The 129,744-nt window shown below is 36.1% G+C and overlaps 2 protein-coding genes and 1 long non-coding RNA gene across 4 annotated transcripts; all 3 read left to right on the top strand.

Moving 5' to 3' along the window:
• The first annotated feature begins 17,831 nt into the window (after positions 1 to 17,831).
• LOC141376379 (uncharacterized) lies at positions 17,832 to 20,594 on the top strand. The gene is made up of 5 exons (XR_012386344.1): positions 17,832 to 17,922; positions 18,634 to 18,750; positions 18,843 to 18,884; positions 19,205 to 19,291; positions 19,676 to 20,594. It is a non-coding gene; the product is annotated as an uncharacterized lncRNA (long non-coding RNA).
• An 807-nt stretch (positions 20,595 to 21,401) lies between these two features.
• On the top strand, positions 21,402 to 62,776 carry mtnr1bb (melatonin receptor 1Bb). Of its 2 annotated transcripts, XR_012385790.1 has the most exons (4): positions 21,402 to 21,744; positions 21,836 to 22,077; positions 56,884 to 58,122; positions 61,432 to 62,776. XR_012385790.1 is itself a non-coding variant. In NM_131394.1 (3 exon segments), coding segments are annotated over 2 exon segments (1,044 nt in total). In that variant the 5' UTR covers positions 21,419 to 21,744; positions 21,836 to 21,881; the 3' UTR covers positions 57,732 to 57,735.
• A 2,006-nt stretch (positions 62,777 to 64,782) lies between these two features.
• On the top strand, positions 64,783 to 124,697 carry cd209 (CD209 molecule; the record flags this gene model as incomplete). The annotated part of the gene is given in 7 exon segments (NM_001199373.2): positions 64,783 to 64,874; positions 118,796 to 118,832; positions 119,030 to 119,243; positions 123,242 to 123,246; positions 123,249 to 123,458; positions 123,558 to 123,964; positions 124,442 to 124,697. Coding segments are annotated over 5 exon segments (798 nt in total), but the record flags the coding sequence as incomplete, so codon positions are not given.
• Positions 124,698 to 129,744: the final 5,047 nt, after the last annotated feature.

Genomic DNA, 129,744 nt, shown 5'->3' with positions numbered 1-129,744 from the left:
TTTTGTGTCTTGTCAGTAATGCACACAGTAACTCCATATTAATCACTCATTACACATCTGTCATCTTACAGTGTTTTGCTCTTTCTGCTTCTTTTTGTGGATATTCTTTCATTTAGAAGCAACGGTTAAATCACCACAGAACTGTCATGGGGGTATGTTAACATCTGTGATGAATGATTCATGTGTACGTTATGTTGTAGATTTCAGTTTGAGCATATTGAACATGTTGTATTTATAAAGTGACTCTCATAAAAATCACTTCAAGTGCTTTTTATTGTTTTGAGTTCACACTTGTTTGGTACTGTTTAGTAAAACAAACATTATTCTGTTAAAGCGACTCATTGGAATAACGTTTGTGTGAACACTATTTTCATCCGGGTCCAAAATACATGTTAAACATAGTCTGATGTGGTTCTAATGTAACAAGGACCAAGAACCAAAAATGTCACATAAAATGTATTTATTTATTTACCTTATAGACCTTTTTCATGGAATGCCAACATTACCCTTGACACGTTGTGTGTATGCGTAAAGAGGATGCTTAGAACTTCCAAATCATCAGCTTTATGCATATTAAGAGTCACATTTGGACAGCTTTAAAATGACAGTTTTAATTGCTATTAACGCATACCTGCCAACTCTCATTTTTCCTGGCAGTCTCTCGTGTTTCAGACCAATCTCCCACCACCCTCTCGTTTTGTTATTTCTCCTGGAAAACTCCTGGAATTTTGCCCTCCTTCCCACTGGGTCCTCAGCTTTTTGGTACAGTCTGTAAAATTCTTCCCGGGACATCGACTTTGATCTGGTCTCTGATCGCAGCGGCCGCCCGAAACCCGGCTCTCAACTGTGTTATTCACCCCCCCAACACCAAGCCTCCCATGCCAAACACCGCATCCCAGATGTTTAGAGACAAATGTTCGCAGGTATGTATTAAGGTCTTTGAACTAATCCTGTTGCTGATCAGTGCCACCTTCTGGATGATTATTTAAAAAATGTGATCTAATGGGAATGAAAAACAATCACTGTAATTTACCCTTATCGTCAGATGGCATCTTGTGCCATTTAAATGGAGCTTCGTCACTTCGCTAAAGTTAACATTTTCTCTTACATAACCAACTTATAACCAACCCAAACAAATGTAATTGACCAAAATGTTTGACACACACACACAAAACCTGTACTTTCCCACCGACACATTGATTGAAAAACCGACACAAAGTGAAAAAAAAGTGGCATTTTGAAATGACAGAAAAACACATACAGTGGTAAATACTACACAACACAAACTAACTAAATGAAACATAATGGCTCCTGATGAGAATCAACATGCAAATCAGCCAGCAGAGTAGGAGTAGCTTACTTTTATTTGTTAGAAATTGCATATTTACATACTCATTTTTATGCTAGTAATATGGTTTGCTCTTTATAATACAGTGATGTATTAAGAGTGTTGTGTGTGTGCACCTGGGAGAGCTCTGTATAACACCTGACAGGTTGGGAACACTGACGATATATATTTCAGCGTCTGATCTGAAGGCAGACATTAAATTAGGGGAATGTTTTTCTCTTGCGCTTGAACCACATCTCATAGAAGTAGAATATAACAGCTTACTCAAAATGGTACTGATACCCATTTTCGGATTGCGATTTACCAGTTGTAAATGCTGTAAACGGAAGTTCTAACCATCCGACCGGAAGGCGATGGTCGCCATAGCTGCATTCAGAAAAGGGTCTATAGGTTTGGATTAAAAACTCAAAGCGAACCAGAACTATATTGTTTGGTCCAGAAAAACCACTGTACAAGTGTGAACACACCCTCAGTCTACCAGGCTACAAATAGAAATATATGATTTGTAACTTAATGTTTCATTGTATGTTTTTACAATTGCCCATATAGAACTGAAATGAAATCCACAGTGCAAGACTGTTTTTGAAGCCATGACATAAATCTTGCTTAGATATTTTTAATATTTGATTTTTATGATCATGAATACTTGTGAATTTTATTAATTCATAATGTTTTTTTTTTTTACAATTGTTGTTATAGCATCTTCGTGGAATCATTTTATAAAGAATGCTAATTAATAGGAAAAAAATCTTGATTTTTATTTTAGTTTTATATTTAGTTAAGCAAAATCTTTTAACCGGAGGATATCTTAATAAAAGCAATAAATCTGATTATTTTAATGGTGTTCGAGATGACCGGATGGGTCGGAGGTTCTAGTGGTCTGTATTGTGCTCATACATGTTAACGTTGTCCATGTAGAGTGTAAATCTTATGTTGTATGTGTGACTAAAACACATTGTGTCATGTAAAATAAGAAGAATAATGCATAACAGGTATATTGTACATACTGATAATAGTAAAGATGTTACCTCTAATAATATTGTTATGTCTATTTGATAAAGTAATGTTTATGTAATTCCAACACAATCTCACGGCAATTCGTAACTTTTTCATTTATTGGCTAATTCGTATGAATTCGCACTGTCTAATTCGTACAATTTAGTATGATTTGCTTATCCCCCAATGACGGTTGGGGTTAGGGGTGGGGTCAGGTGCCACGCCTCCTTTTTAAAATCGTACCATTTCGTACGACTGAACTCGTACAAATTCGTACGAATTAGCCACTAATCTGGCAAAACGTAAAATACTTACGTTTTCTCGTGAGATCAGGCTGGTAATTCCTCAAAGAGAGAAGAATTTGTTTTCTGAAAAGCTCTTCACTCCCAATTTTTTTATGCAAATTTATGTGAATTACAACTGATGGTAATTTCTGTTCCTTTTAAAATCTCCCATGTTTGACACTTAATTGAACAGTTCGACGGGAATTACTGCCATATGCACATATAATGAAGGAAAACAAGCTTTGCACAAGCCAGTCTTCCCTTCCACAGGAGTACAGTTGCAATGTTATGCAGTGTTCCAGTTTTTGATAGTTACATCATTGTTTGTTCCATTACTTGTGGAAGAAGCACACAAAAGGACACTCCTGCTGAAGGCAAACAATTTAAGACACTATAGAATTTCCAAATGCATTATTTGTTCTTTTGCGGAGACAACTGCACAGAAGACGACGCAATCCGATTGCATGATCCAAAGCTTGTTTACAGGCTGTGTTCCAAGAATCCGGCTTATATGATCGAAACATAATGACGCTTTCATTTCTGGGCCCTTTTTTTTTCTTTGTTGTATGGTGACATCTCCAAGAATAGGCTGGATTCATCAGAGAGGGGGGTCTTGTAAACATCATGCATTTCTCTGCTTTTATGCTGTGGGTGTTTCGGTAAATGTGAGCGCTTTGTTTTTTTCATGTTTGAAAGTGCTTCAAATGCACAGTGAAAATAATTAGCATATATTTAGTAAATTACTTCAACTTTTGAGTATGTTTAATGCATAGCGGGTTAGAAAAATAGGTTACATGGCCAGCTGCACATGCATTTACACACTGTCACATTAAACAGTCTATTCATAACTGCATTATGTTTTGAAAATCAAGTGGCTAATTTGAACAAAATTGTGCAATCTCATTTGCACACATTAGTACAAACAGCTTGCGTCCCATTGATGTGTGTAGTTTTAATTATTCATTTATTTGTTTTATTTTTATCATACATTTCTCTGTGTAATCCTGTTTTCCCCACAGGATAAAAAGAAAAGAAAAGGGCTTTATTTGGACTTTTTCGCCCCAAGCAATTTTACATTTAATCCCACAGTTTTGACTATTTTCTTCTGAATGCTGTACAGTATGTCGCATTGACTTCAAATATTGCAGATCTTATAGTAGTTCTGCATTTAAATCATTCAACTATTCTGACTATTTTTCTGACTTTCAGTTCTGAGTTGATATCTTTTCACACAGAATAATTTTACATCTTTTTTTTTTATTATTTACTCAGTTCATCTCTCAATAAAATATAAATTAGTTTTTTTTTTTTAATTTTTTAAATTCTGACTTTTATTTTATTTCCAGTTCAGATCATTTTCTTTCACATTTGGAGATTGCTTCATGCAATTTGAAATTGACATTTTAATTCTGTTTTTTGTTCAATTATATATCTTGTAGTTCTGAGCTTATGCGTTACACAATTCTTTTCCAATAAACATGCTCATTCACTTGTTTATTTTCCTTCAGCTTAGTCCCCTTATTTGTCAGGGGTCACCACAGCGAATGTGCCACCAACTACATATGTTGTGGATGCCCTTCCAGCCACAACCCAGTAATAAGAAACACCCATACACTCTCACATTCGCATACACACTCATACACCAGTGGTCCCCAACCTTTTAATCACTACGAACCGGTCATCGCTTGTCAATTTTACTGCAGACCGGTGGGGTACAAAACACTGCAGTGATTGGGTGTTCTGTGTTCATCTGAGACAATATACCAAAATGTGTGTATTTCATACAAGCTGAAGCTGATCGGTTAGTTCTTGTCACGTGACTCGCTGTTCGCTCCCAGCATTCATTCAACTGTCTGCATGTGGTAGTCGTGACCAGGTCACGCTGCTTGTGCCACACACCTTCAATGGAAATAACTTGTGCAAACTCTAGAAAAGACGTGATATGCGGACAGCCCTTAAGGCTGCCGTCATTTGCGATCTCCAGCTGTTGAAATTCTTGCACAGATATGGTGGATTCACCTGATTTGTTGACAAATGAGTTGTGGGTATATTGCTTGGCAGTTCGCGAGTCCTTCACAGGGCTTTTTTCCCTTAGCAAAGAGACTTTTCAAAGACGTCTCTTTTGGCCCATTTCCACTGAGTGGTACAGTACGGTATGGTACAGGTCAGTACAGGTCACCTTTATCAGGCTTGCTTTACCAGTGGTATCCTTTTGATGGGTGTTGAGTATGACAAAGTTTCAATTGACGTCATTCTCGCTCAAGAAAATGTCTACAATAAAGCTGTACAGTTCGTTCACATATCATATGAGAAGCACTTCTCACAAAACAGATGCTTTATACACATAAATACTTATGTATAAATGTTCATTGCTATCCTTTCTACGTACATGATTTGATTATAACTGCAGAACAATAGTGTGCAAAATAGCCTACGGTAACATCTATAATTTTATAAAATAAATAAATAAATAAATAAATGCAACATAAATAAACACATACAGACTCTTACAGTCTCCGAAAAGTTACCAAATACAGAAAAACTACACACAGCATACATTTAGGCTTTATTTTGTTCAAAAACAACACACAACACATAGCCTAATCAGTGCAAACCTTTTATCTGTATCTTTAATCTTCACCAGCACATATAACCTCTGTTAGAAAGTAAATCCGTTTTTCCACTTCATAATAGTCCATAAGGTGATGACAAAAGTTAAACATGGCAGTTTGTTCATGTTTGCGAAAAAAATAATTTGCTCCTTTGTTTTTTTTTCTGGCTTCTCCTTTGTCTTTTGCTTCTCAGGCTCGCATTTGTTTGTTTTTGACAGAATCGGATGTCAGAAGCACTTCAATAATCACGCTCACAAAGAAGTTTGTTATTTGAAATATAGATGTGCGGTTAGCACAAGCAAGAAAGCGAAACCGCTCACGCTTCAAACAGCCTTGTAAACAACTATGGGGGACAGGGTAGTTTCTGCTCTTCTTCTTGGCTTTGTGGCTGTTCATCAAGATGATGACAAAGTTTGTTTGAGCTCAGGTCAACCATGGCTCATTATTATATGTATATATTATTAAGGAGTATATTATTAAAATCCTTTGTTTTCATTCTCCTGGCTTGTGCACGAGCTAGTGACATATCTCTGTAAACCAATGTCCAGCTGCACGTCTTGCTCTGCCATTTAGTACCTTTAGTTATGCTACTGTAGGTACCCTTTCTAAAAAGTACCCAAAAAATTGGTATGGTACGGTTCAGTTTTGGTACCTTTTGACAGTGGAAATGGCCATAAAAGCATACCGAACCATACCCTAGTGTACTGTACCACTCAGTGAAATTGGACCATTTCTTACTCATTTTGCTGCTTGTGGGCTAAATTTGGGCGCTCAAGTGACCGAGATGTAAGCAAGAGAATACAGTCATTTTTCAAAATAAATGATTTTTCAAAATAAAACTTCTTTCAAACTCAGATAAATAAAACAACAAACAATAATTTTTTGACTACTGTCATACACTAAGGCCAGTTTAGTTAACCAGTTCACTTATAGCATGTCTTTGAACTGTGGGGGAAGCCAGAGCACTCGGAGGAAATCCAACATGTGGAGAACATGCAAACTCCTTATACAGAAATATATACAGTATTTACAGAAATGCTAACTGGTGCAGCTGGTACTTAAACCAGCAACCTTCTTGCTGTGAAGCAACTGTGCTAACCACTGAGCCACCATACCCCCAATTAACATCTTATTAGTTTAAAGTAAAAATAAAATTATAATAACTTAAAAGAGATCAAAATATGTAAAATGAAAAAAAAAACTGAATTTATAGATAAAAAGTTATGATTAACTTTTTTTATGATCATCGTTTAGTTTTTATTATTCTGGGATGGAAACAAGGTTCCACTGGAATTCATGCAAAGTCTCCACATCATAAAAAAAGATGTTTTGTCAGATTGACTAGTATGCAAATGCACAATATCATCTCAAAGCCGCTCGCATAAATTGTGAAGCATGTCCCAGCTCTTCACATTATCGCTATTTTCAATTGTCTCTTGTGATTTTCAGATTTGAAAATGATGCCAATCACATTCCACCACTAAAGACTGATGAGCAATTAAACCGAGCAAACCACAAGTGGATCCTCAAGGTCAATCTCTCGGTCGACTTCAACCGAATCAAACGTGCAGGACGAATAACTTACAAGCAAATGAAACTACTCATAATCCCTCTGAATTAACACGGGTGTTTACATCCTAAAGCGTACCGACCCACCAGAGAACCCACACTCCAGCAGCACCAATTGCTTTGACTTCTAAAACAAGTGGACTGACAGAAAGACGGCTGGTTATATAAGGGAGATGCTGGATTATCATTCCCCTGTTTCTGCTCGGAGACATGAGAGAGTTAGGGGTGATTATACCCACACAGTCTACTGAATAATACCCAGATTAGACACACTAACCAGGCCTCATCTCCACGCAAAACATCTGCCTTTGCCTCCAGACAGACACGCACACACACACTGTGGATGTTAAACACACCACTTTGGAACAGATGCCGCTATACGTCACAAGCTTATAACACCATGCGCCAGATTCAGAGACGTACCGACAACAGAGGCATGTTTACAGAGCATTTTCACTTGTGCCAAATTCACTCTTTTTGTCTTCTGCTGACGCATGTTGAGAAAAGACATCTCAGACAGTTTAAATAGGGAAATTGTCAGTTTCATGAGACGATAATTGGGAAAAGTTTTTCCAACATTTCAGATGACAACAACAAAGCTTGGGGAAACTCAAGATGAAGTCCGATGTAAATGTGCTCAAGTTCGTGTTAAAACTGCTGTTGTTAGAAGCAGAGAGCGGGAAGTTTTCAGATGTGAATTAATTGTTTCTCAAACTTAATGTTTGGTTGCATAAAGATTATGAATGTTTTGTATATGGTTTAAAATGTCTCTGCTCAGATAAACCAGCCTGATCTCACGAGAAAACGTAAGTATTTTACGTTTTGCCAGTTTAGTGGCTAATTCGTACGAATTCGTACGAGTTCAGTCGTACGAAATGGTACGATTTTAAAAAGGAGGCGTGGCACCTGACCCCACCCCTAACCCCAACCGTCATTGGGGGATAAGCAAATCATACTAAATTGTACGAATTAGATCGTACGAATTCATACGAATTAGCCACTAAATGAAAAAGTTACGAATTGCCGTGAGATTGTGTTGGATAAACAGAATGACTTGAATGTAGATTTGCTAATGTTGTTTAACAAGGGTATTAATGCAACTATTTCAACATTAACTTTTTTTTTCAGCATTTTGGCCAGCTATGTACACAACAGATGTGTTTTTTGTTAGTTTAGAAAGAACTATACTAAAGAAACTATATGAGGATATATGTGCATATATGAAACCTATATGCAGTATATATGCACATATATGATAATATATATGCTGCATATATGTGTATATATGCCACATATAGGCAATACTGAGGTGCATATATGTGCAAATACAGGCCAAATAGGTCTCCTGTATTGTTTCCTCATATCCACATATACGCCCTTTATGTTCATACATGATATGTCATCTATATAGCTCATATCTCACTTTGGCAACTGTCATACATGATGCCTTGACTAGGTTATATTTTCTATTATCAAGTCAATAACTAAGAAGTAACTTTAAAAAGTGCAAAAAACGTATGTATGTGCCACTTAAATTTGGTATCACTTGTTATTGGCATGTTATGGATTTTAACTATGACAAATAAGTGAGAGGAGATGGAAAGCTATGATGTCTACATGTTTTTCTGAAACGTTTACAAGGTCAATTCTTTCTTATATGAAGATAGTGGAAAAGAAAGATATGAAAAACAATGTTTTTTTCTTCTTTCCTTTATTGTTGTTTATTCTCTTATTTTTGTTCTTGTACTGTATTTATTTATTGTACTATTTGATTAAGTAAATAAAAATTCAAATTAATTTTAAATAATGCTGTCTAGCATCTGTTTTTTAATATTTTTTCTAACATAGGTGAAAAGAAATGTACCCATATATGTGCGTATATGTACATATGATATAGGAAAATGGCCAATTTTATACATGTCACATATTTTAGAAACCTATATCAAAACCTTTTATAATATTACATATTTTATTAAATTATATATTATATAACTTATATGTTTATATAGGTTCTTTCCATGTGGGTTGTCACTGTGAACATAAAATTTGTAAATAATTTGTTTAAAAATTGTCCACTCAGAAATAATATATTGACTATTATATATTGACAGAGCACATATAAAACTGTCAAACTTCAAGTGAAGTTAGTAAAAAATCATAACAGATACTTAGTGTTTTAAAGTTTCTGTGCTCTGCTTCTTTTTAGTTGTTTCCAGTGACTGTGTTGCCAGCATGTGGTCTTTCAAATGTTTTGAACCAGTGAATCCATTCATGACGCAATTAGTTCAAATGATTCAATGCTTTGAAAAGTTCATCTGTGCATGGTTGAGTATAGTGCAGGGATGGGCAAACTTGATCCTCGAGGGCTGGTGTCCCTGCAGAGTTTTGTTCCAACACTAGTCAAACACACCTGAAAATGCTAATCAGTGTCTTTAAGATCACAAGAAATCTATAAGCAGGTGTGTTTGATTAGAGTTGGAGGTAAACTGTGCCGGACACTGGCACTTCAGGATCGAGTTTGCCAACCCTTGGTATAGTGCATAATTTTTAAGCTGTGTTATCCATATATAGGGGAATGTCCTCTGTTAATCTATTATTGGTCAATAGTGATTCCCATAATCTTTCACAAAGATGGAAAAAGTTTGATGTTAATGCCCAGGCATTAAACACACTACAGCATTTGGCTGCGCTCAGTTATGCACATTCATTCACCGGCCACTTTATTAGGTACACCTGTACAGCTGCTCATTAAGGCTAATTTTTAATCAGCCAATCACATGGCAGCAACTTAATGAATTTAGCCATGTAGACATGGTCAAGAAGATCTGCAGCAGTTCAAACTGAGCATCAGAATAGGTAAGAACGTGGCATGGTTGGTGCAAGACAGGCTGGACTGAGTATTTTAGAAACTGCAAACTGTAGCGGTGTGGGAGATATTTTCTTGACACACTTTAGGCCCTTTAGTACCAATTGAGCACAGTGTCAATGCCACAGCCTACCTGAGCTTTGTTGCTGCCCATGTCTATTTCTTTATGACCACAGTGTACGCATCTTCTGATGGCTACTTCTCGCAGGATAACGTGCCATGTCATAAAGCATGAATCCTCTCAGACTTTTTTCTTGAACATGACAATGAGTTCACTGTACTCAAATGGCTTCTACAGTCACCAGATCTAAATCCAATAGAGCCCCTTTGGGATGTGGTGGAATGGGAGATTGGCATCATGGATCTGCAGCTGACAAATCTTTAACAACTGTGTGATGCAATCATGTCAATATGGACCAAAATCTCTGAGGAATATTTTCAATACCTTGTTTATTCAATGCCACAAAGGATTATGGCAGCTCTAAAGACAAAAGAGGGTCTAACCTGGCTATAGTAAGGTGTACCTAATAAAGTGACCGGTGAGTGTAAATAGGCTCATAATCTACAATTTACAGTAGTTTTAAAAACGTTATTCTCAAGTGAATGTTTTCTGCCATTTCAGTCGTTATGCTTTAATTTAGTCTTTTGTTGTTGATTAATGTTAATGACAACAGTGCTTTCATTTTCACTGCTGTCATTTCAGATTATTGCATTCTTCCACCAAAGTGTTCTTTCACTTTAGAGTCAGACTTAGCTGACAGTTAAATATGAGTATTTTGATGGTATGTTAGCAGCACAAGAACATGTTAAAAAATGTGAGTTTTAACTTCAAGCATGCAGGTTAGCAACAGTAAATATGAAGGACATGCTGTAATTTTTTAAGCAATAAACAAAGTAAAACAAAAAACAATCCATCAAACTACTTTAAGTATACTTTACTTTGCTATTTGGTCAACTTTGCGTTTACTTGTTCATTCATAAAAATTGGTTGTAAATAAAGCCTCAGAACAAACAGTTTTGTCTCAGAGCAGAGATTCAGTGACTCACTCGGTGTGTTTAAACAAATTGGTTGATTTTAATTATTCATTGACTCGCTCATTTAAAAAACTAAAATCATTTAGCCTATTATGTCAGACATACTGTATCAAATTTACAAAATGTCTCAATGTTAAATAGCCATAAACCAATCTGCCATGCTGCATTAAAATGAATAAATTGCATTGTAAGCCATTTTGCTCTAAGCCTAGAAAACCTGAATTTGGTTTGCTGGTAACACATTACATAACATATTTGTTTTAAAGTATCATTAACTCATGAATAATTTCACAGACAAAGAAAAAGCACACCTTATTGAAACAAAGAGTTGAGCGGATTAAGGCATGCTTGAGGCTAGTTGAGATTTTCTTGTTCTGTCCTTTGCTTTCCTCTGTCTGTTGAAACTGAACCTGTCTGATAGGCTTTTAGCTTGGAGCCATGTTCCAGCTTGCAAATAACCTCAGCTATCCAAACAAATTCACTTTGAAATCCCACTGAGTCCTTAAATCACCAAAAGAAGGTAAAGGGCGATTATCTAATCCAGGCATAATCATATTTGCATTAGACCAAAGTTTGTTTTGCTTGTTTTATTTCTTAGGACAGGCAAAGCTCGCAGTAATGCACACATTGCCAAGACGACTCCAATAAAGCCAGCAGTCGTGTTAGAAATATCAGGGTTAACAAGTCCACTTGTTTTTTCACTTTAAAATAAGCTTTGCAGAGAACTAGCTCTAAAAAAAATCAGGAGATTGTGGAGCGGAACAGAAAAGCAGCCCATTACCTTTCACAAAGCAGTTGTCCTGACTTGCTCTTCACGGCAAGGTTTGAGTTCCCAATTCATACAGGGAAAAATAACTGCAATGCAATGATTCAGCGTCTGTGACACCAATTTCCCATTTCCCCCCTGAATCTGCCTATTTTTTTCAGCCTAACTATAAATAAGTGGTTATTAGTGTCACTCATGGATTTCCTACTAGCTCATGTTTACCTCAAGGCATGCTGGCTTTAAGCTGTATGAACATGAGGGTCAAGATCTGAATTCAGTTTGGCTGCATTTCAAAATATAGTGAATACTGCTTACTTGCAGCATCTGTACTGAAGTAAAACATCCATGGGACTCATGAATTAAAATGTAGCTAAGCTTACAAAACAGTACCCTAAATGATTAATGACAAATACTCGCCCTATATGTTTAATTTGCAAAGGTGCGTGGGGCCAACAAATTTTGCAAGGCCCCAAAATGCCCCACAAAAATCAACCTGCAACCACGCCCGTTCTGGTCTTTAATCACTGTTGCAAACACCCCTCCCCCTTCAATATCAGCCAATAATATATGGTGCTTATATTTGCTTAGGGCCCCGGGCAGCCAAGAATCACCACTGCAAATGCCAGCTGCTAGCTCTCTGCAACTCTAAGGAGGTGCTGCATGTGGTCAGTGCCTGAATGGGAGACCACATGGAAAAGCTAGGTTGCTGCCAAAAGTGGTTTTAGTGAGACCAGCAGGGGGCGCTCAACCTGCGTTCTGTGTGGGTCCTAATGCCCCAGTATAATGATGGGGACTTTATACTACTCAGTGAGCACTGTCTTTCTGATGAGATGTTAAACTGAGGTTGTGACTTTCTGTAGTTGTTAAAAATCCCAGGATTTCCCTTGAAAAAGAGCATCCTTGCCAAATTTGCCCACTGGCCTGTGTCCAGAATGGCCTGCTGACCATCCCCATATCATAATTAGCTTAATCACTCTGCCCTACACACTGCATGGCTGGATTTTGTGTCTTTTAATCGCTGTGGTATTCACACTACATGACGCTACGTAAATGATCCACAAAAGGGGGGTCACACACTACATGATCTGACAACAACTCGTTCCCCAACAGATCAGTCAAGCTACGAAATCACAGCCAATGAAAAAGTTGAGGAAGGAGCCGTCAGAAAATGCTGAACACTTGTGTGCTGATGACATCACTGACAGCATTTCAAACTTCACTGAAAGCTTTCAAGGGAGTGTTTAAAAACATTGTCAATCAGCTAATGTCTTTCAAAACAGCATATTCTGTGATGCGAAATAGCTCCCGTTTATGAAAGTGAAAATAAAAGCAGGTGCTCTAGTAGCGTAAGTAATTATAGGCTGTATTACCAAAAAGATTATATTTTTAGATTAAACCCAGAGTGAAGCGAGTGAATCGTTGCCCATTTTGGCTAATCGCAGACATATCTGTTGAGCTCCTGAACACAACGGCCATTCAGCTTATGCTGATATGCTCTCTCATTGGCTGCTGCTAATCACCACGTGACCGCACATTGGGTCGAGTAGGCCGTCTGCTTTGGAATATTCAGCATGCTAGATATTTGATTTTCGTCTGTGATGTGTTGTTCAGTAGTTCACACATAAAGACTGCTGAGCACCACCAGATTTTTCCCCTGATCACAGCCCAATCTGATGGCGAGCTTGTTAACTTCCAAATCGGGCTCAAATAGGGTTAAAAATCCTGTAGTGTTAACTAGGCTTAAGGAAATGTAAGGAACTATTATTATTATTTATTATTATTATTTTTTTTATATTATTATTATTATTATTTTTTTTATTATTATTAGACCCCCAGTTTGGTGTAGATTTTTAAAATCTTATACAATTCCTTCAAAAATGTGAAGGTAACTTTTAGCACAGTTCTGTTATGTAAACACATACAAATTACAACACATAGTGAAGTGTAAAAAACCCTTATGTCTAGAGTTGCTTTTTAACCTTCTGGTGCTGCTCATTTTTAATACAAAAAGTTAGCTTGTGAAAGTTTAAAAATCACTGTTTCTTTGTAATGTGCTAAACTCTTCAAAGTTTTTTTCACCTGCCATGTGAACATGCGTATATACACAAAAATCATGTATATAATTAGAAAAAAATTTAAATGTCAACATTGAAAATCAAATGTTGTATAGATTTATGGCTTGAGTTTTTTAGCCTTAAAATGTGTTTCAGAATATTTTTTGTAACATTTTTTAAAAGTTTTTTTTTTGTTATTTTCACAACAATATAAAATAAAATGTCTATTTTTTTTAACTATTCATTTAACTTCTTTATTTTTCCCCACTTCAGCAATAATCTGCCAAGTTTCTTCCTCAAAAAGAGATTAACAAAACGTACAATATTTTTCTTTTCTGGTCTATGCTCACAAAGTAGTTAAAGGGTCATAAATGGATTATAACTGATACATAAATATAATTTATTATCATGAACCCCCTAAAACCCCTCTTGCTGAACTTAAATAGGGTACATTCATTTAATTGAAATTTGTTTTATGATGTGGTCAGTCATACATTTTCAGCTAACATGTATTTTCAGCTAGCATGTAGAGAGAAGCAGCCTAGTAGGTAAAAACACAAGAAACAGAGTAATAAAGTTTAATAAAAAGATCTGGAGATGCACTTTTTAAAGTTTAACTTCTTTTAAGAAGCAACACATTTACAGAAAAATCTTAGAATAAAAGATTAGAATAAAGGGTAAAAGTTGAATCTCCTTTGAATTTCGCTACACGATTTTAGAAAATCTCAGCACGGTGGTCAGACCCATCCAGCTAGAGCCTGTTTACTTGAGCATCCCAAGAAATGCATCAGAGTGAACTAACAATTCAAACCTTTTGCATGGGGTGATGCATTAAATTGCTGTCGTAAGTGGTTCACCATGCATTTGGAAAAGATATTTTTTATTAGTTTAAATGGGATCACAGCACCATGTTCTCTGTTCTTGTGTTTAAGACCTCTACAGATAGCAGTCTTCTCATTAAACCGAACTCCTGCAGTGACGGAGAATCATATGCCAGTGTGATTCAACTTGAGAACACTGGGCCCAACCATCTCTATTATCCAGTGCCGTTTCTTCAACCTCTAGGGGTTGTGCATATAAACAATTGATGATTATGCTGAAAAAAACATATGTAGTGCAGCCAGCCCTTGATGTTTATTGGATAAAATGCTTAATTAATGCATTAACAGGTGAAAAGTCTCCAACAGATGCTTGTGGGGAGATTAAAAGGCACGGCGCAGCAGAAACATAGTTGCTTCAAATGTTGCGCCTGCTTTCTCTCATATGTAGAAACTACCTTATGTTCTTCATTTCAACAACTTAACGAGACTGAAATATAGAGCACAGTGCAGTCACATCTCTTCTGCTCCTTCAGTTTTTTCTTGTCGAGCAGTCGTCAGAGTCTTTATGCTACTTTGTAGTGGGAATGAAGAAAAATGGCCTGAGGATATTTTCAACAGACCTGAGGGTTCACGGGTGAAAAGACTTAGATCAGTGAGGAGTAATTACACGTTTCCGTCCGGTATCACTGGAAAACAGAGAGAAATAATATTCTTGCGCCCTGTCAGACTGTCATGCCTGTCGGTCATAGTCTAGACACTCTTAATCAAATATGATTCAAGCTAAAGATGCCTTAAATGGTGACTGCTTGGCTCGCTTTGATGCAGGACCCCTGGAAATAGACAAGCTGGACTGCAGATTATAGAGCGTTTGTCATGTGACTGATCAATGTCAAAAGGAGCAGACAAGGAAAAAACTCATTTCACACTTTTAGTAGGCCTAAAAACATTTTGTCAACATGCTAGGCATTGCTTTTCAATGGCTGTCAATGTTGAAATGTATTGTTTAACCCCAGCAAGCATTTTTTTGTTTTTAAAAGATGTCTAATAGATGCCTAATAGATGTCTAAACATAGTCGTCTTGGCGAAAACAAGGCTAAATTTGGGCTGTCAGAGAAAACCCAAAAGACGTCTAATAATAGGCCAAAAGTAGACTAGTCATCAAATAAACAGAGATGAATGACCAAATGTATAATGTCTGTCTAATCTGTCTATTTGACAACTAGTCTAGTTTTGGGCTATCCTTAGATATCTATTAGATGTTTAAGCTATCTACATTTAGATGTCTATTAGGCATCTATTAAACCCAAAATTGTTTATAATCATATTGTTTATTATTATCATAATCATATTAATACCATAGTTATGGGTGATTTTATTTTTCAGGGGTTGCTTGTGTGAGTAAAGTCTCTCAAGGAAATTCAGTTTAGCCAATGAAAATAACATCTCAATAGTTGAGTTATTTGCATAACAGTATTTGTAAAGAGTATGTTGTTTTTGTGGTGTTATCTTGGATGTTTTTGTCTGTCAGTGATTAATATGGCACAGAAATCACCAGCAGGTGACAGTAAGTCCCTGTCTTAAAGAGATAGTTCACCCAAAAATAAATATTTACTCACCGATTACACACTGTCAAGTTGCAAACTCAAGTTTGAAACAAGTGAAGGGTGAGTAAATAATGGAAGAATTTAATTTTATAGGTGAACTATCCCTTTAATGAGTAATTCATTGGTTTGTTCAGAATGGCTGATATAATTAGAAACAATTAAAGAAAAAAAACACTTTGATTGATGATTGAATCATGAAATCGCTTGATTTATTCGGGACCAATGCTCTGACTTGTACTAAGGTCCTGCTCTGGCTTTGTTTGAAACCAACTACTCTGTTGGTAAAACAGATTAACTCACAATATTGTGTCTAAAATTATAACTTAACCAAAATGTATTCGAATGGGCAAATAAGTAATGCCAGCATAAATAAGCCTGGATTAGATCTATAGTGAATATTTTTAAATGTGATTTTTTATTTTATTTTTTTTTATTTATTTATTTTTTTTGTAATAGCTCACAGCATAGTATGCAAGTAAGCAAATTTTAGTTTTGTGATTTCAGCTGCAAAACCATGATATGATGTGCCCCCGGCTACATTTGCATGACACTTTTATTTAACAGAAAGCTAAACTGTGCTTTTTAAAAATTTAACTATTGTTGCTTCAGTGTAAACTACAAAACATGATTTTGTGAAAACTGACAACCTGACACTGTCTCTCAGTGTTTAGCACTGTCACCTCACAGCAAGAAGGTTGTGAGTCCCAGCTAGGTCAGTTGGCTGTTTTTTGTGGAGTTTGCACATTCTCCGCATGTCTCCTCCGCGTGCAATGGTGCTCTGGCGATTTGTCCTACCATGTCAGATCGTCCTACTTCCCACTCAATAAGAAGCACATTTTGATGACACAATATGCTTCCCATTAGACTTTGCTACGGGTGTAAATTTTAATGTGGAGTGGTGTAAAATGAAATTGTAATATCACCCTAACCCACCTATCTCTAACCCCAACCTCAGAAGCATTCAAATACAACATAATCTAATGGGTAGGATAAAATGTCAGGACACTGGCTTCCCCCACAGTCCAAATACATGTGCTATAGGTGAATTGAATAAACTAAATTTGTGTATGTGTTTGAATGGAAGAGTGTATGGATGTTTCCCAGTACTTGATTGCAGCTGGATTGGCATCCGCTGTGTTAAAAACATACGATGAATAAGTTGGCAGTTCATTCCGCTGTGGTGAACCCTGATGAATAAAGAGACTAAGTTGAAGGAAAATGAATGAATCATTTTAAGTTTCAACATCACGCAAGATGCACTACACTGTTAGACATTTCTGTAAATTACACAGTTTTTTACTGTATTTCACCCAGTGTAATACTGCAAATTCCTTTTACGGTAAATAACTGTATTTACCGTTGCATTATGGGACCTTAGTGTGACGTCGAACAACATATACAGCGATGTACTGTATTTGTAAAAATTCGTGTATTATACTGTATTTTCCACAACTGCTTCAACGCCACCTTGCGGCGATTCGACTATGCACCACATTTTGCCTGAGGACCCTGGAGCAATTCTGGAGGACAATTTATTAGTGTGCCTGAAGAACATACTGGATTTAACAAACTTTACTCTGGTAAGCTGAGGCAGTGTTTCATTTTACAGAATGTTTTGTGGACGAGAATAGAACAAAGTAAAGCATAAAGTTGGCTATTATTATTTTCTCTGGCTTGGCGTTATTTCGCCCATTTGAGAAATATATCATCTATTAAGATGTTACCTTTATTTAATTTATTACATTAACACTACTATTACTTTAAATAAGACTGTTTATGACTATTAGCCATTGTTCTCGTCATCTTTTTATTTATTTACATAGGAACCGGTGTTGCAGCGGGTTTTGGTTTAGGAGGGAACCAGAGGTATGCAGACAGTTTTGGAGGACACTTAGCACGAGACAACGGTCCGGCAGAGAGTGTTTTCCCCCACAAGAATATGAATGAAAGACCAACAAATAGTCCAGGTAAAAGCGCGTCTGTATGTGCTGACAACACTCGACATTGATTTGAGCACCTCTATTAGCATTTGTTTGCTCGGCAACATTGGCTGAAGCGATCTTAAAATGGTAATGTTAACTGTTAGCTAAACTGAGCTAAGTTTATACTGAATTGGACTCAAACTCATTTTAACGTGCACCGTTTAACTTATATTGATTTATACTATATATATTAGATGTTGTGAACTTATTTTTCTCTGGTTTAGAGTAACTTATAACGTTAGCTTGAGAAAATAACATCGCGATGTAACCTATAAGAACGTTAACGTAAATCTATACAATATGCATAGAGGTAAAGTTGGTTTTATATTCGCACATTCGTTCATTTAGAAGACTCTATACTGTTTACCATGTTACTTTGAATATTCGATCAGAATTAGCATGCCAGTATGACTTGAAATCAACATTAACACTGTTTATTTGACCGTGAGCATGTTGTACTTTGATAGTCATTAGCTGCTAAAATGATTTCGCTATTTAGAGTTTGCAAATAATACTTTTATGAAATTAAATTATGAAGGGGGAAGTCTGAATCTGCTAATATAAAACCAATTTTACCTCTATGCATTATGCTAATAACCACCTTTTTGCTATTTATTGTTTGCTAATTATTTTTTTATCACAACTCTTGACATTTGGTTTAACATAATTGTTACCATTATATTTTTTTCTGTTTAGATATGGCACTGGCACAGCAGCAGGTATTGTCTGAAGAAACAAACAGCATTTCGGAGGAACATCTTGATCAGCACAGCCTTATGCTTAAAAAATAAGCAAGACCAGTAAGCAACCAAGGTAAACAAATAAAAAAAAAGTTGTGTGGAGGTTGTGGATTGTAGCATGGTATTCTTATCTGTATTTTTGGCTTTTTTATGGTCTCAATATAGAATACTGGGAGCTTACCTGTGCAAACTGGACCTCATACAACAGTAAGTACTGTACATCTATTTGTTTCTCAATATAGTAACGTTACTTTTAATACAAAATGTGTCACATGTTTAGTTGCTAGCTAAATAAAAAAATCTTTTTCCCTTTTTTATTAAACCATTTAGTAGGGTTTTTTTCATCTTTGTTTATAATATTTTTGAGCAGATTGAGGTCTGTCATGGGTCAGACATTTCAAAATACAATAATTAGTATTGGGATACATACATTTGTCAATGTATTAAATGTCTTTTTCCCCATTTCATGTTGCCTAAATATTTTGTAATAAATAAAATAATACAATTTTTTGTATAAATAATTCCAGAGGATGAAACAAAATGCACAGCAACAACCAGAGTGAGCCAGAAGAAGACAGGAGAAGTAGTGAAGAGAATGACAACCATGAACAACAGTGAGTTATCCTTCTTTCACCAGCTAACTGAGAACTTGGATTAGGTGAGACACTCTCAATAATTGTATCAGTATTCAGTCAGTTTTAGTTTATTAGGAATACATAAAACAAATAGTCTAATCTGTCCTGCAGTGAATCAACCCATCACAAATGCTACAATGTTTTTGTAAAACCTTGTTAGGGAAAAAAATAAACAGGACATTCTGGTTAGTTATCTTTTAAACATGGTAGTGAGCAGGTTATGAGCAGGAGCCAGTTGCTCAGTACCAGCTGAAAACTAGCCCAACCTAGCTGCCATGCTTCAAAATAATTAACCAGTATATGATTCATTTTATTTAAACAAGCTTCTTCTATGCTTATGTTAGTCTGTTTGTCCTTATCCAGAGTTCTTCATAATCCTGAACTGGGCCAAATCCTGACCAGATGCTGCGGTGGTCATGGAGGAGTGAATCCTAAAAGACACACGTGATCAGTGAGTTTCCGCATTGATCCAATGGGCCAGCCTGACCACCCGCTGGTGAACTTTCAAGCCTCTGGTGCCTAGACTGCGGCCTTGCACAAGTTTGGCTAGAGGAGAACTGGTCGTGCCCAACTGAGCCTGGTATCTCTCAAGGGATTTTATTCTACACTTTCGTCAGTTGGTGAAGTTTGTTCCATGCCACTGTCGCCACTGGATTGCTTGGCTACGATTGGTGGATCGGTGGATTTGCTCTTCAGTGTTTGGACTTTCAGCAGAGACATTTACTGCTTCAATTCTGAAAACTGGACTGAAGCAGCTTCAATTTATAAGAACTTCTATGTTAAGCTGCTTTGACATCATTGATCTACATTGTAAAAGTGCAATAGAAATAAAGATGAATTGCATTTGAACATGTGAATTCAGACCTTGTTGAGCATTTGACACCAGAATTAGTAATATTTTAAAGTTGGGTTGTTTCTGAGTCGGCTAATAGTTACAAATATTTATTTTTCCAACAATATGCAATTCAGAAGTTTAAATTTTTATTGTACATGTATGTTCTAGTGCTTTGTGTGATTTATTTATTTTTAATGTGTTGATTTTATTGCTTAATGTAATTTTCACACATTTTCCTTAAATGCTTTAAGCATTATTAATGTTTTAAAGAATGGAATATTTTGTAATTGTGTCTGGTTTAATGTCAGTAGTACTTAGTACAATTGGGTTTTTTTTCTCAACAATATGCGGGTCAGACACTTACATTAGTTTTGTACATGTATGTTAATGTGCTTTGTCATTTTCAATGTTTTTTTTCTTAAAATAAAATATTTTGAATGATTGAAATGTAATGTTTTTACACATTTTTAAGCTTGTTTTAAGCATCTCCAATGTTTTAAATAAAGAGTGTTTATTTTGTTAATATTTTGTAATTGTGTCTTTTTTATGTCTATAGTATTAAAATTATATTAATAAAATTATATTATAAAATATTTAGGACAAAATTAAAAGGTTTACAGTAGCTAACTGTTAACTTAGGTTTTTACAGTAGTTAACCATTTTTAGACACTACGGTAACATGCTGTAAACCGATTTACAGTTGTATACTGTAAATCTAAAATACAGTAACTTACTGGCAACAGTGTTGCCAGTAAGTTACTGTAAAAACCCTTTGAAATGTCTAACAGTGTATTTACCCTCACCCCATTCAAATTAATTCATGAATGTTAGTATAGATAACAGGTTAACTAAAAACACCAATAATTATCTTGCATCCTTTAAATACATACGTGTTTTCTGTTCAAACAACTTAAAAAGTTTAACAGGAGCCTGCCTGTGCATGAGACGGTGTAGTTTGGTAAGAATTTTTGTTTGGACGATTAGCGCCCCAAATAGTACCCTGTTCTAAAACTACTTCATTGTGAACCGGTTTATCACCAAATGTTTGTGACAAATAAAAAAAAACTTCATTTAAAATCATCACGCAAAGTGAATTTCTGGTTACCTGACAAAAGAATTTCCACACCTCCTCTTGCTGCCTCAGGTCATGCCGTGCGTATCTTTGCTGGAGGCGCGCGCTCACGGAGAGCAGAGGTTGTTATGACAACTCCCGCGCAAAAAAAGAGATGCGCGGCTCTCTGCATGATTTGTCTCAGTTCAGAGCGCGAGCCAATCATCTGGCCAGATTCCCCTCTGATCACGCGCTGGATTTACAATTCCGAGCAGCTGCTTAAAAAATAACTTGGAGCGAAAGTAACCGTCGCCATGGGGCAACACGGCGCCAACACTGCCTTGTTGTTTAGTAATTTTAAGGTGAGAGAAAAGCAAGGTGAACATTCGAGCTAGACAAACAACTGGAAATGAGTTTGAGGAGCTGAAAAGATGTTAAGTCGGACTCGTATTTATGAAGCGAGGAATGAGAGGATCAGCCACACATTCGTGGCTCAACTGTTACCAACTTCTTCTGCGTGGATGGAGGAATGACTGTCTTTTACAAGTACGGGAAAAGAAAAAAAAAGATTCTCAACTACTTTTGACTTTAACATGTACATTCCGTTGATAATTTGATTTTTCTTTTTACCTCTCAGGTTGCGAGAATAACTTTTTAAATCTCGAAATACGAGTTGGTCCGGGATGCCAGAAAACATCGCCTTTTTGACGAACAGCACAGATTTGGGGCACGTCGGTCGCGCGTTGGGTTCGAGCGCGCGCCCCGCCTGGGCGATAGCGGTGCTGGCCAGCGTGCTGATCTTCACCACTGTGGTGGATGTTTTGGGTAACCTGTTAGTCATAATCTCGGTGTTCAGGAATCGTAAACTGAGAAATGCGGGTGAGCTTTCATTTGTCTTTTGGTCCACGCGCACTGTACTCTGTTCATTGATAAAGCTTCACGTGCCGTTCGGCACTAGTGCTGAATGTGGGAAGCAGATAATAATTACTGCACTGAACGAATGAATTAACAGTAATCAGTCGAGTTGTGTCATCTTTGTTTGACAGAAATCTTCTTTGACGTGTTGCCTTAAACGTAAATTATACATGTTGAAAACGCGTGCTTCTGTTCTTTACCACAGCTGTGTAGTTTGAGGGCTTTGAGGTGATTTGAATGTAGACCCTTTACTCTTATAACTACTTATCTAACTCTCGACGTATGCGCTAAAATCACAAAACAAAACAAAAAAACGCCTTTATGGTTAATTACATTATAGAAATAATAAGAAAAATTACATGCAAGTGGCAAAACAACTTATTTAACCATTCCAGCCAAACAGCAAAATTCTGTAATCTATGTCATCTTTTTCGAAACCGCCTTTGAGATCGTTTTAATGAAAGTGTAGCATTTTAGTACTGAATATGCTCATGCATTTCAAACTTAAGGGCTTCTCCAGTGGCAGCTGTATAAATATTTTTTTTTCTCACACATACGTTAATTTTTGTGAAGAAACACCTTGTTTCAGCATTTTTTTTAAAGTCTGAGCTTTTGGTAGTTTTAAGTTCACTTCACCTTGACCAAGTCATGAAAAATTTACAGCGCCTTATCGCTCTCAGCAGTAAGGCTTCAAAGACTTTCGACTGTAGTTGAGCATAATTTTTCAGTGTACATCAGTGAAAATCTGGCACCCTCCTGTGCCTAGTTAGACCTTTTCTTTAATTGTAAATGGAGGCATTTGATGCTTTGAAATTGATGTTGAAACTAATTACCCACTTGAACGACCCCCTAACAGCATGAACAAATTGTTTTTTTCCACACATAATCTTGTCTGGAAAAGAAGTGTTGTTGGGAACACCTAGGGAGTGTGGACACCCCCCCCCCCCTTTTTTTTTTTTCTGTTACACTGCTTTGTATTAGGCTTAATTCATTGTTCTATATTCATATGATGGTGGTATTTTATTCATAGGGAATATATGTAGAGCTTATAAAACTTGTAAAGCACTTAAAACAGCACCAGATGTTTCTCTGTCACACACAAAAAGATCTGCTGCAAGCAGAAAAGCTTCAAGTACCAGTATTAAACTGTAATTGCAAACACTGCAAAAAAAAAAAAAAAAACCTCAATGCTGTTGCTCTCCTATCTAAAATATACAGTAAAGGTATGCCTAAGCATTGTCCTTTATAGAGTTGCATATTGCGACAACACATGCTTTTTAAAATTCACTAGATGTCTTTGGTCTGTGTTGTGTCTAAGTGTAAGTCAAATGCCAGCAAAGTTGTTGAAAGTGGACTGAGAGCTGTTCTTTCAGCACCCTTAATGCACTTCTTTTTTTTTTTTTGTGTTCACCAAAGTTCAGATGGCAGCATTTAACACTTATTCAAATTAAGCACTCTAAATTACACTAAAGTACTCCAGTTGAACTATGATGTCAATCTGCTGTTGGACTTTTGATGCATGACTTTCAGCCTGTGACAATGAATGTGCATATAATGCATGCATGTGTTTGTGGGGTCGTTTCACACACCACTGATGCAATTCAGCGGGACTGCATTCAAAACCCCTTGACAGTGTGTGCATCTGCCGGGACATACGCATGGAGAGCACTCACACAAGAGTGTACTTCAAAGCTCATACTTTTCGTATTGAGCAAGAGCCAGACCTGTCTGCTTCAAAGGCGCTCTCGCAGTCTTATTACACCCTCTTTCTGATAGACACTCCTGACTCTCTCTCTCTCTCTCTCTCTCTCTCTTTCTCAATGCCTTCCCCCTCCAAAGCTCATGGAGGTGGCATCATCGGCTCATTAGATTGAGTATGAATGCTGTCAAATTTTGTGCGTGGTTTCCCCCCGATGGCCATGACGACTACCGCTGTCTTCTCGCCTCTCGCCTGAGAGGATCCTGTGTAAAGGAGGACAATTTTTCAGCCCTTTGTCATTACTAGAACCAATCAGGCATCTCACACAAGCAATAACTCTGTCACTAAGACCCAAATAGGCATTAAAGCACCAGGAAACGGTGCATGGAGAAACGATAGTGCACTCTGTGTCAACTAACAACAAGGGCAAGACAGATGAGAAACAACAGAAACTGAAAGCCGCCAAACAAGTGTTCCCACTTCCCAGAATCCAGATTCTTGTTAATCACACCGAACGAACATGCACAGGCGTAAAAAATTTATGACTGGTAAAAAAATCTCAGTCTTTTACATTCTGATGAGAGTACGGGAATGAAAGAGACTGTGTAAAAGGATTCTTTCTCTCCACGAGTCTGTTTATGTTATGGAGAACAGATGCTTTATTAGTCAGACTTCCATGTCGAGTTCACATTTAGGATTACTTGTACAGCTGTCAGGCACATGGCGGCCAGGGCTTCTGGAGTATCGCTGTCCGCTGGCCTCTCTCCCTTACTCCGTCCCTTGTGTGGTTATGTAATCGTGTTTCTGGAAAGGGGGGTAAGTGCCAAGTGAAGTCCCCCTGCTGTCAGATTCCTGGCAGGCCCCTGCTCAGCCACATGAGTGTGGATGCTACAGCGGTCAGCGGGACCGTCAGCACGTGTTTGTGAGCTCTGAGGTGTGTTTGTGTGGGAAATGGCATCGTAAGCCACAGGAGACTGTGAACATGAGTGGAGACAGATGGAGTGTTTCCGTGCAGTGACTGAGAAAGTGTAGTCAGATTTTAATTGAAGTCAGAAAAAATAAAGGACTTTGCGGATTGAACCTGCAAACCGGGGTGGAGTTACAGTAGCTGTAGGGCCAAATCAAATCTGTGGACAATTTTGCTATTTCTGCCCAGAATAAAGAAATCTGTGTATTTATCTGGAATGATTTTGAGAGTACACTGTTAGACCTTACCAGGCATTTTTACAGTAGAATACTGGCAACACTGTTGCCAGTTACTCACTGTAAAAGTTTGTTTGCAGTAAGTAACTGGCAACAGTGTTGCCATTTAATTACTGTAACTGAACCATTACAGTGAGTGGCTGGCAACAGTGTTGCCAGTTATTTACTGTAACCGAACCATTACAGAGAGTAGCTGGCAACAGTGTTGCCAGTTAATTACTGTAATTGAGCAGTAGTGGTAACTAACTGGAAACTGTGTACAGTTAATTACTGTACTGTAGTGTTACAACTCACAGCATTATACTGCATACACATTAATAGTATGTCATAGTCTTACTAAAATTAATTAGTATTCTTACCTGTTATTAAAAATAGAAGGCATAAAAATTTAGACAAATGTATTTTATTGTTTTGGCAGCAAACAAATATACAACATAAAATGTATAACAAAATTAAGAAATCAGCAGACATAAATATTGTCTTGCATATTACAGGTCTGCACAGTAAGGCTGCGGTCACACTAACGTTTAAGCATGGAAAATTCTGTCATACGGCACTGCGAAAAGAAGTGGGATTAAACAAAATAATTAGAGATTGAAAAAGCAAGCGACTGGTCCATAGTTTAAATTTTTGTTCAGACAGGTCATGTTTTGATCTTTGATTGGTCTTAAGCAATCACATAATGTGATTTCGCTGGTCAGAGATATCCAAGTTTGAACGTTCCAATGCTGCGAACAGTAAAATTTTTCGCATGAGCTATCATTCCAGGTCTGCAGCATTCACATGCGTATGAATGGAAATCTAAAGGGAGAAAAGTGCAGTGTGATTGGGACTTTAAGCTGTAACTCTAATTGAACACACCTGATCAAACTAATTAAGGCTTGTTAGAAATCTACAGGTAATGTTGAAGCAGGGTGTGAACTAAACTCTGCTGCGCTGCAGTCCTCCAGGAACTTGGAGTTTGACCCCCATGGTACATAGCATATTTTTAAAGCAACTGCCAACATTTAACACACACGCACGTGCACACACAAACACACACACACACACACACACACGCACGCACACACACACACACACACAAAGTGCTGCAGTAAAATGTGATTCTCTCTCCTCAATGCTGACCATGCAAAAAAAAAAAAAAACTAAACAGCTAAAAACACAAAATATTTATTTTATTTTTTAAAGTTTCAAATAATTAAAAAATAAGCATATGAAAAGAACACACACATAGTCTCTCTCTCTCTCTCTCTCTCTCTCTCTCTCTCTCTCTCTATATATATATATATATATATATATATATATATATATATATATATATATATATATATATATATATATATATAAACATGTTTGTCAAACACAGGCAGATACTGTGTCAATTCTCAATAAAAAGTTTAAAATAATTATAAAAAACAAAAACAAAGTCGGCAACACCGAAAATCCAAAGGATCCAATCTTTTATTGTTATAATTATTATCTACTTTAAAATCTCATGACCACAAACTTTTCTATTGTTTCTAATATAAATTCATAGGTGGAAACACAGCTCTGAAAAATACTTAGCAACAAACTCACAACCTGGGACCTGACAGTGGAGCTTTTGTGTGTGGATGGTTATTTGTATCATATTTTTTGTGATTCCCTGTGATGATTTCTGTGCACATGTTCCCTTACTGAGGTGATGGAATTTATTGGTTTTTATGTGCATAAACTTTTAGCATCTGTACATTATTGCAATATGCAATATCCAATAAATAAATATACTTAAAAGTGAGGAGAGGCTAACTAGCTAACAATGTAGCTTTCAAGTACTATTCAAGATAACAACAATATAACTTAAAACACAGCCTTATTTTAGAAACCCTCAAAAACTTTTGAACACATTTTACTTACTCATTGTAGATTCTTATTTAAAGCCTAAAACATCAGACTCTACATCTGAATTGATAGACAGAGAATAGAGCACACTCAGCAGTAAACTAATCAAACACCTGACTCCCTTAAAGAGCCAGCATTTTCTGAAAACTTTTTCTAATACTTTTGTGTTTAGAATAAGACAGACAGCCGATGGGAGTGTGGTGAGGCCTAAATCATTGTCTTCTGCCTTTAAAATGCACATCTATAAAAACAGCAACATAAAGCATCAGAGTAAATGGGACAGTAATGGTTTAACAGTAATTTGCCATTTATTGTCACAGTACATAAAGTAAATTACTGTAATTTATCCTTTGCATTACACAATTTTATACAAACTCTACTCCTTTTACAGTAAAATACTGTTTCCTTTCATTACAGCAAAACACTGACTATTTTGCAGTTATTTACTGCATAATCTACAGGGTAAGTGTGCAGTTAAGCTTTAACCCTAATTAAGCACACCTGATCAAACTAAATCTAAAGGTAGTGTGTTGAAGCAGGGCTGGAGCTAAATTCTGCTGGGCTGCAGCCCTCTAGTAGTTTGACACCCCTGGAGCATAGCATATTTTCAAAGCAACTGCCTACATTTATCACAATTATGCACATATTGTTTAATAAAAACAATTAAAATATGCAAACTTCATCCATAGGAAAAAAAATGATAATAAATAATCTGATCCTCATGTCGTTCCAAATCTGTAGTAATAATAAAAAAACACAAAAATTACATGATTTATACATTTATTTAGGAAAGTCTTTATACTATACTGTTAATGCCACTTTTACTTACTTTAATTGAAGTTTTCCAAACAAATTCATTGAGTCTCATGTATGTAGGTGCTGTTTAAGATTTTTTTTTTAAAATAACACATTTTACTAGTCATTTAGCAAAATAATAATATTCAGTTGAAAGTGCAATTTAAAAGCTGAACTATAGGTTAAATTAGGCAAATTAGACTAATTATAGAAACGTAAACAAAGTTATAAGAATTATTATGACAATTTCTTTGCTCTGTGTGAATATTTTTGCCTTTAAATGCATTTCATCCATATCTTATGCTGAGCTTTTAATGATCTCTGTGGCATTGGTTGACTCCTGATACTCAATGTTAAAACTTAAAAGAAACCAAAGAAAACACATGGCTACAGTGAAATTCAGCTTATCATCAATGCAATGTCCCACTCTCCCCTCAATACTGACTATTCGCATATCAAAACTGAACAGTAAATATATATAAATATATAAAATTATATAATAAATATAAATAGCAACATAAAGCATCAGAGTAGATGAGGCAGTAATGCTTGATCAGTAATTTACCATTTATTATGACAGTAAATATCTGTAATGGGTACATAGAGTAAATTACTGTGATTTATTCTTTGCACTACAGAATTTCATACAAATCCTGCTTCTTTTACAGTAAAATACTGTTTCCTTTCATTACAGCTAAACACCGGCTATTTTACAGTTATTTACTGCATAATCTACGGTAAGGGTTAACAGTGTATAGTTATCTAAAAACTCATGACAAAAAACAAAACTGTCAAAACATAAACTGTTACTTAAGGTTTACAAAGCAAATCCAATTCTGTTGTCACATACAAACAAAGAGATAAAGAGATGTGCCCTTTTTTTGATTGTTGTGTGAAAAAGTTCATCATGAACATTACCTAAATGTGACAATAGACCACTAAAAAGTCTGAAGTGTCAAGTTTTTTTAATTAAATTGAGATTTATACTAGGGATGCTCCGATCAATCCGCTGGAGTTCGGCAGATAATCACATTTTTTGACTCATGAACCGATCGCAGGTGTTTTGAATTGGATACAATACCCCAGAAATCTTGCAGATGAAAGTGAATTAGCAACAAAACAAATTGTGAGAGGCACAGTGATGTTCTAAGCTTTACATTTGTTAGGTTAGATGAATAGCACAGTAAAGATATCTCGAGGGCACATCCCTGTCTCTCTCATTGAGTGATCAAGCTGCTGTGAGGGAACTGTGGTCACAGACGTGCTTGTTGGAATGGAGAGCTGAATATTGGAATGGCCTTGCATGTATTTAGGCCTTTTTACATGTAAAAACTGAAAGATCTGCATTTTTGACTGTTTTTATCTATTATTTTCTGTTATGCTACTTCTGTCCACAAAACGGTTATAAGAGACATGTTCAATGGGTTTTATGGAACATCATTTATTCTCCCAGGTAAGGAGGAATCTTCACTTAAGATTCATACTTAGAAGGAAAATGTGCTTTATGCATTATAAAGCTTTAAGCATCAGAATTGGCAAGTAATCAGTACTCTGTATCTGCTGCAAAAATCCTGATCGGAGAATCTTTAATTTATACATTTCATGAAAGCTGATAAATAAGCTTTTCTATTGATTTAAGATTTGTTAAGACAAGTCAATATTTGACAGATACAACTGAATATTTGAAGGGTTGAAAAATTTTAATACAAATAAAATTGCCTTTTGTCAGTAATAAACCTAGAGCATTGCAGAACCCTTTATTGCTTTTATTATTATTACCATTAATAATAGTTATAATAATAATAATAATAATAGTAATGATGATAATGATAATAATAGCAATTACAATAATAAATGAATAAATAAATAAATAAATAAATAAATAAATAAATAAATAAATAAATAATATTAGAGAGATTTCTGAAGGATCATGTGACTCTGGAGCAATGTAGTTAATTTTTTAAATCACCTGAATAAATTATTGAATTAAATTAACTACATTTGAACAGTTACTTCATAGTTCAATAACTTTTTCAAAATTTTACAATTTGTACTGTATTTTTGATTAAATAAATGTAGCCTTGGTGAGCCAGATGACCTTATTTTAAAAACATAAAAAACTACTAACCCTAAACCTTTGACTGGTAGTGTACACCTTATGAAAGGTGAATAAATTAGCTTTCCATTGATTGATGATTTGTTAAGAAAGGCCAATATTTGACCGAGATACAACTATTTGAAAATCGGAGTTACCAAAAAAAAATCTTAATGCAAATAATAAAATAAAAAATGTTTTAATAAATTTACAGCACAGTAGGATCTTTTCTAAAAATCTTGATGGATCATGATCTTTACTTAATATTCTAATCATTTTTGGCATAAATCTTTTTAACCCATTCAAGGTTTTTTTGGGGTAGTACGGTGGCACAGTGGGTAGCGTTGTCACCTCACAGCAAGAAGGTCACTGGTTCGAGCCCCGGCTGGGTCAGTTTGCATTTCTCTATGGAGTTTGCATGTTCTCCCTGTGTCCAAAGACATGCGTTAGGTGAATTGGGTGAGCTAAATTGTCCACAGTGTATGTGTGTCCTGGTTCTCCAGGTTAGGGGTTGAGCATTGGGCTTATGACCCACCTCGTAAAAAAAATTGATGTTACAAAATACCAACATGGTCCTGGGAGTAAATAAGTAATGTATTTTTGGCAAAAATATACCCATGCAACATGGGACTGGTTTTGTGGAAGTTATGTGGGTTTGATATAACATAACTGTGAAGGATTTTCATTCTTGGCCAGAACTATTATTACTCTGAGGATCTTCAGAGATATATATTCTGTTTGATTCTCTCCTTGTTTGCATTTGAAGGGAAATTTGAGCACTCTTGCTTTTCCACAGCCACAAGGCTATGCATGATTAAACCTAATTGAGGTCAGTGTCCATCCGCAGAGTTGTCAAAACCTTTCAGCATCAGCAGCGATGTTTCACGTATACGGTGTACATCTGCTTTTTATCCAATTGTGTGATGTTGAGTTTCTGTTGTTCAGTTTCTGAGCCTTGTTGACCATGTGCTATAACTGACCCACTGTTTAGACCACCTGAAAGGGTGTTCATGTCCTCCACAAGTGTGGAAACAACTCTCTTTGTTCATGCAAACACAAACACACACGCACAAACGAACACCAATAGCAAAGCACTAGGTTGTTTGTTTATCTGACATTTAGAATCTGGAGAGGAAGCAGGAAAGAAAGGAAGAACAGAGCCCTTTAAAGAAAGACCGCCAACAGCAACATAAGCACAATCTACATCCGTGTCTCCCATGAGGAGGATAATGTGACTCCCAATGCATGTGTGTGACCCAGTTCAGCACCATGGACAGATCCAAATCCCTTCTATATCAGTCTTGAATGCATTGTAATCATTCAGGAGACGGAACTTATGTAACTGTCATCGAGGACCCTTGGGCTATTCCGTTTGGAAGTGGGTTTGGGCTGAAGAGCTGTGGATTTCATACACATTGCATGCTGAAGATGATCTAAATAGTCTTTTAAGAGGGAGAGAGCACTTCCCCTGCTGTTATTTAGTGCCTGCAGATCCTCCTTACTGGGCAGTAAAACTCTTTCCAGAAGTATCAAAGTGTAACACTGCTCAGGTCAACTCTGAGGGAAGGAACGCATGGATTTTTAGCTGGCTTAAAGACATCCAGAAGGATTTTGAACGCAAGGCCTTTAGGGCTGTAATGCAACAGATGATGTGCTGTTCTGTCTTATTGTGTATGTATTCCTGAGAGCGTTAACCCTGGGGTCTCTTGGTAAGAAGTTAACCTCGATGTTGTTGTACTATTTTTAAAATAGTAGGGTCATTTCTGTTACACTTTTTGAGCTTTGTAACTGTGAAAACTCTGTGTACTAGGCTTTTAGAAACAATCTGTTTTCAAGGTCAGGCATTTAAGCAAAAGTTGTTCAAACAGTAGCAGAAAGAAAATCCTGTTTCAGAGAAAATAAAGGTCCATGTTGGATGACTTACATGAGGATGCAGAATTTAATTATGTTTTGGTTCAGTTTGTTTTGTTTTTTGACCTTGCATTCCTTAACATTTGTAAATAGACACATTTTAGAATAGGACGAATTGTTTTGAAGTGACATAAACCAACTAATAACACACAATACTGCATACATATTACATAATCTAGTGCTATCTTTTTTCATTTGTTATTATGTCACTTGATTTTCAGTATCATTCATTCATTTTCTTTTTGCTTAATCCCTTTATTTATCAGGGGTCGCCACAATGGAATAAACCGCCATATCCAACATATGTTTTACATAGTGGATGCACTTCCAGCTACAGCCCAGTACTGGGAAACACCCATACACTCTCATTCACACACATACACTATGGCCTATTTACTTGATTTAATTCACCTATAGTGCATGGACTTTGGACTGTGTTGGAAACCGGAGCACCTAGAGAAAACCCACGCCACCATGGGGAGAACATGCACACAGAACTGGCCTACTGGCCAAGTAGAGACTCGAACCAGTGACTTTCTTGCTGTCAGGGGACAGTATTCAGTATTACTATATTAAAATAAATGTAGGGGAGTTATTTAAAATATGAATATAAATGAGGTATAATGTAAAATAATGACAATAATGAATTTGTATAAATACAAATTATACATGTTTCCATGCCATTGGGTAATTACTGCAATTAACAATTCTTCAGCCTAATAACTTATTTGCCTGAGAATAGTTTAAATATGTGCATGTGTGTAGGCATAAGTGTATGTATGTATACATCTCCCCTCTTCCCCTTCTGTTCTAACCCTTCTTCAGTATTGAGATGTAAAACCTACTTCTTTGTATTTTTTTTAAATTATCCTAATAGCTGATTTATTTTCATTTATAATTCTATACATGTAACACATTATTCATTATAGCTCATCAAACACAACAGTTCAAACTGCAGGACATGATTTTGCCAAGTACGATGTGATCCTTCATTAATGTCGATGTTGATCCTGGAACATCATTTTTTTGGAAAATGTAATGCATACCTACAGTATTTCCTATCCCTAAACCCTGTAAATGAATCCCAAAATCAGAGGAGAAAAATAGTTGGATAGCAATCATGTAGAAGTGCATAAACCTAACCATAAGCTTACACTTAAAAAATAAATAATTTATTGCACTGACAGGTAAAATATAGGAAAACACTACAGAGAACAACACATTGGCTGCGTCTCAAATGGTACACTAAAGTAAGTAAAGTTTACACTATACACTATGCACTTATGCATTATATACTTACCCACTCAACATCATGTATGTAGTGTCGTCCCAAACGGAACACTAATGTTGTTTTACTAAGCGAAATTCAAACCATTTCCCAAATGATGTTTGACAGTTGCCAAACTAGTAAAATAAATGACCTAACTACCGAATAATACATGCCATGAGTATAATCACATTCAACATCAGGAGGTGATATAATCACTCTCGTAGTAAATAAAGTAAATAAAGTAATCCAACATCAGTACGCACTACTTACACTATTTATACTACGTAATGGTGTAGATTAGTGCATAAGTATGTGACTGTTTTTTTTTTTTTTTTTTATAGGCCCAAGTTTAAACTAGAACTATACAACATTATGTACTGTACCCACACCCACATACACAAACTCCTTGGAAGGAATGAGAATCAAATGAGAAATCTCTACAGATTATTTTAAATGTACATAATAAACAATGAGACTATATATTATAGCATATGGTCCATAAATGTAAAAAGAGGAAAGAAAATGAAATAAATACAATTCAGGGAAAATACTCACACAACTAGATGGCATAGTACAACATGAAGACAAGTTTACCCTGACAATTTCAGTAAGAATCTAATGAGGTCAAAGAGTCCAAAAAAGTTAGAAAGGAGGTCCAGGTTTTATATAATTTGCCAGTAGAGCCCTGAATGCAATATTTCACCTTTTCTAAAGAAATCACCTTAGAATTATAACGTTCGATCTGACATTTTGGTCAAAATTGAGTTATTCAGATAATCATATTAAATGATGTTGTTTACATTTTAAGACTTTTTATTTAAAAAACAAAAAAGGTTCTATCTACAAAGTTGAACTCTAGCTTGGCTCTAAGGTTCTTTTATGTGAGCCAATCAGCATTTCGTTAAAGAATTAGCTCATTGTCTGTGAGAACTTTCTACACACATATGATTTACTATATGGAATGCAAAATCTTTGAAGCTCAAAATCTCAAAATCATTTACAACCCATATAGAACATTATGATTCCAAGGCTACGAAATGTCATGAGATCTGTTAACCTGCTATTAAGAGGAGGAAAAGTTGGACACTTCCACGCAAAATGCATACTTTGTGACTAGTGAAGCAAATGCAATAACATCGGATTGTTGTTTAGAGAGAAGAGAAGGTAACATAGACAAACCAAAGCCTAAACTTAATATAAACCGTAAACCTACTGTATCTCTTAATTCTGATTGACTGATTAGATGTTAATCCAGGAACATGTCCTACTTGGTCAAATCAGGTTGACAGTTCAAACTTGATTATTGTAATAAACAGGACTGGTAACCATTCATCCAGCCAGCAGAGCCCTCGCCCAAATTCTGACTGCCAGTTCTTCATTTGTTACTTCCTGTTGGCCATATTAACCTGGCCACACTGAACACTACGTGCAAAGTATTGCCAGTATCTACTGCTTTACTGAGCATTTTCAATTTTTTTTTAACTACTTTTTTTATGACCTTTGTACCTGTTTTGTTGACCACTGCTTTTTTGGTTACTCATTTTAGTCACACTTTATTTTGATGGTCTGTTTGCTGAATTTAAGTTGCATCTACAAGCCAACTAATTCTTATTAGATTATAAGTAGACTGTTAGGCTAAGGTTAGGGATAAGGTGAGTGTAAGTTGACATGTATTTGCAAAGTTTCTTATAGTCAGTATAATGTCTGTTTAGCTGCAGTATCAACAGATTTTAAGCTGACAGTCTACTAATATTCAAATTGACCATCAAAATAAAATACCCTGATTTTCCTTTGACTACCTTGTTGGATTTACTGGATTTGTTACTCTGAATCTTGCATGCAAAACCGACTACGGTTTAGCCTGGTGATTTGGATTTGTTTGCTGAGAACTATTATACTTATTGCATTTGGATCTAACCTGTCTCCAAGTCATCACCACATTTATTTTTAAAGAGTGTACTATTTTATTTAGTGAATCAGTGACAGTTAAGACTTTTTTTAAGTTTCAGACAATTCCAGATATAAATTAATTTCTTATTATTTTATTTTAATAGTTTTATATTATTATTATATTATTATTATTTTACATAGTTATTATTCTTTATTTGTCATAAAAATAAATTAATATTTTCAATTCAGTTTAGTTTGTGACATTTCAAGAACAAAAAAAAGAATTGAAAAAGTAAAATTGTACTGACCTTTTGAATTGCATTGTACTGTGCGGGACATTTAGGGACATGATCATTTTCTTCATAGCGGGAATGACTCAGAATAATCCGAATCCTTTTTTTTTTTCTATTCCATCTTTTGAAAAGGGCTGTTATCACTCTTGCTGAATTTGACTTGTTTTGCCTGGAGGTTTAGAAGATCCTATAATTATCAATTCATTCATCCCAGCTGAGCTAGTGGCACTAGGAGAGCCGTCACGAGTGAATTCACCAGTCTAATTGAACTCTGCTGGTGTTTTCTATTTCTTCTTTCACTTTTTTATTCTTCCTTTCCAGTCTTTCCCTCACAGATGTACTGGCAAAATGTCATTGCCCAGGGAGGAATTCAAAATTTAACGGGTGGAAAAAGAAAATCTGCACCAAAACTATTTGTATTCTGGTCTTCTTTGGCTCCACCACAGGATCAAATAGGAGACTTGCCTTGGCTTTCAGGTTTGCTTGATGGTCGGTTCACAGCAGTAGTTGTTTGTCTCAGGACAACAGTTTCTTTAAAACTTCTCCAGAGAGGTTTTAGATTTCAGTGCATAAAACAAAAACATGTCCACCCTTTCTGTTCACGTCCCATTTAACACATGCGTCCTTGATTCTCACTGGACCATGATGTTGTCGTCTCAAGATGTTTCATTCAACAGACACTTTAAACCGAAGGTCTTGCAGTTTTATATTTGCACTGACAGTAACAGTTTGCTTGAGCACTTTTTTCAGTTGTTTTTGTTTTGTTTTTTTAACCCCCCAGCCAAAATTATTGTCATTTGGTGTGTGTGTGTGTGTGTGTGTGTGTGTGTGTGTGTGTGTGTGTGTGTGTGCGCATGTGTGGAAATGCCATAAAACCTCTAAGTGTGTCAAAGAAAAACTATGTTGTCTCTGTTTCTGCACAGCTGAGTTTTAAGTTTCTGGTTTCATTGTTTATATGCAGGTATCAGTGATTGACATTTACTTTTTTGTTGTACTTTATTCATTTTGAAACACAGTTGAATGTATTGAAGCTTTTACAATTTGACTTCATTATGTATTTACAGACAAAAAAACTTTATATTTAAAATATTTATATTAACAGATGTTTTTACTTTTAAAAAATTATACCAAGAGTGCTTCAAATTATGATGAGTACTGTAGTTTTATTTATTGTTGTTCAGTTTTGAATACAGCTCGATTAGGTTTTGTTTGAGGTAAAGGGCACAATTGAAATGATTAATGTATAATGACAATGCATTACAGTGGCCCAGTGGGTAGCATGATCACCTCAGAGCAAGAAGGTTGCTGTTTCGAGCCAGAGTCAGTTGGCATTTCTCTTGCTATTGGTCAAGCTGGAAAAAATGGCATATTTGAGCAGACCACTCTCCAACCTGGTTAAGATCAGGTTAAGTTGTTTTACAATGCTTGATATAAACCTTCTCTGTTAGCTTGGGTGAACCCAGAGTTTGTGGTTAAAGCCGTGGTCACACTAGAGTTTGAGCAAGCGAAATTATACCATACAGCTGTTACCGACTGGGGTGGAGTGACAGGAGACAACAGGAGGTAAGATCCAATATGCAGGTTTATTCAATGTCAGGCAAGCAATGGTCAAATCAGGTGCAAACGGGTATATAAAGGCAGTCCAGAATCGTAAACGTTTAACAGGCAAAAAGGTCTAAAGGCAGGCGGCTAAACAGGATAACAAAGGTACAAGGCTAGGATCGAGACACGGAGAAACAAGACAGGGGAAACGCGTTGTAATGTAACACTAGGGAAAACAAGACTCGGCAAACTGGAAGCGTGAATAAGTGGCTTATGAATGGAGTGGAATTAGTCTGTGAACAAGGTCCAGCTGGTGATGCAATCAGGATAGATGAGTGAGCAGGCGTGCGTGTTTGGGAGCAGTGCAGGTATGAAAATGTAGTCCTGGGAAATGCGGAAATGTAGTTTAGAGAGTTCGTGTGAGAACCAGCGATCTTCTGGCAAGCGATCGCTGGTTGTGTGACAACAGCGATGTGAAAAAGATCAGGATAAAACAAGATGATTAGACATTAATTGATTGATCTTTTTATACATTTTTGTACAGAGAGGTTATCTTTTGATCTTCAATTGGTCTCATGCAGGCATCACGGTGGCGCAATGGGTGGCACGATTGACGCAAAAGTTTATTTAAATAGTTTTAAAATGAATTATATTTTATAAATGAAATATTTATGTTGAAAAAAATATATAAAATCTAAGTAAAGTTGTACTTTGGACTAAACTATAATGAACACGTTAAGAATAGCCGTAGGCTATTATTTTTTGAATATTTTATTTTCAAGATCTGAGGTACTGAGGTACTGAACTATCTAGTGCTAGTGCTTTCGCCATGACTATCAAACTGTCAAACAAGATGCTAATAAGACTCACTTTGGAAATACATAAGAACAGAATTGTACTTTATCTTTTTTCATGTAGTCACATGCCATGAAAACTGCTGGTTTAAAGTAAAAAGACTACTTTGAGAAAAACTACTGCTATACATTTTTCCTAGGGTGTTTGTTTTTTTGTTTTAAAACAATTTTAATAAAACAGATTAATGTTAGAAACCATAAATTCCATTAAGCTAATAAAAAAAAAAAACTTTTGAATGAAAGACAGTGGTAGTCAGTGGTAAGCACTGTCACCACACAGCAAAAGGGTCGCTGGTTGGAGTCCTGGCTGGACCAGTTGGCATTTCTGTGTGGAGTTTGCATGTTCTCTGTCTTCATGTGGGTTTCCTTGAGGGGATCCGGTTTCACCACAGTCCAAAGACATGTGCTATAAGTGAATTGGATAAACAAAATTGGCTATGGTGTATGAGTGTGTGTGAATGTGTGAGTGTATTGGTGTTTCCCAGTACTGGGTTGCAGCTGGAAAGGCATCCGCTGTGTAAAACATATGCTGGAATAGTTGCTGGTTCATTCCGCTGTGGCCCCTGATAAATTAGGGACTAAGCTGAAGGAAAATTATTAAATGAAAGACACAGTAGCTTAACTTGTTTCATTGTAGTAGTCAGTGAAAATTAAACAGGATGGAAACTATTTATTTTCACCACAAAATGTCTTATAGTTCACCTTTAAATTACACTGAACAAAACTAAACTAAATCTTTGCCAACTTTACTTTGCTCTCCAGGCAAATGATCCCATGCCGACTATACCTTGGCACAAGATAAAACAGTGAGACAGGCAGGCAGGCAGGCAGGATGAGGCACATCACCATGATCTTCAAACCCCTCCTTCCTGATTTCACAAAACAGAGGCCCAGCGAAAAAGTGCTGAATGCCAAGATTTTTAAGATCCATTTATTCATGCATATACTAAGGCATGATCTGATCACTTGACTTTAATGAAATCCTTCATTTTACCCCCTGCGACCAGTGATAATAATGCAAATCTCTAGATCAAATCATTTGATCATTGGGAATTGAGGGCTAAAGCACACAATTTGAATTTCATAAATCCCAATTTAGATCTGATCAAAGATCGCATGCCTAAAACATTTTAAACTCTTTAAAACTTTACTTTACTATCAGCATGAAATAAAAATCCACACTGATCAAAAAAAAAAAAAAGGAGAAAAATTAAACAGACTTGAAAAAAAGATTTTACCACCGCTGAGGACTGCTTTGTGACGTTTATTCTGCGGTGTGTAGTTATGTAATCTGCAGCATTTTATTTACATTACTCCATGACTCATCTGATTCACTTTGAAGGAGTCAAAGGTCGCCGTGTTGACATTTTGACAGAGGCCAACAATGAGGATATTGTTTTGCGTGCAACTCTTCAGAGGGCTGAGTGACGTAATAGTGTTTGGCTGGAAGGAAGGCTGAGGTTCAGAGTGGGTTGACTGATCATGGGGTTACTGGAGCTTTGATACAGGTGGGATATTGTCTCTTTCAGTTTGTGTAGGCAGAATGATGTGAAACATTTGCAGCAGCAGTCAGGATGAGTACGATTTTGAATATAATAAAAGCTTGATACATATTTTGATGCCATATGTTTTTTATATTAATATACTTAATTTATTGTAAATTCAGGTGAACGTCACAAAGAAAAGCCAGGAGTGGAGGTCAGTTATGAATAAATCCATGAGCTTAGTTTGGGTTCAGACACTAACTGAAAATAATCTAACTTGTTTCATGTTGAAAAGGTCTGGAAAATTATATGAGAATGTACGGGTTTTGACACTTGTATGAAGTATGGATGATGAAAAAGAACTGCTTATGACCCTAAGCAGTGAAACATGGTGATATCGCTGCCAATAGAACTGATTGTCTTGTACTTATTGATGATGTGACTGCTGACAAAGGCAGCGGGATGAATTCTGAAATGTTTCGGGCAATATTGTCTGCTCATATACAGCCAAATGCTTTATAACTTGAATGGCGCTTCACAATGCAGATGGATAATGACCCAAAGCGACTAAAGAGGTTTTGAAGGTAAAAAAGTGAAATTTTGGAAATGGCCAAGTTAATCACCTGACCTGAATCCGATTGAGCATACATTTCATTTCCTCAAGACAAAACTTAAGGAAAAATGCCCCAAGAACAAACAGGAACTGAAGACAGTTGCAGTAGAGGCCTGTCAGAGCCCCACCAGGGAAGAAACTCAGCGTCTGGTGATGCCTATGCGTTTCAGACTTTAGGCTGTAATTGACTGCAAAGGATGTGCAACCAAGTATTAAAAAGTGAAAGTTTGGTTTATGATTATTATTCTTTCCAATTACTTTTGGTCCCTTAACAAGTGGGAGGCACATAAGCAAACTGTTATAATACCTGCACTGTTCACCGGATTTGGATGTAAATACCCTCAAATTAAAGCTGACAGTTTCTTGTTCATTTCATTTCAAATCCATTGTGTTGGTGTGTAGAGCCAAAACTGTTAGAATTGTGTCAATGTCCCAATTTATATAGACCTGACTATAGCTAGATAGCTAGATAGATAGATAGATAGATAGATAGATAGATAGATAGATAGATAGATAGATAGATAGATAGATAGATAGATAGATAGATAATTGTACTGTTAATTTTACGCCAGGATTGATTGATTGATTGATTGATTGATTGATTGATTGATTGATTGATTGATTGATTGATTGATTGATTGATTGATGGATTGATTGATTGAAAGATTGATTGGTTGATTGATTGATTGATTGATTGATTGATTGATTGATTGATTGATTGATTGATTGATTGATTGATTGATTGACTCATCTGTTTTTTTTTTTGTTTGTTTGTTTAAGTGTACAGTGTATTTAAGGTGATGTATTTATTTTATTTAAGTGTACAGTAATCCTTGGCATTACATACGCTATCTAAAGATAATACCTTCTATATGCATTAATAGCGTCAGAGAGACACAACAGGACATTCACATGATCTGAAAGTAAGGGCAGCTGTTTAAAGCTGCGGTGGCAGTGGCCATGGCTCAAGGACACAATAGTGGTGCTTGTCATTTGGTGCCGCTGAGAGTGAATGCTTCCGGGTACCAATTAAGATTAGCCCTCGGTGCTCCATTTGAGCCTCAGTCCAGTTTTTCATCATTTCTAGTTCTCATATCCCCAAGGACTAGACCCCTGCCATCATTTGCAACCTGTAAAAAAAAATACAACAAAAAAAAACATGACAACGTCCTCATCTGCATATCCCAAAAGTTGCAGCAGCCCTATAATGTGATTTGCATATTTTACCTAGTATGAAATGACCTTGTGAATATATCACTCCAAAGGAACAGGACCGCATTTCCTCAGTGATTTGCCTTGACCCGAGTTCTTCACCCTGCTGCAAGTTGTAATATAGGTATAAAAAATTGAACTCTTGAATGGAGTCTAAAACCTGGGAAGGTTAATGTCGATAAGTGCTTTAACCTTTTCAGGATCAAGGTTTATACTTTTAAACATGTAACCTACACATTTAATGCTAAGCTCTTCTCTGATGAAAACCTTTGAAATGATAAAAGCCTGTGATCAAAGGCAGGTCATTTTTTTTTTCTTTTGAGTGGTAAAGCGGATCATTTTTCACTCGGGTTCTCCTTTTGCACACTTCATAGAAAATACATTTTATTCCAGAGCTCACCCATTAACATCTAAATGTCTGATTTTATAGATTTTTTGAGTCCAAATGCTCCCTTTGTGTGTTTTGTTTCCAGCCGAAATGAGTGGTTCAAGGCTCTGCTGTCCTGGCGATGGTCCTTTAGGGATTTTTGCAGATTATGCAGAGTGTTATGTGATTCTGTACACTTTTATTCCCCTTAAAGGCATAGTTCACCCCAAAAGGAAAATGTTCTCACTATTTACTCATTACTTCATACGTTTTTTAATTCGGTCGAACACTAAAAAGCTGAAAAACCTATAGTGCTCAGTGGTTAGCTCTGTCACTTCACAACAAGAAGGTTCGAGGCCCTGCTGGGTCAGTTGGCATTTCTGTGTGAAATTTTCATGCTCTCCCCATGTTTGCATGGGTTTCCTCCGGGTGCTCCTGTTTCCCCCACAGTCCAAAGACATGTGTTACAGGTGAATTTAATAAACTAAATTGGTCATATGTGTGAATGAGTGTGTATGGGTGTTTCCCATTACTGGGTTGCAGCTGGAAGGGCATCCACTTTGTAAAACATATGCTGGATAAGTTGCCGGTTCATTCCACTGTGGCGGCCCCTGATGAATAAAGGGACTAATTCGAAGGAAAAGGATTAAATGAAAACCTGTAGCCATCAACTTGCATAGTAGGAAATACAAATACTATGCAATTCATTGGTTACAACTTTCTTCAAAATATCTTCTTCTTTTCAGCAGAAAAAAGAAAGTCAAACAGGTTTAAAACAAGTAAAGTAGTAAAGTAATTTTCAGTTTTGGGTCCACTATCCCTTTAATCATTACCTTTGCCTACCACAGACCTAAAGCATGAGCTCCTGACAAGGCTACTGGTCCAGAGCCAGCCCTATGTACATCCTGGAACCAGCTGTCATGGCTGTCCTCCAGTCCAGCTTTTGCCTGTGCCATTCTGGAAGGTTTTCACACTGCACTGTCCATCCTGAAATCATAAGCCTTCTCTGCCTTTGTGCACCTCTCAAGCTCCGCCGTCTGCATTCCAATCCCCAGCTCGCTACAGTGTTATAGTGTCCCCCAGCTTCACCTCAGGCCTTTATGCCCATGACTCCACCTTGGCTTGTCAGCCTGTTGTCTCTGCCCTGACTCTGCTGTTCCTCGGCTCCATCATGGCCCTTCATTGGGATTTTCAATCCCTTCGGCTGCCTCTCCTCACAGTTGGATGATCATTTATGGTGTGAGGATGTGCTTATTATGTCCTGTTGTTAGGTTTTAAAGTTACATGCCCTTTAGCTGGTGTATAAATAACCGCAGTATCATGTTGCGCGTGTGAATGTGATATTAGATATGTTACATAAATTAGTGTTTCCAATCAAACACATAGACATTAAAACACACTATGTAGACTTTGGCATTAGACAGTCCCTTACCCAACATTTTTCTTGTACTCATCAAATTTGCATTCACACATTTGGTAGAGGCTTTGGAGCATGATTTACAGTCTGTTCAAAGTATTTGACATCTATAATGCAATGCTCTACCAGTCATGCTGCACAAATTCTAGATTGTTTATAAAATACCATAAGCAGTATAGGTGGCACAGTGGCTCAGTGGTTATCACTCTCACCTCAAAGCAAGAAGGTTGCCGGATCGAGTCCCAGCTGGGTCAGTTGGCATTTCTGTTTGTAGTTTGCATGTTCTTCCCATGTTCATGTAGGTTTCCTGCGGTTGCCTTGGTTTCCCCCGCAATCCAAAGACATGTGCTATTGGTGAATTGGGTAAGCTAAACTATTGGTAGTGTATGAATGTGTATGTGAATCAGTGTGTGTGGGTGTTTCCCAGTACTGGGTTGCAGCTGGAAGGGCATACACTGCGTAAAACATATGCTGGAATTGTTGGCGGTTCATTCCACGGTGTCAAACTCTGAAAAGAGACTAAGCTCAAAGAAAATTAATGAATGTATATTAGGAGTATAAGGAACTTTTAGGGGCAGTTACACCTGTTCACCTATTGTGCTTTTTTTCTGATTAGATAGTTATCTAATTGTGAAAAGACCAGGTGTAAGGGCCCTCTGAAACACATTTGAGATGAATATAAATCAGATCGCTCAAATCTCAGCAGGAGGTGGTCTGGGACGCATTCCAGATTTCAAACTTGAAAGGTTTAAATGTTTGACCAGTTATTTCTTGTTAAGCAATGCATTTAAAATGTTAATATGAAATGGTCTCATTAACAACAGAGACCTTGCCTTGTGCATTTAAGATGATGTTTTACTGGATTATGAGTAAAGTGCAAAGCCTCCTGCTCTTTTAAAAATATACTGGTTGCCTTATCTTTTTAAGCTGAATCAAATTAAGCTTGAGTCCATTGCACTTATAATATGTTAAACTGACTTAAAACAGCTTGCACAAATTTTAAAATTAAGTTGGAACATGATTAACTTAGTTTAATGACAGATGACTGAAGTACAATGACTGAAAAACATGCTGTCAGGATTAATTAATCATATAGTTTTTTTAACACTGTGTGGAGCCTCATAACAAATAATTTGTATGTTGATTAACATACATCTTGTTTCTGTAAAAAATGTAATATATATATATATATATATATATATATATATATATATATATATATATATATATATATATATATATGCAATGCAATAAATGCAGTATATTTGATGCTTAAGTTCAAGTAACCAAGTTAAATTTGCATATAGAACGGAGTGTACCACAGACACATTTATAAGGCTCAAAATCACACATCAAATAGCTATCCAATCAGGTACAATAAATAAAGTGACCCGGTGTAAACAGAACCATAGTGTTTACTAAACTCTCTTATTGGTGCCCTATAATGAAAATCAGGGTATACCAAGACATAGTAATAATAAAAGATCAGTATATGAAAATGGGCATACTGTGAGCCTCAGACACAACTGTTTCCCTGTTCTCATGTATATTCCACCAGTGTAAATCCCTGGTGGACAACGGGCCAATCAGAGTTCAAAACAAACTGTGATGAGACTCTTGGGCCATGCCCTCTGCATTTGCATGTATGCCTACTTTAGGTCATTCATCCAGACTGGACAAGCAGCTGACGTCAACGTATGCTGCTTTAAAATCATTAAAAAGCTCTGAAATCATTAATATGCATGCCTCAGGCTGTGTTTGATAAGCCAAATGTTTTTTAGTGAAACAACACTGCTAATTTTCCTCAGTTATTTTAAACCTATATTTCACTTAATATGTATGTGAGACTCTTTTTTTGAAAACGTGAGTGCCAAATTGTTTACTGTGTATTACCGGCAACGACAGCACAAGGCATGTTTCAAACTTACCTCAGAAAGCAAAATGCAAGATTTATAGTATACACATTTAATCATCTCCACTGTGCAAAGGCATAAGAGGTATAAAGTTTACAACACGATACTTCTCCATCACTCTCTTTTGTTAAGTTTAATTATAATTTAGCCTTTTGTCCACAACAGATCTGTTGAGCAAAATAGGTTAACATCACTCTGATTGGGTTTATATTTGTACGTGTTCAGCTTACATCATGCTCTGTGTGTGTGTAAGAGCTGCACATCAGAGCGGAGCTCATTAAAATTCACCACACGAACCATATATGGTCAATCATGGACCTTCTGATTCTATGGCTATTTTATGGAGTAACAATTTAGCTTATCAAACCATTTCTAGATTTTTTAAACTTACCAAAGCCATAAACTCACTATGTAGATATCAGAGAACAATTTAACCACCAATGCAGTATATGGCACCTTTGAGTGTTTCCTCACACTTAATTTAGTTCTTAATGTCAATCTGGTTTTGGATTATTTCTTAATTATTTATTTAGTTAGTCTCTCTGTTTTGTGTTGCATCTGTTTTGTTCTGTTACACCTGCTGGCTTTGATTTCATTTATGTGGATGAAGATATACTGTACCTCCCACTATGATATCATGTGTTCATTGGCTAAAGCAGACTGTTTATTTGTCTTTATGCAGTGTATATTGTGTGATTACTACCAACTCTCAAATCGTTCGAAGTGAGATTTTCTGAATTCATTATTTATTTTACTTGGTCCTTAATCATATGGGTCTCCATGTGGTATCAGCTTTTATCAATTATGAGTAACAGCACAGATGCTGTGCTAATGAGCACATAAATTAGGCTGCGTGTGAAGTTCCTCAAGGTCATCCTGCTCCATTAGCAATTACACTTCTTGAACTTAAGAGGAATTGAGCTCGAAATGAACCATAAGCCACATGCAGCAAGAACAGCGCTTTCCATCAGAAGTTCAATTTCCTCTAATTACACACGGATCACCTTTCACTCTCTGAAAGACCAAGAAGTTTTATTTTGGGCAGAATCATTCAAAGCTAGGCTTTACTTTTTGGGTTTTAATAAGAGAAACATGAAATAAGTCAAAGCAGAAAGCAATCCCGTTCATCTTTTTCCACTTCCAATTAGCTGATATTCTTGTGTAATGAAAGAAATAAAATTGGAATATATATATATAGAGTATGGTGCTATTCAAAAGTTATGGGTCGGTTTTGTTTTTTAACACATTTATTTTTTTTATTCAGCAAGGATGAATTACTTTGATCAGAAGTGAAAGTATAATGATCAAAAGTTTCTCTTTCAAATAGATTCTCTTCTTTTGAACTTCCCATTCTTTAAAGAATCATGCAAAAATGCAAACATTTCCACACACACACACACACACACACACACACACACACACACACACACACACACACACACACACACACACACACATACAAAGCAGTTTAAGATTGTAGTAATTACTTAAAATCCAGCTTTGTTATCAAAGGAATGCATTCAAGAAATTAATAAAACATGAATTTACGTTGCAACAAAAAACTATTTATAACAGCATAGGTGAGACTGAAAAAAAAGGTAAACAGTAAAGACTTTTTCACTGTAGTGTAGATGGCATATTGTTTGTTTATTTATTACTGCTGTTCATAAGATTACAGGTGTATGTGAATGTGTAATGGGCCATATGCTGAGCTAATGTTTTTCAGCCAATGATGAGCTTTCGGTGAAAGCTTTATGTGACTATTGTCAATTTCATTTGTTCCTTATACAGTATCGATGTTGTAATGTAATTTAAATATAATCAGTTAAATAGACTTAAGCTTTAAGTGGGTTTCCTCCCGGTGCTCCGGTTCCCCCACAAGTCCAAAGACATGCGGTATAGATGAATTGGGTAAGCTAAATTATATGTAGTGTATGTGTGAGAATGAGAATGTATGGGTGTTTCCCATACGGGTTGCAGCTGGAAGGGCATCTGCTGTGTAAAAAATATCATGGATAGTTTAGTGGTTCATTCCGCTGTGGCAACTCCAGATTAATAAAATGACTAAGCCGAAGAGAAAATGAATGAATGAATAAAGGAATGGCATGGAAAAATATTATTTAATCCATCTTGTTTGGTCTGATACCCATTTTATATTGTATCTCAGTCAGGCAGTGAAGATGGCTTTTCTTTTTTAAATAAATCAGTTCAATCAATCTTAACCCTCCTCATATATATCTTTGCTGGACATTATTTGCATGGAACTTTCAACAGCATGCATACATGGAGCTCAGTCAAAAACGGTAAAATCTTGGATTATGGCTTTTGATATTGTCAAATCTTTTGTTTCGACCATCTAATGTACAGCTCTTCTGTTTGTATTTTATGTATCTCATGATGTAATAGTTATTTATTTGTATTTAACTTTTACTATTTTTTTGGGTTTAAATTATTCTTGTTTTTTTTTTACAGCAATCTTATATCTGTTATTATAAAGTCTACTTGGGTGGGGGTGGGGGTGGGGATCCGGGTTGTTTTAGAATAAAGTCATATGCTGTATCCTTTTTATATTAAACAAAAACTGAAATAATAAAAAACAATTGTTGGAAGGCCTGAATGCTAGAGCTGGCTGACTGAAATTAAAATTATGTGTGCATATACAGCTGGAGTTGCTTTATTTCAGCTAGCATAAAAAAAGTTTTTAATTTTTTAAAAACTATTTTAAGGTCAAAATGATTAGCCCATAATTAAGCTATATATTTTTTTGATAGTCTACAGAACAAACCATCGCTATACAATGTCTTGCCTAATTACCCTAACCTGCCTAGTTAACTGAATGAACCTAGTTAAGCCTTTAAATGCCACTTTAAGCTGTATAGAAGTGTCTTGAAAATAGTCGAATATTATTCATAGTCATCATGACAAAGATAAAATAAATCAGTTATTAGAAATGAGTTATTAAAACTATTATGTTTAAAAATGTGTTGTTGAAAAAAAATATTCTCTTAAACAGATTAATTATCTAATAATTCAGGGGGGGCTAATAATTCTGACTTCAACTGTACCTAATTCTGTCATTCACATTGACATGACTTGAGTTTGGTTTCAGGACCATGGACAGCTCAACAAAACACTTCAAGCTAAAAGACAAGCTGAAATCAAGCTGAAAGGACTACTTGAATTGTCGCTTAAAATTTACCTTCAATTTCTGTAGTTACATTTATTGACTTTTTTTTCATTTCCCGAAGGTTAAATTACTATTGCATTTATGGTTAAAACCTTACTCTTTTTTTTTTTCTTTTTTTTTTGATGCCGTGAATTTATCACGCTTTTGATTAAATTTCTTTAGAAGAAAAGATCAAAAATCTATTTATATGAAGAATGCACTACTGCATCCCACTGGCTGTCTTTCACTTTTGTTCTGTTGATTTGTGTGGTCATTCATTCCCGAGAGGCCCTAAATCTAGCTTGATGAACAGCCTGGAAACAGTAAAGGATTTCCTCGATGCCGATTTGTTAGAAACTGCAAGGTCAAGATGTTGATTGCACTCGGCATGGCTTCAGAAATTCTTTTTGCAAAGGTTGTCTTGATCTGTAAGGAAAAGCGAAAAAGGCCACCTGTCTTATGGGCATGTCGAAGCAGCAGCCTCTGTGTCTCTTACAGCTGTAGCTCCGCGTTTCTGTTCTTAAAGCCTTTGACAGGTGAGCAGAGCATGCATGTATCATTTTATACTGCACTCTGAGGCATTCATAACCCCGTCTGACCCTGTTCAAGTGCTTTTATAATGAGCCTTAGACAGGGAAAATGGACTCTCTCCTTCTGTTCTCTCCTCAGAACTTTTCCCCTGCTTCCTCTGTCAGCCGTTCCATCACACTAACTATTTTAAATAGGAAATAACAAAGACATGTGCCTTTATCTTGCTGTACCCGTTTGCCTTTTCTCACTCTTCCTCTCATATCACCATAAATGACACCCATATGCTGCTAGTCATGAAAAACCGGGAATTATCATCTGCATTTTTAGTAAAGTATTACTATTAAAATGCTGTTTTACAATTCTGTTTAGGATCTAAATGATTTAACTTGTTATCACAAGCTAAAAAAAAAATTAGTCTCTTCAGTTTCACCAAAAACTCTCAAAACATGCATTACAGAAATGTCTATTTAAAGTGCATGTTTTGTCTGCATTTTTATCTGGAATTTGTTTTGTTTTTTTATACCTTTTTGAAAGTTTCCTGCAAGCTGACCTATGGCTATATGTCTACATTATTTCATTTTAGGTGCACTTGTTCTCTTAATTAAATGGGGTCATATTTGGTTTAAATTACATTCAAGGGGCTATGTTTTTTACCTTTTTAAATGTATGTGTCTTGTCTAAAATATATATGTATATGTTTAAAATTTATTGAAAATGTTTAAAACATTAAATTGCATTAAAATATTAAGCGCAATTAAGAAGAATAAGCTACCAATTAAATAAAACAAAATATAGCAAAATCTATATATGTTCTTCAGAGGTGTATATTTAACAAGAATATATCTATTTATACCCATTTAGGTATATTTAACAAGCATAATTGGATAAAAATGCATAATAATAGCAAAATGTTACACTGCAAAATAGTATAAGCACTCGATTTACTCTTCCTCCAGCCATAGTGACTGCACTTTCACACTGGACAAGGAAAGCACTGCACTATGAGACTCATTTATTTCAATCACTTGCGCAATCATTCAATTGTTTATTAATTTTCCCTTGGCTTAGTCCCTTTATTTATCAGGGGTCACCACAGCGGAATGAACCACCAACTTAGAAAATGTTAATGCCTAAAACATGCAGTCTTGTTTATCTGTTGAAGCCTGAAAATTTGGATATTTTGCTTTGACATGCCCATGAAACATTGTAGAAGCAATTCATCTTTTTTTTTTTTTTTTTTTTAAATAATTCCTAACAAGCACTTATTTTTCATTGTGCCAAGGTTGGGAAAAAGATGTGTAAAAATCATGGAAATGTACTGGTCAGAGCCATGAGAACCCTGTTGTGCAATCTTCAGTGTGATGCATGAGCACAACTGAATGGCAGTTTTGATTTTTTTATGATCTTCCTCTACATAGACATTATTCATGTCACGTGCTTTAGACTTGATTGCTGTGTGTATCATTCTGTCACACACACACACCCACACACACAGATAGCATTAATCAAACACAGGCCCATTACTCATTAGGTTCTCGCTGTCATCTTTCTAGCTGTCATATTTTGATTTTGAAGACAGCGAGAGAACTAGACCTAGAATAAAATTATATTTTAACCTTCAACTTATTGTTATGCTAAATTAATACTTAATTATTGTTCTTGCTCAGAGGGCATCATTTTGTGGGTTTATCTCAAAGCACATCAGTATTCAGTATAATTATTTCTACGTAATGCTCAATGTGCAGAGATGAGTTAGATAAAAAGAAGAAGAAAAAAAGGAATATCAACAAGAGATAATTATATGACCAACGGCATTATTCAAATAAAAATGCCCTGTTAGAGGTTTACAGTATATATGGTGTTAGAATAAAAAAAGACAAAAATAACATACTTTCACATTGCTTAAAGAGCCCTTATATGCATCATAAGAGGTCATATTTTAGTTTTGGGGTCTCCAACAACAGGCTGATATGCATGCAAGATAAAAAAAAAAACACTTTAATTTTTTATAATACGCATTTATTTTAATCTAATTATCCCACCAACTCCCATATGATTCGTTCAGCTATTCATTTGTTCCCAAACCCCTCATTTGCATGAGGCTAATCTGTGCTGATGGTCTGATGAACCAGTCTGTTGTGATTGGTCGACTGTGTTCAGGGTGAGACGGAGAGAAACACCCACCGCGGTTATGAAGTAGCCAGAGTATGTGTGAGAGCCCAATACAGGAGTAGCATTAAAGCAATGCAGTTAAACACCAGCATATTACTCTACTCTTAGCGCTAACCCCAAGTGATAGCCATTCTCAAAGTTAACACAATAACCAGCTATAGAGATTTTTTTCAAGTACAGTATGCATACTTGTTACAAGTTACTTATTCACATACAGCATGTGAATGCAAAAATGGCATTTACAAAAGCCGAGGCTCACATTGTACATTATTTCATGATACATTCATCCACGGAGCAGCAGTACGACCTTGAATACGTTTCATCTCAGGTTGAATTATAGTAGCTGGGGATAAAAGTCTAAAGAAAAGAGAAAAAGCAGGCAGAAGAAAGGTTGGGCTCAGGTAGGTCAGGGTAATTGTGTTTATCATTTCATAGACTTCAGCTTTAGCCTGCGAATAAAGCTAAGAAAAAAAAGTACTGTAGCTGAACAGAGAAAAGTCAGCGTTGTTTCATGAAAGGCTGAAGTTTTTGGGTTTTTGGATCACTTTTAAAGGCCACTGTGATGAACAGAAAAGAATATTGGGTTATGATCTTTCTAATGTCATGCTGGGAAGTGCTTTTTGGCATTTGCTGAAAAGGACTGCGAGCCTTTTTTTGTGAAAGCAAGCATTTTTATTTCGGCTTGTGGACACATTGCTATTGGTGTTGTATGTTGAAAATGTCTAAATGAAATGTTTTGCCTGGCTTTGAGTGGGGAAATCTGATTAATGGGGCTGCTTGCGTTTATGGTTGTCACGTTTCCGCCGGAGTCTTAGTGCTGGGAGGAGCAAAACACCAGCTGAATGTTAAAATGGTCTGGAGGTCTGAAAAGCTGTGGGCAATGAGGGGAATTGGGTGGCTGATTGAAGTTGTTCTCCACTCTCTTTGATACAATCATTTATTATTCTTTTAAAGGTAATTTTCATCAAACTTTGCAGGAATATGTGCTGATCAGATTAACTTTTTTAAAAAGAGAAAGAAACTGTTTAACAGGAAAATCATTATATTGTGTATATACAGTACATACAGTTGAAGTCAGAATTATTAGACCCCCTTTGATTTTTTTTTCTTTTTTAAATATTTCCCAAAAGATGTTTAACAGAGAAAGAAAAAAATTCTTCACAGTATGTTTGATAATATTTTTTTCTTCTGGAGAAAGTCGTATTTATTTTATTTTGATTAGAATAAAAGCAGTTTTTAATTTTCTATATTCTTTTTAAGGTCAAAATTATTAGGCCCTTTAGGCAATTTTTTTTTTTTTTTGATAGTCTAAAGAACAAAGCACCGTTACACATTAACTTGCATAATAACCCTAACCTGTCTAGTTAACCTAATTACCCTAGTTAAGCTTTTAAATGCCACTTTAAGCAGTATGTAAGTGTCTTGAAAAATATCTAGTAAAATATTATTTACTGTCAACATGGCAAAGGTAAAATAAATCAGTTAGTAGAAACTAGTTATTAAATCTATTAAGTTAGAAATATATATATATATATATATATATATATATATATATATATATATATATATATAATGTTTTTATTACATTTATTTTTTGGTATATATAGCTTTTTATAAAAGTTTTTACATATTTAAAATGTACTTACAAGTGACAAGAAACAAAATGTGTGCCGGTTGCCATGACAAAAGATAAGCTTTTTCAAAATATTGGGCTATTAGATAAAAATATTGGATTTAGAAAAAAACATTTTTAACTAAATAGTTTTTTTGTACTCATAATATATATTTTATTATTATTATTAGTAGTAGTAGTAGTATTGTTATTATTTATTATTATTATTATTAAAACAGTTGTGCTTCTAAATACTTTTATAGATGGACAGATACTCTATTCATTCCAGAGGGAAGTTCATAAATTTCCTCCAGTTTCCACAAAAAAAAAGTGATAGATAAAAATAATAACAGAATATATACACACATACTCAGTAGAGCAATATCAAGTAGCAAAGCGATAGTGCTGTATCGAAACTGCTTGAAGGGCGTGCATTGGCTCGAGGCCGCAGACCGAGAACTACTTTCTTCTGCCATTCATGACTGCAGCTGACTGTCTAAACTGGAGAAACTTTTTCTACTTCACCAACGTCACTTTAGATGTAGTATTTGAATGATTCTCTAGTGTAATGTCTAAAGTTCTGACAAAACAGGTGATTTTGCTCACATTTTAAGATTAAAAGGCTGAACGGCATAAAATGCCACCAGTCTACAGAGATGTTCCAGTATTTCTGATGCAATTGGGATTTCACAAAAAATTAACACAGAAAAAACCCAAAGCAAAGCAAACACTACTATATTAGTTAGTAGTTTATGGTATAAATACAGCACTACAATATACAAAAGAGAGAGATCAACTTAGAATGTCACTAACCTGTTCTGTAATTGTTTGTTCAGCTGTAGTTTGAAATTTACACTGAGAAAATGCTGAGTTTTTCTACCCTAAGGACATTTTATGCTGTTTCTGTCTTGTGACAGTTTCTTTGCTCTGTTCAGTATGACAGGCTGATCACTGCTGACGTGCTAAATCTCTGAAATTATGCGAACAATAAAATAGGCACTATTTGCAATTTAAACAACTACATTCTTGCATAAAAAGCCTCAAAAGTACATTATGTTGTCCAACAGCTGCAATATTTGTTGAAATGTATGGTGCAGGTGTGTTTGATATGGGTAGCAACTGAAATCTGCAGGAAGGTGGCTCTCCAGGAACAGGGTTGGCCATCCCTGCTGTACACTATAAATTTTTTTTTTATTATTAGATTTGTTATAACGGAGATAATTATTATTATTTTTCTTTTAGCATTTTCTATTAATAAAACTGAGCATTTTTTATGAACTATAATAACTCAAATATATGTCCTTTTATTTCTGTATATATTATTTATTTCAATATAGAAAATAAATTATCCATAAATACTGTAATTTGCAATAAATACTATAGTAAAAACACATTGTTAGTTATGTTAAAATGATTTCTTTTGTCATATAAAAAAAGATATCATTAAGCAAATGAGCATATTAATACTAAAAACACACTTGATTATTTAAAACAAAAGACATTTTTCTCCTTTAGCATTTGACAGGAGCATGTGTTTGTGTGAATAAACACAATCTTCTATTTTCATTATTCTCCATGGAAAATCATTTTCTGAAAATTACACCCAAGCATACATTTGTCAGTGTTAGATATTTACCAAGCAGTAATATGAAACGAAAGGCTATCTGAACTCTATGCTAATTAGACGACCCAGTCAACTGTTTCCGCATTGTCTGTAAACATCTGACTGTTTACCATGAGAATGTGAGCAAATGGATGGGTCGACACAACACAAGTTTTAATGCATGCATGAGATTAATCTGCGAGGGCAGAGGCTAGAAGAGAGAGCATTGTTTTCCAGAGCGATGTGTTTTCTGCTGTCATAGTCTAATCAAAGGCTTCACACTCCCTGGGGATCCTGCTTTTGAAGTCGATGTGATTCGCTCTTTGTCTTTCCTTTTGCGCTCTGTAGCTTTGTCATTCTTCATTTTTGTTTCCTCTCTCATTTGAACTCGGGTTTTCAAGCTGTCGTTCATTTGACTTTAGCCCATATTTAGTTTAAAAGTCACAGCAGAGGCTTTGAGGGGCAAAGAAAGGAAGGAATGCATGAAAAAGGGGATGTGGATAAAGTGAAATTGTGTTTCTTATGGGACAAAATCAACTTCAGCGCAAAAATCAGGACTCCATGACAAAAGAAGCAAAATGTCATGCACTATAAAAATGATATGACAAAAAGTCATAACAACAAGGTTTTTTATGTTACTTTAACTTATTTTAATAAATAAACTAGGCTTTCTTATTTTTATATTAAGTTTAACTTAAAATATTTAGTCATTTTGATTGAGGTAAATAGAAACGTTCAATAATTTTTTATGCTAAAGAAAATTGTTGTAAAATGTAAAATATTGGGGTATTTTATGTTAAATATGTGAAGGTGGTTTAAAATGCGTAATCTTTGTTTATGTACATATTTAATGTTTATTATAATTAATATCAATATTGAAAATATTTTTGCGTAAACTGAACTGTGATAATTTTTTTATGATTATATATATATATATATATATATATATATATATATATATATATATATATATATATATATATATATATGCAGTTGAAGTCAGAATTATTAGCCCCCTTCAAATTTTTTCCTTCTTTTTTAAATATTTTCCAAATGATGTTTAACAGAGCAAGGAAATTTTCCCAGTATGTCTGATAATATTTTTTCTTCTGGAGAAAGTCTTATTTGTCTTATTTGTTTTATTTTAGGGACAAAATTATTATCTTCTTTAAGCTATTTTTTTTATCGATAATCTACAGAACAAACCACTGTTATACAATAACTTGCCTAATTACCCTAATCTACCTAGTTAACCTAATTAACCTAGTTAAGCCTTTAAATGTCACTTTAAGCTGTATAGAAGTGTCTTGAAAAATATCTAGTAAAATTTTATTTACTGTCATCATGGCAAAGATAATATAAATCAGTTATTAGAAATGAGTTATTAATACTATTATGTTTAGAAATTTATTGAAAAAAACTTGGAAAAAATAAACAAGCTGTCTAATAATTAGGAGGGCTAATAATTTTGACTTCAACTGTATATATATATATATATATATATATATATATATATATATATATATATATATATATATATATATATATATATATATATATATAAATATATATATATATATATATATATATATATATATATATATATATGTCTGAATATCGACACTGGTGGCCCAAGGCTGCAGGCCCCCGTATACAACTATATCGCACTGCTACATATTACGTTGATACAACAGTTCGACGGCATTATCATTTATATAATAAAAATCAAACACGGAGAGTCTCAAAAACTTTTTTGTACAAGAAAATACTTTCTTCCGCCATTCATTCACATCTGCAGCTGACTGTCAGAACAGCAGAAATTATTGTTTATTCACCAACGTCATTATAGAGCTAGTATTTCAATGATTCTCTTGCGTAATGTCTAAAGTGATGACAAAACAGGTCATTTTTGCTTGCATTTTAAGATTATGAGGCTGAACAGCATGAAGTGCCATCAATCTACAGAGATTTCCCAGTATTTCTATGTAGCAGTCACAGTATATATGTAGGATATCACAATAATTAACCCTGAAAAAGCTCAAGCAAAGCAAACACTAACAGTTTTTGTGGTGTAAATACAGCACTACAAAATACAAAAGAGAGAGATCGACTTAGAATGTCACTTACCTGATTTATAATGTGTTGTTCAGCTGTAGTTTAAAACTTACGCTGAGAAAAGGCTTTTCTCCCTTAAGGACTTATTATGGGTCCCTGTTGCCATCTTGTGGTGGAACATCGATCGTCATTTTCTTTGGTCTGCTAAGACAGGTTGATGGCGGCTGGTGCACTGAATCTTATCCTCCGAAATTACAAATATTTTAAAATAGGCATTATCCTTGTAAATAAAAAACATAGTTGCAATTTAAACAACTACATTCTTGACTAAAAAAAGCCTCAAACGTACATTATGTTGTCCAACACCAGCAATATTTGTCAAATTGTAGAGTGTCCTCTGCTTGTCGGTGTATGTGGGCCGAGTAAAACACAACCGTGAAGGGTTAAGAGGCTGGACGAGTGCTGTTATTTGCAGAATATTGCCCAGCTATCAGCCAATCAGATTTAAGAACCAGACAGAACTGTTGTATAAATAAATATTTATATATACATATATTATTAAAGTCTAAATTATTAGCCCCCCCCCCTGTTTATTTTTTTCCCAATTTATCTTTAACAGAGAGATTTTTTTCAACACATTCCTAAACATAATAGTTTTAATAACTCATTTCTTATAACTGATATATTTTATTTTATTTATGTAGTAAATACCATTTTACTAGATATATTTCAAGACACTTCTATACAGCTTAATGTGACAGTTCAAGGCTTGACTAGGTTAATTAGGTTAACTAGGCAGATTAGAGTAATTGGGCAAGTTATTGTATAATGATGGTTTGTTCTGTAGACTTTCTAAAAAAATTACAGTAGGGGGTTAATAATTTTGACCTTATTTTTATGTATTTTTTAATTAAAAAACGGTTTTTATTCTAGCCGAAATAAAACAAATAAGAAAAAATAAGAAAGATATATATATATATATATATAGTTTCTCTTATTATTTATTTTTGACATAACACAAAACAGAATGAAATATATAAGAAATAAAATATAAAAAGTCTTACCATTGTGTAAATTTATATACTTTTATTTGCATGAAAATATCTCTTTTTAATTTGTCCATGACATCAACCTGTACTGGCAACTGTCAAATTATTAACAAGTCATCTTTCTCTTGCTCTTTTTCTCCCAGGCAACGTGTTTGTGGTCAGTCTGGCCTTCGCTGACCTGGTGGTGGCTTTCTATCCATACCCGCTGGTGCTGTACGCCATCTTCCACGATGGCTGGTCTCTGGGGGAAACGCAGTGTAAAATCAGCGGCTTCCTAATGGGCCTGAGTGTGATCGGCTCTGTATTCAACATCACAGGCATCGCCATTAACCGCTACTGCTACATCTGCCACAGCTTTGCCTACGGACGTCTGTACAGCTTCCGAAACACACTGCTGCTCGTGGCTCTGATCTGGGCGCTTACCGTACTTGCAATTCTGCCCAATTTCTTTGTGGGTTCGCTGAGTTACGACCCTCGAGTTTACTCCTGCACGTTCACACAGACTGCCAGCAGCTCCTACACTGTGGTGGTGGTAGTGGTTCACTTTCTAGTGCCCATCGCTGTGGTGACCTTCTGCTACCTGCGGATTTGGGTTCTGGTGATCCAGGTGAGGAGGAAGGTGAAAAGCGAGGAACGTTCGAGGGTCAGGCCCAGCGACCTGCGCAACTTTGTCACCATGTTCGTGGTGTTTGTTTTGTTTGCCATCTGCTGGGCCCCGCTCAATCTCATCGGTTTGGTGGTGGCCATCAATCCAGAGGTCATGGCTCCACGTGTTCCAGAATGGTTGTTTGTCGTAAGCTACTTTATGGCTTATTTTAACAGCTGCCTCAATGCTATCATTTATGGCCTCCTGAACAGGAACTTCCGGAAGGAGTATGTTCGGATCATGACGGCGGTGTGGATTCCTCGGAGGTTTGTGACTGAGACCTCCAGGGCTGCCACTGACGGGATGAGGAGCAAACCCTCACCGGCCATCAATAATAATGAGTGACTTTTGTTTTTCAGCTGATTACTATGTAAAAGAATCATAATGGGTGCATGAAGCTAGTTTATACACTGGGGAATTTTGACTTTTTTAATGCTACAAAACCATTGCACACAACTCAGGGTGCTTGTTCGTGTTTGATGTTGTGATTCATTTACAAAAAAAACACATCTCAACATTCAAATTCTGCTATTGTTTTCTCACCCTCATGTGTTCGCAAATTCATATGAAAATTTTTATCTTTGGAACAGACACTATTTAAGGGATAGTTCACCCAAAAATGAAAACTCTGCCATCATTTACTTACCCGTGAGTTTTTTCTTTTTGTTATAAAAAAAAACATATTTTGAAGAATGTTGGGAACCTGTAATCCCTGACTTCCATGGTTTTGCCTTTTGCTACTGTTTAAGTCAATAGCCCCTTTCACACATACAGATCTTTCTGGAAAATTGCCAGAAATTTTCCAGAAAGGGATCATGTGTGAAGAGACCCTTTTTGAAAATATCGGCAAATTTATTCTGGCAATTTTCCAGAAAGAGACCTTGTAACATTACCGGTAATTTGCCGAAATGCTGCTCTGTGTGAACGCAGAAGGAAAATTGCCAGAAAGAGTGCGTTCACGAGGCGTGAGACGTCTACTTCAACCAACCAGAACATTCATGCTTATGAAAATAAAAGCCTTTGAATATTTTACCAGACCCATGTTTCTATGTTCCTTCTTAATGCCAATTGTGCAAAAATATATATATATTAATAAAATGCTAATGATAAACCGCTGTTTGTTTACCTTCAAGCTCTGCTTCAGTTGCTTGACGCGTGTGCAAATGAAGAGCTGGTGAGCGCCAGCATGCACACATATTATGTACATCTCGACATACAAAAATGTTTACATCGAAGTTGTTCACAATACTTATACATCCGCAAGAATATGTAATGTAGTCAAGTGTGTAAACATTTAGCTGCGGTTCTCGCTTCTGCCTTGGGATGTATCTGGGACAAAGCAGCTGCATGAATGCTAAAGTGTTAAATAAAAGCGAAACCCTCAACTAAAACGCCCACCCTATCTATGTTTACAAATACAAACACAGCTGTTTAGAGCTCATTTCTGGATAATGATGTGAGAATTTACTGGTATTTTGGAATGAATGTTTGAATGGTCTTTTCCGGAAAAATTTTGGAACGTCCTTGTCTGTGTAAACAGCCCTTTTTTTCAATATACCGTCAAACTTGTTCTAGAAATTTTCTGGATATTTACCAGTATCTCTGTTTGAAAGGGCTAATGGTTACAGGTTTAAACATTCTTCAAAATATGTTTTTCATTGTGTTCAACAGAACAAATAACAACATTTTAAATCTTTGGTCCAACTATTCCTTTAAATTTTAGTTACATCAAATATTACAATACCTCTCATTCAAAAAAAAAAAAAAAAAACTTTTGTTGTGTTTTTTCAACCCTGTTCCTGAAGGCACACCGATAGTACACATTTTTAATCTTTTCCTCAACAAACACACCTAAATGAAATCATCAGATCAGTAAAAGAGAAAACCTTAAATGAATGGGTCGGATAAGAAAGATATCCAACATATGTGTGCCTCTAGGAACAGGATTGGGAAACACTGTTTTAAAGAACTATTGACTGGAACATTTTTCGGAAAACCAAAAATAGTTCTTGTATAACATTACTACAAAAACCTGTTTTGTAACTTTCATTTTCAAGAGTGTACATGAAGGTATTTGTTTTAATAAAATATGAAAGTTTTTTTTTCCCCTGCATTGAAAGTCTGTTCACACAAAACTCTAATGCTTCATATAGAGATTAAAAAATAAATCCATTTGAATCAAACACTCTAATCCAGTTTGATCCCTAATAGAAGTCTTCTGAAGAGACAGAGTCACGTAACATGATAAACAGATTTTATTTAGTCTTTTCTTCATACAAACATTGATCATTTAACAAAGCATTCAACAATGGCCATAGAAGCTCAGGTACTCCTGATTGATGCGTGCGGTTCTTTCTTACATATCACATGACACTTTTTTTTTTATCTCTAATTGAATGTTTTGAAGCATCAGAGCTTTTTGCGAGCCTTTCAATGAAGGATCAGGTTTAATGAAACAAATAGCATTAAAAATACCACAAATACAAACACAAATAAAAGTTTCAGAAGTGACAACCACATTTCAATATAAGAGTGAATGTTTGTGAACGGAACAAAAATCACTCCTGATATTGGTATCAGTGAGTATGTTTACATGGACACCAATAATCAGATTTTAATACGATTAAGACAATACTCTGATTTAGATTCGACCATGTAAACAGCGATTTTTGATTAATTTAATCTGATTTAGGTCATAACCGAGCTAAACAGAAATGGAATTAGGACATGTGCTGTATGCTGATTTTAGTCGCATTATCAAAGTTCAGTACTTCAGTTCAGTTCGGTACTTCAGTACAGTACCGTCATGTAGTATTTTTCCTGCATTTTGCAACAGGATAGTCTACACACACACACAGCAGTTTGACACTATTTTTTTGCACCTACCGAGTCAGTGAAGGACTACAGATACCTGCATCACAAAATGCGAAGGTTTTTTCCCATTCTGCATGCGGTATAAAATTCCATTAAAACAAAACTCTTCTAATGTCTAGGTTGTAATGGGGGCATGCAGGAAATGTTCCTGAAAGAAAGTGAAAGTGTCAAACTGCACTTAATGTCGACTAATTAAAATTGAAACACCTGAAATGACGTAAAACTCTAGAAGAAATGTGAATAGCATGGTGACACAATGACATTAATCAATTTAAGTGCTTTAACAAGAAACACGGGATCATGAAAGCAACATTCAAAAAACGATGCTTGTAGACACATATTAAGATTAAGGCAAATAATTAGATTACTGATGTCCATGTAAACTTCTTTAGCCCCTTTCACACAAGGATACTGGTAAATGTCTGCAAAATTTCTAGATTGACTTTACCAGTAGATTCATAAAAGCGCTGTTCACACAGGCAACGACGTTACGGAATTTTTCCCCGAAAAGAGCATTCCATCCAAGAGCATTCCATCCATTCCAAAATTCTGACATCATTAACCAGAAATAACCTCTAAACAGCTGCGCTTGTATTTGTAAAAAAAATTGCTACATTACAAACTCTGAGAATGGATCAGTATTGTGAACAACTTTGATGAACATATGGAGGAACAATTTCGCATGTCGAGATGTACATAATATGTGCGAGTACTGGCACTTACTGGCTGCTTTACGTGCACACGAATCAGGGCATGAAGGTAAACAAACAACGACTTATCATAAGCATTTTATCAATATTTTTTCCACATGCATTAGGAAGGAACATAGAAACGAACCCTGACTAACATCTAGAAGCTAAATGTGTCTGGAAAAATATTCAAAGGTTTTTATTCTCATAAACCGTGCAGATGTGAATGTGTCTGAGTGTTCTGATTGGCTAAAGTAGATGTTTCACGTCAGTGCATTCTAGACGTGAACACGCTCTTTTTGTCAATCTTCTGCGTTCACACAGCGCAGCATCTCTGCAAATTACCGGTAATGCCACAACTTCTCTTTCTGGAAAATATCTGGAACGAATTTACTGTTTTTTTCAAAAAGGGCCTGTTCACACATACAGACCTTTACTGAAAATTGCTGGTAATTTTCTAGAAAGGTCTGTATGTGTGAAAGGGGCTATTGACAATGGTAACCCCAGGTATATGTGACTTATTTATAACAAAAAAAGGTGTATGTGGGCTGATTCTTATTTGCTATTTTTTCCTAGCAATATCTGACAACACTAGTAAGTTAAAACATACATTATTCCTTGTGATTTTTTTTGCATTGCACAGATAAAATAAAGACACAACTCTAATAAGCTTTTAAATTAACAACTAGTTACGTTTGATCCCATACAAGGTCTGGGGTTTTTGTGAATGCAGTTTTTTTAAACTTAATTTTCCAGGAGTTAATCTGTTTTTGCATGTGGTTGTCTCTCCTGTAAATCACTGAACTGTTTGTGTACAGAAAAGGATTAAGAACGGAAATGGAAACTGACAACCCAATTTAGCTGCAGTATGTACATTGCGTCTGTTCCGAAGATTAACAAAAATCCTATGGATGCGGAATGACTTGAAGAAGAGTAAACAATGACAGAGTTTTCATTTTGGGCTGAACTAACCCTTCAAGAAAGATACAACTTGCAATTTTTACTGACAATTTAACTAAGTACATTTTAAATCCTTATGCATATATGGACGGTTTATGATCCATGACTAATTATTGAAGACATTTTGTACAATTATGTGGGTCTCTTGTGTATATGTTGACCTGTATATGCTTCACATTTTTTGTGAATATTATTTTAAATATTCTGCCTTACACTTGAAATTTCATGTGAAAAAAATGTGTCTATAATATTTATACAAGGTGCCAAATGTTTAAACATTAAGAGTGAATATCGTAAATACCAAATCAGTTAGTCATACTGAATCAAATGAAATTCGGAGGGCATCCTAATTTAAATGTAACATCAAACAGCGTTTTAATGAGCGAAGAGCTTCCAGCACAGCAAGATAAAGCACAAACTTTCAATAAAAAATGCTCCTCATGCAGATTCCGCAAAGAAAAAATCCACTTTTCAAAGTGAAAGGTGACAGTGTGCGGTCAGTCAGTCATCAGTTTCAATCTGTGTCCACCTCTTATCTTTCAAACATTAAATGTCATTCCTGACTTTGGGGTTATTAGTGTGCCAGGAAATATGCATGACTCTCAAACCGTAAATTTTCTTCAACAAATGATGTGTGAGCAGAACGCCGCTGGAATTTCGATTAAGAGGAGTGAGTGTTACTGGCAAAAAGGGAAAAGCATTAATGGGAGCTGTTTCGAATGTATTATTGTTATCTGTGCTTGTTTTCACTTGATTTGACAATGTGCAATTTAATCCTCCTGACATGATGAGCCGTTCCATGCAGTGGGATTGTATACTGTGTGTGAACATGCTTCGCTATTGACCTCAATAAAAGAAAGGACCAAACTGATGAAAGCTGTGTCTATGGGTGATTGCGCAACCTTCTCTATGGTACAGTATGAATGGGCTGTGGAGGGATTACATGGAGAGATTGGGATGAGCTCGCTCCTTATGGCCACATCTGCACAGGGAATTATGGGGGATGTGTGGCTGGCATCCCAGCAGATGGTGGACTGAGGTGGTTGATAACATAAACACTTGGCCAAGTTGAGTGCAATCTTGTCTTCAATTTAATGAAGGCGTTATCCTGAAGGGCTGAAAATTGTAGAATTAGAACAAAAATTTTGAAGATAAATATATAAATATTTGGTATGAAAGAAGTGTGTCGTGGACAAGTTCAGGGTATTTGCAGCAAGCTACATTTGATTTCAAGTAGTTTACTTAAGTAGCAATATTTATTTATTTAAATATACAACTATGCAATTATAGAATCTAATCAGAGACATATTTTTTCAGGCGCAGAAACAAATTAGGTTTGTTAAATAACCAATCATAATTAAAGTGACATAATATAAATTATTGCACATATAATTACTGTAAAACTGCAATAAAGAGCAATATGGTTATTTTAAAATATAACAAAAAACTAAACAATAAAATTTGTCCACTGTTTTAGTTATCTATTAATATGGCTGACTAACTAGGAGTTTTTGTGTGGGTCACTTCTTAGGCCAGTACTGGGTTTGAGAAAAAAAAAAAAACATTGTTACAAATAGCACTAAAATACTAACGCACACACGCACACACACACACACACACACACACACACACACACACACACACACACACACACACACACACACACACAGTATTAGGATTTTTAAAAAGATAATTTATTAAAACATTGGGTTGACCCCATGTGAAAGGAGATGATTAAAAGATGATACTTCCAGCTCTGATATCTGCCGATCAATTTTTTTTTTTTTTAACAACAAGAACAATAGCATCCAAAAAATGGGGAATACAATGCTTAATTTTTTTCACATCAAAGAAACAAATCAATAGAGAATAAAAAACAAAGAAATGTAATAAAATTACAGGGGAAATAAAAATTACAAACAATTTGCATTAGAAAATGATTCCAAAATTGCATACATCCTTATAGCTTTTTTTAAAATTGTATTTTAGGGTCTCGATATAATGCTTAAGATCAATTCTAAACAAATAAATGTTAGGCTTTTCATTGGACCATTTTTGTTATGTATGGTACTTCCCATATATAGTCATTAAATTAATAAGCACTTTTTGCTCCAAAGTTTTATTATTATTATAATATATATATATATATATATATATATATATATATATATATATATATATATATATATATATATACATACAGTATATATCAAAAATATACAAGAAAACTGAATTTGTAAATTTATAAGTTAAATATAACATATTCAGCATCAGACCAAAAGACCAAAACATTTGGATTTATGCGTATTCAAAAAACAGGTGTTTTATCGATTCCTTTTCTAATTCACAAAAAGTGCACACAAATTCCAATACTTGTTTCACTGGATAAATTAAATGAATTAGTTTATATGTCACTTCTTTACCTTTATTGGTGAGACAGTATTTACTGTCATTTATCAGCTCAAATAAGGAGTTCCAAAAAGGTTTGCATTTAGGCAACAATGTGGTTCTGCATAACTTTTAAATGTTATTATATTTATTGTCTATAAATTTCACACTATTGATAATTGATTAGAATATAAAAGATTGGATTCAAAAGACATATTAAAAGATAGTTGAAAAGGTCGAATTGCATCAAAAACTATTGCAAATTCTTTAGCAGTTTAGGGAATCCTGTAATAATTGAAAAATTCACAATAACTAAAAAGTTGTCCATTACTTTTGAATATCTGTCTCACTAATACAAGTGCCGATCAAAACAGCTGTACGAATGCTTTATTTACATCAGCTGTTACGCATGCGCAGTTTCTGACAGTGAATCGCGGCTGTGTGAAAAAATAAAAGCAAACAGCAACGTGTTGTGACGTTTTGGATTTTGCTATGTGGCGGCAGAAGAACTTCGTTCAGTACTACCTAAGTTGGCACCTGAAAGTGTAACACTTCAGAATACAGTGTATTCTTTGAGGTAAGTCACGGTTAAAAGGCAATTTATTAAAACACTGGCTCTGTTATGGACAGCAAGCGTGTAGCTTGGTTTGCTGTATCGTTTTTGTCGCGCCCCTTTTCATCACGCCACTGATTATAAATAAAACTTAAAAACAGTGTCACGGTTTTAGTTCATGAGATTGTGTACATGTTTGAGCACCCAGAGATTGGTAATAAGCAAAGGTGTTTGCATGCCTCTTTATGGCGATTAAAATCTGCACGTCACATAACGTTATTTTAATACGATTATGGTTTCTGTCTGAACTTAATCCCATCAATTGTAATATTGCTTCAACATGGCAGAGATTTAGATGTTAGAGAACTATGCTAGTTTGCTATAATCTTGCACAAAACTGAGCTGAGTAATAAGATAAATATATTTATTTTGTATATTTTTGAAAGTTTCTGTACAATAGAGATTTCTTGATTTTTTTCAACACATTTCTAAACTTAATAGTTTTAAAAACTCATTTCTCATGATGACAGTAAATAATATTTGACTAAATATTTTTCAATACACTTCTATATAGCTTAAAGTGACATTTAAAGGAATAACTAGGTTAATTAGGTTATTTAGGCAGGTTAGAGTAATTAGGCAAGTTATTGTATAATGGTTTGTTCTGTAGACAATCGAGAAAAAAATATAGCTTAAAGGGGCTAATAATATTTTCCTTAATATTGTGTTAATTAAATCTGCTTTTATTCTAGCCAAAATAAAACAAATAAGACTGTTTTCCAGTAGAAAAAATATAATCAGACATACTGTGAAAATTTCCTTGCTCTGTTAAACATCATTTGGAAAATATTTTAAAAAGAAGAAAGAAATTCAAATGGGGCTAATAATTCTGATTTCAACTGTATATCTGTTGAATGAGCTGGCCAGTTTGTTATTTGCCTATAGGCTTCAGTTTTTAATTTAATTAAAAGTTTTAACAGATAAAAAAGTAATGATAGATGATAATAAATATGTACTTTAAAAATAAGGATATTTTCATATTTTCTTATTCTAAATTTTCATTATTTATAAAACTAAAATAAAACTTAAGCAGGTGGCACACCAGAAGCGCCGCTCGGCGCCGCGACACGGCGCGTACATGACAGTTTAAAGTATCACACACCAGCGGGCACATTCAAATGATATTTAACATGAAACTAATCAGATGGCGATTTGTGTCGCGGCTGAAAAATGAACTGCGTCCTGAGTCGTCGCCGGACCCCGCCGACTGCCACCGACTTGCGGCGCCGATGTGTGTATCCTAATAGAAACCTATGTTTAGAATTCTAAAATACATGGCGCTGCATGGCCGAGCGGCGCTTCTGGTGTGCAACCTGCTTTACAGTTTAAATTCACATTTGTAAATAAACACTTAATAGTAGTAGTAATATAGTATGATAAGAAATGTAACAAAATGGTAGGAAGTATTTCTTAGTACATCAGAAAGTGCGGTTATGATAACTATCCGACAAGTTAATCCAGCAAAAATGTGTTCCTAAATGTCACTAAAATGCAATATTTATACCTCATAATTACATAGAAAATCAAGCGAATAACTGCAAAAATGTTCAGTTTTCAGAAAAAAATAACCATCCCTTTTAATAAACTGGATAGGGGCCAGATAGTGTTATGTTAAAAGAATGTTTATTAACTGATGAATTATTAATAAGTACGATTAATAAGTATTAATAAAAGAGGGCAGTACTACCTCAGCGATTACTTTTAAAGTTCATTTCTTTTTCACACTTCATTTTTTAGATCTCATTTATGTAAATACTTGTACATATTATACTATTCAATGTATAAGCATTTCCATGCAAATGTCAATCTTGCCTTAAAAAAAATAATTTTCACCAAAATAGGGAAACCGTTTTTAAGTTTTTTGTGCAAGCAAGAATTTTACAGTACTTTAAAAATACTCAAAAATGTCTCTAAAAAAATTTAAACTATTATAATTGATTTACCAAAGTCACACAAGTTGCAATTTCACATTGGTCACATCTATAATGGAGAGACGTCACATCCATAACGACACTTTTTCCTCATAGATGCAAAAATATTAAATAAAATAAAGTAATAATTGTTGTTCTATAGTGAGCTATCTTTCATACTTTTGATTATCATGATTTCTTTTGGATTGTGCAGTTTATTTCACAGAATTTCTACAAAGTATGTTGTATACTGCAAACTCGCATACTTTTTTGGTCACATCCATAATGCATGTTTATTTTCCTCATTTAAAGTACAAAACATGTTTACAGAATGATATTTTTCTGGTTCCATAACCGTGGTCAGCTGTTCTGAAAAATATAATCAGATGTTTCTATAAAGAAGAAAGAAAGAAATGATACTAGCTTAAATAATATTTAAATAGTATAGAATATTATAGTTCAAATTATAAATGTTTTTAGATTAATTGTTAAAATGGCTCGCCACAGAGTTATGTATAGTGGGATGGTTTTAATAATAATAATAATTAATAATAATGCTAGTGCAGTTTTATAGACATTTACCTGACAAGTATCAACAGATACTAAATTTTAAATGAAAGATTGGATCAGGGCATGGAAAACCTTCAATCAGGACAATCCTTGATAATTATCACTGTCCGTAAAATCAGATTGTGGATCTTGGATTAGGCTGAATATCTGCAAAAAAAGAAAAACCAGTACAACCACAGATATTTGTACAGATGAAAGCGATTTCGTGTGTTAAATTCAATATTTATAGGAAGCTATTCTGCCAGCACCATCATAATGAAAGTAAATATTGTAACAAATAATTTTTTAACTTCACATTAAACCATAAAGCGCAGCGTGAAGTGAGAGAAGTAAACGGCTCCCTCAGCAGATGAAACCACCCTGTGGGAAAATGATCACAAAAAAGCCCGTCTAATTTACCTTTGCTTTTGCTTTCATCTCTCAAAAACACGCTCACACACACTCACAGCGAAACCTTATTTTAAAAACATTTATGCAACACACTTTAACGCCCCTGGTAAACATTCACACATACACCGATATACTTGCTTAAAGAAACTATTTACATATAAATCTACATGAATATAGAGACTGAGTGCATATATGAACGCAAAACACAAGAACAAATCATGCGTTTTTGCATCAGTCACTTCTCAAACACTATTGTACAGTAAATCTGAGAAAAGCACTACACTGTAGGCTTTTCCGAATGATCCCGGAGACATGAAGGATGTTAAATACACAAAGGGGTGTGTGGTGTTTACATGCATTATTCAGCACTAATTACTTTCATATCCTGTGCATTCAAATTTATTTTTAAAAATTACCATTTTAAACAGCCACCTTTCTTATAACAATACAATAAGTGTACTTCACTGCGTACACAAAAACCTGTTCGTATGCACTTGAAAGCACGACCATAGTTACTCACATAAGTGTTTTTCCCTTCTCATCAACATATGAATGCACCTTTTTTTCATTTCAACAAAGCCAGAATAAAATGTAGGCACTTTTTTATATTAGAAATTCATGTACATTTGCATGGTTTGATTATATCTCAATGTCAACTGCGTGATCACAACAGTTCTAAATTAAAAATCAGCTTAGGACCTTTACCAGTCCATCACACAACCCTCAGATGGATAATCCCCCGCCATCATACACAAATATTACAAATGATATTTTCCCCCCTGCTTAAAATCGTCTAGACAGCCTGCTGTTTGATGAAAGTTCTTCAGGGCTGAAAATGCAATATGGTGTGTAGTCATGCGCTGGTATAAGATTCTAACGGTATGATAACCTTGGATAAAAATATCACGATTTCACAGTATTACAGTATTTTGATTACTGATCTAAAATATATTCTTTTTAAATGTCTGGGTAAAAAAAAATAATAATTTAAACAAAACCTAAAAAAAACATTTAAAATATTTTGAAAATCCTTGACTTTTCCAAACTGCGGTATCCCTTGAAAATGGTTATCGTACCATGCCTAATGGTGTGTAGTATGAAGACATTTGCAACTCATTTGCGCATGATGATAATGCTATTTTATATTAAATGTATTAGGAAATAATAATACACATGTATGGAGGAAGATTTTGAAGTAGGCCAGCACAATATATCATTTTAGGATCAATATTGCTTTGTGAGCATCTGCTATAGTCACATTGCAAAGATGTGCAGTGTTGAGCCTGAATCAAAGCACTTTATTGTAGTTTTTGAGCACTGTATTTATATGAAATTTATATGATTTATGCAAAACAACAAACATTTCTTACTTAAAATTTTTGTCTTGTTTCTAGTCCAAATATCTACATTTCAAGTAGAAAACAAGATTATTTCACTTGCCCCACTGGCAGAAAAACTGTTAATTTTCACTTATTTCTTCTGATGGTGAAAACAAAACAATATTTTTACTTTTACTTTTATTTATTTTTATATTTCCCTCTTTATTTATAGCTTTAAAAATATATATTTGGACTAAAAACAAGAAAAAAAAAAACGAAAACATTTTCCCCCCATTGTGATTATTCAATCTATGTACCTGGATACTGTTAGTCTCTCTAAATATAGTCAAATAGTGCTATTTAAACTATCTTGTGAAACTGTATTCATATCATGATATTTATCGCAGAAAAACAAAATATCACAATATCAGAGTTTAAAATATCATGCAGTCCTAATTTTGAAGCACAATATATAAAATAAAAAGGTATTAATATCATGGCGGCATAAACTAGGATATAAATATATATCCTAATATAGATATAGGTAGATTTAAGAGAGATATAAACTAGGCCTGGCTGATTAATCATTTCTATAACGAAATCCTTACAGAGCCTTACAGAGCTATAAATAAATACGTCATCATTACGCCATCATTACATCATCGCCAAGGAAAGTAAATAAAAGGATTATTCTAATGCACTGATTGCGTTGTTATTCCTGTACGAAATGTAGTCATTCTTATTTCTGTAGTACGATAAGCAGTCTTATTTTTGTGTCATATATTATTGCTTGGTTTTTTTGAGACGTTGTAGTTTGTAATAGCTTTATCTGAAGTGCACATTAGTGTGAAATGTTCTCTTTGGTTACAGTTAGACTTTAAAAATATATATGCCTAGAATGGGTTTCATAACTTTGTCTGTGTGGCAAAAAAAATCATACATTTTCAGAGTAGCAAAAGATTTCTCCATCAAAAAACTTTTCTTTTGAAATATCAGTTTTCTTTTAAACCTATATTACGCTCAAAAATATTTTTTTCTGCTTGTTCAAACTATTTATTTAAAATGAAATAAAATTATTGAGATTTTGCAACCCAGTCTCATTTTGAAAATGTACCACTATATATATATTTCTGGAGAGCGCCAAATACATCCCAGGAGGTATGTTTTTTTTTTGCAGTTTTCCCAAATCCACTAGAGGCCGATGAGTACGCTTTTGAGATCTCAAGTTTCTCCTGCTCTTCTTACGTAATTCCACCAGAGGCCGCTGCTGACTGAATGGCTGACTGACTGACTGACTGACCACCCTATAATTAACCCAAACAATAGTGTTTTCAAAAGCACAGATTGACCGGCCCACCCACTTACCCAAACCCAACCGACAGTGTTTTAAAAAGCTTTCCAAAAAAAGAAAAGTCCTCGCCTGATTTTCCATGTTTTCAGATTTTACCACAGTCTATATCTTACCCGCTTTCTGTAAAAAATTCTTTGCAGGACTCAAACCCCATCATCGTGGTCAACTTTGCATCTCTAGTCCTTCCAATGTGATAAGTGGTCAGGAAACTGCATCATACCGCCCTGTAGCTTTCGTTTTAAAGACAGAACGTCCCCAGGGAAAATGTATATAGGGTTACACTTTCAGAATGAGTCTGTGTTGGTTTTTTGGGGGACGACTTAATTGTTTTATGTTCAGTCTGCTTATTTTTGTAAGGTTAACTTAATTGATTTGTGTTAAGACAACAAGAATGAATTTTGTGGAACCCTGAATTATTTTCCACAGCGTAAGCTGCAGCATAACATGCATGAATTTTAAAAAATGCAAGTCATTAACAAATACCCATTGCGTCATGTTTAGTATATGCCACTAAACCCCAGGTCACCGCAGAAAGACTGTCTATGTAATGAGTGTGTCACTTTGGATTAAAGCATCTCGTAAACAACTGCTTACAAACAAGATTTTATGATGCCTCAGGGTGACCCTCCGCAGCACAGGGTTAAACAAACCCAAACAGACACACGGGAGAAAGTCTCGTAAATGACAGGCATCAGCAAACTCTCACACCATGCATCATGACATCCGTTAGCTCTCTCTCGCAAACTTTGAATGTCACATTTCATGACCTTGTCTTTCCAAAATCACAAAGGACGTTATCGGGCTTGTGAAAACGTGATATTGAATCGTAAACCCGCAGACAGGAAACGTTCTTTGGCCACAGACAGGCACTGATGGAAAGCGGCTTCTCATGAAATGTCACATGCATGCATGAATAAGCAAAACACTCAAGCGAACACACACACATGCGCACACACTCAAACCGCCCTGGGTCCAAGCACCACCACCATCAAATGTTGATCTGAATCTTGCACGACATGATAAAAGCTTCGTCCTCAGCTTCCAAACCAATTCATTTCTGGCCACAGAATGTTTTTTTGCATTCATTTTTCTTCACCCTAATGACTACAGAGGCATAATTTATGACTTAAAGGCGTGGACGAGGCATGCAGAGCTTCTGTTTGTTCTTAATGAGAACATTTCAGCAGATCATGGGCATGTGCTTTGATTTGGCTCTTTGAAACAATTCTGTGTCCTGCTGGTTTTGGTAGCTTGAAGTTGACTGTGATCCATTAGTTATTGTGTCCTTGAAAAAGGGCTCTTAAACTTGATGAGTAAAGTGTAAGTTGCTTAGAATAAAGGCATGGAATAGATATTCATGTATTTATAGTATTTTAACATAGACTGAATCAAGAGCTGTCCACATTTTTCAGCAGGGCTGCTTCTGGAAATCCTTTCCACATTCAGTTTCCCATAGGGATTTAAAAACTTTGTAGAAGCCATGAACTAAACCAACTACTGTCATGAGCCTTTGTTTACCTGTGTTCTATGTGCTTTCTGTTTTGTCTTGTTAAGTTTTCCCACCATCTGTTACTTTCAGTAGTTCCACCTGTGTCACACCCCTGTTTGTAATCTGTTTAATCATGTCTTCTGTATTAGTACCCCTGAGTTCAGTTTATTTGTTGTCCAGTATTGTGTTGCTTGCTGTGTCCCAATTTACATACTTAAACTACACCCGAAAAGTTTTTCCTTTTTTTTTGTAAAGAAAAAGCATATACGTTTGAGTCTGAAACAGAAGAGTATGCAAACTTTGGGACATACCACTTTCTTGTTAACAGATCGTTATGTTGCTTTGTTATGTCACCTGTCAATCATCTCGACACCTCATCCACATTTCTCTCGTATTTGTTCACATACCTTATTGGAGAAGCAGTCGCAGCAGGTTAATCTGCCATTTGCCATTCATGCAGAGAAATCTCAGCTCTTTGGGTAATTATGCATCCAGAAATTAATGTCCAAATATATCTTCATGTAAGTTCACATTGTCATTGCAAATAAAATATAACATGGCAGACACGGTTTAAATATCTTCCAATTGGCTAGATATTGATTAACAGTCATTCAAATAACTTTACCAAAACCTCTCTACTTGATGGTTGGTTTTGCTTGTCCGCCATGTTTGTAGTGGCGGACACTTTTTTCAAAAATGTATATTTCGAATCAAATTCACATCCAACGTGCAATGTTTTGTGGGCAATATTAGCGGTTACAGTATCGACGCTTCTACACTTAGAATTTTTACTGGAAATAGTAAACCATCCGGTAACCTTTGAATTACTGTTTTCAACAAACTATGGTTTGGGACATACTAATTCTATTTTCGAATACTATTTACGATGGATAGTATGTAAATTGAGATGCAGTAACTATGTCCATGTCCTGGCTGCATTTTGATGTTCTAATGCCTGTTGTGAGTTTTTTTGGAAATAAATATGTGCTTTGTTTGTGTAGTTCTGTGTTGAAAGTTGCTTTAACACATTTAAATAATAAACAATAATCTGTAATTGTGTTGATATTAGAGATTCACCAAATTCTTGACTGCTGTAAATTATCGGCCGAAAATAGGTCATGCTGTGTCACCCAGTATTGTTCAGAACACTTGTTTTACTTTCCCACCAGCAGTATCTGCCTTTAATCATGGTTGGGATACTCTTTTTAAAGTAGAAGCATTAAAAACTTATGTTGAATGGTATATTGTTATCGTTCAATATAAAAAGAAAATGATTGAGATTGCATTTTCATCAAATCGCCTAGCTCTAGGTACAAGACTCTGTAAAGGAACAGTTCTCCGAAAAATTTAAATGAACCCATCATTTACTCATCCTGAGTCCATCCTTGGTGTATACAACTTTTTTTTTCTGTCAGAAGAACACCGTTGGAGTACTTTTATATTTTATCCTGACAATTCCATAGTGTATAATGGGGTTAAAGAGTGGCTTTTATTTCAAAAGCACGTAAATCCCTGGTCAAATTAGTAATAAAACCCATACTCATCCAGGGGGTTAATGTCTTGTGAAGGAGACTAATTTTTGCTGTAAAAAACTTAATTTATTAAATTAAATTTGAATTTAAACTCCAATCACTGACTTCCTGTGGCGGCTGATTTCACGTTATGTCCTATAATGTATGCAACGTATGATGCATGACATTGTAAAAGTTATATACTGTATAATGTTGCAGTAATGCCAAGCCTTTTAGGTTTCTTGTTAGTTACTATCTGTGGTAAACAGTCTTTGGTAAGTGGTTCCTGTGAGGCGCGTTCTGCTACAAATTTGTCTTATGTCATGCATCATGTCATACATCATACAGTACATCAGTCTCACATAACGTGCGTTCGACCAACGCCTCAAGTTAGGGATTTGAGTTTGTAATTTAAAAATGTTAATTATTTCTCTTACAAAACATTGATCGACTTTTATAAGACATGTGTTAACCCCTTGGTGAAATATGGGTTAGGCATGGATGATTACTAGTTTTAAGTTTTATAGCACTTTGGAAAAAAGTTTGGACTTTGGACTTTTGGTCATTGTTTTAAAATGTCTGAAATTTGCCGTTATAACTTTCCTACAGTATATTTACGTTTTGTTTTCTTAGGGCAACATATCTCCAGCAGAAAAGTGTCCTCCACCTTAAAAGCTACTGGTCGGCCTACGATTCAGCAAATATCTAATAAACAAATTGCTTATAAACCAACATCCAAGTATGCTATAAAGTGCAGTGGCTCAGTTTATATCCGCAGAAAAGAAAGATATCCAAAGATGCCTTTTCAAGGTGTAAAGAAATTTGTGTTTTTGAAACTAATGAAGAAAGCAGAAGTCAATGATTTATTTTAATTATTTAGCCTGGTGTGTTTACTGCTCCAAAAATATTTAAAATGTTTTTTGAAACAAAATGTATTGTGTTAAATGGAAAAAAATGCTGTTTTTTATCCAGACATTTAATTAAAAGGAACATATTTTAAAGCAGTAATCACAATAGCGTGATATTTTTACCTAAGGTTACAGTATCATACAATCAAAATCCTACACAGGCCTATGCCTGGTATGGGTTAGTTTGAAGATGGATTTATGCAGTTTTAGAAGCTTCAAAATAAAAGCCACTTTCCAGCACTCTTAAACATGATGGAAGAGCCAGGATAAAATTGTAAAGTACTCTTCGTCTGAAAAAAAAAGTCATATACAAAGATTATGGCCTGAGGGTGAGTAAATTATGGGGTAGTTAAAAATTTTGGGTGAATTATTCCTTTAACAGCTTTTATAAGGAACATAACTATACTCCTGTGAAGCATTATAATTGTTATAATTTAATTAAAAATCACACAGAAGTATGTAACTGTTCATACTGTATTATCATTGGCAGTAACAGTGATAGTTTATGTTACCACTGCTTTGGTTTGTGACGTGAAGGAGGGTGAAGCCTACAGACTTTTTCATAAGGTTGGCTTGATGTGTGTGTTAGTCACTAGTGAGTCACTACTGTAGGAGTTTGTAGGCTTCCCACTTGACGCCAAAGTGTGTGATGTGTAAAGCCTATACTTTTTTTTGGTCTTGCTAATTCTGTACCCCAGTGTCCTAGGACTATTGTGTCTTCTAGTTTGGCTTTCCAACATTATTTTAGACATTTAATATTTCCATTTTAAACATTTGAAATTAATTTATTAGCACGGTCACATCACAGCAAGAAGGTCCCAGTCCCTGCTGGGCCAGTTGGCATTTCTGTGTGAAGTTGGCATGTTCGTGTGGGTTTCTTCCAGTTGCTTGGGTTTCCCCCACAGTCCAAAGACATGCTCTATAGGTGAATTTGATGAGCTAAATTGGTCGTAGTGTATGAGTGCGTGTGAATGTATGGGTGTTTCCCAATACTGGGTTGTGGCTGGAAGGGCATCCGCTGCATAAAACATATGTTGGAACATGTGGCGGTTGTTATGTATTTGTGTTTTTTGTGCTGTGTTTCTCTGTTTTTTTTTTTCCTCTCTCTCTCTCGCTCTGTTCTACCGTATCTGCTCTCATGTATTCTCAGGTTCCGTTCATTGGTCCATTCAGCTGTCAGTCATTCCTCCCCGGTTACGTCACTCTTACGTCACATCCAATAAGAAAAGACCACCCGTGTTAAAAGCGCGCGCCAGACCACTCGCTTTTTCTTGCTTGCATTTTTCTCTTTCGCTGTTTTGTCGCTTGTTTGTATTTACCGCGTGCGTTTAGAAATTACCCTGTCTAACTGTGTTTTGTTGTTGCTCGTTTCTGTGTGCACGTTATCCGTCCGTTATTCGTACATTGTTTTTAGTTTATCATTGTTAACGAGGCTTGGACGAAGCGGACAGGTAAGAAGGTCACGTGACATACATTTCGCAACACATAGGACTACTCTGCTGTCTAGTACACTAGGTTAGGGGCGAGCGCCACTCCTAGTACTTTTTGGATAGATAGAGTAGATAGTTAGGACTCGGAAGATCTTCGTGTGTTAATTATACTGTTTTTCACATATTTAGTTAGCTAGATGCTTCTGGGAAGTTAGATTTAGTTTGGGTTTTGTTCTTTTCATTTCTTTAGCGCCGCCCCGTCCCTTCTGCCAGCTCTCTTGTTTTTCCCGTCTTTATTTGTTTCAGTGTTGTACATATTGTAAATAGTATATTTTTGCCTTACTTACTTTTTCTTTATTTTTGATTAATTCGTTGTTGTTGTTCACTTTGGGATTGTAAATAAAAGCACACATATTTTGGCATTACTTTGGTTGTCTTTCCACTCATTCACTGTTTATATAAATATATTTTAATTAAATAAATGTCAAACCCCACAACCCTAGAATAACATCAGGGGTTTGTAACATTTTTGGGGGCTCGTCCGGGATCATTTAACCCATTTTTAAACAATTAAAATTATTTGTATTTATAGTTTGTTTGAGTGTGAAAGCAACCTGCTAATTTACAAAGGCCCACAGTAGGCCCAATCCGCGGAATGCGCTGCTCAGGTAAACGCATTCTGCTGTGGCGACCTTTATAAAGTCAGACTAAGTCGAAGGAAAATGAATGAATGAATATTAACACATTAAAGGAACATCCCACCTATAATTTGAATTTTGTTGTCATTTACTTATACTCAAGTGTTTGTAAACTTGTATGAATTTCTTTTTTTTTCTAAACACAAAACAAGATATTCTGAAGAATGTTAGAAAAGTAGCCATTTGCTGCGTTTCCTTCCACCTATTTTTATGCTCATTTTGCATATGCGCATAAAAAAGGTTAATGGAAATGCCAAGATGCATGTAAAAATTTTGAAAATGTGCCTAAAAACATATGTGCATTACTGAGTAGGATAAACTTTTTATTCGATAAAAAAGATACTCAAAAACTGCGATTGAAACACTTTACCAAACAAATTTCAGGATGCGCATTATAAAAGGTTATGTGATTTTGTTATAAGAGATCATGTGATGATAAAAATGTGCGTGAATAAACAAACCAGCAAGCTGAGCACATTGTAAAACATCTGAAATGTTGTTTTGGTCATTCTAAAACTCCTTACCAGTTAAGTTTTAGTGTTATTTTATTATTAATTACCTCCAGAACTGTCCAGAGCATCTGTACTCTGCGTCTCAGGCCTTCAAATGCCACCTCTCGTTCACTGCGTGTAAGTATTGCCTTCTGAGGCGCAAGTCCTTTATTAAATAAAGAAAAAATTTACACTTCTCAGACCACAGTAAATTCCGTTTTTACTGTTAATATTTACCGCCAGTAAATCAAGAAGTGACGATTTTGTTCTCTTTGACTCGTTGGATGAAAACGCTACTTTATTTGCACGTCTTTTATGCGTTAATCCAGTATAGCGCACAAAGTTAATTTGCATTTTTGGATGGAAACATAGCTACTGACATCCATAGTAGTTACAAAAATCCTATAGAAGTCAAAGCATATCTTTCTTTGTGTGCAGCAGAAGAATTTACATTCTTTTTGTGGTGATCTATCTCTTTCAAAATTAAAAAGGAAATTCCCTTAGGAAGAAGTTTAAGGATGCAAACAATCCTTACATTTTCTAAAAACTTTGTTTACAAAGAAACAAACATATGACAAAATCAAAGCGCTGCTAAAATACACCCACATACAAACTAAAACAAGAAAGAACTAAATTAAAACAAAATATCAAAGAATGTAAGAGAAGAAAGGAAGAATTTACCTATAAAACGTACATACAAAATTTAAACACAAACACAAATAATAAAAAAACATATTAAATTGAAAGAACAAAAATTAAAAATATAGATTTAGCTAATTTAATCTAAACCTTCAATTTAGGGGTTCGTTCCTCGTATGTTACTCTAATAGCTGGATTTGGATATTTTGACATGATCCAGGATTATTTTGTTCTACAAAAGTCATTTCAGGTTGCAGTTCCACACTTTTTCTTGTGGTTTTATGTTGTTCTACAGAAAGTGTACATTTATGGAGGCTAACAAAGGGCAGGGCTGTCAAATTTGATGACAATTTATTTATATTTATTTTAAATATAATATTTAATAATAACTATGATATTTTTAATTATGTTCTTTTAATGTAATTTAGTTTTTATTGCTTTCATGTTGCTTTTCATTTTCATTCCTTACTTAAAACAATATCGCCTACAATAATTTACCACCAACAGTTATGTACACCTTTTTGACTGTATTTCTATCTGTGCCTACATGTGTGTAATGTGTTTTTTTTTTTCTTTACGTATTAATTGTCTTTCACGTATTTATTGTCGACATAGCTAATAGTATTTTGTTCTGTTTTTGGAGTGTGTCATTGTATTTTGCACTGCCTGGAGCAAGCACCTAAAAAACCCAAAAAGTTAACGTAACTCAAACCGTTTGAGGAAACCGATTGCAACAAACTATTTCAGTTCAAAAGCTAATCCTAATGAGTTCTGTGAACTTAATCCATTTGAGTAAATGAAGCAATTTGAGAACAGTAAAACCCAATAAATGAAGAGAACTCAAACCAACTGAGTACTGTAAAACCCAATAAGTTTACTCGAACCTTTTGGGGAAACTGATTACTATGTCCTTATGCCCCATTCACACGGGGTGTCAGCGTCAACGCTTCCCATTCACTTTGAATGGGTGATGTCAGGTGTTGCCGAACTGCATTGTCGATCCGTCGGACCTGCTTCAGAGGCATTGCTCGCTGCAGAAGTTGGACTAGCTCAACTTTTCAAGCGCCAACGGAAGCGTCAGCCAATCACATTGCTGTATGCAAATACACCAGCTAGACAGTGGCCTATTGCTAACTGAATTTCATTGGCTGACACTTCTTTGACGATCGATTCAGCCCCAACTTTAGACACGCCTTCAGTCAAGCGTTGACCCTGAAGCCCTGTGAATGGGGTGTCAAAGGACATAATTAAAAATATCATAGTTTTAGTAATTTAATATGAAAAAATTGTCATCAAATTTTACAGTCCTGTCCGTTCTGGCCTTCCTGAGTACAAGCATGTTTGTGAGCATCTATACTGTACACTTTCTGTAGAACAACATAAAAACCACAAGAACAAGTGTGAAACTGCAACCTGAAATCACAAACCTCACTTTCTCCAGTGACCTTAAATCAACTCATGCACCGTCACCTCGCAAAAACCCAAACAAACACCCAGAGCTCCAACATGCCTGCAGGTCATAATAGTGACACGGCGGTGTAGCAACACCACCATCTGCACCACCATAAAATAATAACTCGGCTTCAGCTTCTTCTGGAGAAATGAATCTGCTCGTAATGATGGAGCGCTGTGCTGGTAGCATGGCAGGTTTCTGAAAGGCGTATGTCCTGAAGGACGGAGTAAATTACTGTGTATCTGTGCGTCTGCCAACGGTCAGCTCAGCTCGTTGCCAGTGACCTTCAGTACTACTGTTGTTCCTTCGAACAGACTTGAGTAATTGCGATCAGAGCTTGTAAGGACTGTGTGGTGTGGAGGGCGACTTCTGAAGACCAAAAACATCAATCTGTTTCAATCAAGATGTCAGTGTGAGATTGAGAAATATACAGTATAAGTACATATGTGTGAATGTAGACATACTGTGCGCAAAGGTACATACAAAGAACATATAACTCATTTTTTTTATATAACAGTCTTTTAAAAACATTTTTGGTGTCTAAATAAAAAACGTAACTGAATTAAATTAATACATTTTATTTACTTTTTAAAAAATATATATTATTTTGTTACATAGTATGTAAGATGTGTGGTAAATTATATTAAATACACTACCTAACATAAGTCTTGTCATTTATTCCAGTTGTAAGAGCAACAATTAAAAACTTGACTTCTAGTTGATCATTTGAAAAAAAGGACAGAAGGTAGATTTTTCCAATGAATCATCTGTTGAACTACATCCCAATTATCACAAATACAACAGAAGACCTATTGGAACCTGCATGAACACAAGATTCTCTCAGACATCAATCAAGTTTGGTGAAGGAAAAATCATGGTTTGGGGTTACATTCAGTATGGGGTGTGCGAGAGATCTGCAGAGTGGATGGCAACATCAACAGCCTGGGGTATTTAGACATTTGTGCTGCCTATTACATTACAAACCACAAGAGAGAGCAAATTCTTCAGCAGGATAGCGCTCCTCCTCATACTTCAGCCTTCACATCAGAGTACTTGAAGGCGAAGAAGGTCAAGGTCTTCCAGGATCGGCTAGCTCAGTCACCAGATATGAACATTATTGAGCATATCTGGGGTAAGATGGAAGAGGAAGCATTTAAGATGAGTCCAAAGAATCTTGATGAACTCTGGGAGTCCTGCAAGAACACTTACTTTGTCATTCCAGAAGATTTTATTGATACGTTATTCGAGTCATTGCAGAGATTTATGGATGCAGTCGTCTAAGCTCATGGGAGTCATACAATATTAATTCTTTTTCCACTGCACTATGACTTTACTGTATATTCTATTTAACATTTCTGTTAACTGACAATACTTTTGTCTAAGCAAAGTCAGGCCTTACTGTCTTATTTAAACAATTAGAAATCAAGACATGATCATATTTTATTTTGTTAAAATAAGTGTAATCTAGAGACTTTTGCCTTTCATATAAGTCACTTCTGATACTAAATGATCAACTAGAAGTCAAGTTGTTATTTGTTGTTCCTAAACTTGGATAGGCAACAAGACTTTTGTCAGGTAGTGTATATGATATAAGTTAAAGCATGGAAATTTCAGAAAATACCAACACTAAAATAAAAACTTTAAAGTGAAACTTCCAAACACACACATGCACACAAATAACAATCAAAAATGTAAACTTTAATAAATAAATTGTATACAAAATTAATTTACATTAAATTAAAGAGACTATGTACATTTAAACATAAAATTATTTACTGCATTGACTCTGGCAGCTTTAAAAAACTAAAGCTAAAAGTGATGTGTGAAATCCACAAAGGCAAGTATTAAATTATAATATTAAAATAAAATAATACATTTAATTTGCATTACACTGCCTAAATGTCTATTTAATAATCATGGGGAGTGTTGTAAAAATGGATGCATTGGTGCATGGCGAGCTGAGGTGGGTTAAATAAAAGAAATAGTGGGACCCGCGGGTTGGAAAAAAAACTGACCCGTGCATCACTACCATGTACTACTTCAGCAGATTATTAGTTCACATTGTTTTTGGGTTTTAGTCAGTCATTCATCACTTCAAAGTGCCACAAAAAAGAATAAAAATCAGAAATGATTTGCTTACCTGAAAAATGTTTAGAGTGTTATCCAATTTATTATTTATCATAACAGATTTTCACACATTTATATAATATAAGAAATAAAAGCTACATTTTGAAACCAAAAATGCTGTTGCAGTTAATATTAATGAATGAACATTTGGGATTATTAATTAATTTCGTAGATCAGACAAAAGAATGAAAATCTTGATCTGAAGACTCAAACTTTAAAGAGCCTTTATTACAAGTTTTTGAAAATTACCATCCATGCAGTGTGTAAGACAGCTCCAAATGAATAGAAAAATCCAGCTGAAGTTTAAATCTGAAAGTGCACCATATTTAAAACTATAGATTCTTTTGAGTCGACTCAGGGTCAGATGAATGCTTAATGCATGATTAATACAGTTTCTTGATCAGTCAACACGACAACTTGGCTTTATTATCCTTTCTCCCTGTCATTGTGTTTTTCACCAGCTTTTTTTTTTTCAAAGAGTACAATAAATATATCTCAATGATGCTTGTGCGCTGCTTTCACCCTGTATATGAGATACTGCCATATTTCAGTGTCATTTTTTTTTCTCTCTCCACTCTACACAAAGAGAAAGCGCAAAGCCATTATGTGGCACCAAGACCTTGGAATATGAACGGGTCTCTTTTAAAGCTCATCTATCTGAGACAGGCCATGATTAGAGGTCATATGGAGGAAAAGAAATGGTGAAGATGATGGTCCTCTTCTCCTTCATCTTACTCTGATGCCCCTGGAAGCCTCAGGCGGCTCAGAATGATCTCCTGTCAGGGTAATGACAGACTCTGCACAATTGAAGGACACTGCGTGCTTTTACCTGTGTTTTTTTCAAACACCTGTTCTATCATCTAAATCCTCTGTCATGTTCAAGTTTAACAGCATGGCAGACGTGAGCATTAGATTTGGATTGAAAAGAAAACCCTTTGAAATGAGCACTTAGGCCAAGGGTTTTGTGTTTCTCAACCGCTCTGGTTGATTCCAGCTAATTTAGCATGAATTAACTACATTGGCACAACATGCCAGTCTCTATAGAGTTAGTTTTCCTTCACACTCTGAAGTACAGATGCTGCAATTTTGTTCAGACACTTTTGTATTATTATTATAATTATTACCCCAAAATTGGATATCTATTTGTATGCAAATATTTCTTCTGGATAATTTGACATTTGCATTATATGAATAAATGATTATTTTGAGTCAAATCTTTCAAATGAATTCGTTCATATCTTGTTTACAAAACCCATCTGAAGGATTTAACAAGTAAAAAATTATTTGGTCCTGTTGCAAAAAACAAAAATAAATATTGAATGTTTTTTTTTTTTATCAATTCAAATGAAAATTAAAATGAGAAGATCACATAATAAATGAAACTCTCAACAACTACATAATGGCCCGTTTCCACTGAGTGGTAAAGTACGGTATGGGTCACCTTTAACAGGCTTGCATTTTTTTTCTGGCAAAATAGTAATTTTTGATGGGCATGATGTACGACAAAGTTTCAGTCGACGTCATTCTCACTCAAGGAAGTGTAAAAAGTAAAAGCAAAGCTGTGTACAGTAGGTCATTCACATATCAGATGCACTTCTCACAAAAAACAGATGCTTTATACAAATAAATACTTGTGTAAAAATGTTCATCACTATCCTTTCTTTGAACATGATTTGATTATAACTATAGATCCATGCAAAACAGCCTATTGTACGTCTGTGATTATATAAAATAAATCAATGCTTCATATATGAACACATACAGACCCTTACAGTCTCCTTTATGTTACCAATTACAGAAAAACTACACACAGCATACATTTACAGGTGAAGTCAGAATTATTAGCCCAACTTTGAGTAAAAAAAAAAAAAAAAAAAAAAAAAAAAAAATATATATATATATATATATATATATATATATATATATATATATATATATATATATATATATATATATATATATATATGTTTACCAGAGCAAGGAAATATTGACAGTTTGTCATAACATTTTTTTCTTCTGGGGAAAGTCTTATTTGTTTTATTTTGGCTTGAATAAAAGCAGTTTTTATTTTTATATTAACCATTTTAAGGTCAATATTATTAGCCCCTTTAAGCTATATAAAGGCCGGGTCCCGGAGGCAGCAGTCTTAGAAGAGATAACCTGCCTAGTTAACCTAATTAACCTAGTTAACCCTTTAAATGTCACTTTAGGCTGTATAGAAGCGTCTAGAAAAATATCTAGTAAATTATTATTTGCTGTCATTATGGCAGAGATAAAATAAATCAGTTATTAGAGATGAGTTATTAAAACTATTATGTTTAGAAATGTGTTGAAATAATCTTCTCTCCGCTAAACAGAAATTGGGGAAAACAATAAACAGGGAGGCTAATAATTCAGGGGGCTAATAATTCTGACTCAACTGTAGTTCTTATTTGGGTCCAAAAACAATACACAACATATAGCCCAGTCAGTGCAAACCTGTCATCTGTACCTTTAATCTTCACCAGCACATGAATCATTCCGAGTTTATAATAGTCCAAAAGGTGATGATAATGGTTAAATATGGCAGTTTGTTGTAGGTTGCTGAAAGAATCATTTCTCCTTTGTTTTATCAGGCTTCTCCTTTGTTTTTTCGTGCATCAGTTTTGTGTTTGTCCGTTTCTGAAAGGATAAGATGTCAGAAGCACTTCAATAATCATGCGCACATTATTATCATCAGCTCAAAAAGTTTGTTATTTCAAATATAGATGCGCCTGTGGTATCTTTAAGAAAGTGAAACCGCTTGTGCAGGTTTATCCCTTATGTTGCACATTAATTTTATTATGCATAAATAATATTATAACTGTATTTGTATACATCTACAAAATTGCATGGTGTCACAGGCCATCTGGTACTCTGAGTGCACCTGAAAATACAATATTGAATGACACTTGTCTCATAGCTGAGAAGCATACAGTTGTTTATGATCTAAATAATGTGGTGCAGGGGCAGAATGGTGGCTCAGTTGTTAGCATTGTCGCTTCACAGAAAGAAGTTTGCTGGATTGGGTCCCGGCTGGGTCAGCTCCGGTTTCCCCCCACAGTCCAAAGACATGCCCTATTGACCATTTTATTGTGAAGATGTCATCAGCCCGTGAACATTTCCTGCTTGTTATCAAACTGTTTCATAACTCTAACAAGAAGCAATTCAATCCTATTTTTATGTTAAAACAACTATCATAACAATATTTACCAATTTCTGGACCTTTTGGGATTCTCGAAAGCTATGGAAATTAAAAATGTAAAACAAGAAATACATTAGGACCACTGTTATTGTTTACATTCCTCAAAATGGTTTACAGGTGAATTGGGTAAACAAAATTGGCCGTAGTGTATGTTTGTGTGAATACAAGTGTGCATGGGTGTTTCCCAGTACTGGGTTGCAACTGGAAGGACACCTGCTACGTAAAACATATGCTGGAATAGTGATGATGTGGTGCAGATAGAAAGAAAAAGTAATAGTTTTAAAAGTGATGGATGGATGGATGGATGGATGGATGGATGGATGGATGGATGGATGGATAGCTAGATAGATAGATAGATAGATAGATAGATAGATAGATAGATAGATAGATAGATAGATAGATAGATAGATAGATAGATAGATAGATAGATAGATAGATAGATAGATAGATAGATCACAGTACAATCTGTGCAACAGCCACCAATAAGGTGCATGCTGCAGATGCTTTGCTGGCGTGTTCAGTGTGAAAGAGGCATGAGAGTACAGTTACTCATACAGTGCTGGCAAACACTCACATGCTCTCCCATTCACATACACACTCACAAACTATGTCCAGTTTATAATTCATCTATAGCACATGTCTTTAGAATGTGTACAAAACAAGAGCACACAGAGCAAAGCCATGCAAGCATGAAAAAAACATGCAAACTCAACACTGTACTGAACCAGAGACTTAAATTATTAAACCAGAGACCTAAATTACTTCGATTAAGAATATAATAACATATGTGTCAACTTATTAACAGTAATTTTAAACATATTAGACCTTACAAATAGCTGAGTATAATAAATCGATGTAGATTTAAGTATTAAGTTAAGTTTGGAGTTGAAGTACTTGATACCACAAAATAGAAATGATATTTAAAATATGTTTAAGACAAAATGAGTTGTATTTTAATGCATGCAAAATGCTTGAAAGATCTAAAAGAGTTTCAATACTGATTTATATGCATTCAAATTACATTTACTAAATAACCTGAAGCGATGAGCTGAATCATGGCTGCTGTAACAATTCACAATTGATTAGGGAAAATGTATTCTCTTAATACACAATTAACATTTTTTTTCTGAGCTTTGTGGCTGTTGAGGCATTAAAACTACAATATAGCCACAAAATCTAAAACTTAATTAAAATTTATTACAGTACAGTCATATTCAATATCTAACACCGAGTGTCACAGACACTATTATGTGGCATGAACACTAATCTCCATTAGGGCTCAAAACTGAGCTGGAACACATGAAATTACAATAAACATCCTAATTAAAATAAGTTAATCAGAAAATGTGTAATAAACCACAATCTGCACACTAAAATGGCCTTTATGAGAACGTGTTCAAGCATTTTATACACCACACGAGTCAGACAACACGTAACAATAATGCAGAAGGACCATTTTTTTTTTTTTTTTTTAACTGGTTCATCAAAACTAATTGTCTGAAAGAACTAATTTGCAGGGATGAGTCAGACTTCACTAATGCATCTCTAAAACTTCAGAGAGCGTGTTAATGATATTCGTACATTTTGGAAGTAGAACTGGCAAAATATTGTAAGATAAAGCTCTGTAAGCGTTGGGTAAATGCAACAGAAAAAGCTGACACTTGGATCCCAAGGTTCCTGGATCATTCTAACGTAGCCTTCATTTTAAGTGGCTGTTCATTTGAAGAAACTGCAAACTGGAGTGTCTCAAAATGCAGGAATGAAACAAAGTAAAAACATCCACATTAAAAAAAGAGACCTATTCATAATGAAAGTTAATTATGTTGTCTTTGAATTTTGAGTGCTTTTGTATATTTAATATACTTAACTTAACTGACTCAATTATGCCAATTTAAACATTTATAATTTTTTTTTCAAGGTCTCCTTAAAGGTTAGATTACATCCATCTAAGGTCAGAAAACCCTCCAGTGCTCTTTTTTTCACTTTTGCATTTAAGAATCAGGGTTCATTTGCACCAGCAGCATGCAAGTTAAAATGTAGCCTATAGTTGTCATGTAAAGGGACACTAGGTTACAACTTAAACACAAGATAGTTTCGTCTTGCATCACACTGAACTTTGTTTAAACGTAACACTATATTCCAACTAAATATTTACAGCAGCCTCTACCCATGTATAATGATAGAAAAGAGATAACAGCGAGATTAGTTCACATTCATAAGTTTTTGTGATGATAATGAAGAATGATCTCCCTCTACATGCAGACTTTATCCAAATCTCACATTTAATTCTGTGAAAAGAATGACATTTTCATTCAAGTTTAGCTTTAGTTGCGTCCATCAATTAAAATGAGAATTTCTTCATACTGAGTTTTTCTCTTTGTTCTATCCTCTTTTATGTGTAGACTGTTAAAATTATTTTAAGTTAAACGTTTTCTCAGCTCGTGATGCAGGTATGTGCCTCTTCTGTTCTTAGTGACCGACTGTAATGTCTATGAATATTGTATTTGTCATTTAATTTTCACAGTTGTGTTCATGATATGTTGAGGTTTTCTTGGAGCAATGTATATAAATACAGAATTTTAAATCAGTTTTAACGCAATTGAAAGGCTTTTACTGGGTATTACATCACTCGATGCAACTATACGCACTTTACGTTAGTTACTAAGCCTCTAGTGTCGACATTAAGTTCAAGTTTAAGCAGGAACTTGCCAACAGCTGTTGCAATCCTTCCCAGTCTCTCTAAACCACATTCTTTCTGAGAACTACTCTACTATTAAATGATTGGTCAGATAGCCAAGTTACCGGTAAATGGTCTAGGGCTTACTTCACATCATGGAAATAAAATGTATATTACTATGACTAAATTCCTGCTGTAGAATCTTCCATAGCTGACAAATGCTTTGGGAGTGCATGCATAGTGAATTAACTTTTATTGAGCAGAAACAGCATATTTTCAAAACGAATCAACATGAACAAACTCCTATAGGCTAAGCTACAAATAGACTGTTTGAGGCAGAGTCTAATGCTGCATTTACACCAGATGTGGACAAAGCGTCAAATGCGGGTGACGCTTACATGTTAAGTCAATGCATGAAAATGATGAGCATCTGAACTTCAGCAGACATTCACCCTGTTAACCAATTTATTTACATATTTTTAACCATACTATTCACATGGTGCAAAAACTAAATGCTTAAACGAAATCAGTTAAACAAACCATCTGCAGCATGAAAATGAGCCTCTTCCAATTGGCGTTCACTTTCACTTTCTCTCTTTCATGGATAAAGAAATGTGTTGTCTCACAGACATCGATTAGCCTACATAATTAATTTTGTTTGTTAAGTGCAAAGATGTTTGTCAAAACTATTTCAAAATTCAGTTGTAATTTTCAGCAAATTAATAAATGAATATTAATACCGAAGTTTGGTCAAAAAAATGAGTAATATCCAAACACACATGCTATACCCCATATGGTCCAAAACCTGACAGGTGGACAAATCTAAGCTTGTTTTTAATAAAACAAATATAAATATGCATCTAATAAATACTATTACTAATAATAATAACATTATACCAAAGCAAATTGTCATGAATAAACTAATGCGCTGGGTGTATGATAGTGCCCAAAATGTTCATACGTCAATTTACGGGCGCATATCGTGATTTGTTCACGTGTATTGCATCTGGTTGTTAATGTTAATACAGCATAATAAAACATTGGGCTGCCAATGAAGATCATTTGGAAATTAATTGTGAACCTACATTTATGATAGACGTAAGACTGGAATTAATGACTTTATGGATTAATGATGAATTAGGCAGTTGATACAGTAACTACATTTATTGTGCACGGATGATTTAGCGGTGCAAATCTTCTGTTGTAACACATACCAAAACTGTTATACCTTATTTAAAGCGAAGGTTCCAAAAGGGCTTCTGACAATGAAGTGATAAAAACAACATGTTTGGTTCCTCAAAGAATGTTTCAGTGATCGGTTTATAAATGAACCAATTTCTTCTAAGGTTGGAAAATAAATAAATTCTATGGAAATTGAAGGTTTTTAATGAAACCATTGATGCCAAAAAGAACATTTATTTTTATTAGTGTATTGGATTGGGATGTGATGACTGTGGGCCATCTGAGTTTAATCAACTCACTGTCATGTTCAACAAAACATTTTGTAATGATTTTTTAAAGTTGTTTTCTGACTCTACCATCCAAATGTTACAGCTGAAATTGACACTCATCAAATCAGGCATTTTTTTTTCAATTATCTGTTGTGAACTATAGTCACAGGCTGGATTCCAGTCCAATTTATTATGCCTTAACTTATCTTAACCTTAATTAACTTCCCTCTGTTTCCTTGACTTGGATGTATGTCATTGATTAAATTACACAAGTGTCCACCACTGGCAGAACATCTGAATGGGTTTAAATGGATTGCCCTAAACCCTTGAGCACTTGGAAACTACACTGTTGGGATGTCACAATCACTTTGAATTCTGGGTCACTTGGGTGCTGGAGTGGACATATGAAGAAGACTTGCTCTTTCGGTCAATTCCCTCATTTGCTTGATGAAGTGGAACACAATTTAAAATAGCTGGCCACAGAATTGACATTGAACTTTAGTAGATCTTCTTCATATTTGTTGAAGAGGTGTAAGTAATAAAATAGCAAGCGTGTATATATAGGCAACAGAAAAAGTGTCCAGTCATTGTTGCACTTTATTGCTATCAACAGTGTCTCATTTGCACACCTCTAATGTAGCTGTCCTGCTGACATTAACTAGCACAAGTCAATTAAACTTTGCAAGAGTTATGCAAAATGCTTCGAGGTCTCACCCTGATCGTTATCCATGTACTCTCCTTTGTCTTGTCCTCCAGCGCAAGAGCGTAATTATGAGAGCGCAGACTCAACGATCACTCATTACGATACAAGATGAAATGTCACGAGGAAGATGAAAAGAACAAGAAAAACACGAGGCTTCCTAAGGTCAGTCGGACTCTCATGGCTCCCTGTCCAGATGGTGGTTTGAGTCTGTCATCCCTCTGCCAGAAACGGCCCAGCTGGGAAGTCATGAGGGCCATTTACACACCAATGAAGCCCATTCGCTGATCCCATCTGAGCAGAGGATTTCTTCATAACAAAGGATCACTTACCCTCATTTGAGGTACATTTAAAGGCAGCATGTTTGCTCAGATGTGCGCTCATATGGGCACAAATGCACTCTGACAGACTCGTTTTATAAATACTAAATGATGCCTCCGCCTTAGCTGGTCCGTTCTGTCAGATGTTGTGTTTGTCTGGGTGCACAGTTGCATCCTCTGTGTCTGAGTGAATGAAAGGAAGCACGGCGATGATGGAAAGAGGGGACTTGGGTATTTGAAGTACACTTGTATCTCTTTTAGTGAAGGAGAAACAGAAGGGAGAGAAAGATTAAAGAAGAGTCATGCAGAGAGTGATGAGTAAACTTAAGTGAGCGTAACATAATTGTTCATATAATCGTATTAAATCACAAGTTTGTTCAAGCCAGCAGTCCCAGTTTAAAAGATGTCAGTGTGAGCTAACACTTTATACATGGGTACATTTTAATTTTGAGCAGGACTTGCTCAGATCACAGGACAGATGCTAGTCACACAACCAATTGCCTGCTGCAGTCCCAAATAATTTTTTTAAAATAATGGGCTCTATTATACACCCGGTACAATAAGGTGCACTACATGTTTGGCGCGAGTGCAGCCATAATTTTCAGGTTTTGCACCACGTTAATTTAATAGCAAATTCGTTTGTGCCACTTTGTGGACATAGAGGTGTGTTAAAGGGCCACCAAATGAGACTAGATGTCTCCACTGGTGAGTACAACGTGATGTCTTTGAGCTTTCAGCATTAATTCATGAGAAAGACTTGGTTTGAACCAATCAGCGTGCTTTATTGTGAATGAGGTGCAAATTCAATAATATGCATGATATATCTTCGAAGACTGGTTTTACGTTGTTACGGTGTTCAGACGGCAGAGAAATGCCACGTTGTGTTGTCAACCGTAAATAAAACAAGTGAAAGAAGAAGCATTGCTCAGAGACAGATTTGTCCACCTGTCAGGTTTTTTACACATGCATCACCATATGGTTCATAAGAGTATTACATGGTTGTCAGTGTTGTGTTTAAAAATGAGCTGCACTGAAAGTTTTATTTCCATTTCCCCGCTCTGAGCGCACAGCTGGACTTTCGTGTGGATTACAGTGGTCTGCTAACATGCGCTAAAAATATATTTAAAAAAATAATAATAATAAATTTTTGTAAGGAACATTTTTCAACCCTTTCTGCAAATGGTGAAATCCGGATTTGCCACTCGTCGTCTTTTAAAAAATATTCGTTTCCAGTTCGTGTTGATTGCCCTGTCTCTAATGATTTGGTAGGTGTGTTATCAGTGTTTTATGTTTATGTTTATTCAGATAGTTTGTATCATCAGCAGTACTGTTTCAGTGCCAAACTGCAGTTAAAGTCGACAAATTAAGAATGAAACACTCGAAGTTTTATACATGAAACTCAAGAGAAAATGTTTATAGTGCTGTGTTAAATTATGTGCTATAACATGTAAAACGGGATCATGAAAGGAACACTCAAAATGCAACTCATGTAAACACTTTAATCATATTCTCAACTTAATCAGATGAAGGCAAATGACTCCATTACTGATGTCTATGTAAACGTAACCACTGTCTATCTCTGTGTCTGTGATGTTTTGCCTCTGTGAAAATCAGTGCGTGCATTTACTGAAACTCCCCTTTTCATGCAAACCCTTCCCTCTCACTCCCACTTCACTCGACACTCCCACCTAAACAAAGGCTGGACTTACCCACCTTCCTGACTTTTTTCAAACTAGAGGTTTGAAAATGGCCCTTTAAGGCCATCAAAGGGTGTTTTGCTATTTTGAGGAACTGAAATAAACTGCACCATTGACCAACTGAAAGCTGGTCTAAAGTTCAGCACAGTGTGTTAGTTATGCACCCATGCAGGCCCAAAACACTTACATATTGCCTATGCTCAGGATGTACAGCAACACATAAATATCTTTATATATTAAAAAAATTAAGCATTAAAATGCTACAGTAATTATTTCTTCCTACATAAATATAAAAAAAACACTGCCCTCATGTCGGAGGGCTTTTTCAGTTTATTCATAAAATTAGCTTTTGTATAATGTTATTATTTATATTATTATTTGTATATTTATATTTGTTTTAATAAAAACAAGTTTAGGTTTTTATCACCTGTCAGGTTTTTAACACATGCATCACCATATGGGTCATAAGAATAGGACGTGTTTGAATATAACTCAGTTTTTTGACCACACTTTGTTATTATTGTTAATTTATTCATGAAAAATAAATAGCTGGAAATAAAAACTAAATTTAGAAATAGTTTTAACAAATCTTTGCGCTTAACAAACTAAATTAAATATGTAGGATAATGGAAAGCAAAGAGGCCAAATGGAGGAGACCCATTCTTTATCTTCATTGCAGATGTTCTGTTTAACTGTTTTCTCTCCAGTGAAGCGTTCTCCACTTACAAAGTTCACCATATAAATAGCAAATGTGTCATGGCATAATGCACATGACTCTTAAAGGGAATGTGAAATGAGACTCTGATTGGTTTAATGCACGTTATGCTCAAAACCCACCCATAACTCATTAAGAGAATAAGCACAGCCCAGTTAGACCATGCGACAGAGTGTATTTTTCCATCCTTAAGTGGATTCGGACACGCCCTTAATGCTTTTGCGTCCTGTCTTTTAGACTTTGCACCTATCTTTAAAATAGAGCCCAATATCTTCTATTATATACAAAGAGACTGCTCATATTACATATTTTATTTCTTAAAATGATTGCATTTCCTAAAGCTATATGATTTTTGAAAATCAGTACCTTTTTAAGGGGATTTTATCTTTTGAAATAATTTTGTTTGAGCGTTAAGTATGTGCATTTAAAAACTTATTGACCTTTCGATTTGATGATTGTAAAAGAAGAGGTACAGTTTGTGAGGTATTTGTCACTTTTGATTTAATATGCAAATTTGTGAGTCAGCCTATTTTGCATATTGTAAAGTTCAGAAAAAGCTCAAATTAGTAAGTCACAAAGCACTTAATACTTAAATGGCATGACATGGACTGAATTGCTCTTCACAATGAGATGAAAAGCTCTGATTACCATATTAGAGCCGTTTAACCTCAGGCTGCAGATCAACCTTGTTTCAAATGAGTTAACAACTGTAATTTTAGGTCCTTCAGAGTTATCTTTAAACTATCATTAAAACTGTCAATCCGGAGAGAAAGAGGAAAAGACTGAGCAGAAATGTCCTTTTTTTCTCACTTTGTGTTTGCATTTAAGCATCATTGAATAAAAAGTGGTTTGCCACCAAACACATCTTACAGAATCCAGATATTGAAAAAAATGGAAATAGCAAATCCAAATGTTAAAATATGCAAATGTAAAATCAGATATTTAATAATGAAATATATGGCACTCTCCTAACATTTTAGAAACATCGCTGAACACATAATGTTAATAAAATATAAAGGCATATTTTAGAATGCACTCTACAAATACCGAAAGACGACGCTTTACCTCTCACTTATGCACTTATTCAATATCCTTTCATTTGGAATTATTTAAAGGGCCACTATTTTACCCCTCTTTCAAGATGTAAGATAAGTCTTTTAGGTGGCCGCTCAAGTCTTCATGTTGTTTTACATGCACAGCTCAGCAACGTGGACACCATCAAGTGGTGTTAAGAGTCACATACTGTATTTATAAGGTATAATTCACAAAAAAATGGCATTTCTGTCTTTAAGTAATGTATTCGCGGCCGCAAAATTACACGTGACGTGAGCTGTTACCACAGAGAGGACGGGAATGTGCCTCTTAATGATGTCTGCTTTAGTGAACAGAACTTGCATAGGCTGTGAATAGTAGGTAATACAGAGTGATCGTTTGGGAGCCGCGCGAGAAGTATGAACCACACTTAGCAGTTAAAATGAAACCGTCATGCACGTCATTTTATCATATCGCATTTTAGAGTTATGATTGCGACAAGCATTTAATATTTTTCTCATTCATAAAGACGACGCTTTACCTCTCACTTATGCACTTATTCAATATCCTTTCATTTGGAATTATTTAAAGGGCCACTATTTTACCCCTCTTTCAAGATGTAAGATAAGTCTTTTATGTCTCCAGAATTTGTCTGTAAAGTTTCACCACAACACACCCATCAGATTATTTGCTATACCTTTCAGAATAATGAATTTTTTGCTCTAAACACAATGTAGCTGTTTTTGTTGCCTGTGCCTTTATTGCTAGTTCCTCCTGCCCACAGTTCCCTACGTGCCTGTCAGAGTGTGCCTCAATCTCTGCCTCGGCTGTGTCAGATAAACAGCACAGTGACAGACATGAAGGAAGCAGATCTCTGTAACGTTTGTGAGAAATACAGTAAGAACTTTACCAGTGATAATTTGATGTATCCGTGTGGAGTTGCAACCATGAGTCACACATAATGTCATTACAAAGTTCACAAACTCGCACACAGTGGACACACACTGTTTTTGCACAACAAATGTTACAGAATACAAATTAATATCCACTGCTGTATGGATATCCGTTATGTTAATGTACGAAATAAACCTGATTCAATGTCCACAAAGCGAAATTAAAGCATCTTTTATAATTGTACTGACAGGCAACTGTGGTGATTAAGTAAATACGGTAAAATTGCTGTAATTCATTACAAACATGTACTGTTTTAAAAATGTTTCAAACTTGTAAAATTCATTCTTGATCACATTTGATGATGATTGGTGATCACAGGGAACTCAACAGATCTTTAAATCCTGGTTGCTTTGTGCACGTTCTTTTTTGTTAATATGATTGTACGCATTACTATGGAGACGTGTGTACGTGTCTGTCAGTCAATTCGGTGAGAGAGGAAACTGCACTCCTATGTCGTGTTTCGGTGGGCTTCAAAATTGGAGGGATTTGGATCCTATTTTAACGTCAGGAGATTTTCAAAAAGAGACTTACTTTGTTTATATCACCCCAATATGAATGTGAACACTCTACCTGCACACTTCTGTCCAAACAGCTTACATAAGATGATTTTCATCATAGGTGCCCTTACAATTCATGTTACTGTCTCAAGAGACAATTCTAATCTTGTCTCTAGAAATGTAAAACACAAAAAAATCAACTGAAATTCAACCAGGGTAGTTAAAAGCACATTCAATCAGATTGCTTTCATAGTTTAAGCACTCAGATGGGTTCTGAATGAATGGATAGTTATGGAATATGTTGTCAGACCGCACCAAAAAAGACATTCACACATACAAAGCACACAGATTATGGTTTAAATAAGGACTGTCCACATACCCATTATTCTTTTGCTTTTCCGCTCACTTACTGTATGAAGTAGATAGCATGGGTTCATTATGTAGTACTTGTATGTCTGAATAAACGAGTTTGATGTAGAGCAGTCATCCTATCATCAGCCATTTTAAGCCAAAGATCCCTGACCTCAGACTTCAAAAAAGCTAGAAATATCTATCAAATGACTGTAAAGATCATTTCCAGCTTGATAAATTTTAATTTTATTATTTTTTTTTTTTTTTCATGTAGAATGCTCTGATTTAACATGACATTAACTGATATAAAAAAGTGAGCGGACAATAATTGAACCAAAAATATTATAAATATTACTGAAACACATATACACACACTAAAATCTTAATTTGCAAACTTATTTTAATATGCAGATTTTGCAAAACTGATTGCTGGGCTACTGATTTTAGCTTGATAACTGTACTTGCACTCTTAGGTGGCAGCTGTCTTTTAAATTTCTACTTGTGAGTGGTGTTTGTGAGTGGTTATTGTTCTGCTCAAGATTTTCTCTTTTATAAAGTATAGTGCTTGTTTTTGGTTTCACTACATACACATACACTTATCTTTCCCAATAGTGAAATTAAATCCATCTTCCCATACTGGGTGTAAATAGCATGTTTTCACCACCTTGTGCATTGACAGTCACACTTTTCCCCCATAGACTTCCATTCATAAGTGAACTATTAGAAAGTGGTGAACCGGTAACTCAAGCTCGTGCAACAAATTTCACATGTCGCTGTTGCAAAGTTCAAGTATGGTGATCTCTGACCTGTGACATCACATCAAGTGATTGCGTGAGACCAAAAGTAGACCAAAACATGACATCTCTGCACAGAAATGTACAATATGAAGCAATCGCTTGCTTTTTAAATGTCTAATCATTTCATTTAATTCCACTTCTTTTCACAGTGAAATACATTAGAATTTAACATGCTCAAACTCTAGTGTGACCACAGCTTCAGTTACTTTCAGATTCCCTTGTCTTACATCATTGGTCTCATTAATGAAAATAATCAGCTGGATCAAGAACTGAAAATAACCAGCTGGATCAAGAACTGAAGTGGATATGATGAAAGAAAGAAGTGGAAATGGTTTCTTAGAAATCACAAATGCTTTTAAACATATAATAATGTTTTAGTTGACAATCTGTTATCCAGTAATTGAAATAGAGTTATGACAGTGACTTTATTTTTTTCACCAGTAAATCAATGTGTGATAACACCAGTACATACTGCCATCACAGTAGACGGGGCACTTTTGGCTTATAATATCTGTGGGCTATTTAATTACCTTTTGATTTAGTGACAATTAGGAGTCATTTGTTTGTATCAACAAAAAAAGTCACAAACTCACTTATATCATAATTTTAAACAAACCTAAAGTATGTGTGAAATCAAAATTTACAATGGTTACACAATGTTATATTAATGCATCCAGCTGAAAACTGCAAGTGGTTCCACTTACTAACTGTGCTGATACTATAGTGTGAGTGTACTTACTAGTGTAACTGCCAGGTGAAAATACCGGTAGAGAAGAGCAAGGATGAATTTTCTTTTCATTCACACATACACTATGGACAATTTAGCTTAACCAACTCATCTATAGTGCATGTCTTTGGACTTGTGGAGGAAACCGAAGCACTCCGGGGAAACCCATGCAAACATGGGGATAATATGCAAACTACTGTGAGGCCATCTTGCTACCCATTTAATTAATGAATTCATTTTCTTGTTGGCTTAGTCCCTTTATTAATCCGGGGTCGCCACAGCGGAATGAACCGCCAACTTATCCAGCACGTTTTTACGCAGGGGATGCCCTTCCAGCACCAACCCATCTCTGTGAAACATCCACACACACATACACTACGGACAATTTAGCCTACCCAATTCACCTGTATTGCATGTCTTTGGACTGTGAGGGAAACCGGAGCACCCGGAGGAAACCCAAGCGAACACAGGGAGAACATGCAAACTCCACACAGAAACGCCAACTGAGCCGAGGCTCGACACACGGGTAGGTCAAAGGTAACACTACAATATTTGCTATATTTACTGGCTTAATCTTGTTTATTTCAAATATATCTGACTATGACCAACTACAAATATATTTTGTCCTTCATTTTTGCAAAAAATATTAAACTACAATTTCCAATTACAATTTACGTGATGTATCTAAATAGTGGGAGGTTGCGCAACGTATTTGACGAGCATGGAGGGATGCGGTGGAGAGGGGTGCGCACCTTATTTGAGTACCAGACAGGAGACGTGCGATTTTCGGCAGATTATCATTCCTTTGCGCTTGAGCTGCATGATTACTCGAAAAAAAATTTCTATCTCGATTCGACCCCCTAGACCAGTGGTGTCCAAACTCGTTCCTGGAGAGCAATATCCTGCATAGCTCCAACCCCAATTAAACACACCTGAACCAGCTAATCAAGCTCTTTCTAGGTATGCTAGAAACTTTTAGGCAGGTGTGTTATGGGAAGTTGGAGCTTAGCAGGACACCGACCCTCCAGGACTGAGTTTGGACACCCCTGCCCTAGACGGTCTTAATCCAGCATTTCTACGATTCTGCCAATCATATTTTCAAGTTCAGAATAGAAGCAAAGGTGGCCGCTCAAGTCTTCATGTTGTTTTACATGCACAGCTCAGCAACGTGGACACCATCAAGTGGTGTTAAGAGTCACATACTGTATTTATAAGGTATAATTCACAAAAAAATGGCATTTCTGTCTTTAAGTAATGTATTCGCGGCCGCAAAATTACACGTGACGTGAGCTGTTACCACAGAGAGGACGGGAATGTGCCTCTTAATGATGTCTGCTTTAGTGAACAGAACTTGCATAGGCTGTGAATAGTAGGTAATACAGAGTGATCGTTTGGGAGCCGCGCGAGAAGTATGAACCACACTTAGCAGTTAAAATGAAACCGTCATGCACGTCATTTTATCATATCGCATTTTAGAGTTATGATTGCGACAAGCATTTAATATTTTTTTTATTCATAGTGAAAACAGAGTGTTGTGAATGAGAATAAATGTTTAACAGTGCCAGTATAACTACTCTAGCCTATATAATGTTTAATATAATGCAGGGGGAATCTGAGAATGACAAATGTCTGATTTTACCAATGGAAAAAAATGGTCTAATAATGTTAACGATGACAGATTGCAAGCATATAGCTCAAACACAATAATTCAATATCAGAATCATGAATAGTTGTAATATGATGTCATCACTTTACTTTTCTTTAACAACCAGGACAAATGTAAAGTCTTTTCAAGTCCACCATTCAATGTTTAGTCAAAATTTAGCATTTTAAACAACAGTTGACCAAAAAAAAATTTTTTTTTTAACCATATGTTTAAGAATAACAATAATAATAGCCTCCTCATATTAACCTTTATTTTACATCTATAGAATCGTGAGAAAATTGTGATTCTCATTTTTGCCACAATCATGCAGCTCTACTTTGCAGGCATCCGGGAGTCTCTGCATTTACTTCCGACATAACAGAAATGAAAATATGCTGGTCATGTTTCTGTTAATTAACATTTAAAGTTAAGCTAATACTAATATGACCTTGTTGACTGTAACTGTGATGATGATGATGATGTGCTCACTTGACAGCAAACTACACGTGTTTTATCATCACTATAAAAATCCTCTAAAAACCTATTCACTTATCTGTCTATAAGGCAATCACTTCCTTGATAAATTTTTAATCCCAGCTAGTTAGTTCATCTGTCATCCGGGGGCGTTTTTTTTTTTAAATATTCACCTTGTGAATAATTTCATAGCTCAAATAGTAGAGCACGGTGCTAACAACTCTAAGGTTGTTGGTTTAATTCCCAGAGCACGCAAGAACTGATCATATGTATACTTTGAAGGCAATGTAAGTCACTGTGGAAAAAGCATCTTCCAAATGCGCAAAATGTGAATGAAAAATGTATGTATGACTCTGAATCGTATTGTAAATAAATCTGGATAAATCTAGGATCTGTTATGGTTATAGATGAACATATTTATTATCCTTACTCCACCGGCTACGGGTTTACTATAAGAGGAGATTTACATCCGTGACCGATTGCCTGCACTCACAACTAACTCTGAATGTTCATTAGTTTGCAGCATGTGCCAGTCAGCTCTGTCCTAGCAGAGGCATCCAAGCTGTGTTAACATAGATGTAAGAAAAAACCCATGCTGAGAAAATTACATTAATAAAGTCTCATGTATTGAAAGCCAGACAGGTGCAGGATAATTGCCGTGAGGAGTACGAGTGTATGTGCGTGTTTTTGAGTTCATGCATGCATGTGTTCCCACTTATCAGCAGGTCATTACATTCCCACCTGAAACCTGCCATTTCTTTTAGCGCTTATTGATTGAAAATGAACCATTACCCATAATGCATCTCTCAGATGGTGCCATTTATCTGCTGGAAATAAATAAATAATTGAATCCAAGCTCAGCAGAAAGGTACAAGACAAAGACAGGAACAGCATGGGCATGTCTTCCTTGCTGTGGCATGAATTAGTTTAAACATTAAGAGGCCAATTTAAGATTAGGATCCTGTAGCTGACGTGGCCCAGGCCCAATCACAGCATATGAATGCGCGGTCTCTGGAGAGATTACACTCATTACTCGCATGCATTGACAAATGGACACTGGCAGGCCTGGCACTGCTCTAGACATGATCGCGCACAGCTCTCATTCATGGGTCACACATGGGTGATCTGTGTGCATATAAGAGACAACCGCGGAGAAAGAGAAAGTGATTGATCTCTCTCGTTATCCTTTTCATGCTGAGACCCTCCTGTGTAGATCTTCAGATCTTCTCTCTTGCAGACATGCCAATGGTCTTCAAACATCTGTAAAGCAGACATAACACATTTCGACAGACCTCCAATCTCATCACTTCTCCATTCAAGAAAGAACATGGCTTAGAAAGTCTTCTCAAATGAAATCAAAGCCAGCTTTAGATGTTCTTCTCTTTGATCATAGCTATTGAATCATAATATGCATGGACTTCATCGGCAGTTTTCAACTGAGAACATAACTAAGATAAATTATATGTTTTCGTCCAAGTTTGGATCTTTCCAAACATTAGTGAGACTAGAAGTAGCACATTTGAAATCCTGTTCTTATGCCAAAGGTATTCTGGCAGTAGCTTTTCAATGCTATTGTAATCTAAGTGGTGGGTAGTGTGTTCACACGCAACAAGCACCGAAAGTGCACTTCAGATATCCAGATAATGTATTTGTTGAATGTTGGACATTTTTATGCTCTCTCGCAATTGCAGAGTTTTTCATATGTATGTTTAAATTACAAAATGCCATTATAGGATTCATACACAGACAATAGAGTGCATAGTGTAGGTGTATCATGTACAATTTGAGAGTATACTGCATGTTTTCAGAATGTATGTTTTTCTCTCACCTCATTGTGTGTGTGTCTGTGTGTGTGTCTGTGTGTTCTAGAAAACAGCATCTACATAAACGTATAATGAATGTAAATTTGAGGCTCAGACATGTCAGTGTGCTTACTAGATGGTAATGTGCTTATTGTGCACAACTTAAAAGAGGTCAGCAGTATCAAAGCATGGGTTAATCACTTTTTATGAGGATGTTTAAATATTAACATATATCATCACCTTGGGATTATAGGGTTCTATCTGCATTCTGAATGATTTTGAGATATTGATCATCAAAGTTTTTTCATTCCCTGTAGCAAACGGTATGTTCGTAAAATGTACTGTTTTTAAACAAAAGTCTTAATGTAAACAACTTATAAAAAACATATCCAATGTAAATAAGCTATCATTTAATAAGAATATGTCAATAACATAATTTTGACAATTTCAGATGGAGCCTTATAATTCTAGGATGATGATATGTTAATTCTTAATTGCTAACTTTTAATGCAAACATTGAAATTGAGCCTGACATGAAGTTGTATCTCAATACAGACAAACATAAAGGCTTACAGATGAAAATGTTAAAGTTGATGTCTGTGATTTTAGAACAAAGGTTAATGATTTATTAGCGTCTCACAGTATTAACACTTACACTCACTGGCCACTTTATTAGGTACATCTGTCCAACTGCTCATTAACGCAAATTCCTAATCAGCCAACCACATGGCAGCAGCTCAGTGTAGACAGGGTCAAGAAGATCTGCTGCAGTTCAAACCGAGCATCAGAATGGGGAAGAAAAGGCGATTTAAGTGACTTTGAATGTGGAATGATTGTTGGTGTCAGATGGGCCTGGTTGGGTATTTCAGAAACTGCTGATCTACTGGGATTTTCACACAATATAACCATCTCTAGGGTTCACAGAGAATCGTCTGAAAGAGAGAAAATATCCAGTGAGTGGCAGTTCTGTAGGCGCAAATGCCTCGTTGATGCCAGAGGATATGAAATCAGAGGAGAATGGCCAGACTGGTTTTAGCTGATAGAAAGAAAACAGTAACTCAAATAACCACTTGATACAGCCAAGGTATGTAGTAGAGCATCTCTGAACGCACTACATGCTGAACATTGAGGCGGATATAGAGGATTGGTAAATGTTGCCTGCTCTGAAGAGTCACAATTTTTGCTGTGACATTCAGATGGTAGGGTCAGAATTTTGCGTCAACAACATAAAATCATGGATACATCTAGCCTTATATCAACGGTTTAGGCTGCTGGTGGTGATGTAATGTGTGTGGGAAATTCTCTTGGCACACTTTGGGCCCATTAGTACCGACTGAACATTGTCAACGCCTCAGCCTACTTGTGTATTGTTGCTGACCATGTCCATCTCTTTATGACCTGTATGATGACTACTTCCGGCTGCATAATGCGCTATGTCATAAAGCATGAATCATCTCAGACTTTTTTCTTGAACGTGACAATCAATTCACTGCACTCAAACGGCCTCCACAGTCACCAGATCTCAATCCAATAGAGCACCTTTGGGATGTGGTGAAACGCGAGATTTACATCATGGATGTGCATACGACAGATCATGTCAATGCGGAGCAATATCTCTGAGGAATATTTTCATTACCTTGTTGAATCTATACCACAAATGATTAAGGCAGTTCTAAAGGCAACCGTTTGCCTTCTGGTCCAACATGGCACTAATAAGGTGTACCCAAAAAAGTGGCCGGTGAGTGTATATGCTAATACCTTTACATTTCCATACCAACCATCAAATGAAATTAAAATAAAATTAAATAAAAAAAAATAGATATGAATTGAGACATATTAACCTATCACAGACATAAATCAACACTTATAGGCTAATGCTTTTTAACACTTGCATAACAATCTATAACAACAACCATTGTCATGAGCAGTTAGTGTTATTATTCAGCGCTCAGAAGGTTCAAATTACTTCACCAGTTCTCATGCGCTTGGACTTTTCTTGAGTGCTATGATTCCCACATATATTACTAGTTTAATCATCTCTGTCCTTGAACTGCTGACTTTGCACGTCTGTTGAATGTGCGTAGGTGTTTTTCTTTTTTTTTCTTTTTTAAAATGAAGCAAGTCTTATCTGGGTTTTACTGCCTTTTTTTGAAGCTCCTTGAGCATCAACATGCAACTGCAGATACTTCAGCTGGGATCTTTTAGAGATGCCAGAGGCACATCATATCTCAAGAATGAATTTGCGATATCAACTCTTCATTCAGTTCAATGCAGTGATAGCATGCAGAATGCAAATTTTCAACTTTGGAACATTCACGGTGTGTTATATTGATTGAATTACTTATTAATGAGGATTAATGTGAAATCTCTAAGATAAGATTGGAAGTTAGGCATGGAACAGAAAAATCTGCAGAGTATAGTTGCATAATATAGAGTGGGAGACTCTATAGAAATCAGCAAAGACATCAGCAAAGAAGCGTACGCCCCCTCATCTTCTATTCTCACGTATTTCAGTATGTAACAATAGGAGAATAGCTCTCGACTCTCCTCCATCCACAAACGCCTTCTCCTGGTCCATCCAAGCAGAGGTGGTTTTGTGTCCAGAAACGTCCCACCCTAATTTTATTCTCAGCGTGTGCTGTGGATTTGAGCAATTACGCCACTCTGGAATGCTTCAGTAACGCCGTTAATTGTCGTGATTCAAAGTCGTGAGTCATGATTCATTTGTCAAAACCTGCTTTCCATCATACGCTCCATTCTTTCGTCAAGAATTGTCTATTACGTAATACACATATTATGGAGGATGTTGTGATATTGAAAAATGATTTATGCCACTGTAAGAAAATTGATTCATTAACAGCACTAAAAGAGATATTGATTTTAGCCCTTTAACATTTACTCGAAAGTGCTTCATTAAGGAAGGTTATGAAAGGCCTCTATAAATTGTACATTGGCATTTATGTAACATGAAGATGACTTTTAAAGTGTATTGTTCCCTTTAGACATCTTTTTGATTTATAAAAAAAACTTTGTTAGTACATGTCAGCTAGCATTAGTCATTAAAGTACAAGTAAACTTAATGTCTGGCAACATTTTACTTTAATGTTGTCCGGACAGACAATAAACTGACTTTATAAGTAAATTAAGTGTATTATGTAAATGTGCAACTGATTCTTTGAACCTAACCATGAATGTTAAATAGCTACTAATTTACCACCCTGCTGTCTAACCAAGAAATTCTATGTTTGTGATGGTTGTTTGTTAGTCCCTTCTTTATACTGAGCATTCACAATTTTAGCCCTGATTTTTGCTTGCCGACAGGTTCTGTAAAATTGCAAACAAAAGCCTGAAATTGGTGCTCATCATATCTATTCAAGGGCCAAGAATTTGACTGATGGGACTTTTGCATCAAAGTCTGCTACGAGTTCACTGTAATACTATAAACAAGGCAGCAGTGCAATTAATTCAGTAAATCAAAATTCAATTTCAATTTTGGCCCATGATTATGAAAAACAATAATCAGGATAAGACAGTTTAATTGCATCACACACCTCGTGAATTTCTTTTCATCCATACCTCCTTAATGCCCAATTGACCCTTCGCTAAGTCACATCTGAAAACCGCCACCCACCAATCCTAGCTTAGCAACCGTAGCTACGCGCAGGAGCTCTGTCAAGCTTTCGAGTGAGGTAAAAAGGCCAGAGTGTTGTGCACATGTAATGTGCAAATCTGACATCCGGTATCCTAAATGTTTGGCCAGGGTGGTGGAATTTTTTCTCTTTTCAAAACCTAAAACCCAAGAGGAGAAATGCCAGCGTGGATCAAACTCTGTGAGGGGCGCTAAAAGTTAAGTTGGTTTTGTTTTCGATATTTCTGACACATTCAGTGATAGACCGACGGCAATAACTCACACACCTCTTACCCTAAACAGATCTAAACTGTGTTTTCTACACAAATAAAATCAGGTTCTGTTTTACAGCTGTCCTTTTCTTTTTTTATTATTATGAGCACTGCTCTGTTAAAGCCCTCGTCATAGTGGGTACACTAATAGCAGTCATATTTCCATCTATTTTAAGCTACGAGTATTTAAATTACATATCAACAGAACAAAACAGAGATATGATCACAAACTGAGCACTTGTGATCAATGTACTTCATCCGCAGCTGTTATTGAGTAATTTAAAAGCCTCGATGTCCATGTCAGAGCAACAATTTACTGCTGTTTTCGTCAGTCTTTTGGAGATTTAGTCATTGGTGATGATGATAAAGCTGGTTAATGTCTACTTTTATATTTGGTGTCTGATTAATGTTTGCTGGTAGGGAAACTCTATTTGTTCACTTCTGCTATTTATACTTGCATTTCAATTTATTTCTTCCTCTTAACTGCAAATTAGAATAGAAACGGTATAAAGAGCACACAAACATATGTACAGACAGTGATAAGTGTACATCGTTATGGGTTAATTATGCCAGTTGTTATTGTTATTTTCCCAACAATTAATCTATTAGGCTTTTTGGCTAAAATAGGGAAAACACGGTTTAAATAGTTATCATTAGATTATTTTTAAATGTCACCTCTCTTGCTGTGCATGAACTAAGCTGTTGAATGGTTAGCGTATGAGGCGGCTAGGCTAAGCTAGCTTCAATTTTTATTCAGTTATTTTCTAATCGTTGCTTATTATGTGGCGAATATACCTCTGTAATGCATACTGCAGTCCTTTTTTTTTCTGGCTTTCTCGGATATCTCATCTGTTCGCCAAAAATTACTAATTATATCCCTGGGATTGTCTGACACTGGCATGTACACATTGTGATAGGCGTTGCAGACAAGAAAGGTTGACAGGCATAGCAACAGTACCTAAGGTGGGCGGGGCTTAGCGAAGGGTCAATTGCAGTAAAATCTTGTAAATTGACTTGCAGCATGGGGGAGAGGGGGGATTGTTATTTGTATTATTAGGTGTTTATATTATTACTTAATTTATTCATGTTAAAAAAAAAAAAAAAAGAATTTGCTCAATGCATGCACTCTGGGATGTATGTCCCCAGTCAAGAGCAAATCTACACTCTTGATCTCTTCAGCCAGTCCAATGCAGGGATAGCATGCATTACTCTTTAATGAGGATTAATATGGAATTTCTAAGATAAGGCTGGAAGTTAAGCGTGGAACTGGAAAAAAAAATCTGCAGAGTATAGATAATTGCATAGCATAATAATAGCATAAGACAGAGTGGGGGACTCTATAGAAATCAGCAAAACTTTGCAACAACAGTACGTCAGCTAGTGCTAGTCATGAAAGTAAAGTAGACTGTCTGCTTAATTTCTGCCAACATTTTACTTTGATGTTAGCCTGACAGACAAAAGCATGAAATCAGAGGCAATTTTGATAATTTACACAATCGCACTGCGTGAATTATCAAAAATTGCTAATTTCTCTTTTTCCCACACTCCTCGTCAGACAGGGAGAGGGGGTGGGACTGGACTACTAATTTCCAAAGAATGGAAATTTACTCTGATACCGTCCCTGCCAACAATCAGCTCCTTTGAATTCCATGCAGTCACCATTATCCACCCCTTCTACATAAATGTGGTTGTCATCTACCGCCCACCAGGTAAATTAGGTCACTTCCTAGATGAACTGGATGTTCTTCTCTCATCTTTTTCTAATTTTGCCACTCCCTTATTGGTGCTAGGTGACTTCAACATTTACGTTGACAAACCGCAAGCTGCAGACTTTCAGACTCTGCTTGCCTCTTTTGACCTAAAAAGAGCACCTACTTCTGCTACCCACAAATCAGGTAATCAGCTAGACCTTATTTACACACGACACTGCTTCACTGATCAAACAATAGTAACTCCACTACAAATATCTGATCATTTCCTTCTGTCTCTCAACATCCACATTACTCCTGAGTCGCCCACACTCCAACACTGGTTACCTTTCGCAGAAACCTACGATCTCTCTCACCCAATAGACTATCCACCATTGTTTCAGACTCTCTTCCTCCATCTCGCAAACTCACTGCACTTGATTCGAACAGTGCCACTAATACACTCTGCTCCACACTAGCATCATGTCTAGACCGACTATGTCCTCTTGCATCCAGGCCAGCCCGTGCCAGTCCTCCTGCACCCTGGCTCTCGGATGCTCTCCGTGAGCATCGCTCAAAACTTCGGGCTGCAGAGAGAATTTGGCGGAAAACTAAAAATCCTGCACACCTCTTAACATACCAAACTCTTCTGTCCTCTTTCTCAGCTGAGGTTACTTCTGCAAAGCAGACGTATTACCGTCTGAAAATCAACAATGCCACTAATCCTCGCCTACTTTTTAAAACATTTTCCTCCCTCCTCTATCCTCCTCCTCCACCCGCATCCTCCACACTTACTACTGATGACTTTGCTACATTCTTCTGCACCAAAACTGCAAAAATCAGTGCTCAATTTGCTGCACCTACAACAAACACGCAAGATACAACACCAACACCACACACACTCACCTCTTTTTCTCAGCTCTCTGAGTCTGAGGTGTCCAAACTTGTGCTATCTAGCCATGCAACCACCTGTCCACTCGATCCCATTCCCTCTCATCTCTTGCAAGCCATCTCTCCTGCAGTCATACCAACACTGACTCACATAATTAACACATCTCTTGACTCTGGTTTATTCCCCACTACATTTAAGCAGGCTAGGGTAACCCCACTGCTAAAGAAACCCAACCTGGACCATACGCTACTTGAAAACTACAGACCAGTATCCCTGCTTCCATTCATGGCCAAGATTCTGGAGAAAGTAGTGTTCAATCAAGTCCTGGACTTTCTTACTCAAAACAATCTCATGGACAACAAGCAATCCGGCTTTAAGAAAGGCCACTCAACTGAGACTGCCCTGCTCTCGGTCGTGGAGGATCTCAGACTGGCTAAAGCAGACTCTAAATCATCAGTCCTCATTTTGCTGGACTTGTCAGCTGCTTTTGACACTGTCAACCACCAGATCCTGCTATCTACGCTTGAGTCACTGGGCGTTGCGGGCACTGTTATACAATGGTTTAGATCTTACCTCTCTGACAGGTCATTCAGGGTGTCTTGGAGGGGAGAGGTGTCCAACCTACACCATCTAAACACTGGGGTACCTCAAGGCTCTGTTCTTGGGCCACTTCTCTTCTCCATCTACACATCATCTCTAGGACCAGTCATCCAGAGACATGGATTCTCCTACCACTGCTATGCTGATGACACCCAGCTATACCTCTCTTTTCATCCTGATGATCCCTCGGTTCCAGCTCGTATCTCAGCCTGCCTGTTGGATATTTCACACTGGATGAAAGATCATCATCTTCAGCTGAACCTCGCAAAAACGGAAATGCTTGTAGTTTCTGCCAACCCGACTCTACACCATAACTTTTCAATCCAGATGGATGGGGCAACCATTACTGCATCCAAAATGGTGAAAAGCCTTGGAGTAACGATTGATGACCAACTAAACTTCTCTGACCACATTTCTAGAACTGCTCGATCGTGCAGATTTGCACTCTATAACATCAGAAAGATCCGACCCTTCTTATCTGAACATGCAGCTCAACTCCTTGTTCAAGCTCTTGTTCTCTCCAAACTGGATTACTGCAACTCTCTACTAGCTGGGCTTCCAGCTAACTCTATCAAGCCTCTTCAACTGCTCCAGAATGCAGCAGCACGAGCGGTCTTCAATGAACCTAAACGAGCACATGTCACTCCGCTGCTAGTCCGTTTGCACTGGCTGCCAGTTGCTGCTCGCATCAAATTCAAAACTCTGATGTTTGCCTACAAAGTGACTTCTGGCCTAGCACCTTCTTATCTGCACTCACTTCTGCAGATCTATGTGCCCTCCAGAAACTTGCGTTCTGTGAATGAACGTCGCCTCGTGGTTCCATCCCAAAGAGGGAAAAAATCACTTTCGCGAACGCTCACGCTCAATCTGCCCAGTTGGTGGAATGAACTCCCTAACTGCATCAGAACAGCAGAGTCACTCGCTATTTTCAAGAAACGACTAAAAACTCAACTATTTAGTCTCCACTTCACTTCCTAAGCTGCAATTGCCTCTTTGAATATCACACTAATTGTACAAAAAAAAAAAAAAAAAAAAAAAAACTACTAACACTTCCCTTCTTAGACTTTACAGACCTGAAACTTGCCTTTAGTACTTATTCATTGTTGCTCTTGGTTGTGTAAATTGCTTCCTTGTCCTCATTTGTAAGTCGCTTTGGATAAAAGCGTCTGCTAAATGACTAAATGTAAATGTAAATGTAAAAAGCAATCATAGAGAGTAGCCAATGCCTGGGAAATATTGGTCATGCTAAAAGTCTGGACCTGTCTGTGATTCTAAATTATTCTGTTCTGACTGAAAAGCACATCAGCGATGACCAACAGCCAATGTGAGAGCAGGATATAAGTCAGTGGAAAGTTTGGGAAGGAGTTCTAGACCACAATATCAGAATAAAAAAGTTTTACAATAGCATTAAACAGAAGTAACGGAACATTTGCTTCATCAGTCGCAGCAGCACCACATTGCAAAACTACTTATTGACTTTAACCTATTTTTTCTGTCTTTGTACAATGCACAGACCTTGTTCCTAGCATCTCCCCAAACATTTTCTTCTCCTTAATCTTCTTTTCTTTTACTTTTCCCTTTCACTGTAAATCGACGTTCAGCCCATGGACAATTTGAATGGCAGATTATTTAAAATATTTATTGCAGGTTACCTTTTTGCACATGATCTTTTGTGATCTTATCACTTCTTACATGCGGCAAGCTTCTTGCGGTAAGCCAGAGTTGCCAGCGATTGTTATGTAGTGTGTACCCTAGCTGTCATAGATCCATCATAGAGTATGAACACAGCTGCAGTTGAATGCTACCATGCCTAGATCGTAGGGCTGCACAATATATTGTTTTAGCATCGATATCGCAACATGATCATTTACAATAGTCACATTGCAGGCCTATACGCAAGGCCTGTGTCTGTGTGAGGGTTTTAAAAACATTCAGGGATAAGAAAATTTACCATTTGTAACTTTGAACAATTAAAAACGATTAATTTAGTTGGATTTGTTCAAAAAGGACTATGCAGTATTATTTTATATTTGATGGTTCTATTACTGCATACCTGAATACAGTTTGTACAATAAAACATTGTTTATTTATTAGCATATTTTTCTTTTTTGAATTTATCTATGCTTGTAGATTGTTTATAAAATTTTTGGCACTCCCCTACACTTCCCACTTTTTCCAAACAGTTATTTAAGGCATCTGGTGAGTTTGTATTGTTATCGCAGTATATACAGCAGAATAAAAAAATATTGCAATGTTAAATTTTTCAAATCGTGTTGCCAGTGTGAAAACATTGACAATCTGATAATTATGAAAGTCATGCAATGTGAACTCAGCCTAAAGTGCTAAGGCCTGCCCATTCTTTGGTTTTTCTGCATAACTGACATCAATGTACAGTCATTTTGAGATCCATCTTTTCATAATTGGAAGCATTGAGAAACGCAACTCATATGCAAGATTTACAAAAGGGAAAAACATTTACTGACACTCAAGAAGGAAATACAACACATTACGAGCAGAGGGTATAATCTTTTGAGCAGGATGATTAATAATCTTTTTTTTTTCTAATTTAGACAATTTTCTTTTCATCTTGTGCTGCCCTTGAAAAGATAATATGTTTACCAGAAGACAAAGTGCAATTTATTGTAGTCATTCAATTCAAAAGGTTTACAGACCCTGACTTTTAATGCATCTTGCTGCTTTCTTGACCATCAGTGAGTCATTTTTTAGAGATTTATTTGGGCAAAAATAATAAAACAATAATAAAACTGTTTGCTAGATGTAATTTTCATTTATAGAGCCTTTTGTGCTACATGACTTTCTTATTATATTAAGTTACTAATCTAGTATTGTGTATATATAACAAATCTGTATAATATGCACTACCTAACAAAAGTCTAGTCGTTGATGTCAGTTGTAAGAGCAACAAATAATAACTTGACTTCTTGACTTCTAGTTGATCATTTGGAGAAGTGGCAGAAGGTAGATTTTTCCAGTGAATCATCTGTTGAACTGCATCCCAATCATCACAATTACTGCAGAAGACCTATTGGAACCCGCGTTGACCCAAGATTCTCACCGAAATCAGTCAAGTTTGGTGACGGAAAAATCATGGTTTGGGGTTACATTCAGTATGGGGGTGTGCCAGAGATCTGCTGTGTGGATGGCAACATCAACAGCTTGAGGTATCAGGATATTTGGGCTGCCCATTACATTACAAACCGTAGGAGAGGGCAAATTCTTCAGCAGGATAGCGCTCCTCCTCATACTTCAGGCTTCACAACAAAGTTTCTGAAAGCAAAAAAGTCAAGGTGCTTCAGGATTGGCCAGCCCAGTTTCCAGGCATAAACATTATTGAGCATGTCTGGGGTGAGATGATAGAGGAGGCATTGAAGATGAATTCAAAGAATCTGACGAGTCCTTCAAGAACACTTTCTTTGCGATTCCATATGACTATTAATAAGTTATTTGAGTCATTGCAGAGATGCAGTCCTCCAAGCTCATGGGAGTCATGCACAATACTTATTCTTTTTCCACTGCACCATGACTTTATACTTTACTGTACAGTATTTCTGTTAAGTTATCAAATCTACTTGCATTAAAAAAATTTAAAAAGGACAATCAAATGAAATGTTAGCCTACATTTTTATTTAATATATATAACACATTTTTGCTTCAAAAGCATACAGGATAATGGAAAAGGTTTATGTTCAATACAAGCTAGTAAATAGCACTTATTCAGTAAATACAGTGGCTTTGGTGGAAATTAAAATAGCCATTTTTAGGAGAGTCGTAACAGTAAATGAGCTTGAGACATTCACTAATGTCTTGCTTATAGAAAACTGTCCAGTAGTGATACAAAAATCTCCAGCCAAACCATCTGCATTTTTTATACAATGTTGTTGCTTTATAAAATGTCCCTTTACTGCACTTCTAATTGGCTTTGTGTGGGAGCCAAACTATGGCAAGAAAACAAAAGATTACAACATCTGAAAAGAACTTCTCCATCTTCTTGCTGACACTGCTTACTTTGATTGTCAAAACTATGTGCCAACAGAGAAATGGGGGAAAAAAAATTAAATAAAAGAAGATGGGTGATGGTGGGGACTAAGCAGATTAGAGGAACAGAGGATGAATGTGAATAGAAATACCTCCTGTTTCTATATATGTTTTAGTTAGTTAGTTAGTTAGTTAGTTAGTTAGTTAGTTAGTTAGTTAGTTAGTTAGTTAGTTAGTTTGTTTGTTTGTTTGTTTGTTTGTTTGTTTGTTTTTGATATGTTGTCACTTAGAGCTGCACAATAAATTGTTTGAGCCTCGATATCGCTATGTGTATCTGCAACAGTCACATCGCAGGATTGGATTGTTTATTAAAATATAAAGATATTCTTATATACAATATTTTATACAATGATGATATTTTACATCGGATTGGTAAATTTTGCTCTGTCGTATTTATATATGCTTGTAATTTATTTTATTTTATTAAGATGCTGCAGAAAAAAATACTTGATAACCCACAGTTGATATATTGAAACCTTTTAAAATAGAGCTATAAAAATCATCTGGTAAGATTATTCTCATATTGCAATATACATCACAGCAAAACAAAATATCGCAATGTCAGATTTTTCCAATATTCTGCAGCCCTACACTCTTAGAAATAAAGGTACAAGAGCTGTCCCTAGGGTGGTCCCTTTTCAAAAGATTCACATTTGTACTTAAAGGGTCCATATTGGTACCTCAAAAGCCAATACCTAAACATTTTAAGAGTTACACTTTTGTACTTTCTAGGTACTAATGTGCACCCTTGGGGTATTAATAGAGACCCTTTAGGTACAAATGTGTAGCTTTTAAAAAGCTACCACCCCAGGGACAGCTCTCGTACCTTTATTCCTGACAGTGTAGTGTCACTGATGCTTGTCTAACCTAAAAAATTTACCTATTTTAACCTAAAAAATTAACTTTATACTCAAAATGTCAAGAAATTGTGTCGAAACAATATAATCGGCTAGTGAATTTCACAAAGTAATTAACACATTGCATAAAGTACTTCTAAAAGTCTTTATACAATAATACAAGAAAATATTATTTCTGTTTTATAAGTGTATTGAGTGGCCCATCCAGAGCTAAATCCTATTGAACATCTTTGGAGAGATCTGAAATTAGCTGTACACCGTCACTTCTCATCCAACCTGATAGAGCTTGAGAAGTACTGCAAAGAAGAATGGGAAAAAATTCCTAAAGACAACTGTGCCAAGCTTGTGGCGTCATATTTAAAAACATTTGAGGCTGTAACTGCTGCCAAAGGGGTATCAACTAAGTATTGAGCAAAGGCTGTGAATACTGATGTGCTTGTGATTTTTCAGGTTTTTGACTTTTAATAAATTTGCAACAATTAAAAAAAAATTTTCACACTGTCAGTATGGGCTATTGTGTGTAGAATTTTGAGAAAATAAATGAATTTAACCAATTTTGGAAAAAGGCTGTAACATAAAAAAATGTGGAAAAAGTGAAGCGCTATAAATACTAATATATATATATTACATAGTAAATTTATACAATATAGGAATCTAGTTCTGAAGTAGGTGTCCAATAGCATTTATTTAATTGTAATTTGAAAAACATAACTTGAAATAACAGGGAAAAAAAACAAATTATCCAAAAAAAAGTATTACCAAAAAAAAAAGATCTATATGATATGCATAAAAGCACTAGCAGCCTTAAATAAACCTGTTCACTAAACTGACAAACACAACCAAAATAACCCAGACTATTCAAAAAGCTCGATTCAGTCTGACCTACAAAAATATGTGAAGTTTATGGTTTAAAACAGGATATTGTTGGTATGCATTATTTGTGCTCCTAAAACATAAGTCTTGCAATAGTAAGAAAACCCAAATAACTCCAGAGTAAATCCTTGTTACTTTCCAGCATTTTATTTAAGAAACTTTTTTTACACCGAGCTAAAGAAAAAAAGCACAAAGACTCAAGCAGCCCCCTAAAAAATAAAACACCCAAGCGCCTAAAGGCTGCTTTGTGTAAAAGTCTGAAGAAGGAGTCTGTGCTGTCAAAGAAACAACGGATAAAGAAATGTGTTTAACAAATCATCATATCTGCCAGATCATTAAAACATGTACAAAGCCAAAAAAATGACAAAAAAGGGGGAAATGGTGGCCAAAAAAAGGATAAGAACTGCAAACTCTAAAGAAACTTCACTTATTTGAGTGCAGCAGTGTTTCTTGCTTTGTAGTTTCATGAAAGAGCCTACAAAAAAAATCAATAGTAATGCTAAAAGACCAAATCCTGTAATGCAGTAGAGGGGAACACGGTGAGATGAACGTGACTGTAAAATCTGGATTTAGTCAGTGTGTGATGCACAAAACTGAGCTCAAGCCTCTCAATGCCTCATTCTGCTTTTAATGATATAGAGATTTCTGTTGTATTCTTCAAGGGAAAATGTCCTTGGGACCTAGCCGCGTAATACAGATGATTGTCCTCAACGAAGTAAAAGAGATGCATATTCAGCTGTTCTCGCACACACTCTTCCTAAAGAAAAATAATATGCTGTCGCCTCTTTGATTCCGCTACCCAAAATCCATTAAACAGCACATCTTAAGAAGAAGCTGTTTCTCTTTCCCCTTTACATCCTCCCTTCAGGGGCCCTGAAGAGAATACAGCGTCTGAGACATTCCTTTTTTCTATTTTTCATTCCTGGTACCTTACCTGCCCTGTTAAACTAGTTTGAAGTGAAAGCAATAGTTCATCCAGAAAAGCAGATTCTGAGGTATTTTACTCGCTTTTATGTCTTTTGAAACTTGCTTTTTACATCTGTGCAACACAAAAGGAGACGTTTAGCAGAATGTTCAAGCTATTCTGTTCTATAAAAAAGTGAATGGCTATCATGCAGGATTTTTTTGATTTGTTTGCTTTATCATTGCTTTACTGTAAAAAAAAACAAAAAAATTTTTTTACAAGTGTTTTTCATTTAATTACGGTTGTAAATTGCATTACGGGAACTTGATATTTGCTCTGTCGACTTGACATTGATAACTCACACTTTTATTGACATTTTAGTAGTTTGAAATGATATTTTATATCCTCCTGAGACCCTAATTTTTTTTCTTTTTTTCTGTGATTTCCTACATCCTTTGGGTTAAAAAAAACTACTATTTAGAGTTTTTACATTTTTTTTTTATTTTTAATTTTACAGCATGTCCTCTGTAGTAGACCACAGGACCATTTTAGTTCGAAACGACCGCCACTCAGACACCAAAACTGTACAGGATATGGCTGTAAAGGGATATTAATCCAATATCAATGTAACAAAAACAAAATCAATTTTTTTTCCTTTTGTATTGAAATTCCTGAAACAGTTTAGTCTGAAAGATAGCTGAACTTAAAAAAAAGAAAAAAAAGAAGTGATGTTAATCCAAAACAAATTTAACATAAAAGCAATTTAAAACTGATTGTCATTATCTAATTGTCTCTAATTCTTTAATTGTCTGATTGTCAGACTCTAAGTCAGAGTCTCCCTTAACTATTTTATAAAGAATCCTCTCTGCTTCAGTTCGGCCCCCTACAACATGCAGTCATTATTTACATTAAGATGGTCCTGGTGTCAATAGTGGACATTTAAAAAAGTGATATTTTGAAACACAAACAAGTTACCAGCTTTTAAAGCTAAATGTATTGCTCCTGACACTTTAATAAACAAATATATATGTAATAATTATAGTAAAAAACATTTAAAAAGCTAAATTTTACAAACCTCTCTCCTTCCCATAAAATGTGTTTGTTTGTATGCCGGCCATTTTGAATGCAGTGTAAGAAGTGGTTTCTAGCATCAAAGCCAATCAAATGACATATCCCTAGAAAGCCCAGGATGTCCTCTGAACAGTACAACAGGCAGAGACTTGGCAGAGTAGCTAAAAAAAATTCAAAGAAAATTCATGAAAACACAATGTCCACTACACGGGACACAAGTCAGTGGGCGGGGTCTCAGGAGGATATAATAAATAATACATAGAAAAATAATAGTTTTTTTTTTTTTTTTTTTTTTACCATAGAAGGTTTTTTTTTTTTTTTTTTACCATAGAATACAACACCAACCCAAACAATATATCACTTTAACTATTAAAAAATTATTAAAAGTCACGTTTTTGATCTTTTCAAGGTTAAAAGTGGTCCACATGGTTAATCAGCTATAGAACACATAAGGCTCTGGCTGGAAGTTATCAAGAATTTTTTGTATTATTTATTAAATTTATTAATATTAAATATTTATTAATTGTATTTTATTAAAGTCTACCCCAACCACAACCCTAAACCCAGCCATCATTGTAATGTAAAAACAGATCTGGAGTCTTCTCTATTAGTATAGCTCAAACAGTTGTCAAATCCAGTTTCTGGAGAGCTGCAGCTTTGCACAGTTTAGTTCCAACCCTAATTTAACTCACCTGATTAAACTTATTAAGTCCTTTGGTTCTGTTTAAAACCTACAGGTAAGTGTGCTGAAGCAGGGTTGAAACTAAACTGGCAAAACTGCGGCCCTCCAGGAACTGCATTTGACTCCAGTGGAATAGCTGATTAACTTTGTGGATGGATAATAACAGGCTTCTGAACCTATACTACAAAAAAAAAAAATTTGGGCTGTTTGATTAAGCTACTTATTTAAAATGAGTTGAAACAACATGATCCTTCAGTTTTTTGGAGCGACAACATAATTGATTTGTGTTCAATCCACTTAAATTTGTAAAAACGATTAAGTTAACTGAATTGATTTGTGTTGAGATGACATGAAGGAATTGTGTGGAGTTTATACAGTGTACTGGGTGCAGAAGGCCCTTACTAGCCCATATCTATCCACTGATAACCACTGATAACGCCCATTCAATCGAGTGATAACATTTGAAGGTGTTATTTACAGTATATGGTGTTTGGGATTGCTTTGTGGACTAAGTGAAAACTGTCAACCCCAAAAAAAACTATGTGGGTTCATTTTGTACATTTTATCACTATAGTACAATGACTCTGAGTATAGTACAATAATTATTTACAATAAATCAAAATTGATCTGTATTGTGCTGCAATAAAGGCACCGCTGTTTTTTGTTTTTGTTTTTTTGAATAATGATTTCTGTCACTGCCAGAAATGACAAATAAGCCTCCACTTTAATGATGTTTGATTTAAAAATTTACTGTATATCACTGCAACATTTAAGTACTGTTTAGACAGTGACAAATGTTTGGTGTCCCCCAAAGTCCTCAGAGGCTGTAATCAGATTCATTGTGCACTTGTCTATTTAATCAGTAGTGCTGTAGTAATCAGTACTGAGCAATCAGCCTGTTAATTAGTAGTGTTGGGATTATGATTCTAACTTCACAACAACAGTTCTTCACAAAGTAGGTCACTTCTTCGACTCCTGACACTTCAGTCCACAGAAAAGTGATGATTAACAAGAAAACAAGAAAATTTATTTTACTGGAATTTAACTACACTAATATACACAAATAAAGCACTCACATATACACTTTTTTAATCATTGTTGCTAATTCTATGATGTTGCGTTTGCTAGTATGAGAGCCAAACACACAGCTTAAGATGATGACCGAATGGCATGACATCAAAATTGTATTCATGCTGCAAGAGCATTGAGTCTTGGAAGTAAAAATACCATTCATTTTTATATTAAGGAATGTAATGTATAACAACTCATTCTTTTCAAGATATACCTGTTGAAATCTGCAAGGATGTTAATTCTTTGTAGGGGTGTAATCATACACATATTTGTAATAGGGCTGCACAATGTATCATTTTAGCATTGAAATCGCAATGTAATCATTCGCTATAGCCACATCGCAGGATATGCAATGTATAAATTTGTATTATAATTTATTATTTGCATGCGTTTTTGATGCCTGTGACTGTATAATGATTTTAAAAGCATTCAGGTATAAGAAATTGTACCATTTGTGACCTTAACTACGGTTAATTTTACTTGGATTATTTTTATTATTCAGTTACTGTTCTTGAATACTGTTTGACTTGGAAAAGGATAAAACACTTTGTTTTGTTATGCATGAAAACACTTAACACATGCAAATACAAAAATGCACTGCAAATAGCAAAGACAGCAAGAAAAATGTGTTGAGGGACCCAAAATGTGTATAGACTGTTACATTTTATGCAAATAGTAAACATTAGTTCATGAATCTCTGACTAAACACATGTATAATGTATAAAAAAAATTCACAACACATTCAAATACAGAAATGCACTGCAAATAGCACAAACAACAATGAAAATGTGTGGGGGACCCCAAACATTTTACAGATTGTTTATTAGATTTTATGAAGATGCATTCCCGCTGCAGAATCATCCTAATTGATCTAACTTTTTTAATTCTTTTCAAATAGTGATAATAAGTAATCTGGTGAAATTGTATTTATATCACAATATGTGTAGCAAAATAAGAAATATTGCAATGTGAGATTTTTCCAATATCGTGCAGCCCTAATTTGTATTGATCTATTTGATATAAAGCTTTGATTTCGGTATGCATTACAAACCGACCGATTTGCTGCAGTTCAAATAAATATTTGTAAAATAAAGAACCTAAACTGTGTGAAGAATAATAATAGCGATGAGTTCTTTGCAACGGCTAATAACATTGCAGTAACCAGAACATAAGGATTTGCTTGGGAATGTGTTTTTGCACAGCTGAAAACACCAGCACTCTTCCAAAACTGCTCAACTGTGAACACCTGAATGCCACTCATTCTTCAACTACTGCCACCTTTACAGAAAACTAATCTGAAATCTAATCTGAAGAATGTAAACATTGAATAATTCCTATCTCTGCTTTAGTTAGTAAGCTTTAGTCCTATTCACTATTTCTTAATTTTAGCCAAAATTCCTGACTGTGTCTGCAACCTGTTTTCCACTGCAGGTAACATTGTAAGTACACATATTTGCACTTGGTTAAAACTACTACAATAATAAAATTTTTTATTAGTTGTTTTTGTTTTATATGCTTCTAAGAAGACACCCCAGAAGATGGATCTAGTATAGCTCAATCTATCATTGTTGAAAGTATAAAGAAAAGTAAATATCATGCTTTATGATCTTAGTTTTAATGAATAAAAAAAAGCCAGACAATTACTTCTTTTGCCGTGCCAAAAACCTACCAATGTGTTACACCACTGAACTGTGATTTTTGTGAACCGTTACGCCCATAATCATTTGTATATGCATGTGTTAAACCTTTCTGTTTGCATCCATTTAATCTTATTTTTATTATTGTATTCAATCGTGTAATTTGTAGGAAAACATTACCTATAATGGTGTACAGAGAAGTTCACAAATCATAGCGTTACAATAAGCATAACAAGCTAAATTAAAGTTTTTTTATCTAAACACACTCCGATAACGAAAAATTTTCTCTCTCTTTATGTATATCAGGAAGTCCTTTTAAAACTCTCTTCTGGGACAAATGAAGGTGAGTAGGGACTAATGCACTCTATGTAGCACATATTTTTTCAATAGCTATACAACAAGTTTTAAACCAAATGGAGTTTCTATTACACGGTTGTTGTTTCAGTCTTATTACAGACAGTGTAAAATTGCACACTACTTCAGACTATGCTTGATGCTCACTGAAGAAAATAATGCTGTCACAAACTCTGTATTCATCAGGTGTCATGTCAGTATCTGTGCACAGCTGTGTGTGCTTGCGTGTCGGGCAGATGGTGGGGCTGGACCGGAGGGAGCTGCTTTGTGACCCACAGGTGGCTGTTCACTGGATGTGACTTGCTAAAAAGCAGACTAACACCTGCAGAAGACTTGGAGTTGAAAGAGGAAAGAGATAATCAGTGATGAACACACTCTCATACAGAGAGGAAGATAGAGGGTAAGGATTAAAATGGGATGCAACCATTTTTTCCTCTAATATTTTTATCTTTTGACTGTATATCTCTCACATATGCCTCACATACTGTATGGGTGGGGAATTTTATCTCAGTGGACACAATTAGTCTCATTGTGAGTCAAATAACTTAATAAGGATATACAGTATATAGCAAATGAATGCTGTTCTGCAAGATGCAGTTTTATACATCTAGTCCAGCGGATGTTTCTGGAGACCGCGAAATCTGTCCCGGGAGGTACGTACGGCTGCATTTCATTTTTTTAAGCGAATGCTACGGGGCGGTGTGACGCCGTTGACTTTCGCGCTTGCCGGCTGACCGCTTACCTCCGTGTGGAGGGCTTTCCCGCTGCAGTCAGTTTGTCCAGTCAGCTCACCGTGTGCGTCGGCGGACTTCAGATGCAGAGAGGATGAGTTGACAAAGGCGTCCGGGTTCGAGTCTGAGGAAGAGTGGTTCCAGAAACCAGGTAAGACAAAAACAGAATCCAAAAAATAAAGCGAACGAGTTCATAACAGGGTGTAAACGCGGGGAAATCCGAAAAACAGACAAGGGTTTTTCTTTTTCTAGACGGCTTTTCTAAATTGTTGCTCGGGTTAAGGGAAGTGAGCGGGCGGGCTGGTCAATCGGTAAAACTGGTTGGGTTCAGGGAAGGAGGAGGGTGGGTCAGCCGATTGGCCGGTCGCGCAATCAATCATTCGGTCGGTCAGACAGCGGCCTCTGGTGGGTTGACGCGAGAACATCGCGGGCGCGAACGGCACTCGCGAGAGACGCTCGAGATACGAAAAAGCGCGCACAGCGGCCTCTCGCGGATTCGCGAAAACCAAAACTTCACAAATACGTACCTCCCGGGACGTATTTTGCGGTCTCAAGAAACGTCCGCTGGACTACGTTTTCAGAATGAGCCTGGGTTGGAAGTTGCATATTGTATATATTTTTTAATCTTGAAAAGATTATGATACTGACACACTGTGACATATAGGGGAAAATTCACTAATTGCAAGAAGGACATTTTACAGGGGTAAGTCATAAAGAAATTAAGTTTAAAATTAGTTTTTTTTTTCTTCTGCTGATCACAGATATTTCAAAAATGGTCAAATTGACATTGACAGCCAAAATAGGAAAAAAAAAATCAATATATAAGTCACTGGCTACTAGTTTCCAGCATTCTTTTATAGTGTTTAACTGTAAGAAAACATTACTATCCCTTAAAGTCCTCTATAAGACAATGTTTGGGAGAATGCTCTTCAAATTGGAGAACAGTGTTGATATTCAGTGTACAAAATTGAGTTTTGTAAAGCATTGTGGAAAGTTGTAGAGAGTTACAGGGAAATTATGCTGACAAAAAATTCAGCAAAAAATGTTTGGTTGTTCATAGCGTAGCTATGTGTGAGGCACAAATTTCAGTAAAGTCACTTAAACCAGGCTTGGTGAAGTGTCGGACTGGCCATCTGGAGCCATAGATATATACATATATCTATGATCGGGAGTTTTCCCGTTGGTCAGTATGCACATATATATATTTTTTTAATTATGAAGATTATATAAGCATATGCATTTGTTTGTGTGCATGCAAAATGTTTTCTATGCTCCCTGTTAAATGTGATCTACTATCCAGAAACATACTCCTGCTTTCACTTCTAATTCTAACGGAGGGAGCGATTTGTTTGTGAATGAATATCTATTATGAAAGATAAGTGTGAACCAACAATATCCCTGCATCTCAATGTCCAAATCCACCTTTCTGATCTAAATTGTATATAACATTTTTAATATTCATAATTTAGGCAAAATTGCAAAGTATGCACATTGAGGTCAAGGCACTGTTGTCATTGGGCACCTTAAGTTACTTTAGAAATAAACTAACGTTCACTTAGCTGACAATAATGCAAGTTTCTGGCATCAGCGTCTTGTTGTCATATTTCATTTACATTGTTTGCTGATTTAAGCTTAGTATTTAGTGCAAGTTGGTGCTACTTTTCATTATGGTCAGTGCAGCAAGTGACTGCATTATCATCAATAACACGTCTTTAGCACAAAAGTAGCATACAAAATCATAATTCATAGTTCATAGTTCACACTTACAGATGTTTAAGAATAAAGCGTATTTGGTGTGCTGTCCAGGGAAAGGGCTCTGAGCTCAAGGAAGGCACCCCAAGTCGTGGTATTCCCCTTATCAGGGAATAGAGAGAAGTTAAGGTTCGAGCAAAGTTTCTAGGCCAGCCCCAGAACGCTTCCCCCCGGGTAGATGTTTAAGAGGTGAGGTGTCGGGGTGGTGGAGGGATGCTAAAGTCGTGAGATAATGCAGGTAGGACAGCTTTGGTATTTATTATTTATTTGGTCTAATACTGATTGGATAATAGAACTATTGTCAATGACGTATTAAATTGCTGAAACATCTGCGTGTGCTCCTCCCAAAGTTTGTTTATAAAACATGACAAATCGAAATCTTACCTATGAAATACTTTGTTTTTGCTTTGTTTGCTCATTACTACACCTGAATGCAGCGCAAAAGTCCAGCATCTTCAGATTGGCTTTGCTCTCAACAAAGTGCGGTTGAATGACTTTTGTCCTGGGAGCACTGAACAAATATGGTGGCAGTATTGACGCATGCTCGGGGGCTGTATACAATATCTAATGCATAAATCTACGAGGTAAATCGTAACCAACTCTTACAAAAATAATGCAAGTAAAAGTATTTCTGCTCTTATGCAAAATATCAAATGTTCATACAAATTCCCATATGACACTACCAAGCAGCCAAATTATCAAAAGTCCAAAGTGTGTGTGTTTCTGCCAGAAAATGTAATTCTCAAACACAGTGTGTAAATGTGCTACTCCTTCAGAGACTCACAACATTAGAATTCCTCAAGGCTGCGAAACACTTTCAAGACCTTGTTAGGGGTGTGGACTGCATCTTAAATGACACCTATTATCAAAGGCAATACAAACTCAATCTTTCCCATTTCAAAACAGAACATTTCATTTTAGTCACGGCACCAAAGGGTAATTACTCTGTACAGTCATCATTTTGTTGCTGCGTGTAAAACATCCAACCAAAAATGAAACTTTTAATTAAGGTTAGTGCTTGAATATTTTATTCATTACCATTTGTGGACTTCTCTTCGGGCTGACTGTGCTTATAAACAATTCAATATTACCATGTATTTTCATTAATGAGACTTTATTTTGCTCCATGCACGCTGTAGGGCCTGCTGACTTATTGACGAACTGAAAAAGGTGAGAGAAATAAGAAACTGCACAGAATGAAGCTGTTGAGGACAGACTGACATATATTGTAAAGTCACTAAATCCTGATAGACATCTAGACTTCCTGAAATTTTGACTCCTGAAGTGAAAAGAGAAGAGAGTTTACTGACAATTTAGTGACCGATAGGATTCAGTTTGTTGATTATCAGGGCACACATGATCACATTAAACTTTGAGTTGAAAAGTTGCAAATCCTCCAGGATCTACTTTCAGAAGATGTCTAAAGCATGATATAATGATCAGATCTAAATACTTCTTGTACAGAAGGCTTGTTTATGTCACATGATTCTGTCTTCACACTTCTGCCTTACAGAAGTTTCAGTTTAGATGTCTCTAGTGTTAAAAACAGAGTAAAGGTCAAGTTAACAGTTCTACGAACATTAGCGAGATCTTATGATGTCTAATTATAAAGGACTAAAGAAATATGAGGCTATTTATGACAAATTTGATCAAAGCTGAGCTTCAGTTGCTCTGGAAGTAAGTTTGAGCTCTCTGTTTAGATGATCTCTGTTTAATCATAATTATTATTGAATAAAAGATTCTCGGATTAACACAGAAAGCAAATCTGAGCATCCAACGTGATCTATTAATACAGATCATTTGGTATTGAACTGCTCACAGTCTTTAAAATAACCATAAATGTGCTAAAAAGTTTAATGTCACGTGAGCTACGTCTGGGCACATTTAGACAATCTCATTTCCTTTATTATCATAGGAAAAAACAGTGATAAAAGCAGCAATGAGCAGAGCTGAAGCACACAAAGATAGTGATGGACTGTTAAAAGACAAAATGTCTGATATTTATGAAGCTGTTGAGTCTACTGGACCAGATGGAGAGCGAGTAGAGATGATGGTGAACATCTATGAGAGTGCAGATTATGTGATAGATCATGACCTCCAAACAAACCCGCAACAACCACTTCAGCAAACAGGTAATCACACTCTTTTTTTTTTTTTTTCTTTTTTTTTAGGAGAAAATCGAAATGTATATGAATACAATTTCAGGTATTTAACATGTCTTTGGTGTTCAGGTAGTATTTGTTTGAAGAAAAGACGCTCAAGAGCATCTCCAGTGTGTGTGGTGCTGCTGTGTTCTCTTCTGATGACTGCAGTCACAGTGTTAAGTCTCTACGTTTATACAAATTACACACAAGAGACCAGAATTACCAGCCTCACAGAAGAGAAAGACCAGCTACTAACCAACATAACTAACCTCACAGAAGAGAAAGCCAAGCTACTAGCCAGCAATACCAACCTCAAAGTTGAGAAAGATCAGCAACTTAAAATGATGAAAGCTATGAAAGATCAATTAGAGAACATAATCAAAAACCTTTTAAAGGAAAATAAGCAATTCTCATCCAAGAATGAGGATCTATTGAAACAAAGTGCGCAGTTAAAGAAGGAGAAAAAAGACCTGGAGAAGCGTCTTCATGAACAGGGTAATTATGATTATCACCATAACTATACAAGCATCTTAAATATTAAAAAAATAAATTTTTTTTTTTTTTTGAAAATCAAAGTTTGGAAGGACTTTTCTTCAGGGGTTGTGTTTAGCAGAAGGGTTTGGAAATACAATGTTGTGACTATACAGTAAACTGTAGGATAAAAGTTATCTATGAAGCAAAGGTGAGTGTTTGGCTATTAGATATATGTACAGTATGTGTTTGTGTAAAGACAACTGAATTTTGGTATTATTTAATTATAATTTGTTTCATCACTGAAGGATCACGTTAAGAAAATGTCTGGGGGTTTTACGGTCTGGATTGGTCTGACTGACAGTGATGACAGATGGAAATGGATAGATGGCACTAACATGACCACTGGGTGAGAAACTGATTGTTATCTGATAAATGATTCTCCAGTCAGAATCTTGTCACACAGAAACAGAACTGAACATCTAATGCTGATCTGTAGTTTCAGGTTCTGGAATCATGGAGAGCCAAATGGACAAGGAGGAGAGAACTGTGTTACGTCTCGTTCTTCAGGGTGGGCTGATTATCCATGTTTTTATCCTTTTCCTTGGATCTGTGAGAAAAACACTTTAAAATGTCAATAAATCACATCTTTGCTTTTTCACTTAAATACAATAATCACAAACATACTGACTACTGTACATTTTTATTTGAAACATTGCTGTGTACACTATAATAAATAAGCTTGTTCTGTCTTTGGATTATGTTACTGTTTGCTTTGTGTGTGTGTGTGTGTGTGTGTGTGTGTGTGTGTGTGTGTGTGTGTGTGTGTGTGTGTGTGTGTGTGTGTGTGTGTGTGTGTGTGTCTGAAATGGGTGTGTTGATTAAAGGTCCCGTGAAGTTCTTTGAAATATGCATTTTTATTAGATGTTTGACTTAATCTCAACCGAAAAAAGAAGAGAGGGTGGAACATAGTTTAGCTCTTGCCCTTTTACAAAAATTTCCAATATGTCACACAACCAGCGATCACTTTCCAGAGATCGCTGGTTCTCACACGAACTTCAGGACTACACTTCCGCATTTCCTGGATTACATTTTCATACATGCACTGCTCCCTGACACCCATGCTCACACATCTATCCTGATTACAATCACCAGCTGAACCTTGTCACAGACTGATAGCCTACCATACATAAACCACTCATGAACTCATCCAGTTTGCCGAGTCTTGTTAGCTGTACCAGTAGCATTACGAAACGTTTTCCCTGTCTTGTTTCTCTGTGTTAGTCCCTAGCCTTGTTTACCTTTGTTCTCCTGTTTAGCCGCCTGCCTTTTGACCTGTTGCCTGTACCGACTACGATTCTGGACTGCCTTAATATACCCGTTTGCACCTTTATGACCACTGCTTGCCTGACGCTGAATAAACCTGCATATTGGATCTTACCTCCTGTTGTCCTCTGTCACTCCACCCCCGTCGTTACACAATAACAGTTTGTTTCATCATTACTCTGCCAAAGAGAGTGGTTAAGATCAAGCGCATCAAATGAAAAGCAAATGAGAAGCGTCTCGAAGGGGGCGGGACATGTCAGATTCTAAGATTTGAAGAGAAACTGACGTATGAGGTGACGTGAATAAAATTGTTGATCCATTTAGACGGAAGTGACAAACTACAAGCTTTACATGTTTATATTTGTTTTATGTCATCTAAATGTGATTGTCACTTATTTGATATGTTAAAAACTAACAATACTGATAATAACATCTAAAAACTTTATTTTAATTTAATGGGACCTTTAAGTAATTCCCATCACACAGCTATTTACTCATACAGACACTGGTTTGTTGCTGCATGCAAAACATGCAAGCACAAATAGAACCTTTGTTTAAGGTTACTACTTGACTATTTCATTCATTACTGTTTGAGGACTTCTCAACATTGGGCTGACTGTACTTAAAACAATACAGTATTACCATATCTTTTCATTAATGAGACTACATTATGCTCTGTGTGTGCTGTAGGACCTGTTGATTTATTTATGAACTGAAAAAGAATGTAAAAGGTGAGAGAGAAAAAGAAGCTTGAACAGTCTGTCACATGAAGTCACTAGTGCTGATAGACATCAAGACTTCCTGAAGATTTGACACCTAAGGTGAAAAGAGAAGAGATTTCACAGACATTTTTGCGATAGTGGATTTTATATATATATATATATATATATATATATATATATATATATATATATATATATATATATATATATATATATATATATATATATATATATGTGTGTGTGTATATGTGTGTATATGTGTGTATATGTGTGTATATGTCTATCAGCATCTTGATGTCTATATATATGCCTTAGTGCCCCCACCAGTGCCGATATACAGCCATATTACACTGCAACAAGTGTGATATTGCGTTTATACAACAGTTTGTTGGCATAATTGTGAAAATTGTGAAAAAACTAAATCAAACACGGAGAGTTTCAAAAACCCTTTTGTATATGAAACTACTTTCTTCTACATTGGATTCAAATCATAAGCTGACAGTTAAACAGTTGAGCGTGCATCTTTTAAACTTTAGATCTGTAGTGTCTGCTTTTTGCTGGCTGTATGTGGGCGGAGTAATACAAAAAGGGTAAAGAGGCTGTAGGAGTTCTGATTTTGCAGAATATTGCACGGCTATCAGCCAATCAGATTTGAGAACCAGACAGAACTGTTGTATAAATATATATATATATATATATATATATATATATATATATATATATATATAGTAGCGAGGCAAAGGGAAAACACAAACACAGTAGCGTTGGTTACAAACAAGTCCCCGGAGGGTGCTTTATTTACAAGGTGAAATAGTGCAAAATACGGTGCTCTTCTTGGTGTTGGTGCTCGAGTGCTCCGGGGAGAAAATGAAGGATGGTGAGAGTTCGGGTGGAAGATCGTTCACGAGCTAGAGTCCGCTGTGGGAGAGACAAAGAGACAAAAGCGTTAGCGCAGGGAGTCATGTGTAAATGAAGCTCATCCTCCTCCTGTGTGGGGCTGGCTTTTATGTCTCTCCGGCTGATGAGGTCCAGCTTTGGGCGATCCGGTGCTGATGAGGTGCCAGTTGGGGTGAATATGTGACCAGGACTCACGTACATAATTGGGTGTTCTTCATCGCCGTGCACCTGGGAGAGGACCGCGCCCAGGCCCGAGTCGAAGCATCCGTTTCAAGGATGAAGGGGCAGCCAAAGTCAGGTGCGTGCAGAACCGGTGAGGATGTGAGGGCAGTCTTCAGGGCTTGAAACGTGTCTTCTGCTGCCTTGTGCCATGTTATCCTCTCTGACTGCCCCTTTCTGTCAGGTCTGTCAGTGGGCTGGCTATGGATGAGAAGTTAGGTATAAAACATCTATAGTAGCCCGCTAACCTCAGAAATGCACGTACCTGGGTCTTCGTGGTGGGTTGTGGAGTTTCTTGTAGTGCTTTGATCTTGTTCTGTTGTGGCTGTATGAGACCTCTTCCAATGTGGAACCCGAGGTATTTGGCTTCGGCTAGCCCCAGGTGGCATTTCTTTGGATTAGCTGTGAGCCCAGCCCGTCGAAGATCTAAGAGCACCCTCCATAACCGGGATAGATGTTCTTCCCATGACTCGGAGTGGACGATGAGATTGTCCAAATACGCTGCTGCATATAGCTGGTGGGGCCTCAGCAGGATGTCCATCATTCATTGGAATGTGGCTGGGGCCCCGTGGAGCCCGAAGGGAAGAACCCGGTATTGCCAGTGCCCACCGGGTGTGGAGAAGGCGGTTTTCTCCTTGGCCTGTTCACTTAGTGGCAACTGCCAGTAGCCTTTGGTGAGGCCGATGGTGGAGATGAATCGGGCTCTATCCAGCAGCTCGTCCACCAGAGGCATGGGGTATCCGTCAAACTGGGGTATCATTAAGTTTCCTGAAGTCGTTGCAGAAACAGAGGGTGCCATCGGGTTTGGGGACCATCACTACTAGGCTGGACCACGGGCTACGGGATGGCTCGATGATTCCTAACTGTCTCATCCTCTGGATCTCCTCGTTGATAGCCAGCCGGCGAGCCTCTGGTACTCGATAAGGCCTCTGCCGGATGATGGTTCCAGATGGAGTGATGATGTTGTGCTGGATGATGGTGGTTCGACCCGCTTTCTCCGAGAAAACATCCTTGAACTGACCATCCAAGGCTTGCAGCTCCGCCTTCTGGTTCGGTGAGAGTTGCTCACCTATGTGCACGATGGGGGAACTTTCTTCTGTGAAGGCGACTAGGTGGCCTGGAGCTGCAACCCACTTCTTCATCAAATTGATGTTGTATAGCTGTTCTTCCCGTCTTCTTCCCGGCTGACGGACTCGATAGTTTACCGGCCCTACCCTTTCCACCACCGTATACGGTTCCTTCCAGGATGCGAGGAACTTCGAGGTTGTGGTGGGAATCAGGATCATCACCTTGTCTCCTGGGTGGAACTCCCTGGGTTAGGCGGGCCGGTTATATAATCTCGGTTGGGCGCGCTGGGCTTCGGTCAGGTTTTGCTTGACGATGGGCATGACTTTCTTGATGCGTTCTCTTATGTCCCGTACGTGTTCAATCACCGACCGCTGGGGGGCTGGCTCTTGCTCCCAGGCCTGACGAGCCACATCTAAAAGTTGGCATCCAAACAGAAGTTCAAAGGGGGTGAAGCCTGTGGAGGCCTGGGGGACTCCTCTGATCCCAAATAACACGTACGGGATCATGAGGTCCCAGTTGCGCCCGTCCTCTGCCACCACCCGGCGGAGCATCTGCTTTAGCGTCAAGTTGAGCTGCTTGGGTACGTACCGGCTGCTTCTCATCATAAGACCATTGTGAGAACTGTTGAATGGGGAGAGCCCCATTCTGGCTAGTATCTTCTTCTTTAACGCTTTGTAGTCTTCATTTTTAGGTGTCTCAAGTGCGAAATAAGCTTGTTGAGCTTCTCCGGTGAGGAATGGAGCCAACATCCTCGCCCAGCTTTCTTTCGGCCAGCCTTCTCTCTTGGCAATCACTTCAAATGTGTGTAAGTAAGCGTCAATATCATCCAGGTCGCTGAGTTTGGTGAGGTGGTGATGTGCACTCAATTCAGGAATCGGGTTGTATCTGGCCGCCTGGCGGAGCTGCTGTTCCAGTTTGTCCTGTCTGGCTGTAAGCTGCTCAGAGATGGTTTGCTGTTTGCTGGAGATCTCTGCTAGGTGGAGTAGTACCTCTTCCAGTGACATGGCGATGGGATGTTGACAGCCGAGTAAGAGGGAGCGTGAGTGAGAGAGCGGATGACTGTCTGTAACACAAAGAAAAATTCAGCGGTTATTTCTTCTTACTGGTAAGTGTTTCTTCTGAATTTTTCCCTCTGCAATGCCTGCATTCTCCACCAGTTGTAGCGAGGCAGAGGGAAAACACAGTAGCATTGGTTACAAACAAGTCCTCGGAGGGTGCTTTATTTACAAGGTGAATAATGTGAAAATACGGTGCTCTTCTTGGTTGTGGTGCTCCGGGGATAAGGTGAAGGATAGTGAGAGTTCGGGTGTTGGATCGTCACGAGTCCGCTGTGGGAGAGACAGAGAGGCACAAGCGTTAGCGCAGGGAGTCATCAGATAATGAAGCTCGTCCTCCTTGTGTGTGGGGCTGGCTTTTATGTCTCTCCGGCTGATGAGGTCCAGCTGTGAACAATCCGGTGCTGATGAAGTGCCAGCTGGGGTGAATATGGGACCAGGGCGACGTGGTATACTCCCCACATTATATATATATATATATATATATATATATATATATATATATATATATATATA

The sequence above is a fragment of the Danio rerio genome, chromosome 10, assembly GCF_049306965.1.
Source record: "Danio rerio strain Tuebingen ecotype United States chromosome 10, GRCz12tu, whole genome shotgun sequence".
Lineage (NCBI taxonomy): Eukaryota > Metazoa > Chordata > Actinopteri > Cypriniformes > Danionidae > Danio > Danio rerio.
This window is presented reverse-complemented; position numbering and strand designations above follow the sequence as displayed.